Source organism: Perognathus longimembris, chromosome 3, assembly GCF_023159225.1.
Source record: "Perognathus longimembris pacificus isolate PPM17 chromosome 3, ASM2315922v1, whole genome shotgun sequence".
NCBI lineage: Eukaryota > Metazoa > Chordata > Mammalia > Rodentia > Heteromyidae > Perognathus > Perognathus longimembris.
In genome coordinates, this window is record NC_063163.1 from 39861574 (window position 1) to 40005752 (window position 144179).

At 37.6% G+C, this 144179-nt stretch overlaps 1 protein-coding gene and 2 long non-coding RNA genes across 12 annotated transcripts; 2 read left to right on the forward strand and 1 right to left on the reverse strand.

Moving 5' to 3' along the window:
• Positions 1–2309: 2309 nt before the first annotated feature.
• Positions 2310–101994, reverse strand: Tsc22d1 (TSC22 domain family member 1). 10 transcript variants are annotated; one of them, XM_048341328.1, is made up of 5 exons: positions 101326–101993; positions 97737–100854; positions 75236–75345; positions 73971–74140; positions 71480–73131 (listed from the first exon to the last, which is right to left on the reverse strand). In XM_048341328.1, exons 1-5 carry the CDS (start codon positions 101567–101569, stop codon positions 73114–73116), a joined length of 3660 nt encoding a protein of 1219 aa, XP_048197285.1. In that variant the 5' UTR covers positions 101570–101993; the 3' UTR covers positions 71480–73113. The 10 variants fall into 10 exon arrangements, with proteins under 10 accessions (XP_048197284.1, XP_048197293.1, XP_048197292.1 ...); XM_048341326.1 differs by having other exon boundaries at positions 71476–74140; positions 101326–101994; XM_048341330.1 differs by having other exon boundaries at positions 71476–74140; positions 101092–101466.
• LOC125348252 lies at positions 58109–68205 on the forward strand. Its single transcript, XR_007210338.1, has 3 exons — positions 58109–59749; positions 62978–62984; positions 68195–68205. It is a non-coding gene; the product is annotated as an uncharacterized LOC125348252 (long non-coding RNA).
• LOC125348251 lies at positions 91663–96773 on the forward strand. The gene is made up of 3 exons (XR_007210337.1): positions 91663–91911; positions 94499–94503; positions 96764–96773. It is a non-coding gene; the product is annotated as an uncharacterized LOC125348251 (long non-coding RNA).
• Positions 101995–144179: the final 42185 nt, after the last annotated feature.

A 144179-nucleotide genomic window follows, 5' to 3' on the forward strand; every position in this document is an offset into this window, starting at 1 on the left:
TGAAAGGCAGAGGAAGCCATGTCATATCTGCGGCAGGACAAAACCACTGTAATCTGATGCAATCCATGTGCAGAGGATAAAGCAGGTCTGAAGGGTTCCATTCCTTGTCCAAAGGTCAAACAGCTACTTCCTGTAGGACCAGGCCCAGGAGGACAGCCAATCTCCCAACTCTATGTCCCTCCATATCCACGCAGGTACCTTCCCTTCCCACACAGTCTCCATTTCTAGACCAGTTTATCTAAGAATACGAGGAAATTTCATCCTTTTCTGCCTTGGCTTCAAATCTTAATTATTGCATGCAGAATGGATTTGAAGTGGATATCTAGAAGCAGTCATATTGTCAGGCCAAATGTGTGTCAACTCCTTATTTTACACAAAGCAAGGGGTCAGTAGTCACTGTACTGAAGTTGCATTTTCATTTCTAATTTGGGTTCTAATAAAATTTTACATATTTCTTGGGGAAATCTTGGGGAAGTGTTCATCCTGGCATGGCGAATTCATTATGGAATGAAAAAATAGGATGGTTTTTCTTTTAAAGTACGCAAAAGTAAGACCACAGACTAACAGAATTCTAAATTATTTTGAAGCAGAAAGCAAGGCAATCTATTAAGACCAAGTAAACTTCCTTGTTTCTCCTTCACTTTAGGTCTCCCGGGCAGCAGGTGGTGATGTCATGAACATCCAGTGCTCTTACAACATTCCTTTCTTCTTGGAAATTGTTTCTGATCTAACGTAAGTGTGATACCATTGGTTATATAATAACCCACAGGCTAAGGCCTAGTAGCAAAATGACTTGTTAAAATCACCTTAAATATGCCTAAGTATAAGTCAATCAGTTAACATGTTTGGTAATTACAAAAATGAGGGAAATGCATGAAAAGCATCTTTTCTTATTGTTTGTAAACCTCATTCTTAAGTGTGATGCCTATAAATCTAGCTACTCAGGAGGCTCAGATCTGAGGGTCAAGGTTCTAAGACATTTTGGGCAGAAAAGTTCATAAGAATCTTAGCTCCAATTAATCAGCAAAAAGTAGAGGTTTAGTTAGCCTCGAGGAAAACAAAAAACAAAAAACAAAAAAACCAAGGGAGAATGTGAGGTCCTGAGTTCAAGTCCTAGTACTGGCTCAAACAATAAAACATTTCATTTTTATTTCACATATATCCAAGTATTAAAATCCCTTGGGAGTTTCTTATTAATAAGGGAGATTGAGATTTTAAAATACTCTTCAGAAATAAGGGATTTCATGTAAAGCAAAAGATGAAATGGGTAGTAATTTCAATTTACTAGCTTCCTTTTTAAAGAAAATCTAATTACTACCTAAGTATTTCTTTTACTCAACTAAAGATCTAGATAACCTAAATAACTACAACAGATATTAGTTTTATCTTACAAAGTTTCCCTAAGCATTTTTATCGGCAGCATCCATCTGACTTCGGTGGTCCACAGAACTGCTTCAACCTTCCACTTTCTAACACATAAACACTGTCCAACAACTGCTTTCAGGGCCTCTGGCATTCCATTTACCTATCAATCTTCCTTCTATTAGCTCTACATAAGAGAAATGAATAATCCAGAAATTTAAGTCCTTGCCCCAGGATGTAGGTGACCTTTAGAGCTTAAAGCATGCCCCAATTCCCAGTGGGGCAAAGGGCTGGGGCAGATGACAAAGCTAGGTTCCCTGTTGACTTGCTGGCCCACCAGTGATCCTACAGCAGATCGGGAGACCTCAGGCTCACCACATTTAAAAGTCCGGTACTTATTTTGACCTACTTTAGTCTTACAGAATCAACTAGGAGTAATTAACTCCTCTCATCACCAGGTGACTTCAAGTATAGTACTACAAACTCATGGAATCATGTCTTGCCTGGATAAAAACAAACAAAAACTATCCCAAGAGCTACAAGATCATTCTACCCATCCCAACCCAGTGACAATGGAATTCAACTACTCTAACCTCCATCTTCTGATGGTAACTAGGATTACACCCAGAATAAGGTTTATTCCCTCTACATTCAAGATTAAAATGTTAAAGCCCTAAAAGAAATTTGACCTTATTTTTCAATCCTCAGCCCACAGGGTAAAACAACCTGTCCAAGTCTTGCAATAGTTAAAACTGGATCATCCCTCCACTCTTCTCTTATCTGAACAATGCAATATTGGTTTCCTCCTACTTTTATAGCACGCTTCTCTCCCTTTGTCTAAGCCTTCCATTCCCTTTTTAAGATTTTATTAGCTGAACTGTTTTAAACTGTTTAGAAATAGTTATGGAAATGGCTTCAATTATATTAACATTATAATGTGAAAACACTTGTTTATCAACATTTTATATGCTTTATTGAAAGTTGACAAGTACAACAGTTAAATACAGTGACACCTTACAACTGTGTAGAGAACATGCACAGAAACATATGCATATAACTACTATACAGGTAATATGCAGAAACTCCTACTGGGAAATCCACTCATTAGCTAGGACTGATCATTATTCCAAGTATTCAACCAGCTCACTGGAAAGACTTCAGTGAACAGGGATTCACTTCAGGATATTCAGCACCTACATTTCAAAATACACAAAGTGACTAAACTGTGCCAAATTCTTAAAATTTCTTCAGGTGTGATTTTTGTCATATTGCAGTTTTTATGTTGATCTCTCTAGAAAAGACAATCCACACCTCTTCAGACAGCCAATGAAACATCTAAATTTCAATCTGTACAACCTAAATAGTAGTTACAGTCCTCTATTGTACAAAATAGTTACACTACATACACAAATATACAATAAGCAAAACAACCTTCATAGTAAGATAGCCTAGGTCCCAGCTACCTGTCACCGTTTTGTCATTAATAGTTTTGTGTCATCCGATGTTTCAGAAAAGAGGCACAGTACTATTGTGTGTGTGTGTTCTTATGGACTTTGGTGACAGTCGCCAACTTGTACAATGACTGTATCCACCCTCATTTTAGTTTGTCTCTGGCCTCTCTTTAGTTCCTCATGGGGGAGAAGAGAACACAGGGCCCAAAGTCCTTGAGGAACCCCACACTTCCTAGCCCCATGGAGCACAAGGTGCAGGCAGGAGAGAGGACTCTTGGAAGGGGGTAGGCAGCAGGAAGGGATGGAAAGGCACACAGCTCCTCAGCGTCAATGAAACCATTCCTCAGATATCTGCCAAGCTGCACAGGAAACATCCATTCTAATTCTCTGATTAACCTTTAATTCACCCAACTAGCACATTTCTTCAAGCCAAAAGCATATGAGTGTTTTAATACTGGAAAGAAGAGATAATGGCATGTGTCAGTCTCACGTCTCTTTTGCAGCGAGCAATGAAATGGGTGACTGTGGAGGCGGATTCTCCCTAGCACATCTTCTTGGTCTGTTCAGTTCAGACAGCAGCAGCCAGTTCTGCATTCTGCGGGGCATAGGAGGCTATGCGGTTGGTCCTGAGCCCTGGGACGCTGGCTGGGCCGGGGGCTGTGTGGTCCCCTGTGGCTGCGTGGTAGCAGGAGGGGAGCCAGTCTGCAGCTGAGCCTGAAACTGGGCGAGCTGCTCAGGACTGGCCAGTGTCTTCAGCAGATTGTTTTCCTGCTCCAGCTGGGAATTTTTCTCTATTAGTTCTTTGATTTGCTCTTTCAGAACCTCCACTTCCTCTCTAACTGCGTACATCAAATGGCTTTTCACCAGATCCTGAAAGGAAGATGAAAAGAGAGGATTTAACTTGCTGTCTCCTGTCCTCTGGATTTCTAAAGCATTACCTCTTTGCACCGTTCTAACTATATATTCTGCCTTCAAAGTTTATTAAAAGCACGAGGAGACATCTGAATAAAATCACAAGTGCACAATACTTTGGTTTAATGTGTAAGTGATCAAGCTTTTAAAAATTCTAATTTCGGAGCCAGGCTCGCCTGTCACCGTAGCTGTTCAGGAGGCTGCGATCTGAGGATCGCGGTTCAAAGCCAGCCTGGGTGGGAAAGTCCATGAGACTTGTATCTCCAATGAACCACCAGAAAACCAGAAGTGGTGCCGTGGCTCCAGTGGTAGAGCATGCTAGCCTTGAGCAAAAGAAGCTCCGGGACAGTGCTCCGGCCCTGAGTTCCAGCCACACGACCGAACAAAAAAATTTAAAATAAAAATTTAAAAAATATCTCATTTCCCAGTAGACATCAGCCGAGAAAGCGCGGTCGACTTTGGTTCATCCCGGGGGCCAGACGCGCGGCGGCTCCAGGCCTAGGCCCCGGGTTTCCAAAGCCGGGCCGCTGGGCAGCCCAGCCTGCAGCCCCGAGGCTGCTTCCCCCACCTCCCAGCCCTGGCCCGCCCCGCGCCAGCCGCTCCCGCCTCCTTCCCTCCCTCCCTCCTTCCCTCAGCACCGGCTGCAGCCAGTTCCTACCGAGCGTGTTGCCGCATTTTCTTCCCTCACCCCCCCGCGCCCCCTCCCTTTCCAGATTAAGCTGACATCACAGAAACCTGGGCCGACGTCGCAGCCAATGGGAGCCCGAGTTATTTATAGCTCCGAATTAAAGGTTCAGAGTTTGCCTAGCAACAGCGGGCAGAGAATCCCGTGAGAAGAGCCACAGGCGCTGCTCCAATAACAAAGAACGGCCCGGGCGGAAATAAAAAAATAGGAGAAATCCAGGCGCGGGCCGAGGATACCAAACTTTTCTCCCACTCTCCTTCATTGTGCGGTGGCACGTTGCGTAGGAAGGCCGGGTGTGCGAGGTTCACAGGGCCCTTTGCCGAGTTCCCCACTCCCGGGGCCCTCCTTCCTCCCCGCAGGGTTACAGGTAAAGCCACATCTCCACCCCCCCCCCAAAAAAAGGGGAAGCCGTGATGTGAAACCCGTGGGAGCCCGTCGGCGAAGTGTGTGTGTGTGTGTGGGGGACAGTTAGTACCTCCAGGGCCCCTTCTCCGCCCACCCCATGGCAGCCATGGTATGCGGCTTCCCGCTGGCACGAGAGCACCGGCATTCCCAAATGTACCGAGAGCCCCCGCAGGCTCAAGCCGGGGACCCGCGAGCTCCATCCCGGGGTATCTGGGCTTCCCGTACGGTGGCCCACGTTTAGTACAAATGATTTGCAATGCGTACATACCATAGCTTGTTCGATTTTGTTGTCGATAGCTACCACACTTGCACCAGAGGAGCTGGGGAAGAGAAAGGATAAAGATACATCATCGATACATGGAACTGATCAAATGATTTCTCCCAATTCGTTGATTTTTACGAGCATCATTATTTTGGATAGCTTTCAAGGTACGAAATGTATCATCCTCCAGAAAATACCTAGGCCACTCGCTTACTAACGGATATCCAGGCATTTCCCTGTTTCAGTGAACCACAAAGAGCTAAATTACATAATGTGGGAAAGCCTGTCCCCTGGCCCAGACCTGCGAAAATAAGGCTATTCTGAACATTTCGAAAAGCAAACCCGTGTCACAGTAATCCCTTAGCAATGGACAAAGGAATTCGCCTGGCTCTCTTTTTACCTGCATCATTACAAGGATCTCCTGGATAAATGTAAAGAAACTGTCCCAGACAACATTTACCTATTGTCAAGTCTCACAGAGGCGTTTTCAGTTCCCAGCAAAGATGACAAGAAAGAGATTGAAAAATGTCTCAGTTGGTAAACTCCTAGATCCATCGCCACTGGTCTACACCATTGGGATTTCATGCAATTGCAGCCAAAAACACCCGCGTGGAAAAAAGGAGAGGGAACGCGGGCAGCCTTGTTCGAACCAGCTAAAACCCGGTAGCTTGCGGCAGCCCAGCGAGGGAGCAGCGGACCGTAGGGCTGGTTTGAGGAAACCCGGCTCCTCCTCGGGTTTGGCGAACGGGAGATGGGACCCCAGCGCTGCTTAAAAAAAAACCTCCGCTCGGCCGCCGGGCTGCACTAGCTCCGGACCGGCTCGGGTCCCCGGGAACATATAGGCGGGGAGGAGCCGCGCCGATTGGCCCGCGTCGCCGATTGGCCCGCCCTCCGCCCCTCGCTCCGGCCTCCCCCGCCCGCCGTCTCCAGTCCCGCGGGCTGCGGGCGGGCCGGCTAGGCCACGTTGGGGGCTGGGCGCGGGCCGCTTAGGCCGCCGCCGCCGCCGCCGCTTGGGAACCGCTTTGGGACGCAGGACCACGGCCTCTAAGGAGGGGAGAGAGAGAGAGAGAGGGAGAGGGAGAGAGAGGAGGAGGAGGGGTCCCCTGGAAGTACCACCTGTGCCCCGCACCTGCTTACGTTTCAGGGAGCCAGGCCCCGGTCTCCCGAGCGGCCGGTCCCCGCGGCTGCAGACAGAGAAAGCTTCCTATTTGCAACCAGAACCGTCGGAGCTACTGGGCATGCCCAGTCCCACTGCTCGGGACCAGCAGCCACGAGCGTCTCAATTATCGGGGGCTTACAGGCAGCAGGAATGGGAACATTTTACAGGTTTTATTTATAACGATGACAACCATACTGCAGAAATACCTTTTTGAAATTCTGATAAATATTATATGGAAAATTAAATCTGCCCTTTTTTTGAGATACCTTTACATGACTTTTATCAGTTTGTTGAAATAAGACCAAACGACAAGAAAACATTACATTTCCTTTGCTAAGCATATAAAAATAGAATTAAAGAAATTTACAGGCTGAAACACTGGGATCAGTCCCTAAATGTCCCCAAGGAAAATAAGCCTGTAAATTGTACCTCCCTAGCAGTACCAGTAATTATACCTTCTTCTATTAACTGCTAGACAAGTCAATCCACAGGTAGAACGCTTCTATTTTCACCAAGTTCCTAAGGCAAGTTTTTGGAGGTTAAGTGGCAATTCAATACTGGATCCTAGAGCCTTCTTAGATCAAAGACATATCACACGTGTTCAAGTAATACAACTTTAAAGGTAGTCTCTTGCCCCATTCACAGGGTACAGAACTAGTTAGAAGGATTCACTGGTGTTTTAAGTTAAAAGTTCAGCAATTGCCAGATGTAAGTGTAAATCCTAACTACTCAGGAGCTCTAAGGATCATGGTTCAAAGACAGCCTGGGCAGGAAAAAGCCCAGACATAGGTATCTTTAGCCACAAAAAGTCAGAAGTAGAGCTGTGGTTCAAGTGGTAGAATACTAGCTTTGAGCAAAGAAGAGCTCAGGGACAGTGCCTAGGCCCCAATTTCAAGTCCTGGTACTGGTACACACCCCCACATGCAGTTCAGCAGTCAGATTCTACAGGCTCACCACTATCTTAGAGTCACACTGATCAAACATTCACCAACCCCAAATCAAGAGATCTGGGTGGAGAACGGCTTAAACTGTGACATAACTGACTGCAGTAATTTAAAAACTAATAAGGACCTATTAGGGCTATAATTTAATAAACTACAAATATCAGGCTACAAGTTTGCTTGATTATTACACAATGTAAACAGTCTGCAGAACACTTGAGAACAAAATTTTAAGCTCTACAATACTGCCATCTAACGGCAGAATATAATAAAAAAAAACAGTCCATAAGCAAGTAGTAGCATCAAAAGTAATCCTACAGAAAATTTGCTTGTAAATTTCATAATTTTGACTTGTAAACATATCCTACCTTCCCACATACTTGCACAAACACATGTACACTTCTGCTAAATAAACATTCTCCCTCACGGGACATCTTTTCCTAAACTGGCATCAGTTCTTTTAGACAGTCTTTGAAGCTGATCCACCATTGACAGCCAGGTCTTTAGTTTTAGAAACTGTTGTAAGGGTGGGGGTAAATTCTATTCTGTCAAAGACCATTTAGGTATTTAAAATATTACTCCTAACCCACCATACCCACACATCTGAACCTTTATGTACTAAATGATTTTGCAGACTTTGTATGGCCCAAGGGTGAGGTATTAGGTATAACCAAATATGATCAGTGCCTAAGAAGGGTTAAAACCAAAGTATAATGTAATATATAAAACAAGATTCCTTTTCATTATAAGGTCATGTTGTGCTTTTGTACTGCAGGCATGATTCAAGTGTAGAGCACCTGCTTAGCAAGGAAGCATAAGGTCCTGAGTTCAACCTTGGTATCTGTAAAAAAATAAAAATGATAACATTGATAATTTATACTAGGTGATATAAAACTTCGCAAAGGAGACACTCATTCTTTAATCGAAAGGAAACAGTAAGTGGAAGTTTAAAGTTAGAATTAAGTCCACAAGCATGTGGCCCCTATGCCTACAAATTCTAAATAGCATTATTATTGGCTTTGGATGTTAAACATATTTTGGAAACTCTCAGCAGTCTGTTTGCATATTATAACAATGTCAACTCTAGAGGAAAAGGTGTAAAACTCTGTCTTCAGTTATGAGTTTTTCTTTTAACAAGAACACTTTAAGGTCATGGGGAAGAAATAAATCAAGGACTGGAGATGGAGAGAAGGTAAAAAGTGCTTGCCTAGCATGAGCAATGTCCTGGGTTTATCCTGAGCATTGTAATAGGTAGGGAGGGGGAAAAGAACCACCTAAAATTCCCAGCTGACATTTTAAAAGATGATCGAAGTGACGGAATTTTATGTTTTCTTGTTCTTGAATGTAAATATAAAGAGATAAGTTATGTTTTGATTTCAATCATTTCACCCGCTCACCCCCTAAACAAGCAAGTAAAAGCAACCAGAGTCTTTCTTTAGCTCATATCCATAGCAAGAAACATTTGGATATTTCTAATACTTTCCATTCCTACTCATTTTTTCAAGCAAAATTACAAGAAAGATCCTTGGATATGTAGACAATTGTTGGAGGGGATGTGGCCAAAAGGGAACCCTACTTCATTGTTGGTGGGAATGTAAACTGGTTCAGCCACTCTGGCAAGCAGTATGGAGATTCCTCAGAAGGCTCAATATAGAACTCCCCTATGACCCAGCAGCCCCACTGTTGGGTATCTATCCAAAAGAACACAAACAAAATCACAGTAAGGCCACCAGCACAACAATGTTCATCGCAGCACAATTTGTCATAGCGAGAATCTGGAACCAACCCAGATGCCCCTCAGTAGACGAATGGATCAGGAAAATGTGGTACATATACACAATGGAATTTTATGCCTCTATCAGAAAGAATGACATTGTTCCATTTGTAAGGAAATGGAACGACTTGGAAAAAGTTATACTAAGTGAAGTGAGCCAGACCCAAAGAAACATGGACTCTATGGCCTCCCTTATTGGGAATAATTAGTACAGGTTTAGGCAAGCCATAGCAGAGCATCACAAGGCCCAATAGCTACACCCTTAGGAACACATAAGATGATGCTAAGTGAAATGAACTCCATGTTATGGAAACAAGTGATATATCACAGTTGTAACTACTTTCAACGTCCTATGTGTATGTGTAGTTTCTATTATTGATGATGTTCTTGTATCACCTTCCTATGGTTGTACCTACACTATCTCTGTAATCTTATCTGAGTATATTGGAAACCGTGTTTACTGGTATTGGAAGTAGGAAATTCAAAGGGAATACCAAATTTGAGAGACACAGGGTAAAAAAAGAGAAATAACTACAAAAGCAATACTTGCAAAACTGTTTGGTGTAAGTGAACTGAACACCTGGGGTGGGGGGGAGGGAAAGAGGGGGAGGGAGGAGGGCATGAGGGACAAGGCAACAAACAGTACAAGAAATGTATCCAATGCCCAACGTATGATACTGTAACCTCTCTGTACATCAGTTTGATAATAAAAATTTGAGAAAAAAAAAAGATCCTTGGATATGAGACAGAGACAGAGGGAGGGGGGGATACATTTCTAGGGAATTTACTGAGACAAAGGATATGCAACCAAAAATGATTAGAAATCCAGTGTTTCCATATCTTTAAATGGACTCTCTTAAAATTGAATTTGTTCATGAAACTGAGAATATAGTTTGAAAAAAAAAAAAGAAGGTACTGGGCATGCAGATAAACACAAGAAGAAACTCCTTGGGTCAGAAGCACAAATGGTCAGAAGTACTTAGAAAGGTCTTGCCAGACCACTCTGAAAATCTTGTACCTACACAGATCTCAGCAAAGGCTTGCTGATAGGGTGGGAAAACCACTATTTCCAGGAAAGGCCTTGAAAAGCCGGAACCAAACAAGTCACTTTCACTCACTGGGAAGAGAATCAGGTCTCTTGGCTGAGTGAGTAATGTGAAACACAGCAGAAAGCTTGGCCACATGAGATTGGGGGGCACTTGGCTGTTGTCTGCCAACAGAGTCCAATTCATCCATTGCTGCATCTTGGTATCAAACATGGAAAAGTGATAGAGTTGCAGAGGTAGGCCTATGTATTTTGCCAAGGTTGATCTGATTCAGCCAACAGTACAGGCAACTTCCAAGGCAACAACAGATAAAAAGGCAGGTCACTCACTCCACACTTAGCCAAATAAGTTGTCTAGGGACTCCCAGGTCACCTCTAAAGTATGGTTACCTGGTTTAGCCAATAAAACCACAAGATGGCCTTCTAAGGAAAATATGGTGTATATATACAACAAAATACTGTTCAACTATTAGAAAGGAATAACATCTTACTATTTGTAACAACATGGATGGAATTGGAGGATATTAAATGAAATAGGCCAGACACAGAAAGACAAATACTGCTTGATCTCACTCATATGTGCAATCTAAAATAGTTGATCTCACAAAAGTACAGAGTAGAATGGTGACTAAGATCTAAGAGGGTGGAGGGCAGAGAGGAAGATGGGAGGATTTTGGTCAAAGGATATATAATCACAATTAGGCAGGAGGAATAAGTTCAAGAGATTGCTTGTGTACAGCATAGTAACCTCAGTTAGTGATGACAGTGTACTTTTGAAAATGCTAAGAGTGGATGTTATGTGTTCCCATTAAAAATGTTAATTAGGTGAAGTAATGTATTTGTTAAGTAGCTAGAGTAATTATCTAGATATTTTAAGTACTTATCCACAACACATACATATACTTCAAAACAATGTTATATACAATAAATTCATATGAATTTTATATCAACTTAAATATTTTTAAAGAAATTTAAATACATTCAGAAAGAAAAGTGAGAAAAAGGCGTTTAACCTGAAATTCAAATTGATCACAGACCTAAATATAAAGTCTCAAACTATAAATCTCTTATAAGAAAATGTAGGAAAAAGGAGAGAGTGAAGGGGCTGGTGCATATGACTGAAGTACTTCATATACAAGGATGAAATAGAATAATAAACACACTGAAGATTAAAGAGGGGAATAAGAGCAATATAGAGGGGATGAATTTGATAGAAGTACATTTTAGGTACACATGGAAATATCATAAGGAAATCTCTACAATATATGGTAATAAAAGAGTAAAAGAATAAAAGAAAATGATAATTTATTGCTTGGTTGGCAAAGATTTCTTAGATATGACAGCAAAAGCATGATCTATGAAAGAATTCAAGTAAAATAGACTCATTAAAATGCAGAGCTCTGTTCTTTAAATAAAATTTTACAAGAATATTGCCAGTCACATAACTGATTAAAGACATGAAGACCTCAGAACATAACAGCAAGAAAATAAACAAACAAATGAGCAAACACTTAACAGTAACTTTGAATTTTATCAAGGTAAATCTCTTTATGAATTATATAAGGAGGGTAAGCAAATGGAAAAATGCTAAGCATTATTAATCATTACAGAAATGTAACTAAAACTATGAGATACCTTTACAAAATATACCTATTGAAATGGCCAAAGATTTTAATAATATTAAACCTCAAAATAGCAAGTGTTAGCAAGAAGGCAGAGCATCTGGAATAATACCCATGTATCTTCAATGAGAATGCAAAATGCTACAACTACTTTGTAAAAGCATTTTCTCATGGGTGCTTATAAAATTTAACATACGTGCCACCCCCCCCCCAAAAAAAACCCCAAAACCAACCAGTAATCTCAACTCAAGTTATTAACAAAAGAGAAATAAAAGCATGGTATCACCAAAGTCTATTGTGGGTTTATCACAATTACACCAAACTGGAAACAACCCTAACAACATTGAAATGAAAACTAATAAACCGTGAAGCATCCATATAATAGAATACTGCTACTCAGCAATAAAAAGAAATGAACCACTAATACACACAACAGCATGAATGAGTATACTGTGACAAGCCAGACTTTGGATGCAAAGATAGGAAGGACCCCATTTACATGGCATTCCAGGAGAGCCAACACTGTTGTGGATGGAGCTTTGGCGTAGAGGAGGGAGGATTTTGTGCTCACTAAACTATTCTGTCTTGAATGTGATGTTATACTCATGCTTGCTTTTCAGAACTTGTAGGTTATATACTAAAAAGGGACACTTTTCTATATTAAAAAAAATGTCTGTTTCTAAGTAGTATAGACTAGGAAGAGTGTGTATAAAAAAGCAACTTCTATTTTTTCTATTTTATTCTTTTGATCTTTACATAGGTACATTTTTTCAAGTACAGGAAAAACAATCACATTATGGGAATTACTATTTCAACTCTTTAAATATACAATCAATTCAGTAGGGTTAAGTATATCTATATTTCTGTACACCAGAAATCCAGAACTTTTTCATCTTGTTGCAATAAAAACTACCCAAACAACTTATTTCCCCTTCTTGCAGCCCCTAGTAACTGCCATTCAACCTGTTTCTATGAACTTGAGTAGATATCTAGACAAGTGATTTTGAAAAACATTAAAAGTACTTTAAAGACTAAGCAAAAAAGAAAAAGAAATACTTATAAAGACATAGACCAAAGATAGGTATATCTTCACTGTAAAAGAGACTGAATGCTTACTTTACAACCAACCAGTTATTTTATGATTATAGAAAATAAATTTTTGAGCTTAAATGTTAAACTACAATTTGCTTCATTTTCAAAGCTGTTATACTTGACTATCTGCAAAACAATATATATTGATGTTACTGGTTCCCTAAGTCCCATATTAGTATTAAAAGACTTACAGAAAATAAATATTTGCTTCAAGTATAAAATATTAAAAACCCTAACAAGATGCCAATAAATTTAAGCTCATATTTAATTTTTATGCCTATATCTAGTACATAAGTTTCTCTATAAAGTATATTTTTTCTGTGTTTTTCTCTAACATTTATGATCACTAATTTTAGAATTCTAAAAACGATCTGTAATTCTCTCATGGCTCTGCATATTTCTCTTTTTCTCTTTGCCTATTTAACGAAACTATTTCTGAATACACATGTGCTGAAAGATTCAACGTATTTCCTTACCCCACCACGATCTTCTTGCTTCAAAGACAGTGAGAAAGACTTTGATGAGACAACTCTCCTCCATGCCTCTAAGCAAGAGGATTCAAATGGTAAACATGTTTTTATTTTTCATCTTCATGAGAATAATCATTCTACACTACAGCCAAGTTTCTTCACAAATACCACTTCTGCTAAATAGTGGTGCTGCTAATGAAAATCAGGAGCCATGGATAAGAAAGGGAGCATAGATTTAGAATCTAAGTGATATTCTATATTAAAATCTAAAGAAGTGAAAGTGTTCTGATTATGGTTGTCTATTTCAAAACGTCAGGCCATGGGAGGGAGATGCCACTATGAGGGAAATAGAAGGTTTGGGGGAGAAGGGGGGAGGCAAAGAGAGGGCCTAAAAGACTAACAGAGGGCTGAGTATGATCCAACTACATTCTATGCATGTGCGTAAATGTCATGATGAAACTTTTATGCACAATTTAACATATGCTAATAAAAATAAATAAAAACAACTAAGTCTACTGTAAAAATCAGTATTTATGTTTTACATAACATGGACCTCAGAGATTATTTAATTCAAGTAGACTTATTCCTAGGTTTGGAAATAGACACTCAAAGACAAATCTTGTTTTGTCCAGGCTTTACTCAATTAATTGTAAGATGGGGCATAGAGGTAACTTCTCCTCCAATATTCTGTGCTCTAGAAATACAGATCAGAAATCTCAGACCCATGTACAGAGATCTAAACCTAAAAATATTAGAACTAGAAGGGTAAAAAGATCATAAAGTGACAACTCTGCTGATCTCAATGCAACTACAATAATCACCTCAAGCCACTCATTTACAGAAACCAGCTGGGAGACTGTCTAGAGATCAAATCAAGGTCCAGATGTGGTATATGAACCTCACAACCTAGTACAAGGTGTCTTAGGCCTAGTTTAGATGATAATGGTGAGCTCTTGTTGGGAACTGTTCCTCTTTAGCTCTGCTAGAATATGGAACAGGCTGACTACATATCAAGTTATAACTTCATATAATCAGGTAAATATTCATAGGATTAGGTAAAATTACTTCAGAAATTATGCAGGAAAGAGATAAAGGAACTGATAGATCACATGTCCCTAGGGCAACCATTTGGTTGGCAAAGACATGCATTTTCTGTAGGTCTAGTATTCACTATAGAAAATAACTGGGCTTGAACTATATTTCAAGAGTCTTCTCTGAGAGGGGAGTCTTCTGGGTGAAAAATAAGAACCGAGGTTATTTCAAATGGAGGAAGCAGTAAAGAACGTGATAGATAAGATCTCCAATACCAAGTGACAGTGGTTTTCTAGCGAACCTCTAATGGCCCATCAAACAGAGAGGCAGTCAGAAAAAAAGAGCTGCAACCAACACCAAGAAGCAAAACACTACCACTTGGGCACAAAGACACCTGCCTCTTTTCCTCCTACCTGCCCCAACCCTAAAGGGTGAACTGCTTAATGAGAAGAGAGAAGGGATGCATGTGAGATTCAAACAAGGCCCCAGCCAAGGGCCAGGAGCCAAACTCTACCTTTTTCCTTTTCAGGGGAATAGTAGGCAAAGAGAAGAGGTTCGATGTGGTCATTAAAGTCAAACTTCAAAAGGAAGATAAAGGGCTGGGAATATGGCCTAGTGGTAAAGTGCTTGCCTGGTATACATAAAGCCCTGGGTTCGATTCCTCAGCACTACATATCTAGAAAAAGCCAGAAGTGGCGCTGTGGCTCAAGTGGTAGGGTGCTAGACATGAGCAAAAAGAAGTCAGGGACAGTACTCAGGCCCTGAGTTCAAGCCCCAGGACTGGCAAAAATCAAAACAAATAAAAGGAAGACCAAAACAAAATAAAACAAAAAAAACTTCAGTGGAACGTGATGGAAATGGATTGACAGGTTAGCAAGGAAGACTACCTACCACCAAGGAAAAAGGGAGAGTTGTCAGGGTGCAATTAGTTGTCAGAAAAATTGAAACCATGAAATATTTATTCTCTCCAGTGAATGGAGACACTAAGTAAACAGATGTGAAGAGAATGCAGAAGAATGCAACATGAAGCCACCAGTGAACTACAACATGAAGTATATCCCTGGTGGCCTGTAGGGACCATCATATGTCTTGCTCAAGGCATCGGATCACAAACAGCAGTTGTGCCTGAGGAGGATACCTCTATATCTGACATCTAGGACACAGCAGGGTACTTACCCAGGAAAGGGGGTAGAATCTAGAAGGTAGACTTGTAAGCAATAATTACAGGGCAAAGTAAGAAGTGTGATGGCTTATAGCAGGTGCCAGCCATAAGAACCTAGGAGGAGGAAACTGAGGAGCAAGGCAGGAAAGGGGGCTTGGCAGGAAAGGTCTCAAAAGGATTTCCTCATAAATTAAATCTTTAAGAATAATCTTAGGATGACAAGCCAAGAGAATAAAGAGGAAGGATAAGAAACAGCGCATCCAGAGACAGGAAGTCAAAGTATCTTTGTGGAAAGGACTTGAAATATAGGGACACTTGCAAGAACTGCAGGATGGTGGGCAATGAAAGCAGAGAATTCATTCAGAGATATTCCAGCCCCATTCCAATCCTGAAAATGATGTTAAGGTATTAGAAAGGTACACCACAGCACATGAGCCCCAGGCAATCATAAAAACTCAGGGAAAAAAAGGAGCCTTTAAACTGTTACAAACTATCTAATATCAACTCTGCCTGTAGGGAAAGCGCTCACTGGGGAGAGGTCAGCTATAAAAGCAGCCTGCTGGCTCTGGCAGACAGCCTCCCAGCAGGAGGGAGGACCAAAACACTGTCCAGGAACAGAGAAGTGGTTTGAAAGTAGACAGGTTTACAATAATCATTTCAACGGAATCTACTACGTTAATAAGCACACACACACACACACAAACAAGGCTGTGGATGTGGCTCATGTGGTAGCATGGTCCAGGCCATAGATTCAATCCCTAGTACCACAAAAAATTTCTACATCTCTCTACATATTATAATATTATAGTCTTCCTATAGTGAAAATAATTGAGACCAGAGACACCTAGATTACCCATTACATAAAGGAATGTTACTCCAGGAGAACAAAAATTTAGTGAAGCAACTGGTTTTAAAATGCTTTGTAAGATCTCACATTTCTTTTTTTTCTTTTTTTTTTTTTTTGGCCAGTCCTAGGCTGTGAACTCAGGGCCTGAGCACTATTCCTGGCTTCTTTTTTGTTCAAAGCTAGCACTCTGCCACTTGAGCCACAGCGCCACTTCTGGCCATTTTCTGTATATGTGGTGCTGAGGAATCAAACCCAGGGCCTCATGTATACGAGGCAAGCACTCTTGCCACTAGGCCATATTCCCAGCCCCTCACATTTCTTTTACATATTTTTAGAAATGTACTGGGCAACAGAAAATGGTAATACAAACTACATCACAAGGTCTCATTTAATCTTTTATGAAAAAAGCTGAGCAGATTTGCCCAATAAAATGTAGCAGCAATGACATTTCTAAAAAGCCTCTCAGTCCTTTATGCTCAGGTTTAGCAAACATTCAAGATATACACTAGCCAATAAGACTTTCAATTATATGGACCATTTACCCCCAGCAAATCATTTACAAGCCTTGCAAAGAGCAGTAAACACAAATTGAGCACGAAGATCTAAATAAGCATCATACACAATATCAATGTATAGCGACAAAATTTAAACATCCTTTGTAAGCTATAAAATATCAAAAATTATTTGAAGTATTTATCTATCTTAAAGAACATACATAAACTAGGCATGGTAGTCTATCCCTACAATCCCTAGAAAAGCTAAGGACCCAATTTCCAGGCTAGCCTGGGCTACATAGGGATACCGTGTTCTAAACAACAACAGACACACACACACAAAAGTGTAAAGAAATTAGAGAGGCTGGGGGTATAGCTCAGTAGTAGAGCACTTATCTACCATGAGGCTTGGAGAAAAAGAGAGAAAATTTAAAAACAAAAGAATAGCTTAAAAGTTTTAAAACTAGAGGAGAATAAAAAAATAAGAAAAAAGAACCATATGTCACTCCACTAAAATGATGTGTCTAGAAATTCTTTTTTCTTTTTTTGATCATTCATGGGACTTGAACTCTGGGCCCGCACGCTGTCCCTGAGCTCTTCAGCTCAAGGCTAACTCTCTACCACTTGAGCCACAGCGCTACTTCTGGTTTTCTGATGGTTAATTGGAGTTAAGAGTCTCACGGACTTCCCTGCCTGGGCTGGCTTTGAACCATGATCCTCAGATATCAGCCTCCTGAGTAGCTAGAATTACAGGCGTGAGCCACCAGTACCCCGCCTAGAAAAAAATTTTTAATTTCCATCTTTGAGAAAGCTGCAAGCTGATGTGCAATTACAACCAATTTGATGCATGCTAGTTACAATCACTAAAAGCCTGAGAAATTTAAAACATTTATACATGTTGTTTTCTTCAATGTTACTAGTCATGTACTAAATTTTAGTCCTTCCTTCCATCTGAATTAATCTGAATCCTAACTCTGACCTATAAATCTAAAATTTTATTATGTAAGAAAATACTGTATTTATGTTTCTCACACCATTCATTCAAAGAGATCAATTTTACTTGAAAAAGTATAATCATCATCTATGTGTAAGCACAAGGGAAAATAAATGGGCATAAAAACCTGAAATTATGAATTTTAGTAAAAAGCCCATGGAAACTTCTGATTGGGTTTTTGAGATAGGGTCTCCATAGGGAAAGCTAGACTGGTCTGAAATGCCCAATCTGCCTGCCTTAGTCTTTTGGGTAGAAAACTTCTTTTAAGTTTGGTAATGCTTTAGTATCTCCACATCAAGTTTGACTGGATATATTCACAAACTTTACACATTTGTATGACTCGTCAGTCTGATTAATCTGCAGTTCTGTGGCTGACTACGCTTGGTTCTGAGTTAAAAGTGGAAGTGACCACTCAGCCTATTAGTAAAATACTATGCAGTTGGACTTGGATAGGTCAATACAAATAAAGTCAGATTAACTGTTGAATTTCATTAGAGTTTTACAAAGAAAGTAATTCTCTCTTTAAATATTAAAATGTCTAAACCTTAAATTTGTGTATTTTGATTAGAGAATGTCATAAAAATATTTACAATGGGCATTTATTTACTATTAAGATAAAGGAGAAAAGATCCAAAGAAACCTTATCTACAGTACAAATATAGTAATGCAAAACATTGTCAAAGAACACTGGAATAGTGGATTAAATAATGAAAGAAAAAGCAAGGGAAACCAGACTTTCCCATACAGTTTACTGTGCCAATTGTTATTTCACCTGTATGTATCTAATTCACATTTTCATATTCTGAATATACCAACAATTTATGCTAAAGAGAACTTCCTTTTTATAAACAAATTAGGGAGCTATGTTACCTCACCAAATAATATAAATAGGCAACATGAAAAACACATGTTAACTGAATGAAAAGATGAATGATCATTATAGATCCCAGGACAACTATAATTGTGAATGCAAATGTGTAACAGCCAGCCTTTAAGATGGCACCAATGATCCTCCCTTCCAGGTGTGAGCAGCGTTGACCTGAGACAAATGCTGAACAAGTGATAGTGTGTGGTATTTAAGGCTAAGTACAAGGCCTCTACTGCATTCTCTTTGAACACACTCTCCCTATTGTGTCCTATAGTACAGCCCTTGTGCAGCCCTGTGGAGAGTTCTATGTGGCAAAAAACTAACAAGCTTCCTGCCAACAGCCAGCATCCCCTCCAGCCAAGACTGTGGACCATCTTGGAAGGACCTTCTAGTCCCATTGTCAAGTCTGCACATGACACAGCCCCAGCTGGTACCTTGACTGTTACCCCTCCAGAGATCTTGAGCCAGAACCATCAATCTAAGCCACTCCCAAATTCCTGACCCTCAGACATTAAGACTATGTCTATTGTTGTCTTATGCTACGGAACTTTATGGTAATTGTTACACAGCAACACAGACAATAATGTGTTTTAAAAGATATGCATAAACCATCATTGTTACAGCAGCATGACTTGTATCAAAGCATCAGTGGTTTCTCCCATTGCTAATTCAACTTTCCTTTAGATTATATATAGCACTTTTATTATTCCATTTTTACAAAGCACATTCACTGCACATATCACTCCTACCATTTTCTTTAGAGAAGTTTTCTCTAAGCCATCCACTCACTGATCAAATGCACCTTTGGCCTCATGGAGCTCACAATCTAGTAGGAATGAAAGATCCTAAGTAACATCACATTTATCCATGTATCTGTCTATGCATCTATCTATCTCCTACCCACCCACCCACCTACCTCTCTCCATCTTTCCCTCCTTCTCTTCATTCCTCCCCTTTCTATGTCACATATTTCTGAGTGGCAAATTAATTCCTTCCAGAGGCTAATTGGTTAGTAAATGAAAAAAAATGATGTCAGTTTAACACAAAAGTTGCACAGGGTCACAGGAGTTTCCTTCACACAGAGGTAGTAGTAGGCAGAAAAGAGTTTTCAGCAGCAGCAGCAAGAGTCATTTGCATTTAACAAAATTTATTAACCAGATTTAAAGGCAAGCTTCCACTGGCAGCCCCTGCTGGGTCACACCGGCGCCTACACCCAACCTCTACTTTGTGCACTGGCTTGCAGCTCCAGGATCATCCCTGTGCTAGCTCAACAACTGCAGCCTCTGCTCTAAGTAATATGTTGCTAGCATTTCACTCTATGTTTTTGTGTATTTTTAATATCTACCATTAGAGCTTGCAGCTATATGGAGCTGGCACCACTTTTTTTCCCCTGAGTGCTCTGGCTATGAAGCTATGCAGGTTTTGTGGCTACTCCTACCTTGGATTTTTTCCCATCATATTTTTAGCACAGAATTTTTACAGAAACAGAAGGTATACAGAAATATATACATCTTGGTATACAAGAAATGCTTCTTGCATAAGGAAATTTTTACCGTCCTTGGCAGTAAATAATAGAGGACCTTGACCTAACAAGACCGTCTGTGATTTTAACCTCCTTATTTAAGATGCCTTCCATCCAGAATAAGGCAGTTAGGATTTATCCAGTATTTGGGAAGCACTACCCTGTATGATCTTAGTCAAATAGAATAAACCAGGCTCAAAGACAATAGTGCCTTCCACTATTGAGCTTTAAATCAAGTAACATTATCTCTCTTACGATGAAGAACTTACAATACTCTAAATACACAGACATTGTTTTCCTGCAGATGATAGTCTTGTAGTTGTGTTCTGCTCCTGAGAAAAATTTGACATAATGTAATTTTTTTCTTAACCTCACTTGCAAACTGCTATATTGGGCAAATCCTACCCTAACAATCTCTCTGACTTCTACTACTGTGTTTCTACTCCTACCACCTTTGCCCAAAGCCAAACATTGTAAACAATTGCCATGTCATCCCAACTGGGCAGCTGAGCTCTCATCTCTTTCCAGCTTGATCCAAGCAAATCTGCCTTGTGCACTGCTTTCACTCTACTTTTCTTAAATGCTCTCATGCCTGTTACCTCCTCAATTACAAGTCCTTCAATGATGATAGACAACCTACAGGATAAGCCCCTAATCTGAAGACTGTAACAAACAAGACCAAGTCTGTAACATACCTAACTCCTGCCACCTCTACCTTCTTTTATTACAATGCAAAAAGTAAATGAGTCAATTAAAAGCCAATTAAAAGCAAAAAGTAAACGTGTTAAACTACATTTAAATGAGAAGATACTTAAATCATGAACAAATTATTTAAATGTTTTAATTGGATTCTAGATATATTAGAATTAAATGCTTACGTTTCACAATACGTCAAACAAGATGTTTTTGTTAATAGTTCTTATACTTTTGGCAGAACATGAAGGAGAATGTTCTTAATACAAATCAAGCTCTTGCATCTAATCCTTCTGGTAATCTCAAAGTTAAGAATTAATTTGGTTTTAGTGTACAGTTAACACAAAACACTGCCTAAGGCAACACAGCCAGTACAGGCTGTGTTTTAAAGCACAAATCTTTTCTATAGCCCACTAAACCAGTTTGTCAATCTTTAATAGGATTATTTACTTAAAAGCATAAAATACTAGGCTAGAAAGAAAAAAAATATACTGTAGAAGCACAAACTAAGGAAACATACCATATATTTTAATTATAAGAATGCTACTTATTCCTCCATTATGAAGCTAAAAAAAAAAATCAATAAAAAGATCTGTTACCAGGGTAAGCTGAGAAGAAAGGATCAAGTGTCTATGCTTTAGTACCCATTTCCAGTGAAGCTCATTTATCACTTAGGCCCCCGCAATCCCTTCTTGAGCACTTATAAAAAATTCTCCATTCACCACAGCAAGGGTGAATGCAAGATGGGGGAAAATCTGTCAATTATTTCTGTTACTTACAATTGTGCAAAATTCATACAAGTGAAAAACTGGAAGCACCACTGATGAGCATTTCAGAAAGCCAGAAAAGCATGAAATGACTATGGCAATCACATCTTCCTCCTCCACTTCCTCTCCCTCCTCAGCCTCTAATGAGCAGAGTTCCCATCAGCGTGCATGTGAACCTCTACTGACTCATCCTGAGACTTGGTCCAAGGGATTCTATGTGTCATATTACTTGAAAGGTTAGAAAAAGGAAGGAAACAGAGAAGGAAGAAAGCTTCCCTATTGTCTTGTCTTTCACAGTATACTGCAAGAACTATAGCCCTGGATATTATATGGGAAGGAAGAGAGTAGCTCTGGGGAAAAGCAGCATCTACATACTGCAGACTAAACTCAGTGCTTGTCATATCACCAATAGAGAGGCCAAATGCTGTGGACCAGCTCTCTAATGAACAGAACACAAAAAAAGGATTCACATTATCTCCCCCATACAAGTTACATACAGCTCAGCTAGGGTAGCCTTGGTGAAAAAATTTTAAAGCATCATAATTTATTTCATTTTCCAAATGTCCTGTCACAATTCCACTGAGGGCTCAGGAAAAAGCTAGGTCTGTCTTCATTTACTATTTAATTTTCCAGGAAGCATCTATGTTTTACCACATAAGAAAAAGCCTGGCACTTGACAAGATTCACTTCACTTATAATAGGAAAAATTATATAAGCAAAAAGAAAGTGATGCTAGCAGCTTTTAAGAGGAAAGGCCTGAAGTTTTCCAGGACCACTCTACCCTGCCTCCTTCTAATTATTATCCAAGGCCCATTTAAGTCATATCCAACTACCTGCATTTGAATGATTCACTGAAAATGGTTAAGTTCTACTATTTAAGAAGTCAGGAGAACAAGGAACATAGTTTAGAAAGCTTCCCATCAAAAAAGTTAAAATTTAAAAGTTCTAATAAAATTTAACCACTTGGAAAACTTCGATCTTAGATAGCAAGGACTGTGTATTTTAAAAATAAAGGAACCTAAAAAGAAACAATCCTGCCACCTTGTGGTACTGATTGAAAAGTGCATGCTTCACTTCAGACAACCTAATTTTTTTGAAATTAATGTTTTAAGACATAAATAATAATTTAACTGTATTAAACTGTTGTTGCTGCCGATATTCACTAAAATTCACTTCAATTTATTAAATTATCAATGTTTTACTTAATGAAATTACTTGAGGGCAAAACTAATTCTCTCTTCAAACATAAGATGTAGAAATGGACTGGGAGCCAATGGCTCACACCTATAATTCTATGTTCTTAGAAAGCCAGGATCAGAAGATTATGGGTCAAAACAAGCCTGGGAAGGAAAGTCTATGAGATTATTATCTCCAATTAACCACCAAAAAGCCAGAAGTGGAGCTATGGCTCAAGTGAATATAAAAGCTTAGTGATAGGGCTGGGGATATAGCCTAGTGGCAAGAGTGCCTGCCTCGAATACACGAGGCCCTAGGTTCGATTCCCCAGCACCACATATACAGAAAACGGCCAGAAGCGGCGCTGTGGCTCAAGTGGCGGAGTGCTAGCCTTGAGCGGGAAGAAGCCAGGGACAGTGCTCAGGCCCTGAGTCCAAGGCCCAGGACTGGCCAAAAAAAAAAAAAAGCTCAGTGATAGCATCCATGTCGTGAGCTCAAGCCCCACAACTGGCACACGCCCTCCCTCCCCTATCCCCCAACAATATAGAAAGGTAATTTCTCAACACTTGAACTCTTGGAGTCCCATTTTTCTTTTTAACAGTTAAACACAATATCAAATAAATAGAATTGCATAACATTTTACTGCCTGCTGGGGTAGCACTGCTTGACCAATTTTACATTATGAAGTACAATAATAAATCAATCTTTCTTTCTTTTTTTTGCCAGTCCTGGGGCTTGAACTCAGGGCCTGGGCACTGTACCTGAGTTTCTTTCTTTTTTTGCTCAAGGCTAGCACTCTACCACTTGAGCCACAGCACCACTTCTGGCCTTTTCTGTTTATGTGGTACTGAGGAATCAAACCCAAGGCTTCATGCATGCTAGGCAAGCACTCTACCACTAAACCACATTCCCAGCCCTAAACTGTAACTTTACTATATATACTGAATCCAAAATTAGATTGCTAAGACTCTCCAGTGGACCTAGAGCTTTCTTAATAACAAATTAATAAAGAAGAGGTTCTAAAATAGATAATCTGTGACATTTTTCAGAGCACCATCTGCAATCATTAATTCCTTTTAGAAAATTATGAAATGATGACTAAGTCTCTTTGATATATAAAGGACTGGAAATGTATCCTGTGAAATATGAGCCACCAATTACATAAATACATAATGGTTGCAAATTTGGCTGAGCCCTATACTGTTACATATGCGGGTAACTCAGTGTAATAACTAGGAAGAGCTTTTAATGGATTTGTGCTCAGCACTTTTCCTGATTTATTTCCTTTAACCTTCCTTTAATCTTGTCCTCATCTCCTAGAGCCCAATGGCTTGTTTTCAGTGCTCATAAAGTTAACTACCAAATCCAATAAGATAGATATCCACAAAGACCCAAAATGAAATGTCTGCTTAATGTATTTCTAGATAACTATTTCCATCTTCCTGCTAGACTTTCGTTTTTCTATTACTGATGACTCTTAAAACTTTCCTTCTTTGTGTATTCTTGCTTACTACGAAATTTCTAGAAGGGAGGATCCAAATATTACACTTTTTAGCTCTATAATATCATTTTAATTATGTTCAAGTTAATAAATACTGGCCATCATTTTTATCTTATGATTTCACAGCTGCCTCTTTCTTTTTTGTAAAATTAAATATGACTTGGCCTTTCTTTTCACCTTGTCTGCTGGCATGGGTCCTTCAGATACCTGTGAATCACAAGTTCCACTAGGTTTAACGTAAGTGTATCTTTTAAATTATCACTGATTTTTAAAAGTTATTCTTTAACTGCTTGTTACCTATAAGAGCCTCAACAACATCTAAGTTATTTCAGTGGCATCAATCTTTCCACCCATAATATTATAAAGAAACATTTGGTGGTGAGTAATCAAATACCAAATGATCTCTTAGCTCCCCTCCTAGTCTAAAGTTATGTGATGGTCTTTTTTTTTTGGGGGGGGGGGCAGCACTGGGGTTTGAATCTAGGGACTCACATTCTATGATTTCAGTTACACCCTTTTTTGCTTTTGCATACTTTCAGATAGGGTCTCTTTTATCCAAGGCAAGCATACAATTTCAATCCTCCCACCTCTTCCTATCTCCTCAGCAGTATAGCTGAAATAGCAGGTGCATACCAGAAAGTGTGGCTTTATGCAGTTATTTTAACAGGAAATTTACAAACACTTCAGAAACCCACAAACAAAGAAGAAATGAGAAACTTCAATGAACAGACTCATTTTTCCACTATAGGTAACCTGATAATTTTATCACATGCAAAAGTTAATTTTTGCAAAAGATTATTGTTTCTTCTTTAGGATTCAGGACTTCTATTTTATACTAAACCAAAAAAAATCCCATTTGTAACTTCAGAGCTAATGTTTATTTTTTACTAAAAGAATGTGTGTGTGTGTGTGTGTGTGTGTGTGTGTGTGTGTGTGTGTGTGTGTGTGCTGGTATTGGGGCTTGAACGCAAGGCGTAGGCACAGTCCCATAGCATTTTTTGCTCAAGGCTGGCACTCTACCACTCGGGCCACAACTTTACTTCTGGGTTTTTTTGGTGGTTAATTGGAGGTAAATCTCATGGACTTTGCTTCCCTGGATGGCTTTGAACCCAAAAACCTTCAGGTTTCAGCCTCCTGAGTAGCTAGGATTACAGTTGTGAGCCACATGTTCCTGGCTTTAATTCTTAAATTGGAGAATATCAATTATTTTGAACTACTTTACATTTGTTTAGAGCTATACAATTATATGAGTAGTTTTGTCAGCATTCAAACCAGTTTATTTAAGCTATAGAAGCTGCACTGAGAAACAGGACATACCTATATTATTTGTCTGTAGTCAACCTTTGGTATCTGCAAGGATTTTGGTTTTACAATACCCCTTTTCCCATAAGATGCTAAAATCTGAGGATACTCTAAAGTCCTTTATATACAATACTATTTTCACGTAAGCTAACACTTCAAGCCAACTCTGTATTATTTATAGTATCTAATAAACATAAATGTTGTGTAAATAGCTGTCATACTATATTATTTAGGGAATAGACATGGAAAAAGTCTGTACATTTTCAGTACAGGTGCCAATTGCTATTTGCTCAAGATTTTTCAATCTGAAAACTTATAGAAATAGAAGGCTAAATGTAAATGCTTATGAGTTTATATTACTAATAGCCAGCTCTAAAAGTATCCACAAAATCTGAATACTTCAAAAGAACTATCCAACATGTAGTATATATAAAGCGTCTATTTCAAAGACAAATTGAAGTACAGCTATTGTCACTTTTTAAGTATGAGCAAATTAAGCTAATAGTTTTTGAGAATGAATATAAAAAGTTTCAAACCAGTCCATAATGGCTTCAATAGAGGCATCAAATTAAAAACCTAATTCTGTTATGAAACTCAATTTTTTTTTACTGAGTTAAAGAAGTATTTTATACAATTCATCTGTAAACAAATGAAGGAAAAAAATGTTTCCACCATAATTCCCCAATAATCCTCTAAGTGATCAAAAAATCTCTTAAAAATTTCAAACTAGGAAAACCAAAATGAAGCAAAAAAAAAAAAAAATGGCTGAACTGAACCTAATGTCACCTTCAAGATGGGTATCTGTGTGACTAGAAACCAACTGCCTGTTAGATAGGACAAGGGAGAGATAAGTCCAACGACTTCAAACATATCTCAGTACTCACGGCTGGTTTATCGCTAGACTACAAAAAAGGTTTCATGTGGGGGGCACAATGGTGGCTGTCCTGGGCCTCTCTTCCTACCCAGGCCCAACTGACACTCCTGGGGGAACCAGCAAGTTCTTCTGGAAGAGGTCCCAAGTTCCATCAGTCCCTCAAGGCAGTTTCTACTTAAAGGGGTAGGGACCCAAGTTACCTATAATGACTCGTTAATTCAAAGACAAAAATGATAACTATGAAAATAGTGACTTATGTTTCCAGTCCTTCAAAGGGCATACGAGATCATTATTAGGTTTCCTTAGAGTGTAACATACTTAATAATGTATAGCTTCTGGTCATTTTTCTCCAAAATTCAGGAGGACCCAGTAGGGGGTTTTCACCCTTGAAACAAGAAAAATAAGTATTTGCAAATGGAAGAAGACTTGAAAAAGCAAAAAGAGAAGGGCAAAGATGGAGAAGAAAGAGAAAGGGGAATTAGTTCTTTACATTAGTAGGTAGGACATTGCTGCAGAAACATGGAAGAGATGATCACTGAAAACTAATAGACTAACAAAATGGTTAGGCCATAAGGGATTTTCATAACTTGCAATGTGATTATTCATATAATATGCAAACTACTTATTACTCAATATCTATCCAACTTTCTACTTTAACCACTATATAGTGCTATATACAAATTGCAGGACCACTTATATATATATATATTATTTCCAGGAATATAAGTGTATGAAATACAACAGAATTATAAAACAATCATTAGTTCTTTGTTGGTTAATTAAAAACATAAAATTATTAACAACTTGAAATAAATGTAGAGTAACTAATGGAGTACTTTTCTTTCATTATTATCTAAAAAGTACTCATGTACAAAAACAGAGTTCTTGTGGTAGAGTGATTTCTTAACATGATCAAGGAAAACCCTGGCTTTAGTCTCACATAGCACACATGCACATGCGCACACATACACACACACATACACACACACACACACACAATTGGTACTTGACCTTTTACAAAGAAAGAAAAAGATCAAGAGTATCCACAAACTGTATGATCGAGCCCTACAACTATTAAGTATACATGTTTTAGCCAGATTGTACAACCCTGTAATCCCATAATCCTAGCATAATCCTAGCATTGAGGTAGGAGGATCAAAAATCAGGCTTAGACTACCAAAACAAAATTCTGCCCCTCCTTTCAAGAAAATATTATACTTAAGTCAACATTTAATTTCTAAACCACAAGTAATGATGAGTCCATTTAGTATTTTAATATTTAGTAAAAATTTACATGCAAAATAAGAAAAATTTATAATTCTGTGTCTGTGTGCCACTACTGGGGCTTGAACTCAGGTCCTTGCATTATTGCTTTTTTTTTTTCAAATTTTTATTATCAAACTGATGTACAGAGAGGTTACAGCTTCATACGTCAGACATTGGATACACTTCTTGTACAGTTTGTTACCTTGTCCCTCATACCCCCCTCCCCCCTCCCCCTTACCCTTTCCCCCCCCTAAGGTGTGCTTGGTCTTTTTCACTCACAGTGGTGTTATACTTCCACTTATGACTTGTTTAATCTTCAGAATAAAAGATTTCCAAGTTACTATAAACTTTATGAACATAAAACACTTCCTTAATCTCTCAATGCCAAATAAAAGTTAATGAATAGTTGTTCCCTAAGTTTTAATTATCATTTAATAAAAAACAAGGTTGACATAGCCCAAACAGGTGGTACTCTACCATTTGCACCATACCTCCAGTTTGGCTTTTTACTGGTAAATTGGCAATAAGATCTCCAAACTTTTCTGTCTGGGCGATCTCTGTCTTAGCTTACCGAGTACCTAGGATTAAAGGCAAGAGCCACCAGCATCATGCTTGTTTTATATTCTCTTAAACACAAACACTAAGAAAATACTAGAATATCTCAGTAACTGGTTAAGACTGCTATATGTCTTCCCAGATACAATATATTAAATAGGAAAATGCCATCACTATAAAATATACAAATCCATTATTTTTTTCTTGAATTAGTATGCATGCTTGATATAATGACTCCTAGGTATTTAAGCATCTAACTGAAATGCATGCCCTGCAATGTCTGCTCTAGTTTTAGTTAATAATTTGGATCATCCTTCCCATCTCAACTAAAGTTACTATCATGAAACAGACCCAGTGAGGTCTCCCTACCAACTGCATTCATAGATCCAAATACCACTTTCAGTAGAGTTATAAATCACCTATATGAGCAAAGATGGGACTGTTTTGACTCCTATTACATCAGCATATTACTAGGCAAAAAACTCATGTAGTATTTTCCACTGTTGTCTCCCCAGTGCCTAACTTGGTGCCTGGAAGTCACATGTGTTTGAAAGAGAGAAAAGGTAAACTATGGGGAATACATACTTGTCACTCTCATTTTAAAATGAAGTACCTGTGTAAAAGGTAAAATAATATCACCAGACTCTTGGGAAAGCTAGGCCCTAATTTAGAAATATAAGCTCCTTTTAAAAATTGCTTAAACAGTTAAACCACACCTTCTCTTGGAGATGTCAAAGACTTTGGAAGCTTCAAGTTTTTGTTAATTTTTACTTGGTTTCTACTGGGGAAAATATAGATATATAGAATAATTCAATCAGTACTGAACTTCATATTTAACATACATATTATCTAAGCTCAGTACATAGGGATAACATGTATAATCAAAATAATTTACCATTTTATGTGCAGGAAAACAGACACAGAAAGAGTAATATGCCAAAGCTCACAGATGTAAGTGGGTAATTTTCTAAGCCAGGCTTGGAACCAGTCTAATATAGAGTACGCAAAGTTTAAAGTCACAAAAATAAATAAAATAAATATAGTGGACAATTTCTCCCCATTACTGGGGCTTGAACTAAAAGCATAGTGCTTACTCCACTTACTCTGCCTATGTTTGGAACTCCACTACTTAAGCCATGCCTCCAGCACAGATTTTTACTGTTAATTGGGGCTTTTCTGCCTAGACTGACATCAAAGCACAAGCTTCCAGGTCTGTCTCTTGAGTAGTTAGGATTACAAGTGTCAGTTACCAGCCACCAGCAGATAGATAAAACTTTTTAAATGTAGAATTGGGGGCTGCAAGTGTTAACTATATGGTAGAGAGCCTGCATATCAAGTGCAAGGTTTTGAGTTCAAATCCTAATAGTACCAAACAAACAAACAAACAAATAAATGGAGAAAGAAGAGATGTTAGTCCTTCTTCCACACTTTTTTATGCAGAACAATTCTTTAAACAATTAAAATATGCCAATCCTAGCACTCAGAGGTGGAAGCAAGAGCAGTATGATGTTGAAGCCAATCTGGGCTTCATTTTGAGTTCCAGGCTGTACTGAGCTAGCTATAGAGCAAGATCAAAACAAGCATGCAGGCTGGGAATATGGCCTAGTGGCAAGAGTGCTTGCCTCCTACACATGAAGCTCTCGGTTTGATTCCCCAGCGCCACATATATGGAAAACGGCCAGAAGGGGCGCTGTGGCTCAGGTGGCAGAGTGCTAGCCTTGAGCAGGAAGAAGCCAGGGAGGGTGCTCAGGCCCAGTCCAAGGCCCAGGACTGGCCAAAAAAAAAAAAAAAAAAACAAGCATGCAAACAAAACAAAAACACCCACCCAAACAATGCCAATGACAAATTCACAACACATTCCAAAAAATATGTCAATATCCAATTATACATGGCAAGTACAATAATTAGTTTATCTACTAGTGCACTCAGTAGAAGGACCCAGTATGCACATGACACTGGGAAGCACTCTTTACAAATGGCATGGCAGTAAGCAGGCACGTTGGCAGTGAACTAACAGGAACAAAATTAATGAATATGTGCTATGTGGGCATATAAACACAGTAACTACATACACTTCGAGCTTTAGAGAGATTAGTAATTTGCTGAAAATTACACTGTTGTTACTGACAGGAACAAGGTTAAAGACCCAATGTTTTCTTTCCACTCTGCTATCATCTAAATGAATCCCAGAAACAAATAGTAAACATCTTGAGCATTTATATTCTTAAGGTATTTACTGTCAAACATTATAGGTTTTGTGGCTAAAAAAACAGGTTACTAAAATTAATATGTATTTATTCATCACAATATATTCATGTTGAACATGTAATCATTGATGTAAATATTAATGACAATAAATTATAGCGACTAACTCTCTTGAGTGTTTGCTAAAATGCCAGATATTCTTCTGGGGCTTTAGGATTTTATTTATGCTACATAATAATTCTAAGACATAGGCACTGTTGTTACTTTTCTCGCTTACAGATTAGAAGACTGATGCTCAGGTAAGTTAAGGCTGATGCTCTCAAAACCAAGATTTAAACCTATGAAGTCTGACTTTAAAACTTATACTGTTCAGTGGCTTGCAGTGGCAGGAAAGTCAGTGAGACTCTTAGCTCCAATTAACCAAAGTGGTAGAGTACTAGCCTTGAACATAAAAAAGCTCAAGGTCAACTAACAGGCCTAGAGTTCAAGACTAAGGACTGGCAACACACACACACACACACACACACACACACACACACACACACACCTTCTATTGTTAAGAAATAGCCTGATTCTGCTAACTCAAAATAGAAATGTTATAAGTGTGGAGGACCAGAGCATTGGAAAAAATTGCATGCTCTATAAAGAGGCCTCCAAATCTAAAGACATGTTACCTCTGTTAAGAGGAACAATTTTCTACCTTAATCGACTCCTCTGGATCTCTAAATGGAGCGGCATGACAACTAGTGTTGATGAAATAGCAAAAATCAAAAGATTCACTGCTCTAATTTATAGGTATGGCAATTTTATTTCTGATCAAAGACTTCTTGTTTTACCTAAATGCCTACAACAATGTTGGGTAGAGATACTTCAATTATCTAAAAAATACATTTTGAAAATTGTTATATTATGGGGATAATTGGAGATTCTTTTCTTCCTTGGTGTTTATTAAAATAATTAAGCCAAGAGTAAAAAAAACCTATTTTACATATCCTTTCTATTAAGAAATTAAACTCCAAGAGAGTATCTATATTATTTAAATAATTTATCCCACTAAAATATCACTGCCTCAAGACTGCAGATTTTGACATCCAAGTTAATTTATTATAACAATACACTGAGACAGCTTTCCATGGACAGTTTTTGAGCTATAGACAGAAGTTTGATTTAAATCCCAATTTTAATCCAGTAATCTTTGTAGCCCTTATTTAGTAAAATTTAAAACAATGATTCTAAATGGAAAGCTAGCTTAGCCAGCAATATTTTATCCTGAAATAAAGAAAGTTGTAGGAAGTTTTCCATTGTAAATTTGATACGGATCCTGAAGCAGGATCACTGAAATTTGGCCAGCTTAAATACAGAAACTATATAATTTGAACAGAACAAAGCATTCAAATTCTACAGTGGTAATCTAAGAGAGAAGACTATGAAAGTGGTATGCAATTTTCCTAAAGAAAAATCTAATGCACACCAAGAAGCCATCATGCGTACTTCACAGTAGATGGCGCTAATACACCACATCCTATGACAATTGGCCATTTATCCTTCTAGAATACATTTTATATACACATTCCAGGCTACCTTAAGCAAACTGTAATTTGACCCATATAACATTCATATAATTTCATTTACAATCTGATTTTTCATAAGTTGAACACAGAGGTTATTTTTAAACTGTATTGCTTCTACATAAAATCAAACACTACAAAATTGGGCTAATAAATATATGAAACTGTCACAAAGTCTAAAACTTAAAATACAGAAAAAGGTGAAAAAATGAAAAAAGCAAATAGCATCCATATGTAATAAAGTCTGACTAAACTGACAGTTAAAATTATTTCTACAATCAACTATGAGAATATTCAAAATCTGTTTAAAAGCTCTAGTCCCTACATTACAGGATTTTGTGAGGCTCTCTAAAGGTTATGTAGAATACCCCAATTCTTTATTGACAAGCAAGGGAAACAGTCTTTGCCTCTTTCCCATACTACCCATTTTAAGTGATTCCTAACTCACAGGCAACTGTCTCTGAAGGTGAATGTACAGTTCTTAAAGGAAAAATACAACTACTTATTATGGCTTGTTGTGCTAGCCCAGAACAGGAATTGGAGTTTAGGAAGGCAGAAATTATTAACATGCAACTAATAATCATGATAAACATATTTGATAAATTTATAGCATAAGGATACTATCTCAAATCCTAGAAACAAATCTAAGTTTTTGCAGTACCACAGAATAAGAGTACAAGAATATTATTAGATGAAAGGTTTTTTGACCTCTAGCACAGAAAGTTATCTCACAAGTCTTCATAGAACGTATGGGGATATCTTAAATGATATTAGAATTAGAGAAGACATATGTGTTTTCGTTCTGATTCCTAATCTCAACACTAACATACTATGATGTCCATTAGACATAAGGGAGTCATTTAAACAACTTTGAAATTCAATCACTTTATTTATAAAACAGAATTATACAGTAAATACATAAAAAAGATATATTAGCACAAATATATAGATTGACTGAATGCTGAGCTCCATCCTCTTGCTGTTACCTACCCTCATGTATACATAAATATGCTTATTAAAGAGCTAGTGAAGAGAGAAATTATATAGTAAACTAAAATATCTACCAAACCTACAGAACACATTCTTTGTTATAATGAAATGTTAGAAGTATTTGTTTCAGAATTAGGAATAAGGCAAATACATACAGTATAAGCATTCTCTTAAAACTGTAGTCCTGCTCTGTTGATGCTGACACTACCAGCTTCCTATGGCTACAAGCACCTGAATATAACGAGTCCCAACTGAGAAGTGATGCAAATGCACAATACACACTAGGCTTTTGAAAATTCAGCACAAAAAAGTAAAACATCCCATTAGTTATTTCTGTATTGACTTCATTTAAATTGATGATATAAAATGAATTACTAAAATTATTTTCTATTTCTTTTTATATCTTAATATAGTGAGTTTTTATTTGACAATGTTATTTCAGTGAGATCAATAAAAAATATGCAAATACTGACAAGGAAGAAGGTTATTATTCTTGAATGCTGTGACAAAATAATATACAGAGAATTTGTACATCAATGAGAAGGTGTAACAAGGTGTCCAATTGCATTCTTTTTTTTTTTTTTTTTTGGCCAGTCCTGGGCCTTGGACTCAGGGCCTGAGCACTGTCCCTGGCTTCTTCCTGCTCAAGGCTAGCACTCTGCCACTTGAGCCACAGCGCCGCTTCTGGCCGTTTTCTGTTTATGTGGTGCTGGGGAATCGAACCTAGGGCCTCATGTATCTGAGGCAGGCACTCTTGCCACTAGGCTATATCCCCAGCCCGCAATTGCATTCTTATTAATACCTTGTTCCATAAACATTATCAAAAAGATATTATTAATAAAGGTAATAAGATAAGGTTTGGGATATGACTAATGTGGTAGAATATGTGCCCAGCCAAGGATAAGGCCCTGAATACAAAATCCTTCATCCCTTCAAAATAATGATATATTGAATTTAATTGAAATACATTGAAGATAGCTAAATGGAGACCTAATATCATAAATCACAAAACGGAACTACAGATTAAAGTGGTTTTTCCATTAAAACCTCAAAATGGTTTCTTGAGGAGCCATACAATTTATATGAAAGAGGGCCAGGAGCATGGCTCAAGTGGTAGAACACTTGTCTGGCAAGTTCAAGGGCCTGAGTTCAAACCCCAGAACTTAAAAAAAAATTATCATGCAAGAACCACATAAATATCCAAATTACATTAGATAAGATGGAAAGACTCTCCTAGAGTTCAATAATTTAAAAAGAAGTAATATTCTAGAAAGAAAAACTGGCTCACATACATGCATATATATGCATACATGCATGAATACATCATAGTAAAGAAAGGATGATCTTTCCAACTATCGTTCTAAGTAAATTAATTTTTCACATGGGAAGAATATTATTTATGATCCCTGCCTCATACCACACTATCTCTACCTATCTCTTTCTGACCAAAAAAAAGAAAAGCAAAAGCACCAAATTATAGCTCTCCACATGAAAATAAAACCTATTTCTAGAACATAATTTTTAAAACATCATCTCAGAAATATTTAAAGAACTTTAAAATCAATAGAAAAATATTCAGTAAAGATGGAAAAATGATTTAAACAGGCATTCTACAAAATATTCAAATAGGCATCTATCTGTGAGTAATATGAAAAATGTAATTTAAAACCAAAATTACACGCCTACAAAATGGCTAAAATGAAAAATTCTGACAAATGGGTTTAAAGTTTAGAGATAAGTAGACTATAGAGCAGCTGAAACACTCATGCACACTTAAAATAATAGGTGAGGTACAGTCACTATGGAAAAACCCAATAAAAAGGAAAATATATACAAACACATTCTGTTTGGATACATTCTGGAATATTCCAACAGAATATATCCAATAAAATGCAAACCAAAACATGTATTATCCATAATAGCCCTCAAGTAAAAATAACTTAAAGACCTATGAATAGACAAGCCAAATATAAATACAATGAAATAGTATATAGCTAAGAAAGCCATTACTCTTGTTAAAATCAATAACATGAATAAACCTCGTAACTATAATTCTGAGCAATAAAATCAGAAACCAAAGTTTCAATGTCAGCAATGGAAGCCAGAGCCTTACACACAATAAGCAAGTACCACTGAGCTACATTTCAAGGCCAAGCAATATACTTATGATTTATGTTCTTTTCTCTCCATACTATACTACCATTTTAAAAATAATTCTGAATAGATATAATAAATTTGTAAAATAAAACATTATTTTAGAAGAAATTTTATGAAAGTCTTGATGAACTTGAGGTAATAAGAGTTCCTTAAATCTAAGTCATTAGCTATAAAGAATATTTTCATAATTTTAGCTAAATCAAGAACATCTGTTCATAGGATATCATTATAGAAATTGCAAAGGCCAGGATCTGGTGGATCATGCCTATATTTCTAACTACTTAGAAGTCTGAGATCTGAGGATCACAGTTTGAAGCCAGTCAGGGCAGCAAAGTCCATGAGACTCTTATCTCCAATTACCCAAAAATAAAGCCTCTAGTAGAGGTATAACAAAAGTGGTAGAGCTCCAGCCTTAAGTGAAAAAGCCAAGTGAAGCCTGAGTTGAAGCCCTAGTATAGTGTGTGTGTGTGTGTGTGTGTGTGAAAAGGCTTACTACAAAACAGGCAGTCCAAGCAATTCAACAGAAAAATAAGAAAATGAATTTTATAGAACAGCATACACAAATGCCTTCAAAACCACAAAGACTTAATATTTGTATGCAGTATAGTGACAAAATTGAAGCTGTCTGACAATGACCAAATATTGGCCAAACAAATCACATATTTTTGTATGTGTTGTTGGTGGGCAGACATATTAGAATCATTGTAGGAAATGTGACATCAGGCTGAAAAACTGAACTGTTTATCTACTAGCAGCTGACTCATTCTGGGAACCTTACCTGTGTCTAACATATAGTATACAATTTTTTTTTTATAATAGCTCTGTTCTTCCTGGCAAAAGAAAAACAAACTGGAAGTAACCCCAAAAGCCCATCAAGAGAAGATGGCCAAACTGTTATAGTTACACATCCAAATTTACTCATTCATACAAATGAACAGCATGAGTATTCTTAATGCAGTATTTCATGAAAAACTGTAAAACATACAAGATCTGACTAGGAATTCCACTTTAATAAGGCTCAACAACAAAACAAACTAACACATTGATGACATATACATATCTAGATAAACTATTTTGGGCATCTGGTTTGTTTTAAAACACAAGGATGTAAGCTCTTCCCACTAAAAAAATAAGTCACTTTAGAAGTTAACCTCTGGAGAGGTAGTGATGATGGTTAGAAGGGATACAATATAATATGAAAAATATTATACTGTTTCATTTTTATTATGTTAAATAGTAAAAGCACAAGTTAGATATATAAAACATGTCTTACATATACATAAAATATGTGCATCTAACATATATAAAATACATGTAGATATATTTATATATTATGTAATTATGCATAAATATATTACGTTATATATTTTATATATATAAAATAGAGGTCGACTGAAAATGGGTAAAGGGTCTGAACAGATCATTTAGTTATATATCTAGACATGGAATTAAATGTTTTCATCACTACTTTTAAGACAAATTCAATTCAGGTATCAGTGGCTCATGCCTGTAATCCTAGCAACACAGGAGGCTGAGATCCAAAACAGTGGGATTCAAGGCCAGCTCAGTCAGGAAACTCCATCTTAAAACTCCATCTTAAAAATAACTATAAAAAAGTAGGGATATTGGCTTGGCTCAGCTCAATTAGTAGAGCTCCAGACTAGTAAGCTAAAGGCCTCGAGTTTAAACTCCAATGCCACCAAATCTTCACGCCAATCTTCACACAGTGGTTGGTACATAAAGTGGTACAGTCACTGAGGAAAACAGTTTGGTAGTTTCTCAAAAAGTTAAAGAATTACCATGGGGCAGGTAGTTAACAAGTAATACAAATGAATGTTATCATGGGGGTGACCCTTGAATGCATGCTAAATGAAAGAAGCCAAGTATTCGATTATTCCATTCTCATAAACTATTCACAGTAAGTACATAAACATATAAAGCAAATTAGTGATTGATACCAGCTGGGGACAAAGGTTTAGAGTTTTCTTTTGGGTGTTGAAAATATTTAGGAACTTGATACAAATGGTAGTTAAAACACTTTAAATTCACTAAATGCCACAGAATTATAAAGTTTAAAATGGTTATCTCTGATGTTTAACATGAATTTCACCTCAATATAAACCAGAAGACAATAAAGAAAAACATACCTGTGGCCTAACATAGAAAAATATAAAATTATTTTCATTTTTTCCCATCATCTTTCATACATCTGACAATAAGACAGTGATCTCAAGTACATTTCCTTTAGAATGTTATTCCTTTGCTCTCCTTCTTGCCACTGTCCCTGCCTTGATCCATCTATTAAAGGACTATCACTTGCTCATCTGTTAATTATAACAGCTTCTGCCAAAAGAATGGTCTCCAATTTAATCAATAAGATCTGGAGAGACAAATCTGTCAGATCCAAAATATAAATCTAATTGTATAAGTTTTAAATTCAAAATCTCTCATCATTGTTTCCCATAGTTTTTGTTTCATTTTTTTAAGGATACAGTGAAACTCTTTAGCCCAGCAAAAAAGGCCTTTTCTGTTCTAGCTCTTGCCTACCTGTCTAGCCTCTCCTATCTTCCTTCTTCAAAGATCTATGTTATTTAAAGTTTCTGTACTTCTTCTTCTAGGAGATCCTTTCCCAAGTAACTTATCATCTTAAAAATTTAAGTAAATGCTTCATCCTTCCCAATGCCTCCCAATTCTTTGCTTTCAAAGCATAGCAACTATTAGTATTCTGAGCACTTTCCATACAGGGGTATAAATGGCTTAATTCCCTATAGTTATAATCCCCTGGTAAACTTTAAGAGTAGGAGATATACTGTGATACTATTTATACCATCATATCTACTGTGGCAATCATTCACCCATTTGGTTATTTACTCAAGTGAGTCAAACAAAATATTCAGAGATCTGTTCATCCTTTGTGACTTGACCATAGGTCAATCTCTGGTCAATATTTAGGAGAATAATTAGCAACTTGTTTGCCCAAAGTTTCTGCTTAGTAGTCCATCCTCTAACTAATTAAAAGAAGAGCCCTCCACTTAAATTTAGATGGAAGAATATTTCTAAGCCAAATTATTAGAAAACCAAAAACTGATCTAACCTAATGTAAGGAAATGTAAAAACAAGTTTATTAGGCTATAGTCAATGTAAAAATCTTTTCATTAATTTTGAGACGAAAATCCTAAATACACAAATTTAACTAATAGTTTCTCTCAGATTAACTATACAATTGAATTCCAAATTTTAGAGTTAAATGCACAGAAGCATGTGCTTCTATACCACACTATCAAATGTCCGAGTTTACTACCAATCATCTGGTTCATTTTAAACAACATACTAGAAAGTCAACTTTTTCAGGGTTCTTTCCCTCCCTCCCTCCCTCCCTCCCTCCCTCCCTCCCTCCCTCCCTTCTATACCACACTATCAAATGTCCGAGTTTACTACCAATCATCTGGTTCATTTTAAACAACATACTAGAAAGTCAACTTTTTCAAGGTTCTCTCCCTCCCTCCCTCCCTCCCTCCCTCCCTCCCTCCCTCCCTCCCTCCCTCCCTCCCTCCCTCCCTCCCTCCCTCCTCCTTCCCTTCCTTCCTTCCTTCCTTCTTGCCAGTCCTGGGGCTTAAACTCAGGACCTGAGTACTATCCCTGAGCTTCTTTTTGCTCAAGGCTAGCACTCTACCACTTGAGCCACAGTGCTACTTCTGGCCTTTTCTGTTTATATGGTGCTAAGGAATCGACCCCAGGGCTTCATGCATGCTAGGCAAGCACTCTACCACTAAGCTACATTCCCAGACTCAGGATATTTTTCTAATAAAGTATTTTCTACTGTCCTTTTAGTTCTGCAATTAATACCTGATATCTTAAGATGTGTTGACAGTCTGAATTTGTATATAGCCAGGCAAGCCCTAAATGACTAGAATATATATACATACATATATATATATATATTACATATATATGGGGGGGGGAGACTCCCTTGATGACCAGAGATACATTAATACCTGGTTTGGTACAAGGGATTGAACCCAGGGCATTGAGCTCAAGTGCTTCACCACTGAGAGCCACATCCCAGCCCCTAACCGCAGTCTTATGATAAACCATTGTTTAAAGGGGTTAGTCTTATTCAAATCTAATCTAATTCTGGGCATTTGAGAACAAATAAGGATGGGAAACAAAAACTGTGAGATAGTGAACCCATAGCAGGCAATGAGAGAAAATTCAGTAGGTAGAAAACAGATAAAGCTATGATGAGCAACAGCTAATAATTAGGCAAGTGCTTGGTATGAGGGAGTTGTAGCATGAATTAACAAAATCAAACAGGTAAGGCATCACAAATGTCACAATAAGAGTCAATCCAAAAGTTTAGTGTTATCAGGGCGAGGGCTTCATAAAGCAAAATAAAAATAGCTTGGATACTTGAATTGCAGTGTGCAGGATGGAGAACTGATCATTGCAATACAGCAGTCTTATCAATAACAAATCATAAAAAAAAACGCAAAGGGTTAAACTAGCCATAACTATTGTTACTGCAGAATCTCCAGGTATTGAGTTGAAACTCTTTAAATTTTTCTGAAGATCAGAGTTGGTCCCAGAGGCAGGACTGAGGAGGGGGAGCAAACCAGTAGAGATCAAGTGGAGAGATGAAAATGGTCTTAACAGTGACAAGTAGGGTGGAGTGCAGGATAGAGGGTCTAGGACTATAGGCTGACCAACTTAGAATCTACTGTAACAATTTTTTTATGAACTTAAAAAGGCCTATTACCAGAGCCACAGTCACATCAACTTACAAATAGAGTGAAGATATGTATTGTGAAAATTTAAAAAGTGGAAAAGAGGAAACATGAATGCTAATACAGGCATAGTAGACTGGTGCACTTAGAGGTAGCTATTTCCCAATGACCTTTATATTCACTGCCAATTTTTGGTACTGATCCTACCTAAAACTTCACTTGTATAGCATTATAGAAAAATAAAATGCTTCTCCTCAACTTGCCTTCTATTATGTTTAATTTCTAGTTGCCATAAAATCTTTCCTGTCCTCTGTCTCACTCTCTTTCAAACACACGCACACACACAGGCACAGTACATATGCACTTTCAATATAACATTTGGTGGTTAAGGTTACTTTGGTACAGCTATATGCCTATGAAGGGGCACTCTTCTACAGGCTGGAGGCTTGGCTCAAGTAGTACAATGTGCCTGCATACCAAGTGTGAGGCCCTGAATTCAATTCACAGTACCACCAAACAAACAAAATTAATACTTTCTTATGTGTAACTCTCCTTTTCAAATGAATTTTCAATACCTTTCTGATTGATGACTAAATTGCTGGTTCTCTTGGACCCCATTTGGTACTTACCAAATACTTATGATGGAAAATATTTTCACACAAGCTTTCCTTTACTTCTTTAGTTTGAAAGCCCTTTACCTCATTAATCCTCTTTTCATTTCAGTTCCAACAATAACAGCTAAAACTTTCAGGACTTGTCCTATTTGACTTATTCTATATACTAACTCATTTAATTTTTAAGCAATGGGTAAAAATTCATTCATATTTGTACAATACATGCCAGAAGTCATTAGAACTTAAAATGTCCACGAAACTCCAGTTAAAGGCCATGAGTCAGTAGGCAGGTTATATCCACATTCTCACTTGACAGCAGACAAAGACTGCGAGAGTAGCTGAGTTATGTGCCCAAGCTAGCTCCCAGTAGAACCAGGACTCAACTCCAGAGTCCTTACTACCAAAATAAAGTCAACTCTGTTATTCTGAATCCACTTAAATCTTCCTCCATTTAAGACTATACCATAATACCTATTATTTAAGGATCTCCTCTTTAAAAATTTTAAAGAAATATTTCAAATTTGTCTTCATAATCAAAACAACCAGTTGTTTTAAAATAAAAACCACAATAAACTTCCCTACAGTGCTAGCCTACTACAAACTAGACTAAAGTGCTAGGCTAACAAAAAGTATTTTCATAATTAATCATTGCAACTAATTATAGTCATGAGAAATTAAGAAACAAAGAAAAGTCCTTTCAAATAGGTCTGACTAGATTACTTGAAATAAATGTGCTTCAAACTATAGTCACTGGTCATTAGGACATATGAAACAACACAAAACAACAAAAATTTGGGAATGGTTTACAAAGCAAAAATATATTAACAAATCATTTTCAAATTATATAATACTAATTTGAAGGCTGATATTTCAGCAATTTTACTTCTAATATTCGTACACAATTATCCTAGAATACAAAGACACAACAGGACAGGAAGTAACATAAAGATGAAAGTCTCTAGAAACCTGGTGGGGCTCTACTTTGGGATCTATAAATCTAGACTAAGTTAAAATGTTAGAAATGAAAGGAAGATAAATTATTTCCACCAAAATTACATGATGCCATACATAAATACCTTTAATTTTTCATAGTTGCCATTGCTAACCATTTGTAAATCATCCAGCTGCCAAGAGTTTTCTTCAATTTGAGGGAAGAAAGGGCAAAGATACAATTTAGAATATAAAATCTGAGTATTTCCAACTCTAAAGCAGAGAAAACAAGAGATTTAGAGTAGAAACTTTACAGCACTTCAACCCAGAAGTTACAAAGATGAATGAAACAGAAACAGAAGTAACTCTTGGCAAGTTTAAGTAGGTCATGCGTAAATATTTTATCACAATCACTTGATACCTTTTCTTCTTTTACTTAAATGCAGGCCCATTGCAAACCCAACTTTATAGGTTCTTGGATAGATCTACTTTTTATTTCAACTAGAAATATTTGGAATGTTTTCAAAGCTCTTATAAAACCTTGGAGGTGAGTGTGGGAACTATTTAATATTACCAAATGGAATAAAAGGTCTCAGGACACATTGGGTTTTGGTTTACTGGTAAAATAAGCTTTTCTTCTCTGGTAAGCAAAAAACATAAACATGCCATTAATAGGCATTTCTTCCATTCTAGCTCATGAAAACAAACACTTCTTTGTATTTCCCCTCTTGCTTAGTTATAGAGCTTTCTTAAGTACATACTAAATCTCAAGCAAATTGATAGAAGTCATTTAAATGCAACATTTAAACCAATGATGTTTTAAAATCTTATAAAAACTAAGACAAATTCATGTCAAATATTTAGTCTTGGACTATCAGTACTAAACTTACAAGATACTTAAATATAACATATCAAGACTGACAGCATATCTTAATTCAAGACTTCTCATTCAGTTTAAGAATTACCCCAAAACTGTACCAAACCTATGTTAGAAAAGCTAAATGCGCACATTTACAATCCTAGAATGGGGCTGGGAATATGGCCTAGTGGTAAAGTGCTCGCCTTGTATACATGAAGCCCTGGGCTCAATCCCTCAGCACCACATATACAGAAAAAGCCAGAAGTGGCACTGTGGCTCAAGTGGTAGAGTGCTAGCCTTGAGCAAAAAGCCAGGGACAGTGCTCAGGCCTTGAGTCCACACCCTAGGACTGACAACAAAAACAAAACAAATAAACAATCCTAGAATGGAGCTTAAAACTAGTGATCTTGAAAGAAAATTGTTACTGGTAGCTCTTTGAGATGCATCCATTTAGGCTGTCCTGACTACCTGAACACTGGCAAACAGTATGATTGTTGGAGCTTTTTCCCCCCCATAAACACCAAAGCTTGTGTCTTATGTATGGGAGTTTAAAGGTTTGCTACCTCATCGTCTTTGTATGATTTTATTTAAAATATACATTAAAATTCCAGTTCACTTTTATTTAAACTATTTAATTAAATAATTAAACAATATACTCTATTATTAAATTATCCCTGACAAACTCAGTGATCTTCCTCTATGACACTTGAAAGAACTCTATATAAGATCAAGTTGCTAATTTCAAAACCTAGTTAGTTGCTATTGAACAACTCAGTTTTTCAATAAGCCCAAATTTTATCCAATAACTTCTATGGAATAGATTCTAGATTTTAAGGAGCTATTTAAACAAGAAATAACATTCCCTACCTTTATGAGCTTATGTAATAGCAGAATTGTGTAATTTTTTTACAGTAAGTCATTTTTTATCAACAGCCACCATCTCTACACTACAAAGTAGCATCTTAAGTGTTTTAAGAATCTCAACTCCTTTATTCTTCACATAGGCTCTGTGATATACATAGTTTTAGTGCTTCCAACTTATTGGCTAGACACATGAGGTGTAGAGAGATTAAATAACCAGCCAAAGGCCTGATACTAGCAAGAGGTTGAATGACGATGTGAAATGTACGCAGAGCAGGATCAGAGCTCACATTACGAACCAAATTGTCCACTGGCTCTTCAGAAATGAAGATAGATAGGTGAAGAAACCATAGGTGGCAGCTTTTAAAAAGTACAAATACATCTTCATTTTCCAAAATAAGACCATATATCATCAGGAAAAACTTGAAATACAGTGAAAAAAGGATGCACAAGGAAAAGGGGTTAAGTAGTATATTAAATGCCTTAGAAGTCAGTATACAAAGAGAACTCTGGGGAGCCAGTGAAGATTCTGAACTGGGTATTGAAGAAGGTAACAGCAGTGGAAGGAGAGAGGTGGGCTTAGACCCTGGGTGATCACTAAAGTTTCCTCACTAATAGTCCAAAATCTTAACAACCTGAAATATGAGGGTGAGGGGAGAGATAAAGTGGAAAGGAGAAGAACCAAAGGTAAGATACATTACAAAACCAGGTGTTGCTAAACTAGAAGGCTGTATATAATGCTTGCTGTGTCCCAGGATCAAAGAAGTCAGGAACAAGCAAGTTGAAGGCATGAGAAAATGATAGTCAAAGAGGACAGAAGTGCTGAGCCTTGGATTAAAAAAATCATGAATAAAAGTTACAAGATGAAGAGTAGGGGCTCACAGAAAATCAAAAGTAGTCAGCAACTCAGAACAAGGATACAGGAAAGGCCTAGGGTAAAACGAAGGATCTGGGGTTATCTGTAGAGCTTAGGGTAAGGTGAAAGAAGAAAACAGAACTAAGGAGATGGCCTTTATAAATCTACATACAGTCCTTGGGAGGTTTGTTAAGTGGCTAAGAGATAAAAACATCACAGGTAAGAACAGGTCAAAATTAGGAAATGAAAGACCAGACTTAGCTGTAGGAAGGCAAGGACCCATACCAATCAACTGAATAATGAAGAAGCTGAATTCTTTAAAAAATTTTACACTCAAAAGTCATTATCTTATATGAAATTTTTTTTAACTTACAAAGCACACCCCTCCCCTCTTGTCCCACCAACAAAACCCTACATTAAAAGTACAAAGACTACCAAGTGGCACTGTAGCACAAAGTGGTAGAGTGCTAGCCAGGAGCAAAAGACCTCAGAGACAGCACCCAGGCCCTGAGTTCAAGCTCCATGACAAACAAAAGCCTACAGAACTGTAATTCCTCACACTGGAAACAAGAATAGTGAGCCAAAAGAGATACAGCCACATCTGTCAATTATTTTACTGGTATTAAGTAATGTGCTTCTTATCAAGACAAAAATGCATCATGGAATAAAACAGAAGATCCATAAGGCTTGCTCATATCTGAAATCCCTGTAGGTTTGCTTCCTCATCAACCTCTGCATTTGTATTACTTCTTCTCGACCTTTATCTCTGTCCTGGGAATGCCATGTAATTCTACATAATGAATGTTTAGCACTGAGGAAGTTATGGGTGCTAGGCCAGCACAAAGAGCATAGAGAGACCCATCCCTACCCCCAGGGAATCAGAGTAGGCTCCCCAAGGAATTGCTCCATTTTTAACTGAGAATACCACTTAACGATACAAACATCTACCCAATAATAAATGCCCAAACTGCATAAAACCGTCAAACCTCATCCACACACTAAAGTTATTAATAGATTTGGAAGGAATAAAACTAAAAGTATGATGTTGACAAAATAGTGCCTGCAAGTTAGGAGAAAATGATAATGCATTGTGTATTTCAGTGCTACAAATGACCCCACTTCCTACTCTTCATATATAAGATAAGAATATGAACATCTTCCAGGACTCGCTAAGTCATTTATAATTAAAGTTCATTAACCTCCCAGAGACATTCAAAGATAGTGAACAGTGAATTTTGGGGATTCACATGAAATCTATATTTAGCCCAAGATAGTTAGCTGGGTACAGAAGGTATTAATGGCCTCTGATTCTAATGCTTACACTATCTCATAAGTTTCACTTTTCCACAGGGTAAACCTTGCCAGTAATCTTCAGTTGTGCTACAGATGGTTACAATATGGAGTTTAAAAAAAAAAAAAAAGAAGGAAGGAATGAGTCACTGTAACATTGTCACCTGGGTAACAAACCACTTTCTCATATTATCTCTTAGCTTCCACTCTTACTCCTCTATAATCCATTTCCCCACCCAGTAGCCAGAGTGGCTTTTAAAAACACATTAGACTAGGTTGCCTCTGTTGTCAGCTCCACTTACAATCCTTCAATAGGGTTCTATTCGCAGTATGGTAAAAAACCTACTTCTTACAGGACCCTACAACATCTGGCCTCTGCTTGCCTCTCCAATTCTTGTCTCATACCCCTGTCCCTTTGCTTCAGCCACTCAGGCCTCCTTTCTGCTTCCTGAGCAAGTTCAACTCCTTCTCACAGAAGAGCCTTTGTCCCTCCTGGGCCCTCTGCCAGTACAGAGCTAGAGACAGATGCACACCTCCAATCCTTTAAGAGATAAAAACTTCTGAGGAGTACTGGGTCTTATCACAACAGCAAGCCATATAAAAAAACACATGAAGTCTCATTGTGATAACCACGAAGTAGCCAGATGAACATCAATCTTAGCAAGATGGTAAGTCTGGAAAAATTTTAAATTAATGTTAATGAGCCATACCCTTTGAATAAAGAACTCCAGGCCCAAAACAAACTAAAAATACCAGATTTTATACGTAGGCAGAAAATGGATACTTCCATGTCCAGACAAGCCAAAAAAATTACCACAAACAAAAAAGAAATCAAAAGACTAACAAAAAACACTAAAAATGTTCCAGGCAGCACCATTGGATGCCGAAGCTAGTATCACATGGAAGGCAGAACCACAAGAACCAGAAGATAAGGTTGGCGGTGACAGTTGTGCACTAACATAGCTGAATTTGTTCACTTATGCATCTTTAGGACAGCAAATTTTGTTACATGTATTTTACCAGTTAACATTCAAAAAAGAAAAGAGGATAGGATAGTTTCAATAGTTTTAAAACTAAAATCTTAGACTTCACCCTTAAAAACATAAAAAAACCTATTCAGTCAAAAGATACAGTAATCATATGCAACTGCTCACAAAATTAAATTACTAGAACTAAAGGGGCAGAAAAAGGAGCTAAACACTTGGAAGAAGGAACATATACTTTCAGATGTTTAACTTCACTAATAAGAAAACATATATTACTAAAACAAGAAAACAATGTAGGAGAAAATTTGGGCAAGGAAAATGAATACTCTCTCATATACTGTTGGTAAAGAAAAGTCCTTCTGAAAAGGAATAGACTCATATAATAGACCTGTGGTGTCTTCAAGAGTTCAAGGGACAATTCTATGGATTTAAAAACAGTGCACCAGCTGGGTGCTAGTGGCTCACACCTGTAATCCTAGCTACAGAGGAAACAGATCTGAGGATCGCTGTTCAAAACCAGCCCTGGCAGGAAAGTCTGTGAGACTCTTATCTCCAATAAACTACTCAGAAAAAGCCAGAAGTGGTGCTGTGGCTCAAGTGGTAGAGCGCTGGCCTTGAGCACAAAGAGGCTCAGAGACAGTGTCCAAGCTCTGAGTTTAAGCCCTAGGACCCACAAAAAAGGGAAAGAAGAAGAAAGAAAAAAAAAAAAGCAGTGCATGCTCAAGATACACACACTTCAGTACTCTGAAATTACTCAGACTTAATCTATAGCATCCGTGCATTAGGTCTGAACATTCGTAACTTGAGACTGCATTGAGTAGGCTACATTATTGTTATGAAATTACTTTTGTATACATTATTGGTACTCAACAAAAGCTAGATCTTATTTCATGCTCTTTATCATAAACACTGTGGATGATTCATTTTCCCCATAATACCATCCAATTTTTGCTAATGACATACCACCTTTCAATAAATCCAAAAATTTTACTTTATCATTTAAACTAAACCCATTAACTTGCCTTGCTTTTTTACTTTTGAGGAGACATCTTTTCACAAAACTAAGGGCAAGGATCAAAAGGGAACACTACTATACTGTTGGTAGGAGTGTAAACTTGTTCAGCCACTCTGGAAAGCAGTGTGGAGATTCCTCAAAAGACTAAATATAGAGGGGCTGGGGATATAGCCTAGTGGCAAGAGTGCCTGCCTCGGATACACGAGGCCCTAGGTTCGATTCCCCAGCACCACATATACAGAAAACGGCCAGAAGTGGCGCTGTGGCTCAAGTGGCAGAGTGCTAGCCTTGAGCAGGAAGAAGCCAGGGACAGTGCTCAGGCCCTGAGTCCAAGGCCCAGGACTGGCCAAAAAAAAAAAAAAAAAAAAAAAGACTAAATATAGAGCTCCCCTATGACCCAGCAATCCCACTTCTGGGCGTTTACCCAAAGGATCACAAACAAGGCTAAAGTTACCAGAACAACCATGTTCATAGCAGCATTATTTACCATAGCTCAGTAGTTGAATGGATTAAGAAATGATGGTATATATTCACAATGGAATTCTATGTTTCTATCAGAAAGAATGTCATTGCCCCATTCGTAAGAAAATGGACAGACTTAGAAAAAAATCATACTAAGTGAAGTGAGCCAGACCCAAAGAAATATCAACTCTATGGTCTCCCTTACTGGTAATAATTAGTATATGTCTAGGATAGTCCTAGCAGATGATCGCAATAGCTCAATAGCTATGTACATATGATCACAGAAGATGACGATAAATGATCTCCAAAATATGGAAACAAATAGTTTATCATTGATGCTATTTTCAACATACTATGTAAAATTATTTTTTTCTTCTGCCCATCTTCCCCGTGATTTAGCCCCCGTTGTCACTGTATTTGATTCTGGTACCCTGGGTATTTTATATATGTCTGTCTGAATTAGGGAAGGGAAGGGGAACATTAAAATGGTGAGACAATGGGTAAAGGGAAAACCAATGCAACAGCAATACTGACAATAGTTGTAAACTAACTGTATAACTCAGGGACGGGGGTGGAGGGGGGAAGAGGAAAGGTGGGAGAAAAATGAGGAAGGGGGTAACAAGTTGGATAAGAAATGTGCTCACTACCTAATGTAACTATAACCCCTCTGTACATCACCGTGACAATAAAAGTAAAAATTTAAAAAAAATTAAGGGCAAGGAAACACTCGGCTGATCACAGGATATAAAACAATTGATGATAATGAGGGACTATCAGCTGAGCTACATATGTAAATGTGCATGTGAGAACTTAAAATAAGTCACACTTGTGAGGAGAGAACAAGGAACGCCATGAATTTTTAATAAAATGTCTATCCGGCTGTCTATTTTCATTATTAAGCGTCTACTGTAAGATTAGGAACTAATCTTACTTCTATGATCTAGCATATAACTGGCTGATGAATAGTAGTAACTGTTCAATATGACAATGTGCAAATACCCACAAATCCCAATGGCCAACGTTCTTAACAAAAAAGTTCACACACACACACACACACACACACACACACACACACACACTTCTATAATCAGAATCACTCAGCCAATTCAAAAGTACTATGTGACCATGATTAAAAGTAAATGCGCCATTTTAAAGTCTTAGAAAAAGTAACAATGGTTTTTTGATAAAGAAGGGTTTAATTCAAACAAAGACTACTGATTAGCTTTCAGCTAAGTAAACCTTGGAAGGAATTTATACAAAGAACTGCTATGGAGCCAAGCCAATAATTATATATTAGCAGTTTCTCATTAAAGGTTGATAGCCTCAAAATTCTACCTTTAGTTTTCTGTACAATCTACATATTTTCTGGGCAATCACATCTATTTCTGTCATTAATTATAACTATTAAGATGACAGCTTCCACATTAATATTTTCATTTCAGAATTTTATCTCAAACTTCAGGTTCAAATCTGAAGGCCCTTGTTTCGAACTCAACACACTTAAATCTTATTTCATGTACTCCCTCTATAAACTTACCCCTCCTCCTATATTCCCTATTTCTGTGAAAAAGAACTATTTTCCATCTAGAAAAGTTATTCTTAATTTATACTGTTTCCTACATTTACATACATCAATTAAGAGTTTATTCCCAAGTATACTTAAATCAATCTCTTCATTTCTATCTCTAAAGCCTCTATTCTGGTTCAGGCCTACATAAGCTCTTCCCTAAATTCTCAAACAGCCTTCTAGTTGATCTTGTCTCCCATCTTGCCGCTCACGAACTCCCTTCAGAGATCAGCTCCAATGTCATCTCCTCAGGCATGTCCTCCTGTTCTCCTCACCAGGCTGGACTTAACATTGGTGTATCATACAATGCTTCTCTAACTTCCCCCTACTAATTTAAATCTTCCTGCTAGAAATTATGTTCCTATCATGCATTTTCTTAGTCCCTGTATACAAAACATATGAGTATCTGTAACTGCTTTTTGATATTAAAAATAAAAAAGGTCTTCACATGTGAAAATGCAGACAATTGGATTAAAAAGAAACTAGCCTAACCAAAGAATGAAATATAGAGAGCACTTCAAGAGAAATGTGAATTTTCTAAAGAAAGACCAGATTATAAGCCCTGGTTGTGATGTCTTTTTTTTGTTTGTCTGAATTCAGAATCTGTGCAAACTATTAGAAATCTTAAGCTGGAGACATATTCAATTACATTCATCATGAGCAGTATCAACCAATGCTATAATGAACCATGATAGAAATGATCTCTTTTATCCTCTGTTTTGCTCTTCAGTGAACTAGCCAAAGCCTTTGGGAGAATTCAGATGACAAGTTAACAAAATATGAAGAAAGCCAGGAAATCAATTTAAAATTATTTTCAAAAAAAAAAAATCCTACACGGGCTGGGGATGTGGCCTAGTGGCAAGAGTGCTTGTCTCGGATACATGAGGCCCTGGGTTTGATTCCCAAGCACCACATATACAGAAAATGGCCAGAAGTGGCGCTGTGGCTCAAGTGGCAGAGTGCTAGCCTTGAGCAAGAAGAAGCCAGGGACAATGCTCAGGCCCTGAGTCCAAGCCCCAGGACTGGCCAAAAAATAAAAATAAAAATCCTACACTGAATAACAATATGAAGCAGTTTGAAAAAAAAAGCTTTCAGTTTATGAATAACTGGAGATAACTGAAGTTTTGATAACTGAACAAAGGAACTGAAAATAAAAAGTTACCTTTTCTATTACTCATTAATTCTATCACTCTTACCTACAAAACATTTGAAGGACATTCTAATTAAAATACATTCTAAATATGATCTGATCATCTGGAGAAAATATATTCATTAAATGTTGTCAGAACTAAAAAGCTATATGCAAAACAACAAAGTCCCATCAAAAAATTGGATTCAGCTTACCAAAATAATCTCCAAAGACACACACTCTCTCTCTCTCACACACACACCTCTCAATGGTTAAAGTGAATATTATTTCTTTTAATCTTGTAAAAGCCCTTCCTGATTTAACACTCTACTAAAAAAAAGTTAACTATATATATAAAAAAAAAATCAGAACCTCTGCATGGCCAAAATCCAACCATAAAGAAAATCAAAGGATACAATGTCAAAGGGTAGAAAGTATTTACTATTCCTTATATTGCTGACAAAGCTAACTGGAATAATTGTCAACAAATAGAAAATTATATATGAAGTTTAATGTCACATAAAAATGATGCAAACTGGAACTACTCATAGTACAATTTTCAGGTTTAAGAGCACACTCTAGTGACAAGACAGTGGGAAGAATAAATCTCATGTATTGCTAGTGCTCACATAAACTGGGACAACCATCAGGGAGGACAAGTTAACAATACTCATCAATTCTATTTCTGGAAACTTACGTCTGAAAACACATATATTGATAGAAAAGGACATATATTCTAGGTTACTCTATACGGCAATATTTCTAGGAACAAAAGAAATAATATAAATATCACTATAAGGAAAATATGGTATAGCCATATAGTGCAATACTATGCAACTTAAAAAAAGTTGTTGTGTATTTATTATATGGTCAGATTTCCCAAAATATTAGGTAAAAATGCAAGAAGCAATATGAGATGCATCTGTGCTACAGAAAAAATTTTAAGCGGAACATTAAGAATGTAAGTTGTTAATTGAGTGAATATGAATATAGAATATATGAAAGAACATTTTTAAAAGGCAGCATAGGCCTTAGGGCAGTATTTGATGAACTTGGAACAAAGAAACAAAACTTGGCAACACATATCTTTTAATCCTATCAAAGATTTTAAAAACAAAATCACTTCACTTCGAGTAAGCAGTAACTTCATTAAAGAAAAATAAGGAAGGTCAGGAGAAAGAAACAAAAAGGATTCAAATAGGTAAGGAAGAAGTCATATCACCCCTATTTGCAGATGACACAATCCTGTACCAAAAAGAACCTACAGACTCCACCAAAAAACTTCAGATCTGGGGGCTGGGAATGTGGCTTAGCGGTAGAGTGCTTTCCTAGCATGCACAAAACCCTGGGTTCCATTCCTCAGCACCACATAAACAGAAAAAGCCAGAAGTGGTGCTGTGGCGCAAAAGTAGAGTGCTAGCCTTGAGCAAAAAGAAGCCGGGGACAGTGCTCAGTCCCTGAGTCCAAGCCCCAGGACTGGAAAAAAAAAAAAAAAACAACAAAACTTCAGATCTGATAAATAACTTTGAAAACATAGCAAAATATAAAATCAACGCTCAAAAATCAGCAGCTTTTCTATATATCATGTATAAATAGGCTAAGAAAGAAATCAGAAAAACAATCTCATTCACAGTAGCCTCAAAAACAATAAAATTCCTAGATATTAACTTAATTAAACCAAGGAAGTGAAAATCCTCTACACTTAAAACTTTACTACATCTCTACAATGAAAAATTATAACTTAAAAAAACTGAAGACACAAGATAATACAAAGTCTTCACATGCCCATGGACAGACTATCATGGAAACATTTATACTGCCTAAAAAAATCTACAGATTCACTACCCATCAATGTCCTAACATAATTTCTTCACAGAAATAAAAAGATAAATAAAAAAATTCTATGTGGAGGCATAAAAGACTCCAAAAAAAGAAAGCAATCCTGAGTGAAAAGACCCAATACTGGAGTTATCAAAATACCAGATTTCAAATGATACTACAAAATCATAGTGACAAAAACAGCTAGGTTCTAGAACAAAAAGACTTGAAAAACAATGGACAAGAGACCTAGTAATGAGATGGGTGAGAATGTTGAAAGGGGTGACACTGGTCAAGATGCATTGTATACATAAACTGCTTTTTGGAATAGCAACTCCTTTGTACAACTACTTAAGGATAACATTATATATATACATATACATATATGTATATATATATAATTTTTATTTTCAAACTGATGTACAGAGAGGTTACAGTTTCATACATTAGGCATTGTATACATTTCTTTTACTGTTTGTTACCTCCTCCCTCATTCCCCCCTCCCCCTTTCCCTCCCCCCCACAATATATATTTTAAAAAGACCTAAGAATAAAACCACATAGAAACAGGGATCAAATTTTCAACAAAGGAGCCCAAAAATTACACTGAAGACAGACTCTTCAACAAATGGTTCTGGGAAAACTAGGTATCTACTTGCAAAAGACTGAAATCTGAATCCCTAACTCTCCCCAAGTACAAAAATAAACTTCAAATGGACCAAAGAACTCAAAGTAAGGCTGGAAACTTCAAATCTACTACAGAAAATACAGGGAAACCTCTGGAATTTATAGGCACAAATATTTTTTTCTGAATAAGACTTCAATTGCTCAAAAAACCGAGAAACTAATTTACAAACTACCTCAAATTAAAGTTTCTGCACAACAAAAGAAACAATTACCAGAACCAAAGACAACCCACAGGATGAGAGAAAAATCTTTGCCAGCTATTCAAGATAAAGCTATTCCAGATAAAAGGCTAATACCTAGAATATACAAATAACCTGAAAAATTCAAAAGAAAAATTAATCTAATATATGGGCAATTAAATGAACAAATGAAATTTTCAATATCCTTAGCCATAAAGGAATCACAAACCAAAACTACACTAAGATCTCATTTCACTACAGTCAGAATGACAGTTATCAAGTAAAGAAAGAACAAATACTGCTAAGGATGTGTAGTAGAAGCCTCATTCACTGCTAGTGAGAATGAATACTAGTAGCAATCAGTATGGAGGTTCCTTGAAAAGATAATAATAAAACTCCCTTATGAACTCACCATACCAATATTAGGCATACATCTAAGGGAGTGCAAACCAATATACAAGACACTTGCATACCTATGTTTACTGAAGTGATGTTACAATAACCAAATGATGAACTCAGCTAAGTACCCTATAACAGATGACTGAACAAAGAAAATAAAGGATTTATTATAGAATATTACACAGCCATAACAAGAAACAAGTTATGTCATTTGCAGAAAAATGGACTCATAGAATATCATATTGAGCAAGATAAGCCAAGCTCAAAAAGTTGATTATACATTTGTGCTCAAGTGTGGATGGTAGATCTAAAAGACATACATATTCCAGGACATATGTAATATATACATCGATATACATAAGTATAGATTTTAACTGTGGGACCATTAGGGATGATGATGGAGAGGTGAAAGAAAAAAATTAACAGTGAATGATGCAACCACAGCATAAGCAATCTCAATAAAAGCTGTTCAATCTCAATAAAAGCTGTGAGGAAACAGAAATAAAGGTCATTCTGAACAAAATATAATGTATATACATCTGAAATAGCATGGCAAAATCCCATGGTGCAACTAATGTATACTTAAAAAAAGGAAACGAGACACATACTCATGACTTTACAATTGTAACTGTAACTCCTCTGTACATCATCTTGACAATAAAATTAAATTTAAAAAAAGGTGCCTCAGATCAGGATGCATTGTACAGACACATGTACATGCTGAACTAAAATCCTTGTACAACTATTTGAAGCTAATAAAAAGAATAAATATTTTGGGGGAAAAATGACAGGAAAGTAGGGCGCCTCTGTTGGTGGTGGGAGAACAGGTTCTAACAGAAGGTAAGAGGCTGTGAAGATGGTGACTAAAAAAACAGGATGAAGCCAGTTGGGAGTGGTTTTGAGGAAGCAGTGGGATAAAGGGAATGATGGAGGGGGTGTGAGGCTGGTAAGGAAACCTCCCTTGTGTAACTATTGTATACTAATCAAAAAAAAAAAATCTAGGGCTGGGGATATGGCCTAGTGGCAAGAGCGCTTGCCTCGTATACTTGAAGCCCTGGGTTTGGTTCCCCAGCACCACATATACAGAAAATGGCCAGAAGTGGCGCTGTGACTCAAGTGGCAAAAAGAAGCCAGGGACAGTGCTCAGGCCCTGGGGACAGTGCTCAGGCCCTGTGTCCAAGGCCCAGGACTGGCCAAAAAAAAAAAAAATCTACTAAGTAGAAAAGATGAGGCCTAGATGATCAGTTTGGTTCCCAAGCCAGATCTTAACAAATTGAGTTTTTCCCCAAATATATTCTTTATTTCCTTCCCATATATTTTTGGAAATAGCAACATTACTAACAGGAGCTTCTCAAAGAAAAAATATATATATTAGCAAAGTAGCCTGCCTTGCACTGCATAGAAAGAAAAGGATATATAGCAATCTCTTCCCCAGTCTGCCTAGTCGTTAGCCACCTCCTCTTCCTGACACCACCAGATTTCTGAGCTCTCCATCAGGCCAAAACAATCTTAAAAGGGCATATACACATGTGTATACATGAGCATGCATACACATACATACACACACACACACGACCTAGACTGCAACTATAAACTATATTTACCTTTATTTCACTCAGAGCTAACAACTGAAAGTTATTTTTACAAAATATATGTTTTGTGCAAGTTTCACAAGTTAATATTTTCTTCTGTATATTGTGCATTTACCTATATTACCTAGGTTAAACCTAGATTATACAATAATAGTGACCATCATTACTGTGAAAAATTAACTCTCTTCATTAAAACTGATAAAAATTAGAAAATTTCCCAGAATTATCCCCTACAAAATGGAAGATAGAAGGGTGCCAGGAACAGTATTCCTTGATCTTTCAATACCTGATCATTTAAGCTCATCATGGTGGTACAAGCCTAGCATGCAGGAGGCCAAAGCAGGGAGCTAGAGAGCCATCAAGGCCAGGCCGGCTACATATTCATAGTAAAGAAACATTGTCATTGCAATGCTTGTTAATAAAAGAAAAGAAACACTGTGCTCGTCCTGCAAGTGAAGGAAAAAAAGAAAGTTTTTTCTAAAGAAAATGTCAACAGTAAATTTGTCCTGTAATAAATCGTGTAATGTGTAACTTCTCAGATAAATTTAGAGAAAGCAGTTCATGAAAATCCTTCAGTGATTCATTCAAACATAGTTATTATACCAGAGAAACTAAAACAGAAGTAAGTGTGCACCCAAGACATCGTCAACCTGGTGTGTGTGTACATACACATATACATACATACATACATACATACATACACACATATATACACACACACCTCTAAAAAGAAAAGTCATTAGAATATTCTTAAAGAGATAAATGTTAAAATTATTTTTCTTGGGCCGGGAATGTGGGTTAGTAGTATAGTGCTCGGCTTGCATACATGAAGCCCTGGATTTGATTCCTCAGTACCACATAAACAGAAAAGGCTGGAAGTGGTGCTATGGCTCAAGAGGTAGACTGCTAGCCTTGAGCAAAAAGAAGCCAGGGACAATGCTCAGGCCCTAAGTCCCAAGCCCCAGGACTGGCAAAAAAAAAAAAAAAAAAAAAAAAAAGTAATTGTCTTTCTTTTTGTGGGTCACTAACTGTAAAGAACCCCCCCCCCCAAAATTGTGTAACTTGAAAGACAGGCTACAGATTTTTACTTTTAAAAACCATAAATTCAAATAAGCACACTGAATCTCTACTTACAATGTAATGGGACTATAGAACAGTTCTTTAAAAGTAACTACTTCTCTAGTAGAATAACTTCTTATGGGGAAATAATTTTTAAAGATAATGTTTCAAACCATTCACATTAATCTGGGATTGTACTCAAAATTTTGGAATAATTTTTAGCATTCCTCATTTATACCCACAAATCCTTGAAAATTGAATTAAAAACCTGTCTCATAACAGTTCAAAGAAGTGCATCAGTAAGTTTGTAACTTATGTCTTAAAATGAGAGAGAAGTTTAAAATCTTTTTATTGCAAGGAAGAGAAGAATGACATTAGGGAAGAGAATTCACTTGCTATGACCACTGAACTCCTCAGAAACTGCTAGGCAGTATCCCAGGCATGACTTTGGAAGTACTGCCAGCTAAGCTCATGTTTACTCACATACTGCCTGCTGTTCTGACAACCATAAAACACGCCAAATTACACTGACGTTGCAGTCAGACTCAGTGTAATCACAAAATATTTAACCGAGGTTTAAAAAAAACAACAATGAAGCATGTTTCAGATGAATGTTTAGAAAAATCTATCATTTTGTGTTCTGCAGTAAAATGTCAGACTGTAATGTAAAATCCCTCTTACACTTACACCCCAAATAATAAATAAATAATAAAGTTATAAATAATATAAATATAAATAATATAAATAAATAATAAAGTTTAATAATAAAGTTCTGACTTATAGAAGAGAGCAATAAAATAAATTAACATTTCAAATTTGGTGCTTCCATAAAGTCCAGCTTTCCTATAAAAAAGAAACAGGATCTATTTTTTCACAGAAAAATAACCTAGGATTTAACCTTTGTTCCCAGCAGAGTTACAACAATGGAGCCACACCTTTTAAAGTCACCAACTGATTAAAGGTAACCTGACATTTATAGTAGGTTACAAAGCAATTTAAATTTAGCAATACTGATACACATATATTTTAAAACTATACTGTAGGAAGATGAAAATAAATAAGAGTTTTTGAATTTAGGCTAATTAGAAAATGTACACAACTGTATTTCCATACCCGCCTGTGACATAAGTCCATACAACAAAAGTGATTACTACAAGCTGGGCACTAGTGGCTCAAGCCTGTAATCCTAGCTACTACTCAGAAGGCTATCTGATCATTACAGTTCAAAGCCAGTCTAGGCAAGAAAGTCTGTGAAACTCTTCTCTACAAACTGCCAAAAAAGTTGGAAGTGGAGCTGCAGCTCAGAAGGTAGAGCACTAGCCTTGAGCAAATTCCCAGGTCTAATGCTCTAGTATCATTAATAGTTCATATAGAAGGTTGTCTTTAAAATCTGACAGCCAATACTAAGGTATACTAACCAAAATTAGTATACTAAGGTATTACTAAGTTATACTAAAAGCATTACTAGTACCTTTGTAAGGTATACTAAAAGAATACTAAAAATAATTAAAAGTAATACTAAAACTATTAATACCTTTTTAAAAAGCAATGTTGAAAGACATGTTCATTATTACTGTCACATTTTCTACAAAGAAAAAGAAAGGGAAATAAAAACACTGATAAGGAGAATACCACCAACCTAAAATTTAGGAGATTACCCAACTAAAATAAAAACTTATGAAAAATTACTGCTATATGATTAAATATCTACAAACATTATTAATAAACTACCTTATACAAAATTTTCACCAGAATAGTAATTTACTGAATTTCAGCTGTTAAGTATGATTATTCTATTATCAAATTTTATAACTTTTATCAGAAACAAAAATAGAAACTTTTTACATTTTTTAAATTACATGAAGCGATTATTTTCCTGTTCATTCAAAAATGCATCTTTTCTCAAAATAAACTTATTAGTACCTCAGCAAGAAAGGAGTCCTAAACTACAATGTACCCTTCACTCTACAAATACAAACCTTACACTCTGGTTACTAAGAAGTTTGTTACCTAGCAATGTATTTTGACACTACCCAGTTTCAGTAGAAAATATATAAAGATAAATGAATATTACACTCACAACTACCATAAATTTGTTGCTCAAAAAAAGAACAAATTTAAAAAAAACAGACAACTTAAGCAAGAAAAACAAGGAGCTATGATGTACATGATTTCAAAAGGATGATTCACCCTTAATGAGTATTTTAAGTGATTACAAAAGGCTGAAGTGATCAGATTATTACAACTACCAAATACCAGACTACCAGAAGATCCTATTATTTAATCCTTAGTGAAATAGACCCTGAAACTATCAAAAGATTTTTTAAAAATGTAAAGTTCCTTTTGAGAAGCAATACAATGCTAAATGGCAAGTCCCCATTCTAAATTTGTTTTATACAGACATAGATTGAGTCAAGATAAAAACTGAATCTCTGTTGTGGAAATGGCCTCTGCCACCTCCAATCATGTCCTAACTCCAAAAAAGGCTCAGTAAAGAGGTTCCTAAACTGAAGAGGAAAACAAATGCTGACTGACAGCGAGCAAGTTCTAAAGCAAAAGTTGGTGAAGAAAGAGTAAAAGAACAGCAAATAAGCAATGGTTGGATCAAGAAATCGCTTCCCCAAAGGCATCTTAAATATAATTGCACTTTAGGAAGAGTTCAGAAAGTTATCAAACCTACTACACTAAAGCCAAATTAAGACTACCTTTTTTCTTTTCAAAGCTAAAGTCTAATTTTTCAGTTTTAGAAGACCTAAATTATGGAGTCATGACGTGTCCATTATTATCTTAAGATGTCAAGAGTCTGTAAGATTTTTTTTCCCTTCAATAAAATTCATTTTACTAGGAGAAGCAAGGGAGCCAAGAGAAATCTGACATTTCAGATTCTTTCAATATTACTATCTTTCACTGATTCTAAGTAACCCATTTCACATCTTTCGTATTAGGTTTCTTTCTTCAGTTTCCTTTACTCTTGAGAGAAAAATGAGTGTCACCCTAACATTTGATGAAAGCTATAATAAACTAATATTATATTAGTTTTATATAGTTTATGCAATATTACATATTGGATGTTATATAGTAATTTACTTACCTAGGCTAATAAATATTGGCAAAGGCAAATGAAAGCAAAGCCCCTGGGCTCTTAGGGGTTTTTAGCTAGAGGGGAAAAATGGTATGCCAAAATGTTAAGCCATTACAAGGAATGATACAGTAAATACCTGGCATAAACAGGACTGGTGATCTAACCTGATCAACAACATTACTCAATGGAGGCCTCTCTGGAGGCAAAGATGTGAGCTACAGAGAGAACTACGAAGAAGTGAACAAGTGTGAGACTGCAGAGGCAAAAAGGAATTGAGTATCTCTGGGTTTCACAAATTTTGTAAAGACTTTGTCTTTTTTCTACTCATAGAGATTGAAACTGATGGGAAGGCAACTAATTGTTTCTGGAACACAAAATTCAATTTGTGTCTTGAGAAACATCCCTCAGGCCATACTGCAAAGAATGAGTATGTTTAGCACAAGGGTACCTACCAGGAGATCAAGTACAATATCATACTTTAAACCAGTGTAATGACAAGAGGGACGGAGGAAAAAAAGAGACATTTTAAACAAAATGGATAGAGATAGTTAGAACAATACTGTACCCAGGCTTCCAGCTGGAAGCATGGAGTAACATTTGCTAAGATGAGAAATGCTAAGGAAATCTAAACTTGAGGGGACAAATAGAGATGTGAAAAGGTAGGCAAACCTATAACGTTGGACAGTGTTACAAGCTTGAGTCATCTAAAGGTGTTTTACCTATAGTAGAGGTAGAAATGCCCAAGAATTGACAGATGGTAACCAAGACCTCAACTGAGAAACTCCCATTTAAAACCCAGATAGATGAAGAATAGTGAGTCACTAATAACCTCAATAGTACTACTTCAGTGGAGTTACTAAGAGATAAAAGCACAAGCAAGTGGGCTGAGGAAGGTAGAAGAAATGGACATTATAGGTAGCTTTAAATTTGGGTATTTAGGGAGGGGAGAATGAGGGAGGAGGTAACAAACAGTAAAAGAAATGTATCCAATGCCTAACATATAAAACTGTAACCTCTCTGTACATCAGTTTGACAATAAAAATTTTTTTAAAAATTGGGTATTCAGAGGGTAGGGCAGTAGTTATAGAATTAGATATTAATAATCTAAAGTCTGAGACACTTTAACCTGTTTCTATGCATACAAGGATAGATGGGATAATATGGAAAACAAATACAAAATCTTAAGACATACAAGAGAGCAAAGGTAATGAGATCAAGATCATAGTTGGGAGTTAAAAGGGGTATGTGCTCAAGAAGATTCTTGTTTGGTATCAGGTTAATGAAGAAGTCCCATCAGATGATTTAACTTCATTTCAACAATCGAAATGAGACACCCTGCAAGAACATTATTCTGTGCAAGTGAGTGAAAATAAAATAAAATTTTACCTAGAGAGGCTCTTATGTAGTAGCAGGCTAACACTTACTTTTCCCTGTATGGCAGGAGCTGGCTCATAGAAAATATGTTTCATACTTGAATCAATTCACTCCTCAAAAATACTCCTAAGAGGTATGTATGTTATTAGTCCCTTCACAGAGTGGAAACTGAGGCATCTGACCAACCTTGGGTGAGTGGCCAATAATAGTCATTCAAACAGTGACTTTGGAGAGCCAAAGCTCAATGTCCATATGACTTCAGGGAGCTTGAGACTGAACTTACAGCACTATGACACTATAGATTGTGGTTCCTTGGGATACTTAAAATGTTAACTCCAGACAGCTAAGTATAAGAGCTGTGTTAATACCCTCATTAGTAAATAATTTAAAATAGTTCGCTTATGACTAAGAAGTCTAGGCTCATAAGCTGATATATGACACTAGCCCACATGAGAGAAATAATATTAAAGGTTTTGTTCCCCACTTTGTTAAGCTTTGTTTTCTGAGACAACTTCCTAACAGCACTAAGTAGTAGCACTATAATTTATTTATAAATCAACCTCCCCTACAACACCTGGGCATCTCAAAGGTTGCAAAAGTATTCTTTATTAAAACACTTTTTCAGTGCCTACTGGGAAAAATTCAAATGTTAAAAAGAAATAGCATATATAGAACAGGCTAAATTCTGGAGCTCAGGAAGTCAAGCAGTATACCAACCAACAATATGTGCTTTAAACAGAGAGGATACTAAGATGGAACCAACCTATTAAAAAATGAAGGTCAGGGGATAGAACTAGACATTTGGATGACTAACTAGTAAAGGTACTGAATGAGAAAACATATAAACTGAGATATAAAAATAGAGGGAAGATATTAGAAATTCAGATACTGAGTGAATAAGCCCAAGATGGCTGGCGAGGAAGAGTAAAGGTGAAGTTGGAGAAATAATAAGGTTACATCATGGGTCATATTATTGCTTGTGAAAGGGAAAGCAATTGAGTATTAAGGAGATAGATATGTTTTAAGATTATAATGAATTGGCTATTCAGGAGGTTGAAATGTGAGGATCATGGTTAAAAGCCAGCCTGGGCAAAGAAGTTCAACAGATTTTCATCTCCAATTAATCTCTAAAAAGCCAGAAGTAGAGCAAAAAAGCTCAGGGACAGCACCTCGGTGCTAAGTTCAAGCCCCAGGACCAACACCAAAGCTACAAAAAGATTATAATGAATCATATCCAAGCAGAGGACAAGAGATAAAGTGAAATTGCTAAGTGCTTTGGTGACAGTTCAGGAAAAATGACAGTGACTTGAAAAGATATGCAGAAGTGGTCGGGTCTGAGTGGGATTTAGTAGGCAAATCTGAACTCTGGCAAAGAAACAAAGAACACTGGAGAAATTGGGCTAGAAAAATAGGACACCCATATGGGGAAAAGTGTCACAAAAGAGAGAACTCTAAACAATGACCTCATACCTTTCACAGAACGTAATTTAAAATGAATCATAAGCCTATATTTAAAGTTCAAAATCAAAACTTGTAGAAGACAAGAAAACTCTGGGGAAAACCCTGAGTTTAGAGATGAGATTTTACAAACACTACAAAACCATACTGTATGGGTAGACTATGTTAAAATTAAATATTTTCTCCTCTGTCAGACACTGTGGAAAATGAAAGAAGCTACAGAAGAGGAGGTAATATTTGCCAAGCATATATCTTATAAAGGACCAGTATCCAAAATACACCAAGACTCTTCAAACTTGACAGTAAGAAAATAAACAACAGATTTTTAAAAATGGGCAAAAGACATGAGTAGAAACCTCACAAAAAAAAAGATGTGGGGGCTAGGGATATGGCCTAGTGGCAAGAGTGCCTGCCTCGGATACACGAGGCCCTAGGTTCGATTCCCCAGCACCACATATACAGAAAACGGCCAGAAGCGGCGCCGTGGCTCAAGTGGCAGAGTGCTAGCCTTGAGCGGGAAGAAGCCAGGGACAGTGCTCAGGCCCTGAGTCCAAGGCCCAGGACTGGCAAAAAAAAAAAAAAGATATGGAAAAAAAGCATATGAAAAAGATGTTGAAGATCAGATCATTAGGGAACTGTGAAGCTATGAGGTTCTATACACTGTAACTAGAGTAGCCCAAATCAAACATTGGTAATACCACACACTGGTGAGAATGTGGAACAATAGAACTCTAATATATGATATCTGCAAGAAACTCACTTTGACTATAAAAACGCATATTAATTAACAGTAGATGAACAGGTTGGTGCCAGTGGTTCACACCTGTAATCCTAGCTACTCAGGAGGCTGAGATCTGAGGATCATGGTTCCAAGCCAGCCCCAGTAGGAAAGTCCAGGTGATTCTTATCTCCAACTATCAGTAAACTGAAAGTGAGCTGTGGCTCAAGTGGTAGAGCAGTAGCCCCAAGCAAAAAAAACCCTCAGGGACAGCATCCAAGTTCAAGACAAAACTAGCAACAGGAACAACAAAAAGTACATGAACAGAGACAGATACCATGCCAACACTAATCAACAGAAAGTGGAGGAGCTGTATTATATTCATTTCAGACAAAGTAGACTTTAGAACAAGGAAAACAATCATGGATAAAGAGCAGTATTATGTAATGATTTAAATACTCCAAGAAGATGTAACAAAAGAACTTAAGAATACATTAAACAAAAACTAGTAGAAATACTAAAAGAAATAAACAGATCTGCTACTAGAGACTTAAATATCTACTGGTAGTTGACAGATCATGTGAGCAGAAACCAGTGAAAATGTAAGAAAACATAAATAAGAAATGAGAAAACATAAATCTAGACTCCTTCATTCTACTCCATCATTCTACATCATCTACATTCTACATGTCTCAAGCTCATATGGAAGTCAGTAAGACAGATCATATTCTGAGTAATAAAACACAACAAAAAATGTAAAAATACAAATCATGGAACTTAAACTAAAAATGAACACATACCAATTATTTGCAGATGGACAAAAGACCGTTAGATCCACAGAAACTCAACACACTTCGAAACTTCACATGGGTCAGAGTAGTAGCCTCAAGAGAAATCTAAATTTTAACCTAATGGTACTCAATAGACACTATGTAGAAAACAAACTATATACCCTGTGGCCAGGGAGAGGAGGGAAAAATTGGCAGAGGGTGAAGGAAGGGGTAATGTTGTTAAAAAGAAAAAAAAAGTATTAATGACTGAAATTACCTGACTTATGAAATAACTCTGTATATCACCTTTATAATAACAATTTTAAAATATTCAGTAAAAATATTTTAAGCTAAAGGAAATGGAGGTGTCACAAAAATAGTGCTTAAAGGGAAATATATGGCAGTAAATCCACTAATAACCAATAATCTAAACTTTACCTTTGGAAAGCTAGAAATAGAAGAACAATATAAACCTAAAACAAAAGAATTTAATCAGAAATCAAGGAAACTGAAACACTGGAATATTCTTGAACATGCTGAAAACTACAAAAAAATAAGCATAACCAATATCTACTCCTGTGACCAAAAAAGCAGAAGACACCAAAAAAAAACTGGAAAACAATGGAAGAGGAGCTATGACTACTGATTCCACGGATGAATATTATGAGAATTCTATTCACAAAAATCTGAGAACTTAAACCAGTTCCTTGAATGACACAAACTACTGAACTCATACAGAGTGAAAAAAAAAAATAGAATAAAACTGTATCTCTTAAAGGAACTGAGTCAGTAGTCAGCAACTTTCCCAAGCAGAATGTACTAGACTGCTGGTTGCACTTGTAAATTCAACCAAATAGTAAGTTAAATGATATCAATTTTCTACAATCTGTAAACAAAATGTTCATGAACGAAATCCAATAGTATGCACAAAAAATTATAGACTATAGACAAATGAGATTTATTCCATGTATGAAAGGCTGATTCAACAGTTAGAAATGAATATAACCAATCGAACTGGCCAACTACAGAAGAAAACTCATTACCATATCAATAAATGCAGAAAAGGCATTTTACAAGACTCAATGTTACTTCACAATTAAGAACTCTGAGCATAAATGAAACTCCTTTGTACAACTACTTAATTTTCTTTTAAAAAAAATACACAAAAACAGAAATTAGCAAACCAGTAATGGTGTGGGAGAGCAGTGGCAAACGCAACAGAGAACCTACAAAAAAAACCTACAGCTAAAATCACACTTCCTGGTGAGAAACTTGATGCCTTCCCCAACACATTGGCAACAGGACAAAGTATATACTAAACGTCAGACGAAATGAAAGGTATAAAGTATGAGAAAAATAAATAAATGTTTTTGGGCTTAGGGTGTAGCTCCAGTGGTAGAGCACCTGGCTAGGAAGTTCGAGGCCCTAAGCTGAAACAGTACTAATCTTTGTTCACAGGTAATTATGACTGTGTGTTGAAATCCCTACAAGTTAAGTACTCCTGTAACCAAGTAAGTTATTATGTTATAGTAAGGTTGCAGACTACAAAGCTATTACACAACAGTCAACTGCAGAGCTAAGGGTTTGACTCAAGTAATAAGAACACCCAAAAACAAAAAGGCTGGGGTTGTGACTCAAGTAGTAGAGCACTTACCTAACGTTCTACAGACCCTGAGTTTAATCTGCAGTACTGGCAGAAGAGTGAAGGCTCGGAGTTATAGGTTTGGGGATGGGGGGAGAGCTGCAGCACTATATTAAAACACCCAAATGGTCACCCATGGTAGTACACAGCTGTAATCACAGTACTCACAAGGGTGAGTCAGGAGGATCCTAACTTTTAAGGTACCCTAGACTACACAGTTAAGACTGTTTCATATGCAAACATAATTAAAATAAAAATGGGGAAAACTGATTATGATTTAAAATGTAGGAATAAACCTAACAATTTATGATTTCATATAAGCTCTATAGGAGCAAAAAACTAAAAGCTGATGAAAAAATAAACTTTGAAAACTGTTCTATTATCACATTTAAGAAGGCTCAAAAATGCCAAGATGAAGGTTTTTTTTCAAATTAATATAATCCTAATTTTTAAAGATCCCACCGTTATTTTGTGTATGCAGACAGTGGAAAAGCAAAAGATCCAAATAGCCAGAATAATATAGAACAAAGTCAGAAGAACACATTATTCTTTCTCCTCAAAAGAAAGCCAATATAACACAAGCATACACTTTCACACACACACACAAAAAAATAGCTCAAAATGGGTCATAGAGCTAACTGTAAAATGCAGAACTGTAACAGGAAGGGAAGGAGGGAAGGAAAAAGAGGAAGGAAAGATGAGAGAAGAAACATAGAAAACTAATCTAGGTGAACTTGGACTTGACAATCTTTAGAAACTGTCAAATCATAACAAAAAAATTACAAAGTGGACTTAATTAAAAATAAAGTCTCTGCAAGACTTTAAGAGAATGAAGACAAGCCATTGAAGGCATTTGCAAATACACCAAGAACTCTTGGAACTAAAAAAAAACAACTGATTTTAAAAGATGAGCAAAAAGTCACAGGCAGACACCTCACTAAAGCAAAGTGATGGAAATTATATGAAAAATATATTGAACATCAGGTGATTAGAGAGCTGTGAAGCAATGAAGCACTACATACCCCCAAAGTAGCCAAAATCAAATGCTGCTAACACCAAACACAGGTGAGAAAGAGGAGCCACAGAACTCCAGTTTCACTTTACATGAGACTGCTAGTCTCTGTGTAAGAACCAAGCAAAAGGTTACTATCTGATCTAGGAGAGCATGAATAGCAACCACATGCTATTTCTAGGACAGCGAAACTATTCCCAAAATTATTTAGCAACTGAGAGAATAGACAAGTCTTCAACATTTCAATATTTGCTCGTCAACAACAGCAAATGTACTATATTTCAATACAAGATGGAAAAGACCAGGAAAGCAATGGGAGAGGGAACTCCAAAATGGAAACTGCACTTTTCTGGCCAACTTTTATCTACAAACTAAAACTGTTCTAAAATTTTTTTTGATCAGTGCATATGAAAACTTTTTTACCTACTTAATATATCAAGGTTCTATGTGAGGTTTCCTTCTTTAGGCAAAGACTTTTCAAAGATATAATGACACTTAAGACAGATCTGCTCTCAAATGCTATCTTCTTTGCCTGTTCACAATTCTTGGTCAGGATGTTACCTCTGAACTTCAGTATCTTTATGTATAAAGGAAATAAGTACTGCCATTCTCGTGTTGTGAATTTAGGAAAGTAAATGTAAAGCACATCTGGTAGGCTTGTTGTTTTCCCCCAAACTCTAAACCAGATGAAATAGTCCTCTATTATCAGTGGGTTTCAAATCTATGGATAGCTCAGTATTTTCAACTAATGGACTAAAAATATTAGGGAGTGGGTTCCTATACAAAACATGCAGACTTCCATCCTCATTCTTTGCAGTACTCCCTAATATGTTGAATTATATAATTGAGGTATAAGGTATGTGGGTACCTTTATGCAAAAACTTGTCATTTTATGTAAGTGACCTGAGCAACTCTGGATTTGGACAGCCCTAGGGCATCTTGAGACCAGTCTCCTAAGGAAACTAAGTAGCAACTGTTAGGTCCTACTTGTGTTTTGAATCAGGAGTACCAGTACCCTTAGATGTTTATCTAACCATCAGTAATGATCTCATGTTTTTCTAGAAGCTGTTTTAGTATTTGGGGGGAAAGATAATATTAGAACTTGTAACTACTGGTTATGCCCCCAACAATGTTGCTGTGGTAAAATGTAAACACTATACTTCAAGATACAACACAAGACCAAGTTCACATTAGACTCAGACTTCCAGGGATATTCACCATCTTCTGCTGCTGATATAGTTCCCAAACTTTTCCACTGAAGAACTGCCTTTCTTTCTAATTTTAATTATGTTCCTAATTACAAATTCTACCCAACAAAAGTTTGGCTCCAACAGGCCTGTAAAATTTGCAAGAAAATTTTGAAATAATTAAATTTCTATTACACCAATTTTTAACACAGAATTCTTTAAGAAATAAAAATACCTTGGAAATTAAACCTTTGTATCTGATTTTCCAAGGTCTTAGCTATTACTGGGCAACTTTAATATTTTTTGTATAAACAGACTACTGGCTGATTTTAGAGTGCGTGCACGCGCACGCACGTGTGTGTACGCGCACGCACGTGTGTATACAATTTCTCTGAGGAGAATCTCAAATTGCAAAAATCTAAGTACCTTACTGGATAAACAACTGACAACAAACTGGTATAAGGATTCTAACAAACTTAATTTCATGTGTTTTAACAGACCAGAGAGAGTACATCTGGCCGGATCAGCGTCACACACAGAACTATGAGAAAATGTTCACAAGACCTTTAAGGATCACAAAAACATGTGTTGAGAATAAGAGTATGTGAATCTTTGATTTGTAGAAAAGAAACCTTGGGCTTCGAACTCAAAAGTAAATAGCGGTCTTGAAAACTGCCACCAATGAAAAGAACCATTCTGTTGTCCAGAATTAGGATTAAAAAAACTAGTGGTAACAAAGTATCTATCGCTGAGCAGGCTATGAGGAGATGAGTACAGGATTAATTACTCATTATTAGTATCATATTAGAAATGAGATGTTTCTGGATAAGTTATCTTGTATGTAAAATTAGGGTGCTGAACCTAAGGTAATTTTCACATCTAAAAAGGTACAGGGGCAAATTCTGGATCAATGTTTAACGTTTGACTTCACTGAATATGCAAACAACTACCTCATGAAATGGTGATTCATGACTGACAGTAATTATTGTTTTATATAGAATGGAATAAACAGTAAATTCTGTTAAGGCTAGTGTCTACCAACTGGAGTTCTTATAAAAAAAGCTTAAATGTGATGTAAGATTGCTTGTTATGGTACCAGTTATTGAATAATCCATATTGTACAGTTATCTTAAGGAAAAAAGTTTTTATCATTCACTCAATATTGTTAAATTCTAGATATTATTCAATTCCTTGAGCCTACTTAATATTCCTTAAGTAATAACAGTGTCACTTTCTCCTCTCAATGTTTTTTTCCTATATACAAGGCAACAATAGTATTTCTTATTGTGCTAGTACTGGGATGTGATTCAGAGCCCTTCCCTTCCTTTTTTCATTCAGAGCTGGTGTTCTACCACCTGAGCCACATTTCCATTTGTTTTTTTGATTGTTATTGAAGGGAAGAGTCTCCAAGATTTGTCTGTCACTTAGGATTACAGACATAAGCAATCAGCACCATCCACAATAAATATTATTTCTTAAATTTGGGAAGAACCCACAAATTACTCTAATATTTTATAAAATTAATCTTAATTTTCTTTAACCAAAATAAAGATTTGTTGTTTGCTAAGTCCAAGGTATCATTTAATAAAAAGGCAGACACAGCCCAAAAAAATCACAAGTATTCAACTTTCCATGCAAAAGACAGTATTTTTATATAGTTCAGAAATCCAGAAATAGTAAAGGCTAAGTGTAGTGATGCACACCTGTAATTCCAGCTACTAAGGAGAGTGACACAAGAGGATCACAAGTTTGAGATCAGCCAGGGCAACACAGGGGAAACCCTGTTTCAAAAGACAAAACAAAACCCCAGCAAATTAAATATGGCTTATAAGCATTAAAAGAACAAAGGCATATAGATGCCTTGTAATATCAAAGGCTTCACACCAAGTACAATGTCCATGGACATGTTTCTAAATCCACTTCAAAATCCTATAAAAATAAATTTTCTGTTTATCCATTTCTGTTTAAACTTTTCCTTTGAAACTTTGGAAGTTCCATCTCTTACATCTTTCCAAAAACATAAGGATATCTGTTGTAGTTTATTTTGTCACCAGATATTACAGGGAACATTATTTTGAACATTTTCCTACCTATTTCATACCTTACCTCTTGAGCAGAGATCCTTTTGATCATAATTCCTGAAAATTCCGATGCAAACTTCAAAGTTTCCTAACATTTTCACTGCAGTAACCTAATTACCTTACATGAACTTATATAGTGGGGGGAAAATTCCAAAGTTCTCATGTACTCTTTTTTGAAACATCCATTGTTCATATTTTAGAATGAAATGATTAACTTGGCTAGGACAGCTAAACACTGACACAATGTCCAGTCGTTGCCACACAGCAAAGGAAAATAAGATCCGTGCAGCCAGGCACTGGTGACTCATGCCTGTAATCCTAGCTACAGGAGGCTGAGATCTGAGGATTACGGTTCAAAGCCAGCTAGGTTTCAGGAAAGTCCATGAGACTCATCTTCAATTAACCACCAGAAAAACCAGAAGTGCAGCTGAGGCTCAAAGTGGTAGAGCACCAGCCTTGAGTAGGAAAACTCAGGGACAGCGTTCAAGCCTCACAACTGAAAAGAAAAAAAAAATTGAGTAGCCATCTTGCTTGTGGCTGTTTCTAAAAAGAAGCTACAAAAAGGAAAAAAAGAAAAAAAAAACCCACAAAAACCCCACAACTCCTCCCACCAAAAAGTAAAAAATCAATCTGTATCCTTAAATAAAGGTTGAAAATCAGATTTTGATATTACTTTATCTAATGATGGTGAAACCATAAGCTTCTTTTTATGACCTTGAAGATACAATGGTAAGTCAAACTCAACATTCTGTAGTATTTTATTTTGAAGGCTATTGAAAGTGTAGAGAAAAGCCTATGACAGAAAAATTATTTTTTTTAAACTTTCGTTTCACCATTATCTTTGCAATACTTCTGATAAATTTCAGTGATGCAGGGTACTTTGCCATCCATCCCCTTTTCCTGACCTTTTATACACACAGAGGAAAGGCTTTTATATGTGTATGCCTATGATTATGTATTTAGATATACCCCCATACACATATATATAGTCAAATATATCTACATGTGTATGTGTATATCTAGATACACAAACAAACACATTACATATATAGTATTCATATAAAGTATATCCTTACTCTGAAATATATTATGTAAACTATTTAATGACTATGATTCTAAAAATAAAGAACTTTGTCTCCAGAATCTTTTAACTCTTTTCCACTTACCAGATTAACAAAGCCAAGAATTTTGGCTTCCTTCCTCTTTCCCCCAATATAGCAGCATTTTCAAATTATATTTTCTTTGGTAATTTTCATTTGTTTCAAAGTGTAATTCCTTAGGTAGGGGAGCCAAATTATGTCACTGTAATCCAGATTATGGATTACTAATTCAATTTTATCTGTTTAGGACCCCATCATAATGTTTAATGTTTTAAAGTCCATTTCTTATGTAACTTGTCTTCAAATCCAACAGAAAATCCACTTGCAGATCCTGCATAGAAAGGGTAAATTGTTCTAGTGGCTTCCATTAAATTTACATGGATGTAAAGACAATAATCACTAAAACAAAAGTGACTTGTATGTTGTCTCCATTAGGTTAGAAAAGATTGAATTCATGATTTCTCCTTCTGTAGGGCTAATAATGTTCAAGAAAAACTAAATACAAAATGTGTCTTACCTGTTCCTAACAACTCTCATGTACTGTGTACTTTTCATTCAGTCATTATTTCTGGGGTTTTGTTCTTCCTTTTTTTAGTAGAAAAACTGTGTATATTATTTTGTAAGGAGATATATTTGATCATTCTAGCCTTAAAATTTTTGACCAAATTTCACTCCTGGTTTTCACAATATTGACTCTGAAGTTTTAATGATTACAGATTTTTTTCTCAAAAAAGTATAGTATACAGAAGAGATTATATATTCAGATATACTTGAGAACGACACATAAAAATAAAATACACTAAAAAGTACTTTTGTAGTTTTCACTTTCTACTCCTGAAACAGAAATAAGTCATTTATCAGTAAGTGCATTTTTTCATGGAGAAAATATTTATTAGTTTTCAAATGATCACATAATACAAATATTATACAATTATCATTCTAGGAAAAATAGCTTATATTAATATTCATAAACACTGAAAAATATGACTGTGTATTGTAACACGAAATTACTTTTTAAAAATCTGAAAGGAAAATGCATCAAAATAAAAATTCAAACAAATCCATTCACATCAATATACAAAAAGGTTCACTTTTAAATAGCTTGTAGTAGTGGTATGAGCTAAATAGAAATGCACTTACATTTCTTTGCACACTTTAAGGAACAGAGCTAAGGTTTAATTAAAGCATGAGATTAAGAGATTAAATTACTTTCATCTTCAAAGCTAAATAAAAAAATTAATAATCTCACAGGCCATAAAACATTGTACTGTGATTCAAAAGATCAACTAATTTACTTTCTAATCAAAACTTACTTTGTTTCCTGAATTCTTTTTAAAGTGTTAGGTAGTTTTTTCCCCCCCAATATATGTGTTTATAAACTGTCTTATTAACATGTAGCAAAAACCAGTCAAAAATAAAAGCTGTAATCATTTGTGGGAATTCAGAGCTCTCTGGGGACATTTTTAGTTCAAATTGATTTTTTAAAGCTTACTTTTAGTACTATATTATGAAAATGTATTTATAATTAATGAGGAGAAAACAGTTCTTACAGCCAAGAATGACTAAAGGCCAGGTTATATTTTAGTAAATGTGGCTTTTAAAACCTTTCAAATTTCTAAAATATTTAAGTTGCTTCCATTATTTCCAAAATAAAACAAAACTGGCAACATCAGGTGATTTTTAAATTTTTCTTTAATAGTTTTTGACTGACCAGTTACCTGAAATCAAAGAAAAATTAACATTTTGATAACTAGTTCTATTGAGAAAGTGATAGTTTGCCTATTTCCCAATACTTACACCTATAGGCTTATTCTAATACTATAAACTTGGCTTAGCCCTGTACACTACTGTGATATAACAGTATTTAGTATGCCTTCAATACAAAAATAATATCTCAATGTTTAAAACGTATTTCTTTTAGAGGACAGATAAAGCTTTTGATCTCAAAATGTAATATTAAGGCTCAGGACCAGCAAAAGATGAACTAAAGACTATGTTGCAGTAACTCTGGAGTAACTAAGAAGTTCACCCTTTACTAGTCTCCTGTAGCATCGGGTAACAAAAAATGTTTTATCAAGTTTTTTTGGGTTTTCTATACTTCAAAAGAAAAAAAGTTTGCCTACTTTTATAAGAGTTAATTTTCAATCCCAACCAATCTTTTTTTTTTTAATAGATACAGAGAACTGCTTAAAAGAAAGAAGTCTCTTAAGCTTCCTCTATTTCAGTCTTCTGAATAGAAAGGAATATTTCATGGCCATATAAAACTCCAATCTGAAAAAATTGTTTCATTATCTGAGCCTTTCCATTTTCAGACCAAGCGTAAACCAGAGTAAATCTTAGAAGTTTATAAATAACAATATCAGGTGGCTCGCTCATCCTTGTGTCTTCTAGACATATTGCATGGATCCATTCACCACTGCCTTCCAAACTGCAGATGCTGGCATGTGTGACAGATATCATCCATGAAGGCTCTGCTAGAAGAATTCCTTTTGCTGAAGAAGTATGATGTTTTACCAGTTGAAAGAAATCTGGGCAATTAGAGAACAAATAAACCGGTCTCCCATTATCAAGATACCTGGAGTCACAGAAGGAATCCACCAAGGAAAAATGAAAACTTGCCAAAGGCACCAAGTTCACATTCTACCCACTGTAGATGATAAGAACTTCCTAGAATCAAATCCTACCCTTGGCATCAATGAAACTAAGAGAAAACCATCTTAATGCCATTGGAAAAGTCTAGCAAAAGGTTCTTTTGTCACAAATAGGGACTAGAAAACCACTTTTGAGTGTATACAACTTTCAGGAATATTATATCCTGAAACTTACACTCATATTTATTTTAATAAAGAATGAAGCCTAGATTTGACAGTAAAACCACAACAGACTAATGTGAAGGCCTAACATTTAAGGTAGGAAAACGACCAAAAAGTTCTCACTAGCAGGGTAGGATAACATATGGACATCTGAACTGTATAAATTAAGAGACTTCAGATATCCAGCTTGCCCAAAGATGAAATATAGAAACTTTTAAATTACTGGACTATAAAAGGGCACTTGGAAGTCCAATATTACCATAAAGGTCAAAATGGGTAAACATTCCCTTTTGTAAATTTATGTAGACTAGATAGGCATTCAATAAATTATGTGCCCCAAATCATCCACTGCTTTAATTATCTGGAGAGAAAATTAAATAAATTTTACGTTTCTTTTTTTGAATGGGCACTAGTTGGCACTCAGAAAAACAAACAGATTGTAGCCCCACCTGGTTCATATAAGAACCCAAGGAGTTTACCAATAGGTTAAAATGGGCAATGCAAGGACACTCCAATCTAGAAATAAACCCAAGTAAATAATGGAAAGCACCCACTTGTTTATTATCCTTTCCCACTCTCTCCAGAAGCTGGATATTCTGTCTCCAAGGGTTCAGTGGAGAAAGTGGACCCCTGACGTCAAAAGCTCTCCGTAGTCTTGGCTGTATCTGTGGTTCTAGGATCACTCCTTGCACCTCTGGTAGGAGAGAAGCACTGAAATAGAGAGCTGAATATAGATTTAAAAAAAAAATTCTTATTAAGAAATCACATTCTCTGGTCATTAGAGTTTGTAATGACTTATCCTTAGGACAAAAAGGAACTATCTTTGGGCATACTTCCTTAAGTGCCTTCTTAATTTGAATTTTTGAAGTCTGTTACCACAAATGATTAATTCCTCAGGAGCTATTAAGAAGGGACCTGCATTGGTCTAAGCCGTAACATACTCTGTGACAAACCACTCAACTTCAAATGGAAGATAGAAGCAAAAACTAAATTATGACTAGAAATAAGAACTAATTGTCTTAAAGGGACAGGGGGGAATCCCAGTTCATTCTTCTGTTAAAGAGAAGACGATGGATTGGAAAAACAGAAACAGAATAACCAAGCATATTTACAGGAATGCTACTAAACTTTGGCAATGTCTAAGAAGCTAAATTTACCAGTTTTCAAGTCTTCAACAATTTAAAGCATTAACCTCTCTAAAAGCCAATATTACAGAAATACAAGGCTAAACTTGCATTTTGTCAAAGCTGTAACTACTGTCACTGAAAAATGCTTATTATTTAAGCAACTGAAGGGCAGAATAGTGGACATAGGTAATTTAGATTCAAAATCTTTCTTTAAATGCATGATCATTTTGTTTTGGGTCAAGATGGACCAGGAATAATCAATAATGGCTACAATGTAAAAATTAAAGCAGTAAGATATACAAAACTATAGATGATGGTAAAGATACTGGAAAATAGTTAGCTTTATTATAGGAATAGGTAAACAGAGAAGAAGTTCAAAGCACATAGTATCTGATCAAGGAAAAGTTGAAAGGAGAATAAGAGAGGCAGATACATATTTAAAGTTACTGGGAACGCAGGATATATTTTTTTAAGTGTTGCCTCAGGAGAATGGATGAATTATACTTAATGGCACAGAGTGATATGTCCCTAGAAAAGTTCAGATCTTATTCTAAATTTACAGGTGCTGTGTGTCCTTGCTCTGTTACAGTGTCCTATTTTTCTGGGGCATGTCGCATTTTGGAAAAAATTATGAAAAATGCTACCAAGTAATCTCCCTTTCACACCAACTAGTTATCACAAGGTTTCCTTACCTGTTAGTGGAACGAGGATTGTGCTCTCTTGTTCTCTAAGAAGGTAGCAACCAATCAAAGTTAGTGCTTTGGCACTGGCTCTGGCAGCCAGATTTTTATTATACCCAAAGCTGAAAAGGAATAGTTATTCCATTATCTAATAATATTTATTTACACTCATCTCTTAAAAGACGAAGAGTGAACTAACCCTTTTGCTAAGAGCATACCCAATTCTGTACAAATGAAAACAGTTTGGCCTAAGAAAAGATAACCTGTGAATTTAACCATCCAATGTATATTGCCAAAAGTAAAGAAAATAAAAAAGAATATCTGAAAGAAGTCAAGGAGGTAAATTGCTGTCTAATCAGAAGGTATCAAATAAATAACTGAAGAAATATTTCATGAGCCAAAGCAGCAGCTATTTTTTCCACTTGAAACTTTTCAACTTTAAGTTCTAAAATCTTTTGAGTTTTGAAAAAATCTTCCTTTAGATCCATGTTTTAAAATAAGTATTGTACAGTAGCATTGCTGCTATGAGGAGGTAGATGAGGAATAAAAAGAGGAAAGAACAAATTAGAAAAAAGATTCGAATATTTCAAGAAATGTTATTTCAAAACTTTAAAAAAAAACCCTCAGATTAACAAAGTATTCTATAGCTAAGTTCTTATGGGGTGACTCTTTTCAGTAAATGAAAAGGAATAAAATTTTGTATAGCAGAGCTCTCATATACATTTTCGTTATACCTATATGATGCAAATAGGCACTACAAAAATGCTGTAAGAATTATGAAGCCAACACCTCTAGACTTTTCTAACCAATTTTCCTGACAAACCGTTTCTTTTCATAGATTGTAATGTTTAAACATAAATCATAGGAGTTACTTCAGAATTTTAAATTCACTAAATCTAAATAAAACTTAATTGCAGTGATCTAAACAGTTAAAAATTAAACAAGATTCGACAAATTTTCAAATTTTCCTTTAATTCTCAAATATTAATCAATGGTAAATAGAGGAAAATGTCTATTTTGAAATAGAAAAATACACAATTTTCTTTTTAAGCTTGAAAATGAAAAGCAAATTCCAAGAAATCATATCTTGCTCAGACTAATATTAGGCTCAATTTACAATTTCTCCTTCAGTAGATTAAAATTGTATAGCTCCTAACCTTTGATTTATCATATTCTACAAAATGCATAATAAAAATATAGTCACCTTATATTTAAACAAATTTGACCTGTTTTTAAGTAAAGTTACAGGGAAAGTAAAATAAGAGAGAAATAGATCCATGGTAAACTTCTCCCAAGTCAAATTACTTTCAAAATGTAATGTTTATTATTCTGACCAAAGCATCAATATTTCCACATACTCATAGCCAGGAATGATAAAAAGATTCAGCTAAATAAAAATTATTGTGGAATATTTCAAGAGAGCTGGCTTTCCTTTGTTACAAGTTATTAATTTATGAAGACTCTGGATTTGATCACATACCACTTATATAGAAACATTTACAGTACTTTCAAAATAAGGTCATTATTCAAAGAAGAAAGAGCTATGTTTGTGAGAATATCATTAATAGAGACTAATAAAAATTATACAGCAAGACTTTGCCTAATTCTGTTTTAATAAACAGCACTCCTCTATGTAATGTTTTAAGAGTTTAAGTACTCTACTAAAGGGCTAACATTTCAACCAGTTAGAAAGAAATTTCACACCAAAGCTAACAAAATATCAACAATTCCACAATAAAACCCCAATCAAATGGGTGTTACAGATCTATTGATCTACCAGTACACTGAAAAAAAAAAAATCAGTCACTTTACTATGTAATATAATTACAAAAACTTTTAATGATTGTTACTGAAGATCATTATATTCAAATCAGAAGGAATGAGACAATATATGTAAATATATACACATAATTTGTATTACATATATTCTGAGTAATTCTTCTATTATCACTCATTCTTACTGGCTCAAAGGCATTTCTACAAATGAAAGGGAATCTCTCACAAATTTCTCATCAGTGTCCAACAGTCCAAGTTGGCCATAAAATGGAAACAACATTTTTAATAAAAGGAGAGTCTTTGTATCACCAGCCCCAAGAATTGTGGTTGGCATATGAAGCTTAATCAGGAAATAAGAGTAAAGCAAAAGTTTGACAAGTAGTGAGGATCTAAGTAGACATGAGAAGGTTCAACTTCCCAAAACTACAGGATACAAAACCCTTATCAAAAGTATTACATTCAAGGATCTCTCTCTTTTTTAGGGTATCAGTTCTATGATTAATTTTTAAGTTGGTCAGAAGAAAATTCAAGTTTTAAAAACTTTTAACCAAATCACAAAGCCTACTATAGATGCCCTAATACTCTTTTTCAGATATTTAATAGTGTAAGAAAGCAAACAAGAATTTTGCCAGAACACTCAGCTTCAAATTTTTCAACTTCAATAAGTGAATGGTCATATCCCCTCCTCTAAACAAAACAAGCACAGGTTCTTTTTAGAATTAATTAGCCAAGATATAACATTGACTCTGGAGAAGATAAAAAAAACTAAACTAGTAATCTAAGGTCAAATGAGACAGGCTTCAGGAAAAATAGGGTAAAAGCTAACTTAAGAGACTACACAGTATTATGAAGATACACTCAAACATGAAAAAGAAGTTTCAAAAAAAGAGAAGTTATAATGAGATGGGAAAGCCCAACATGCAGAATGTCCCAAGAGTTATAAATGTATCTTCTAATACTTTTGGAAACAGTATTATTCAAAAATGTAACTGGATTTAAATTACTCCTCTCAAGTAGCAAAATGTTTAAAAAGGCAAACAAAAGGTCTCTAACCCAAATCTGTCTTCATGCTCCAGCGAATAAGGTGTAAGTAAATAGGCAAAAAAAAAAAAAAACCATCCAGAATACAATATATTTTTAGAGCAGTTAATTCACTGTACTATAGAAGAAAAAAGATAATACACAATCATAAAAATGTATCCGCACAAATTAATAGAGATCTAGCAGCTCTCTACTATATGTTTTAAGTTTAGGATCTTGAGTTGTCTATATTCTCGAGTGCTGTGGTGGAGAACACCTGTCGTCCCAGATAAATGGAAGGAGTATACAGAAGACTAAAGCACAAACTAGCCCCAGGATACATATTATTTGAAATATAACTAAGAAAGAATGTAGTTCAAGTGGTAGAGCAACAAATGCAAAGCCCAGAGTTTAAGCATCGATATTGCCAAAAAGAAAAAATAAAGTACATCTACCTAAAACAAATCCTGTCGATTGTGTAGTATTTGAGTCTGAGATAGCAAAACAAAACAAAACACTCTGACAGTTGCATTCACTAGGCTCAGAGAATTGGCATCCCAAACTTTAGGGCCCACATCATCAAAATAACAGAAATTAAGAAAGCCTATGTTGTCATCTATTCATCAACGAGTTATTTCTAAATGATAAGGCTACAAACCCAAAAGGCTTAAAATGTCCCACATAATATCCTACATTTAAATCCTGAACATTTTAATCCTGGTGACTATTCAAATGTTTGGAGCTCTTTCTACTTTTCAGACATTTTGGAATAAAGTTTTGATTGTCATAACCCATTTCTGGAGAGGAAAATGTTGCCAAGAAGAAAATGGATTTAAAAAAAAACTGTAAAAGGAAAAAGATGAGTACCACCAAACTATCTACAAATATGATTTGACATAACTAATGTTAAAACTAGAATTTAATTTACATTGCACTGAATATCAGTAAAACTGACAACAAATCTCAGTTTACTGAAGTATCTGAAAGTGTCAACTCACATTCTTTGCTTAGCAAGACAAATTATATCTTCTTCATATAAAGATATACCTCAAGAAAACCTGACAATAATATATCTTAGTGTGCAGTCTACCACTTGATCAAGAGAAAGAAGGAGAGAGAGGAGGAATGACAATTGCGGCAAAATTCCTGGGTTCTAGAACTTTTTTTTTCTATTTTCTAGAACTAACTAACATAAAATCATGAGTTTTGAAATTTTATACTAAATTTAAAAATCCAGTTCAATGAATCTTCACAACTTAAGAAAAAAAAGATAATGACTCATTATCTTAACTGATTAATCCATTCATTCTAAGGAGGTAGTTTTCAGTCCCATATGGGGTTGAGAATAGAACAGATGGTCTTCAGGAATTATGCCCATCTAAAACACTCTTTAGGATTAAAAAAGTTTGTACATCATTTGATTTGGGTAATGGTTCTATTTTTTTAATACTAACAAACTGCTACATGACAGTGTATTTAAGTATTCTTCACCTCTATTAAGAAGAAGGGGCAAAGCTGGGCACCGTGGCTAGAGCCTTTAATTCAAGCTACTTGGGAGACAGATTAGGGAATCACAGCTCTAGGGCAGCCCAGGCATAAAAGTTTAACAGACTCATCTCAACCAATGGCTGAGCCACAGTGATACACACTGGTTATCTCAGCTACAGTGGAAGCACAATGGCTTGGGGGAGCAGTACATGCCGGTCTGTCACTACCAGAGATATGAGGAAGCACAAGTAGGAGGACAGCAGCCCAGGCGAGCCTGAGCAACGAGTCAAACACTCAAGGCCCCAAGGCCCCAAGTTGAATCACACACACACACACACACACACACACACACACACACACAGCTTTTACTATGAATTTAACAATTTCAAACACTTCTCAGTCCAACATAATAAAATTCTAGCAGAATATGGAATTCAGCACAAGAATTCCTGAAGTCTCCCTCTGTATATGATGAGTTCTCTTTTAATGGTGAGTAGATATTTACTATTCTTATGAGAACTGAAAAAACTAGCAAGTCTTTTTCTATAAAGATTAGATATCTTTAGGAAAGAAGCTACTTATCTGGCACAATAGTAGGAACTAGCATATAAAGTTACCAAAAGCACAGCTAGTATATATCTCGTTGTCTTTAATAACCCAAATAGTACAAAAGTAGCTACTACCCCCATGTAATGTAATAATATGTAATAACTGGGCTTAGAAAGTTTAAAAAGCTCATAAAATGAAGAAGTAGAAGAAAAGTTAGATATTAGGTCTGATGTCAAGGATAATGCTCATTAAACTCAATGGTATTATAGTCTATGTTCATTAATTTACAGTTTGTTTCAACCAACTAGCTTGAAATTAAAAGCTTGTCTATATACAATGTCCATAACAACATAGTTTGATTTAGATAATTGGGAAGACACACAAACATCTTATGATACTTCTTTCAGAATACTAGTTTCACCTAGTAGACCTAAATAGTGCCCTTAAGTATTAAGTTCACAGAGGCGTCAATAAGTATTTCTGAAATAAATACATCATTACAATATCAGGGGGAAAAACCTAGAATAGTATTTAAAAAAAAACTTTCTAGACTAAACAACAATTGCTTGCACTAGCATAGGTCATTATTTATCCAGATTTACAGATGTAGCCAAGGAGGCATAGTGCCCCCTGATGGTGGACTATACCAACTGTTCAACAATTACCAATCATCTATCACCAAATCTGTTCTTTCTCTTGTACCCTCCTTTAAGGATCTTCTACTCCCTTTGTATTTCTTTTCATTTGCACCTCTATCTCAGACTACTGATACTAATATTTCAGTCCCTGCTTATAAACTTAAATATAGGACAGCTTGGTTTTTTTAAGCCAAAGTATTCACTTATTATTAAAAGCTTTTGTTTTTACATATGGGATCAGTTCTAACAAGCTTCTTTAGATTTAAATCCACTAAGAATCCATACAACCAGAAAAATAATAAATTCTAAATAAAACAACCAAAATGGGCCTTAGTCTGTTTAACTCAGTTGAAAGTCTCTTTTTTCTTGATTGTATTTCAAGAATTAGCAAGTTTAGCCTGCCAAAAACATATCAAGTACATTATCTAGACATGCAATCTATAAAACCACTAGTTTTTTGCAGCTTTTATCCATTTCTTAGTGAAAAGTGGAAACTATAAAACATGAAAACAAGACATACTGAATTACTATTCAGTCATAAATAAAGCTACTCTCTATCTCTTAAGATAGATCTTCTTTACCACATTACCACAAATTTTAAAATTCCAATTGCTTCTTTCAATAGATATACTTACAAATGAGTTGTGGGGGTGGGGATTAATGATAATGAATAAAAGCAATTCTCCTGTGAGGACTTCTAAGGAAAGAATACTTAATGTGACTATCTTTAAAAGCCAGCACTGTAATTCCAGCACTCAGAAGGCAAAGGCAGAAAGACTATGAGTTTAGGACCACCTTGGGCTACAGAGACCCTGTCCAAAAAAAAACAAAACCAACAACTAATTTTATCTTCCATGATAATGAGCAAGAAATAGACAAATCCTATTTTTCAATCAAATATTAAAACATTTATATAAACTGGACATTTTTGTTCCAGTAATGTGAATATAAACTGTAACACCTCAAACTTAAAAGATCTGAAGCATAAAAAATGTCTATTAGATTCAATTAATTAAAATGAAGTTCCGTAAGTGTTTTCATGTAATCTAACTCTATTAAGCTTAATGCAAGTATGGATATCTTATGGTTAAACCTCACTGAGACCAACTGAAGGCTACTAATCTCAGTAAAATGTTCATATCATAAAACTGTCTACAGTCTTCTCAAATTGGGTTCTATTTAAGCAAATTCTCCAAATTTAAACTATAGTCTTTAGCAATAAATTTGAAAGTTTTAACTATATGGGTTATTAAATGTGACCAAGTAACTTAAACTTCATAGTATTTTACCTATAATAATGTCTTCGCGTGTGTGTCAGTTCTAGGGCTTGGAACCCAGGGCTTGGGCTCTGTCCCTAAGCTTCTTTTGCTAAAGGCTAAAGGCTAGCACTCTACCACCTGAGCCACAGCTCCACTTCCAGCCTTTTTGTAGTTTATTGGAGATAAAGAGTCTCACAGACTTTCTTGCCTGGTCTGGCTTTGAACCACAATCATCAGATCTCAGCCTGCTGAGTAGCTAGGATAATATTTTGAACCATCTCCCTCTTATAACATCCTCAAATGCTCTATCAACTTGGTCAGTAAGTTCATATACTTACAAGGAAAGGCACTAAGTTGGTTACCAATTTAAATATTATACACCGTCAAGCAGTATTAAATGAATGCAGTACCTCATCCTAACTTATTACAGGACTCCGGGAAGGAGGCAGATAACTAGTAAGGTATCCAATTTTAAAATCTTATTTCCATCTACTCATTCTAGATCTACCCTTCCTGCCTGGACCCTCAAAACTGGCTTAAAATTTCCTAATAAAATATAATCAATTCTATAAATGCATTGATGACCATCACCTCTGATGACTGGTGGATAGACATGGAAGAAAACACATAACAAAGACAAAGTACAGCTTGGGAATCAGTTAAATCCATCAATCTCAGATTCTACAGTAAATTCCATCAACTTGACTCTAAAAGAAATTAAGATAATGATAGTACAAAGTCTTTTTTAAAAAGGAAAGTAAAACAGAGACAGTTGCTGATCCATGTACCGTGATCAACACTGTAAGCAAAGCCAACAATTTGTTAACTATATTGTTTTAGTGCTTGCATTCAAAGGGAAAAAACACACAGGAAAACCAGGCAAAAACAGTTCACCTGGAAATAAGTCAATCTTAAAAAACATATTTACTACTTAAGTTTCACTGAATACCATCTTTATAAAGTTTTTTAAACAAATAAGCCTCCAAAAAATACCCAATGTGTATAATTGTCAATACAACTAATTTTTACAAGATATAACCAGATAACTACCCAGTTTGCTTCTTTAAAAACTAAAAATATGAGAGGAATCAGTTTCCTTTGCAAAAACATTTAAAGTATTTTTTATATTAAGTCACCTTTCTCAGAATAGTAAATTAAAAAAATAAATAAAATAAAAGCTAGGTGCTCACGCCTATAATCCTAGCTACTCAGGAGGCTGCAGATCTGATGGATCTAAGGATTGCTGCTCAGAGCCAGCCTGGGCAGTAAAGTCCATGAGACTCTTATCTCCAATAAACTACTCAGAAAAGAATGAAAGTAGGGCTCAAGTTGGTAGAGTGCTAGCCTTGAGCACAAAGAGGCTAAGGGATAGCATTTAGGCCCTGAGTTCAAGCCCCAGGACTGGGGAGGGGGTGGAAACTTGAAGCAATCTCTATTAGTCACAAGTATCTACAGCAAAATCTGTCTATAAAATCCTTGTGAAGAGTAAATACCTGTATGTCATTTATTCATCAGTAACTAAAAATAAAAATCATGATCAATAATTACTTCACATCTAGACCTCGATGTAATACTACATGCTTGTAATCCCAGCTCCTCAGAAGGCTGAGGCAAGAGCACTGTGAATTCAAGGATAGCCTGAGCTGAACTTGAGGGCTCCTCCTTCCCATTAAATAAATACTTAAAATCTTAGTATCTACAAGGTACTTCTAATCTTACTATTTACTATAACTAATAATATTCTTTGTACCATCTACATATACAAGTACAGCTCTTGTTTTGTTTTGTGGGTTTTTTGTTTGTTTGTTTTGTTTTGCCAGTCCTGGGGCTTAGCCTGAGCACTGTCCCTGGCTTCTTTTTGCTCAAGGCTAGCACTCTGCCACTTGAGCCACAGTACCACTTCTGGCTTTTTCTGTATATGTGGTGCTGAGGAATTGAACCCAGGGCTTCATGTATATGAGGCGAGCATTTTACCACTAGGCCATATTCCCACCCAAAGTACAGCTCTTTTATAACATTAACTACAGCTATCTTACAAATCTTACAGCTATCTTACAATTCCCTGTTTTCCCATGAGGTGAGGAGAAACGTACTAGGAATTCAGTAAAGTGATTTAACTATGCATAAATATCACAGCAGAGGGAGAATCAACGGTTTCCTTATACTTGCCCATACCTCATTAACTAACATTACTGGAATTATTTTTCCCCCAAGCTCTCATTCAGCTTTTCACTCATGACTGGTGCTCTACCTACCAGCTGAGCTACACCTCCACTTTGAGCTTTTTGCTAGCTAATTGGAGAAAATAGACTCAAAGACTTGTCTGCCCAAGCTGGCTTTGAACTGCAATTCTCAGCTCTCAACTTCCTGAGTAGCTAGGATTATAGGTGAGAGTCAGTGACAACTGACTGAAACTTACTATTTATATTCATACTTCCTTGAAATAATATACCAATGTCATTTTTATACAGTATTGTCTCAGCCTCCAGACTGCTAAGACTATAGGTTTTGTGCGCCAATACACCCACTGTCACTTAACATTCAACCAGTGTACATTCACTATGTACGTCACAGTTCTTCAGTTTCCTTAAAATTTCTAATTCCTACTTTTCTGTTGGCACCTAAAGTGTCTCCAAATTCCATTTCTTTTCTCTCCCTTTTATCTGATCTGTGATTATAAAGCTACCAAAAGCATAAGACTTCTTTAAAAGGTCAAAAAATGCTATGCAAACACATTGGGAAGAGAGGTTTGCCCCAAATGGCTTTATGATAGCAATTTTAAACAGTTTTTTCTTGCTTTATCTTTACTTATTTTTGCAGTGCTAGAGTTTGAACCCATGGCATACAAGCAAGCACTCTACACTGGACTGGGTCCTTAGCCCCCCAAATAGCTCTTGAGGCCCTTACATGTCATGTCAGAGCTGTGTTCCAAAGGACTAGGTTACCAGTCTTTAACATGTTAAATGTTACTACTATCGATTAAGTTCTGAACCCTCACCTTTATTGAGAACAAGGTCACTGATTCCTGATTCAAACCATGACCTTAGATTGCAGTGAGAAAAGGATGAATATTACATATACACTGCTTTAACTGCTACGTAGCCTTTATATTGTCATACTATTTTCCCCATGTATGTTTTATATACCCCATGCATATAATGGCAACAAGAAGACAAATATTTAGCAATGATTCAATCCCTATCCTGGATGTATTCCTGTTCTCCCTAATGTATATAGAATTCCTCTGTCAAACATGTCAGAACTTACAAAAGCCAGACATTATGGCATACACTAGGAATATGAAAGGAAACGAGACAGATTAAGGTGCTGCTCTCATGGAGCTTACGTTCTCAAATATAGGACTGAGCAGTAACCCCATTCAAACTCCAAGATCTCAAAGAACAAGAATATTTGAGGGGCTGGGGATATGGCCTAGTGGCAAGAGTGCCTGCCTCATATACATGAGGCCCTGGGTTTGATTCCCCAGCACCACATATACAGAAAATGGCCAGAGGGGGCGCTGTGGCTCAAGTGGCAGAGTGCTAGCCTTGAGCAAAAAGAAGCCAGGGACAATGCTCAGGCCCAGAGTCCAAGCCCCAGGACTGGCCAAAAAAAAAAAAAAGAATATTTGAAGAATATAATGTCCCATCTGACTTATGGAACTGTAACCTCTTTGTACAACTACTTAATAATAATAGTAATAAAAAATATATAGTGACCCTTGGGTTAAGATCTGAATATGGTTTGTTCCCTCCAAAACTTACATTGAAATCTGACTGCCATCATGTGGTATTTGAGAATAAGTGGGCCTTTCAGTAAAAAGCAAGGTTATTAGGAGGAAATAATGCCTTTCTCAAGACAGAGGTAATTCTCTAAGGACAGGTTACCAAACAGAGTATCTCGCTCACTGCCTGCCTCTTCCACTTGTAGCTGGCTTGGATGTCTGCTTTCTGCTACGAGTTGAAGCACCACTAGGCTCTGAACAGATGAAGACGCTGCACTTCAATTTCCTACCTCTTCTCTTTTCGAAACCTTTTTATAAATTAAAAATGTTTATAATTATAATTACAGTAATAGAAAACAGACTAAGCCACTATGGTTCCTGATACCTTCCAATGCACTCACACTGCCTTGAGGAAATACAACATCCCAGTTCTGATAATACATTCCAGAGGCAATAGAATCAAGTCATTATAAGTACAAACCCCAGAATATGACTGCTTTAATCCCACTGCATATTTAATAACTACATAACTCTGAAAAGATGCTCATTTTACCCTGTGTCCTCACCTGTAAGGCGGGGACAAAAATGGAACTTACAATTCATGGCAATGTTCTGAAAATTAAGTGACTTGACACATGTAATGTGCTTATTAGCACAATTTAAGTAAGAACTATGATTTCCAAATACGACTACTCCAATATCACTTTCACTACTGTAACTAATGCTAAATTATTATGCAACTATAAACAAGCTAGAAACAGCACATAATGCATAATAGGAACTTGATTTTTACTTAATAAACAGTGAATAAAAAATCTAGGTGTATTTTTTTCTCTGTTAAACTTGAACACAGAAATCCTACAAACATCAAGACTGATGGGCATCAAGAGGAAATAATCGATTTCAAAGTACTGTGTTAAAAACAATCCCAAAAAAGTGATACAAAAGTATCTTTCTTACTATCAGCATTAAAAACATATCATAGCTACAATAGAAAAATTAATACTAAATATTATTTGTATGTTATACCTATAAATATACTCATAACTAGTCAATATGCTGTTTATTACTTCGTGGATATATACTTTAACCAAACAACAATTAAATGAGCTGAGACAGAACTGAAAAGAGGAGCTTTATAAATCAATAATCTATAATTCACTTCTAAAATAATAGTTGGCATGTACTAGGCAGTATTAGGAATTCCCCAACCTGAGTAGTCAGTTGATACTACAAAAATAAGCTGGAGGCCTGGAAAAATAAGACACTGTCTCATCTGTCTTATCTACTTGAAGCTCAGAGTAACCCTTTATGGTTCCTTGGATAAAGAAGGGCAAACACCATGAGTCATGATCTAAAATTAACCCTTAATAAAACTAAGCCACAGTAAATCTCCCCTTTCAACACAAACATGGTTTTACTCCAGGCAACCAGGCTTAACACTGATATGTCCCTTACAAGTGTGGGGAAAATTAGAATTAGCCTCAAGCATCACAGCACTGATGATATAATTTTCCTTAAGAAGTGAAGGTATTCACTCTTAATGCTTTTTACTCCTGTTTAGTACCCAGACATAATAAATTTATTGCTAATTCTGGTCACTACCAACCCATTTTCCTTGGTTCCTTTAGCTGTATAATCCCTACCTTACTGGTTTAATAACAGCAAGTTAAATGATCTTAGATCACACAAAATTTAAACAAGTAGTTATTTAATGATTACTAAATTGGTTAAAAAGAATACAATACAGGCAGCATTTTTTAACAGCCAAAACCACAAAGGACTTTCAAAATAATGCTTATTTAAGAATAATATGAAAAATGATTGCATAAACAGTCAAAAATGGGATACTGAGTCATTTCCATTTTGAAATAAGTGGAAAACTTTGTTTTACTCAAGTTAAAGAATTTTTATAAGAATAAGCATAAGCAAATACAAAACAAAGCACACCATTTGTTAAAAACATCCAACTAACTGTTACTTTTTTTGACTCAAACACAGCAAAAGCAAATGATTCTCAATTGTTTCTATTAAAGGAAAAAGCCATGATATTCTAAGAACATCAAAAAAATATCTTTTAACTGTATTATAATCCTCTTTAAAAAATGAGTTTTCAAAGTGGTAGACCTGCCTACCCAAGTGCCAAATTCTCAGTTCAAATGGCAGTGGGGATGGGGGAATAAGTTAAAAAACTAAATAAAAGGATGAGTTTCCTGTGCGATGATGTCTTTGCTAATATTAGCAATACACTTTCTTCATTAAAGGAGACTTTTATTGAGTGTCTATCTGCTTGGCACTGAAATTTTCAGCTCTGAATATATTATAGCAGAACAAAATAAAACCTTACTCAAAGATTCATATCAGGGCTGGGAATATGGCCTAGTGGCAAGGGTGTTTGCCTCGCATACATGAAGCCCTGAGTTCGATTCCCCAGCACCACATATGTAGAAAATGGCCAGAAGTGGCGCTGTGGCTCAAGTGGCTGAGTGCTAGCCTTGAGCAAAAAGAAGCCAGGGACAGTGCTCAGGCCCTGAGTTCAAGCACCAGGATTGGAAAAAAAAAAAAAAAAGATTTATATCAGATAACCACAGAAAAAACTAACCATAAACTGTACTAAGCATTGTTTTTTTTTTCCTTAAAAAATTTTATTTCAAGGAGGAGGTACTTATTTAAACTCAGGGTGGTCAGCTTCCTTGCTCAGCTGATATTCAACTACTTGAGCCACACCTCCAGTCTTGCTTTTTGCTGATTACTTTGGAGATGGAATTTCAAGGACATTTTAATCCAGGCTGACTCTGAACCACAATTCTCCAGATCTCAGCCTTCAAGGTAGCTAGGATTACAGCTTATAGGCCTCTGACATCCAGCAAGGCACTTTTAATCAGCATCAGATTCTAAATTAAGGAAGACCTCTCAAAAAAATAAGTTAAACATTAATGAGTGAATGAACAAGTAGCATAGGCAATGTTCAGGCTAAATAACAGCATGCACAAAGGCCTAAAGGACCAAGAAAATATGATAAGTGAGGAACTAGCTGAAAGTAGGTCAAGTGCAACTGGACTTTAGAAAGGGTAGCATGATATGAGGCAAGAGTGAGCAAAGATAGAACAGAGAGTAATCACCTTAAAATAAATGGGAAACCTTCAAGGGGTTATCAGTAAGTGACTTACATCAACAGATTTCCACTGTAAGAATATCATTCTGACTGCAACATACAGTATCGAAGAGGTACAGTATGTGCAAGAGGATCTGCATATGGTGCTACAAGTGAGTACTGTTATCTAGCATGTAGAGATGAAGAGGAAAAAATAAAGATGAATTTGATCTAATGGTCAGAATATAAGGAGGAAAAGGATAAAATATGATCTGACGTGGAAAAATAGCATTTATCAAAGTAAAGACAACTATGGCTGGAGGTATGGCTCAAGTAGTGGAATGCCAGCCAAATTAACACAAGGTCCCAAATCTCCACGTACCAGTAAAAGAATGGGAAAAGAAAAAACAAGTGAGGAACTAGAAAATGAAGGATTAAGCTATCAATTACTTGTTGAGATTTGAGAATCCTAACAGATGCAGAGAGATGTTGGGAAGCATTGACTGTATTCACCTAGGGCTAAGAAGAAGGCTGGACAAGTGGTATGAATCCAAGAGTTGATAGCATACGGACACATATAATGCCTTGGATATAAGGAAAAGGTAATTAAATGGAAAAAGGATTCAGGGGGGAAAAAGTCGGGCAAAAAAAAAAATCAAGAAGAGAAAATGAATAGGAATGGTACAAAAAGAAAGAAGTAAATGAAAGACATTAAAGGGAAAGAGTGCTTCAAAGAGGCAAACTGAGGTCCACTAGGCCAAAGTACTGATGAAAAATCAAGTTAGAATCCCTGGCAAATGTGACTGGTAATAAAAAAAGGCAGGAGAAAAAGGAAATCAAATTATACATGAGACTAGGGAACAATTCAACACAGAATCCAAGACTCATTATAAATAGTATTTTTAATATTTTTAAATAGTGTAAAGATGTATTACATTTTTTCCCTCCTGTAGCTTTTTCTTTTTTTATTGGTCTGTTATGTGGACTGGGCACTATCTCTAGGCTCTTTTGCTCAAGACTAGAGCTCTACTACTTGGAGCCACAGTGCCACTTCCAGTTTTTTGAGTAGTTAACTGGAGATAAGAGTCTCACAGGGACTTTTCTGGTCCGGCTTGCTTTGAACCTCAATCCTCAGATCTTACACTCCTGAGTAGCTAGAATTAAAGACATGAGGCACCAGTGTCCAGCTGTAGTTTTCTTTAAATGAGTCATTAAAGCATATTTTACCATGACATGGTAAATTAAAACAGTGATACAGGGAAAACAAGTCAAGGTTCTAATACTGCAGCATCAATATTCAGACTTCATAGCTTCATATTTTTAAGTTGAACTTTCTAAACAAAAAGTCTCTTGCATTTCTGAAGCCAATGTTACAAAGTGAATTTAAATTACTAGAAAATTTAAAGCTTTCCTAAAATATTTCCATACGAATTTCAAAAGAAAAAAAATCTTCAAATTATGTTCAATTGACATGTGAATTCCTACAGTATTCTACAAATACCACCATAATGATTTTATCCACATTTTTCTCACCAAAGGCTTATGTTAGATTCCCTAGCAATTCCATCATTTATACTAATACACATTACATCTGCCCTTTTTTGTTTGGGGGGGTTTCTGTTGTTGTTTCAGCAGCTCATGTACTTATGGTTATCCCCCTTATCTCATCTTTACAAGTAGTAGTAAAAAAACAGTACTGAATTTTGACGCGGAAAAGTGGCTTTGAATCCTAGCTCTTCTTTCCTATCCTGTATACACCCTTAGACCCTCATTTAGCCTCTAATAAGCTCAGTGAGTTTCAGTTTACTCACTACTAAGAAAATAGGGGAAATTACAAGGTTAATCAATTGTTAAAATGATAAAAATATTAACTAAATCTAATTCTAATGTTTTAAATCATTTCTACAGGTAGAATTACTATTTCATAAACTCAATATCTATTGAACATAAGCTAGGCAATTCCTTCTTAAAATTATGTTGCAGGGCTGGGAATGTAGCCTAGTGGTAGAGTGCTTGCCTAGCATACATGAAGCCCTGGGTTCGATTCCTCAGCACCACATATACAGAAAAAAGCCAGGAGTGGCGCTGTGGCTCAAATGGTAGAGTGCTAGCCTTGAGCAAAAAGAAGCCTGGACAGTGCTCAGGCTCTGAGAGTCCAAGCCCCAGGACTGGCAAAAAGAATCTTAAAACTATATTGCAGTACTCATTCATAGATCACACATAGCAGAGCAATTATACATTCTACTTCCCTGAAAGCCTATCCACAGAAAGAGGGTTTTTATCTTTTAAGATATAAACTTTAAAAATTAAGAGATGAAAGACAGCAACACCCAAAATTTAAAATCTAAAAAGCACACGGTTGAATGACAAATGGTTTAACAAACAGTGAAGAGTCAACTCTTTAGCAAACAGTGAGGAATATCAAGAAGAATCCCAACTTCCCAAAGGTCCAAGAATTGGCAGCTCCACATTCATATAAAATACAATGGGGGTGGGGGGTACGGTGGAAAAGAATGGAGTGGCCTAAGAAAATGAAGGCTATACCCAGTCCAACAGAACTCTCTCCAGTGCCAACAAAAGCTGAAAACATTCATTCAGTTTGAAAAAGGTACAACAGATCTCAGGACTAAAATGATGCACAGTTGAAGGCAGGAAAATATGATAAAAACCAAGTTGAGTAAAGAAACATTTGGGGAAGGATGCTAAGGCTTCCCAAGACCTATCATTCCATATTTCCCTCACCCTTATTCCCCCGGCCCCAGAATGCTTCTAAGACAGGTGTTCACTTCCAGGTCATAAACCAGAAGAACTTTCTAGAAGGTATGTAAATAGCTAGATGAAAACAAGACATTAAGAGTTCCCCAACCAACAATCAAGCCAGGTTACCATGCAGAGAGGCTGACAACTGGCAAGCCTTGAGAATTCCTAATTGTACTTCCTTATTCTTACATACCATTACTGTCAGAGGAAAGAGTACGTAATATAAAAGATAAAGACCAAAGGGTGCAGAAAAAAAAAGTAGAAAGAAAATATAAACTGGAGAAAACAGATACACAAAAAGAAAACCAAAATAAATAATTCAGGCGTGCATGCCTGTAATTCCTACCACCACTCAGTAGGCTAAAGCAGGAAGACCTTAAGTTCCAGACCAGACTGATATAGAGAGACGTGTCTCACAAAACAAACAAAACAAATCTAATGTTTATATATTCAGGGGGCAAAGACAAAGTGCTATCACTATCAAACTAAAATGTACAATTATAAAAAGGGCAAAAAAAAAACAATTAAAGCTCTTGAAATACACAAGAAAAAGGAAAAACAGACAAGGTAAGTTAACTTACTCTTAAAATCCCAGCTACTTAGACGGCTGAGAATGAGAGGTTATAGTTTAAAGCAAGCCTAGATAAAAAGTGAGTCTCTATTCTCAGTAGAAAAAGCTGGGTGCCGTAGTTCAAGAATATAATCCCAGTTATATAGAAAGTATTAAGGAAAAGGATTCTGGTCCACACTGGCCCTGGCAAAAATGCAAGACTCTATCTGAAGAATCTGTCAAAAAAAAAAAAGGCTTTAGGTATAGTTCTAATGGCAGAACACCTGCTGAATAAGCAAGTCCACCAAGAGAAAAGGAAAAAAAAAAAAAGCTTAGAAATCGGTCAAGATCCATTATCCAAATGGGTTTAAGGGGGAAAGAAAATAGAAGTAATCAACAACATCAAAGCAAGGAAAGGTCCAAACTTATGAGATGATTCCCAGACTGAAAGGGCACATACCAAATCCTCAACACCATGAATAAAAGCAAACACATGAAGAGACCTACCATTGTGGAATTTCAGTATACTGAAAACAAAATCTAAAACTTTCCAATTTTTAAAAATGAGGAGAGGGAAAGGAAATGAAGGAAAAACAAAATGCAACACACATACAATATAGGACAATATGATAAAATGCTTTAGATTTCTCAAAAACTGTATGGATGCTAGAAAGCAAGATAAGAAACTATAGAAGAACATACTCCATCCATTATTCTCTACCTAAACAAAGACTCAAACAAGAGTAAAGGTAAAATAAAACCATTTTCAAATACTAAGTTTAATGAACAATGAAGACAATACTACTGGTCAGTGGAAAATGAAGATCCAACACAGGAGAAAGGAAAGGGAATCCAAGGCTAACAGTGGAATACCAAGCCTAGAAGGTAATCAGTCAGGTGGATAGAACAAAGACTTCCTCAAGAAGATAAAATTGATAACCTGATGTCAGTATTGAGACACGTGATGAAATGTACACTTAATGATAAAGAAAACTACAGGAGGAGAACTCCAGCCACATCACCCTAAGGTAAAGCAAACAATGAAGCCACAATGAAATATCTAATTGGTTCTTTTAATCCTCTTACACTTAAGGGCAAGCACACAAGAAAGAAAAATCAGGTATGTGAAGAAGAAATCTTTTTTTAAAAAGAACTCCCCAGCCCCGTTTTGGTGTTGGAGGCATGGCTCAGGTCACTGAGCATCAGCAAATGAGAGAAAGCAAGCATTAGATACCAAGTTCAAGTCCCAGTCTCAGATTAGAAATTAAGTAAGAGAGAGAGCAAGAGAACAAGCCCAAATGTAGAAAAATTGGAAGGTGAGGGAAGAGAAACAAATTGTAAAAACTATGCTGATTCTTGAGAGGGGAGGGAAACCCACTATGTCTATATATTAGATAGCTGGGGATTACGGGGGAAAAGGGGGGAGAGGAAAAAGACAAGCAAGAAGGCAGCCATAGCACATTGTACTGGTTAAGAAAGTAATTATATTTTGCAAAAATATTGAACAATGAAAAGAACATAAATATAACTGGGAGAAAGGAATACTGATAAGAAGGGTGACCAGCTGAGTAGATAGATCATTTCATACCCAAGAAGTTAATAAAACCAAAATAAATCAAGGAGTACTTTAACATGTATTTAAAGGACATGTGAGTTAAAGGGTTTTTCCAAATTTGCTTAATTTGAGTAATAATCTTACCATAAATACTGTTATCCCATCTTTTGAAAGAAAAAAATTGAGGCTTAAAGAGGTTAAGTAGTCCAAAATTACATAAAACTAGTAGATGACATAGGAAGGATCTAATTCCAGAGTTCATGCTTCTAATCACCAAGTTACATTGAATTTTCAATCACAAGACAGGCATATTAGAAACTAGGAATGATATCACCATCATTTAGAAAGGCAAAAGTGTTTCTAGGAAAGGAAACCTAGGAAGGAAGCAAGCAGGAAACTTTTACTTTATTATTTATTTGGGGTAATTATATAAAAACTATTTGACTCTTTAAACTGATCACACACTCAAACTAAAAAATTAAAACTAGAATCTAGTATGATGTTACACAGCTGTAATCATCAGTACTTGGGAAAGTTTAGCCAAGACGCGTAAGATACTACCTTAAAAAAAAGTTCACATTATCTTGATATAACTGGTCATCATTCTTAATAGTTGGGAAAAATGATAATGCTCTTATTTTATATAAGAAAACACTCATTCCTCTGTATATAGAAGACAGATATCAATTCACCTCCAAGAATAATAAGGAGGGGCTGGGAATATGGCCTAGTGGCAAGAGTGCTTGCCTCCTACATATGAAGCTCTCAGTTCGATTCCCCAGCACCACATATATGGAAAATGGCCAGAAGGGGCGCTGTGGTTCAGGTGGCAGAGTGCTAGCCTTGAGCGGGAAGAAGCCAGGGAAGGTGCTCAGGCCCTGAGTCCAAGGCCCAGGACTGGCCAAAAAAAAAAAAAAAAAAGAAGGAGGTTAGAGAGTCATTTTATTCATTTCTTTTCAGTTCACTGAGGAAATTATATGATCCTGCATTTCTAACAGTTGTGCTTAAGATGAGAGAGAATTTAAACTTTAAATCATGATAAGAAAAGCAGAGAAAGGTCTACTCATTAATCTGTTCAAAAAGTATTTAGCTGCTGCCCTTGAGGAACTCCTAGTCTTATGGGAAAAACTGGTAAACACAATTATAATCGAATACATGCAAGTGCTTAAATAGAGGGACATTAAAAAGTGCTAAGGAAACAACATGGTGGGGGGAGGGAATCCTTCAAAAGGAACATCTAAGTTAAGCCTTGAAAGATGAACAGAAATCTGACTATATTTCACATAAGAGGTTGTGCTAACAACCACAGAATGTATTTCAGAGGGAAATGACTTACCTTCCCATTCTTATAAAAGCAACCTCATATTAAAGGTTAAGACATGAAGATCTTTTTAATAAAGAAAGCTACACATATAATCATTAAGATCTTGATCTATATTTTCACTCTTTATACTCACTTCAGAAGGGCTTATTTGAAAGCATTTCCTACATAAATACTTTAAAATGTGAAATGAATATTATCTCAGGTGATTAAAGAATAACCACTCATTCTCCTACCTCCCAAAATAATTATGTCAGCACTTCTTGCATCATAATAGTAATCTCACGAGATAAAGGTGATAAAGGCAAGAACAAGCAACACATGAAAAGAAAAAAATTTACAATTTTAACATTTTTTTATCTCATAGGTATTTCCAAATCCTCTGTAAGAACAAACTTAAATATTTTTCCAAACTCTAGTGGTAAAAGAAATGACCAGCAATAAAACAGACCTATAAAGGACTCAATTCCTTCTACAAATTGCTCCAAATCTGTCTGTGCTCAATAATTATCAATTATGACTGTAGTATGTGACTAAGCCAACACACTGTCTCCAAGATTCAGTCATGTCCTATGTAAAATGGGTATATTAATGTGGTAATAGCTACTTCACAGACAATAATGTTTCTAAGAAGATAATGCCATAACCTAGGCAAGTGGCAACCTTCATGAAATTATTTACTTCAAGTCTACAACAAATTCAAGTGTAGACACCACTTATGTTTTGGTGGGTTGACAAAGGTACTCAGGCAGAGTTCCTTTGCTGGCCTTACAAACATTCTATCCCTTCATTACAATAATTAGTAAATTATCATATGCACACACACATACACACACAAAACCTACGAAGGGGTTGGGGATGTAGTTCAGCATAGAGCAGTTGCTTAGCATGCCCAAGGCCCTAGGTTTTATCCTCAGCACCACAGAAAACAGAAACCACCCTTCTAAATAATTTTCCCCTAATTAATACTTATCTTAGTTACCATCTTTCTGGAAAATTTGTACTAATATCTTAAATTAGGACTCTAACCTTGCAGCTAAGAACCTAATTGTAAGTAGCATCCTGATTGTGTGGAACACTAAGTTCTGGAAAGCTCTGCCATGTTCCCACCAACAGGAGGAAAAGGAGAAAGTCATACCAGGAGCCTACAAATGGTTCATTAAGAAAATCATGGCAGGTTTGAATTCAGGATGTCAGGTTTTCATTTCTGTATGAAATGTCTCTAAATTTAACATCTCTAACATAACTATTTCTTTATGAACTTTAGATTTTTATCTTTTGATTTAGAAAACATTAATAATCATAAATAATTATTAACACTATAATTACAGGTGTCAGGAAGATAAAGTGTTGAGCAACAATTATAAAAGTAGTACTGTTATGAAAACTACCTCCTAGTCTTTTAAAGTATAATTTTGTACAAGGATACAAAATATATATGATTGGCAACAAGATTTGAAATTGTGACTACTAGAAAACTAACTAAAAATATGAAGATTTTAACTTGTTTCAACTAATATGGTGTAATCTTTAAAAATAAAAACCTTACCAAAACATTTGGCCATTGTTTTTTCTAAAATTAAAATTCCTTTACAATATACTCAGCTTTTCCAAAGTGAAACCCGTAAATATTCATATAGAACATAAATACTTCAGTTGGTTTAATGGAAGTTCAATCTCAAAAATTTCTAACTAATACTAAAATAGTTGAACATGTTGCAAGTTTATAATTCTTATGATATTTTGATCAAGGTTATTCAAAGACTGGCAAATCTGTGGAAAGAACATTCCTTTAAAAAAAACAAGGCCTTAAGTCAACGAAGTCTTAAAGCAAAATACAAAATTTCAGAACTTTTCCAGCCAGTCAGCTTCAAAGACAACGTGATCCAGCATGATTACCACATTATTTTCAATCGAAGTGAAAAATGCTGGTTTAATGAGGAATTGTAGACTGTGTATTGTTTTGGTAAGGGAAAAATCTCTTAACAACGAGAAATTTATCAGCAGAGCATCTTAGTCTCATGCCTAAATAAATTCAATCCTCCAAGACTTACTTTACTCTTTAAAATGGCTACCACCTTGACCGTCTACGCAAAAGAAAAAAATGTACAGCATTATTATCAACAAAGATAAATCGAGTTATTTTGACAGTGCCTGCCTTCCTTTCCCTAAAAATACTGTTTTAAGGTTGCCTTTCCTTTTCTATTCAATAAAGTAACCATTAAATTAAGTTTACAAGAGCTGATCAATTACAGGATGAGGGCAACCTAAAGTCCAGGTTAGGTCATCTTTCCTCCAGTGTCAGACTAGGAAAAGTAGGTAACATTATCTTCCGTGGGGTAAGATCAAACACAGTAGAACAAAAAAAGGACTGTCTAGTAAAGGAGAACAAATGTGGGAACCACAACTCTCCAAGAGATGATCATAAGGATTTTAGTATCTCCACAGAGTAGATTAACTATTATGTGAGTTAGTAAAGTAGATGCTTCTTTTCATACTTAATCTTCTAAAAATAATTTATAAATAATGTAAACTACTTGGTTTCCCTATGCCTATGGCAATGTGAACATATTCCCCATAACTATTCTCACAAATAATTTATAGCATTTTCTATTCAATCTGCAGTCATTCCATAACACTCTTGCTCAAAACTTACCGCAAATATGAATTTTCACATACAAAAATGAAAACATATGCTTTTGTGCATATTTTGTCCATATAGTGCTACTAAATAAATATCCAATCTGTTAACATCTGCAGAAATATGGTATCATCTTACCTCTCATCCTCTCCATCCAACAAGGGTGTCGTCAGCGGTAGCACCTTCAACGGGAAAAGAGAAGCAGAGGCTGCTAGGCTGCTGCTACTCCCATCTGAAACTGCTGACATTCCCCCACTGTCACCACTGATAGTCTGAGGTAAGCCGACTAAGGAGGACTCCGCTGGGCGTCTGGCATCTTCAATTTGGCTTCCAATTGCCTGAGCTAATGATTGTGCAGAGAACTGAGTAGAACTTAGTGGGATCTGTTGTGCCAAAGGCAAATTTATGTTAGCAGCTATTAAGGGAGACTGACTAACACTTTGAACCAAATTACCATTTTGGGTGGCAGAGGGTTGTGCTATATTCTGTGGTGGAACCAAGTTTGTTGGGGCAGAAGGCATTCCAGAAGGACCGGTTGAACTAACCTGATTTGTAACAGAAATACTACTAGCAGAGGGCAAAGGACTAACTGTGGGCAACTGCTGCGAAACAACTCCTTGAGCTAGGGGCTCTACTCCCTGTGGCTGAGGAGGTACAGTTAACAAGGTACTCTGGGGTGCAATAACCAATTGTTGAGGAAGGCTTGAAGCGCTAGTTTGAACTCCCTGATGAAGAATTGCAGTTTGAGCAGGTGGAACTACTTGTGAAGATGGAGGAGCACCTTGCTGAATAACTGAAGGTGTAACTTGGGGAGAGGGCTGCTGAACTGCAGTAGGTATGTTTGCTTGTTGACCAATATTTGCCATTTGACCACCAGTAGGTATAACCGAGACTGCTGTTTGAGCTTGGCCAACAGGCTGGCCAGATGCCCCTGCAGGTTGTGCTTGGACTGCGGTGGGCTGCACTGGAAGCTGGATGCCCTGTGGCTGAGCCACAGGAATCACTGCTGTTCCTGTTCCCACTCCTGCAGAACTAGACTGGCCAGAGGACATTGCTGTTTGAAGAATTGGCTGTTGTACATACTCTGGAGGATTTTGAGTCACAGACTGACCATGGCCTGGGGCCATTTGAGTAGAAACCATTGGTTGCTGTTGTCCATATTGTAACTGCTGGGGCGATGCCCCTGGAAGAGGAGTTTGCACTGGAGGAGCCGCCTGAGAATATGGCAGTTGGGGTTGAGCCAAACTGGAAATGGAAGGCTGCTGACCTACAGCTGAAGTTATGCCAACCACATTTATAGGCGATGGCTGGATACCAGTTGCAGCATTGATAGTGGCTTGCAGAGGTACTGGTTGAAGACCTTGCTTTTGCTGATAGCTCAGTTCTTGAGACTGTAATTGTACTTGTGACATCTGGGACTGAGAAATACTCTGTGGTATGCTAACTGCTGAAATACTCTGAGGGCCAGGGCTACTGAAATCCATCTGTTGGAGGGCCACACCTTGAAGACCTGGCTGCTGCTGCTGCTGCTGCTGCTGCTGCTGCTGCTGCTGCTGCTGTTGCTGCTGCACTACCACAGTAGGGGCTCCCATCTCTCCACTTCCCACACTCTCTGTGTAGTGACTCAGTGTGCTGACACTACTGCTCACTGAACTCCCACTAGTGCTCTCCCTCTCAGAAGTCACTTCTGTTGGGTTTTGTTTAACAGTTTCCACCACTTTATTTATCACCATGCCTTCTGTAGCAGGTACAGCATTTTCTTTTTCATAGAACTCAGTGCAAGTCCATCTACCTTTCTTAAAGGGTTCAGAAGTAGAATCTAACTTCACAACTCTGAACCTTGATGTATTAACTGTTGGTTGTTGCTGCTGACTTGAAACCAATCCCACACTCATCCCTGCAGTTACATTAGGGACAGTGTTAGCAACGGTTGAGGAAGAAACAGTACCATTGCCCATGCCACTCAAGATACTCACATTACCACCACTGGTAACAGGCCCAACACTTACACCAGCAGCACTAGGAATATTGCTTGTATTCATATTAGTATTACCAAGCATGCCGCTTGTCACATTAGGACCGAAACTACCCACAGGAGCAGTACTAACATTATTCACTGTATTAGTGCCAGTAACAGAATTTATACCTATACCACCTGGAGTACTTGGAGCACGAATGTTCGTCATTACAGACGCAGGTGAGCCACTCGATACAGCAGAAGTTGGTGCAAGTGGCATCCCACCACCTTCAGAACTTCCAGTTGTAGAAAGTTTTCTGGACACTGGGCTTGAGGGTGGCCCTCCAGGAATGGATGCACTGGCCACAGCAGCATGAGATGGATGGTGGTGCCCGTGGTGAAGGTGGTGCCCATGGTGAATGTGATGGTGGTGATGGAGGTGGTGGGGATGAGCATTCCCATTGATCACAACGTTCTGTGGTGAAAGGTGAGGCAAATGAGGCTGAGGCAGGTGGGGCTGGTTGGGAGACACTGCCCCAGGTGTCTCAGCTTCCTGGAAGTTATTCAAGGTCTCTTCTGAGGAGCTCCGTTCGGGCTCCCCTAAGTCTGTAGCCCTGGAAAGTGACACATCAAGGATCTCAGAAGAAGACAGATCTTCCGTGTGAGATTCATCCAGATCATCATAGCTCTCCGTGTCCTCCGCTATACTGTTGTTAGAACTGATACTGGCAGAGATCTGGGCCGGAGTCACGCTAGTTATCTGGAAGCCACTTTTCTTTTTCATCTGGGTTCCGCCTGGCACAAGAGGCTGTGCCTGCAGCTGAGCCTGCGAGAGGAGGTTCAGGCTTTGTGGAGGCGGAGGCTGTGGTCCCGACGTGGAAGATGCTGCAGGAGGCGGCGGCTGGAGCAGAGACGGAGGCGGAAAATCCTCCGAAGATGAGGCCGCGCCACCGACGCCGGTACCTGCTGCTGCTGCTGCTGCTGCTGCATTGAGAGCGGAGGCGCTGCCACCACCGCTGCCCCTTCGAGGGAACATCGCCGGGTGCGCCATCTTCCTAGCACTCAAGTCTGCGGCGGCGGCCGCCGCGGCGGCGGTGGACTCGGGCGGCTGGTGCATTGTGTGGACGGCCTGGGGGGGCGTCGGAGGCGAGCGCGATTTCCTTCTGCACCGTAATCTTTGTATTGGAGACGCCCGGGAGGAAAACGGGACCTGACGCTCCGCCCGGCGCGAGGCCTCCTCCTTCTCCTCCTCCTCCTCCTCAATCCAAGGCGCCGGCCGCTCCGGCCTCCGAGGGCGAGCTTCGGGGAAGGGAGGATGAACGAGGGTGAACCGGGGCGGCCGGGGACCCGAAGGGGAAGCCCCCACCCCCTCCCCGCCCCTTCAGGCCTTCGCCATTCACTTTCCCCTCTAGTCACACACCCCCCTTTATATTCCGCTTCACGTGGGGTGCGGGGCGGCGGGGAGGGGGAGGGGGAGGGAGGGAGGGAAGGAGGAAGAGAGGGGAGGGGAGGAGGGGAAAAGCGAGAAATGCCCACCTTCTGCGGCCAACTCCGGAGCCGCCTCAGCCCCCTCCTCCTCCTCCCGCCGCCGCCACCGGCGGCCGCTGCAAAGCCCTCCCGGTCGCCCTGCACGCAGGCAGCCCGCGGCTCCGAGTCGCCGGGCCCTCGCCACTCTCTGGCGCCGCGGCCGCCGGCGAGCCCCGAGCCTCGGGGTCGCTCAGACCTCCCCGGCCGGCCCCGCTCCGCCCTCCCCCCAGCGCCCTTTCAAACCCCCTGGGCTCGCGGCGGCTGCTCCGGGAGGAAACGCTGGCCGCGGCCGGGACCGGGGCGGTGCGGCTGCGAGCGGGGCGGCGGCGGTGGGGCGCCCGGTACGGTGAGCCCAGCAACGAGGCGCGGGCGGGCGCGCAGAGACGCCGGGTCCTCGCGGAACACGGCCGGGGCGCGGCGGCGGCGGCGGCGGCGGTGGTGGTGGCAGCAGCGGGAGCCCAGGGACCGCTCCATCACTGGCAGCCATGGAGCCCGAGCATTTTCCTCCCTCGGGGCAGGCGCTCGGCTCAGCTCACGTCCTCGGGGAGGAAGGGGCTGGCGCCCGGGCTCCCCGGAGGGCTGTGGGGCGTGCGCGGGAGCGGAGGGGGGCCGAGCCTCGCGTCTTCCTCGGCGGCCGACGGGTCCTCAGACCGCTGCTCCCGCAACCGGGCGGGCGGCCGGCGGCCGGCGGCGGCTCCTTCCTCAGCGGCGCTGGCGACCGGACGGGCTGGTGCGGCGTCTGCAGCCGACGCCGTTCAAAGGAACGAGAGGTGGGGTGGGTCGGTGCCGGCGCTCGGGGCGGGGGAGTGGGTGGGTGCCGGGGGCGGGCGGCGGGCGGGGAGGGGGTTGTGGTGGTTGTTACTAGCGCTCTCCTCAGGCTCCACCGTATCCCACCCGTCTCTCGCGGCAGCGGGAGAGGAGGGACCAGCGCCCGAGCGCAGAAGGAGGAGGGGCGACCGCCGGCCTGAGAAGGCGGCGGCGGCGGCGGCGGCAGCGGCGGAGGAGGGGGGGAGGGGGCGGTGGCGGAGACAAGGGAAGATGGCGTCTGCGCATGCGCCCCGGCGCCGCAGACATAAAGCCGGGTCTGGCTGGGGAAGGCGGCGGCGGGTCTTCGGACTTTGCCGAGCCGCTGGCTTTCTCCACGGAGATTGCCGAAGGCGCGCGGAGACGCTGACGCCGGGGGCGGTGGGGGTGGGGCCTCTCTCTAGGAGAGCGAATCCGGGTCGCTAGAAAGGGGATGGGTGGGGGGGTGAAAGGGCGGTGGGTTTCTGCCGGATGGGGGCGGGGAGGGCGCGGGAGCGCGCCGTGCGCGCGCGCTAGGTGTGTCCGCTCTTCTTCGCCCCCTCCCCGGCGGGGCGGGGTCGGGCGAGGCGGCGCGGGCCCGAGCTGGGTGCGGCGGGCAGGGGCTGCGCGCGGGGTCTCGCGTGCGCGCGCCCCGGGTGGTGTTCCCCACCCCCCCCGCACCGCACCGCACCGCACCCCACCCCACCCCTGCGGAATGGATAATGAGGCTTTTCTCCGCAGCACCGGCGTCACGAGTTTCAATTCCCAGGAGCCCGCTGCCACGACATGAGTCAGGCTTTCTTCCCCGGCGCGTGGCGGAGCCTTCCTCCTCCTCCTCCATGCCGCACCTGGGGCTCGCCCCGGGCCCGCACCGCCCCTCGGTTTTTTCGGTTTTTTTCTTTTTGTGGGGTTGCCCCAGCCCCTGGAGCTAGCTGGGGGTTCCGTGCAACGCCCGGCGGCTCCCGCGATAGGTGTAGCCTTTTGTGCAGTGCGGTGGCGGCTGCCATGCGGTCAGCGCCCTTCGACGGGCCGGGGCGAGGCCGCCGCGCGGGGGCTGCAGCGGGTTCGCGGGGCTCCGTCAGGCCCCCCCCCCTCACACACACACACACACTCGGGTGGGCTTCCCGCGGTTCCCGCTGGAGAGGTGGGGAGGCCGCCTCCGCCCTCCCCGCAGGCCGCTGACCTCAACAGGTGGAGTGGATCGCTGGCCTTGCCTTGTAGCTAAGCCGGGGCTGGGGGGGCGGGGGGGGAGGGGATTGTGCGCGCGTGCGGGTGGTTTCTGGTAACCATGCCGTGACTCCCGTGTTTAACCTTGGCTGTGGCAAGGTGGCATGGTCTTGATGCCAAGACACGTGAAGTAAATGAAGAATGCCTTTATGGGACCAGAGAAGCAAAGGTGTCATCTGAAATTAGTTTGGAAAAAAAAAAATCAAACATCAGTACTACAACACACACACACACACTTAAGGTTTTGATCATAGTTCTACGGAAATAATGTTGTTTGATTGAAGACACTTTTCAGAAAGGCATTGCGTGTCCTAGCTCTAAACAGCCGCTACTACTACTGCCCGGGAATGGATGTGTTTGTAACCGAGGGAATTTTACAACGCGACTAATTAAACTGAAAAAAAAAAAAAAACCCACCGAGATGTTTTTAGGTTGTTGGGAGACTACAAGAGTTTACTCTGATTTATGAGATCTCTAGTCCTTTTTCATAAGGTTATTAAACACAAAACAAGCTATTTGTAGAGCTTTAAGACGTTAGCTGTCCATTCAGTGTATTACTTTTAGTTTTTTCCCACCATTTCGTGTCACTCCATGCTTCATAAAGTTAAGAATGTCAGCACTCATATTTATGAATAGAAATGTCCCATAACTCCTTTATCTATTCTCTATTAAAACTCCGATATGTACTGCTTTATGTGTGCTCTCAACAAAATGAAAGACAAGATGACAATTTATCGTACTGCTATGTTGTTAAAAAATAAAATGGCCAGGCGCCGGTGGCTCACGCCTGTAATCCTAGCTACTCCAAAGGCTGAGTTCTGAGGATCACCATTCAAAGCAAGCCAGAGCGTTTAACTGCAATTAACCACTCCAGTGGTGCTGTGGTTCAAATGGTAGAGTGCTTGCCTTGCTTGAGCTTAAGAAACTCAGGGACAGGGACCAGGCCCAGAGTTCAAGCCCCTGGACCAACAACAACAAAAAGTGTGTGTGTATGTGTGTGTTTGTGTGTATGGTCTCACTATGCAGCCTAGCCTGCCCTTGAATTCCTCCTCATCCCTGTTTCCCTAGCTCTGGGATTACAGATGTGTAAATACCACTCCTGACTTTTTTTTTTTTTTTTTTGGCTAGTCCTGGGGCGTGGACTCAGGGCCTGAACACTCTTGAGGTTTAAAGAAAAGGAAACAAATCTTTAAATTCCTAAGTCTGGGCTAACAAAATATATACTAAAAAATATTGAAAGTGATATATTAAAGCTATCTAGTCCAGTAGTATTATTTTTTGACATTTTTAGTACAAGAATGATTATAGATAACTATGGGCATTTGTGTATTTTACAAAAATAATCATTCAACCCGGCATGGTAACATACACCTGTCAGCCCAGTAGTCAGGAGGCTGAGGTAGAAAGATTATGGGTTTGATGCATAGTGAGAGTGGGCTACATAGTGAGACCGTACATAATAATGAAGAAAATGTCTCAATCCTCCAAACGATTTTGTTGCTAGTGTATATCTGATTAGTGACTACTATCATTGTTGAAATGCACTTTTAAGAATGCTTTTTCTTACTGTCATAACAAAGTTACTCAGTTTTCTTACTGTTCAGTCAAGATTAATAATCTCTAAATGATTACAAATTCACAATACATATACAAAGCCATCTTCCCTGCATTAAGGGCTATAACATGTCTTACAAATATCAGCATTTTTATTCTGTTGAGCTTCGTGTGAGAGGGTCAAAATAATCACTGCTTAGCATTTTTTAAAACCACACCTTCAAGTATAACAGGATTTATTACATTTACAGTACTTTAATACTTGTACAAACTATGCAGAAATTTTTAATAAAGCGTAATATTTTATAAGCTAGTAAGACTGAATGGGTAAACGTTTCTAGCGTGCATCATTATACTTGCAAATGCTCACGTTTTGGTAATCTTCTTTACTAAAGATGTGAATGTTTAATTTACCTTTGCTCTTTCTACCCTAGTCATGATATTTTTTCTTGTCAAACTGTGAACATAAGTTTGTACTGTACAGTCCTTATATATTTATATAGTTTATGCAATACATGTATTATATGTGTGTTAATAAAACTGTCAGGATATTTTAATGCTTTTTGAGAGTTTTGGAGTGGATAATAGAAACTATGTAAGAACATTGAAAGCTGCAATGAAATGCAGATTGGCAGAACAATGTTTCTTTGGACCAGCAATGCTGTGAAAGAAAATGCCCTTGGTCTCTCAAAATGTTGCCTGAGGTGAAAGTTTTAAATTACCCCAAAAGGCAGTTTTGTACTTATTGAGCCACTTAAACACTCACTATGGTTTTACTGATATGACTAGTAGAGGAGCACATAAAATCTATTAACGTCTTACCCAAAATTGGCAGAGTAAAAGTGCTGAGACAACCCTAACTAAGGACTTGATTTGGACTTGTTTTGATGGGGTATTAGATTAGGCTTGGCATGGAAGAATATTATTCCTTTGAAAATATTTTAAAAAGAAACACATTTCCAAGATAACATAAAAAGAATGGGATCTTTTCAAATGTATTTGATTTTTACCTGCCATGCCCCTTTCAAACTCTTGTTTAGGCAGTGTCAAGGCTGGCTAAACTATGAAGAACAACTCTGGGGAAATCTAGATTCAAAAGTCTGTCTCCTCCCCTTCCCTCTCCCTCGACCCTTAAAATTTCCATAACCAGCAATCCATGAACTCAAGCACAATTCATTTCTTGGTATCCATGAGAGCCACCTTACATATGAAAATCCAAAGATGCTCAAGTCCCTTTCATAAAATAGTGTAGTACTTGCATACAACCTATGTACATCTTCGTAGATACCTTAAATAATCGCTAGGTTACTTCCAATACTTAATATGTTGTAGATATATCTCAGTAAAACAGTTTAGACATATTCAATACATAGGCAGATTTTTCCCCATACGTATTTGATTCTCAGTTGAATCTGGAAATGTGCAACTCATGGATGTGGAGGGTTTTCTGCACAATGAATGATGAAAGACCTGAATAGCCAGGTTTTTATTGTGTTATTCTTTTAAAAGGACCAGATATAAATGGGCATAAACATTAAATTCCTACTACTATGTGTACAGTCATGAAGTCCTTTGAACCCATTAGTTAGAGCTGTCCTCTACCTTTTGGAAGACTCAATTTCACCTGTTCGCATTCTATAAATTAACCTGTGCATTACCTTCCTGTCAAGTAAAGATTTGCTAGCATTTTAGTGTTCACTTTAACTGATTGTCCCAGTATTGCAAATTAGCCTGTTCATTTGACTATGTTTAATATTTAATCTACCACAAAATAGGAAATTTATTATAACACAATTTACATATCCTTGAGAGCTTCAAAATAAGTCAATATTTAAAACTTAGTAATCTTCTAATAGTACTGCCCTCAAAGACTAAAGAAGAAATACCTATGCCCAAAATAAGTTAGTGACAGAGCTAAAAGTGTAAAGAAACTACACAGTATTCCATTTCAACAACTATTCTGACCTTTTATTTGTAACTCAAATGTATCAGGGAAAAAAGTCAAAATGCTTATGAAAAATCACATTTTTACATAAAAAGAAATAGTCATGGCTAAAAATACATTTTTTTTATTATTTCCTGGAGCAGAAGTATAGTGTTGGACTGTTGTAAAAGTCACAAAAATACCTATTTTGGAGCATTCATTCAAATCCCCGTGAGTGTAGTTTAGCATATAACATTAATATGTACAACATTTGTTAAAATTTTAATACATCTCAGCTAAATGAGACAATTTCTTTTCTCAGTATTGGTAGATTTAATTTAGGACAGGAAGGTGATACTAGGGTTTGAGCTTGCTAGGTTGGCACTCTATTCCTTGAGCTATACCTCCAGTTCCGGTTTTTGTTTTTATTATGTTTTTTTTTTTTCTGAGATAATATCTCACAAAGTCTTCTGCTTAAGCTATCCTTGAACCATGATCCTGATGTCACAACTTCAGGATAACTACAATTACAGTTATGAGCCACTGGTGCCCAGCTCAAATAGAAAAAAAAAAAATATCTCCAAAGGAAATTATATTTAATTTTTCAGTACAGAAATTCAAATGTATTATATTATCTGATTTAATTTTACCCTTGGAGGGGGCAGGCATTATAATTACCATTTGGAAGTAAGTAACCACAGAGAAGTTAAATAACTTGCTCATGGTTTACACCCTAATCTGGGCACTCAGTTCCTTTTAATATCAGATTCTATGCCTTTGTGTTGGAGTATTTTTCCAAAAAGTCTGAACTCTAAGCACAAGGTTTTTTTCCCAAAAGTTATTGAAATTAATGTTCTTTTAATGTTTTATGAATACCCAGGAAAGTCATGCCAAACACACACTAATGAAGTAACATTTGTCCTATACAAAGAGGATAAAAACCTGCATAAACCAATATAAACACTAAAGATTTGTCTACAGACTTGGGAATGTGTTAATTTGGAGTCTTTACTCATAATTTTAGAAAAGCATTTCTGATTTCTGCTACAGAAGAACTATTAAGTTGCAATCAAATAGCTTCGCTTCCCAGATATTTCCACTAATAGTTACTGCTTAATACTCCTATATTCTACATGCTGTGGCAAGTGCTATGTTTTTTTCTTACTTCATGCTCAGAACTGTATAGGCTTAAAGGCTGGAATGGCCCTATTTTACAAGATAGGAAGTGAGGTGCAGAGAGGTTGCTGTTTCAGACTGGCTAGTGGTGGTAATGAAAATACTGGCACTCTCTCTCCACCCTTCATACCAACACCAACCTTTTATCTGCTGATTCCAGATCCCAAGTAAATTTCTACAGAAGACTCAAGATTTCATTTTTCTGATGAGGTATCTTCAAAGCATCTATAATAACCATTTTCATCTTATGCAGAGACATCCTGGGAAAGAATGTACACTTCAGGGATCACATAGTGGCTACATAGGAAATGAACATAATTGAACAAAACAAGTAATTTGATTAAGTTGGATGATACTTCACTGATCCAAACAGATGCCAAATGCTTGGGGAAAAGACATTAATCACACCTAAATGAGACATGTTGTGTGTATAGCACAAGATAAATGTTTTCCTATTTGAGCAATTCACATTTATTGAAGAGGAGAGCCTACAAATTAGAGAAAATACCTAAACTTTTCAACATATTCTTTGTTAGGGCCTATTCTCATCTGTACTTCTTTTTTAACACAAAAATTATAGAAAATGAATACATTTTTCATATTTGTATCAGGGTTTTCAGACCTCTGGCCAGTGACCTGTGAATAAAAGCCAGTGAAGGCAATACAAATAAACCAAAGCAATCATTATTCCTTTGTATTCAGGAGTAGGTTCACAAAGATCAAAGAAAAAGGAGTATCTGGTGAGGTATTCTTTAATGTAGAATCTTCCTTGGTCATTCTTTTTTCTTATTTAAAAAGAAAATTTTAACTTTCTTTAAGTAATTGTAAAAAAGGGTTTCAATTCAATCTCAGTTTATGAGTACAATGCATCTTAATCATGGTAGTCATTTATTATCTCCTCTACCATATCTTTCTGAAGAAGAAAACTGATTGAACAGTTTTTAGTAATATCCACAATGATATTTCTAGTTAATTATATTATAAAAGAAAAACAGAAAATCTGTAAGCTTTGTGACATTCTTCTCTTGTATAGCTACTGTATGCTAATTATAGATTATAATATATAATATTCATGTATGTGTATATATATATAAACACATATACCAGGAAACTAGAAATAAAGAGAACTTTAAACTTGATAAGGAAAAAAGTCTGCAATCTTATGGGCAAGGTCTTTTGGATTTTAATACCCTTAATAAAAGAAGAAAAAACCTTGAGTGCAAGCTAAAGTTAAAAGCACATAATAAAGTTCTGTTAATATGATCAAGAAAGATTGAAGGTAACAGTACCATTTGCACATGAAAGATACTTGCAAAATATTTCTATAGGAACAATACATCAGAATATGAAAGAGGAAATGCTGGAATTTTAGAAAAATTTTTAAGATTCAATGTAGGGGAAAGCTCAACAAATTGACTTATTTTATTGTATAATACACACACACATTTGTCAAACTCAAAAAATGAAAGTTAAATGTATAACTGACCTACTCTTTTCACCAAGTTAATTGCATATATGCCAACGAAGTTTTCCATCTAAAACTAGAGGAGAACATCCAGGCGCTTTCTTACCCCGTTGTTTGTAGCCAAGTCTCAGACCATAGGATAATGCCAAGGGTTGATATTTTGAAAGACTACCTTGACTCCGTTACAGCATACAAAAATGGCTGTTAAATTACAGGTAGCTCATTGTATATTTTGAGCAAAATGGGAGTCACACACTCTTACTCCCATATTGATCCTAAATGATTCAATAAATGAAAACAACAAGAGTTTTGAAATGCTTACAATGAGAAGCATCTTGAGAAAAGAGCTGTTTATTTTTCCAAGAGTATTGCAGAAACAATAAATACAAAGAGTTCCTTAAATCCTACATTTGGAGTGATGAAAACAATCTAGTACATGAACTTTACTACTGGACTTTTCACATATTTCTGAAGAACATTAGGTTTGGAAATCACAACATTGGCAAACAAACTCATCATTAAAATTATGGTTAAGGACATACAATGGTATTAAAGTTTCTTCTGTGTTCTTGATCTCTGTAAAATTCTCCTGGCCCGACCTAAGCCTCTAACAGCTTGCTGACTACTCTTTTTCATGAAACATCATACCAAAGCTTTAAAAAAAAGAAGTAAAGGTCAGTGAAAATTATAACAAAATAGGGAGTGAATTTGTATCTCCTTTTCTGTTAGCTTTGCACTGACTTGTGGAAAGTGCAGTTAGGTTAAAGACAGCTTAGAATTAGAATCCTTAGTTTTTGTGGACTCTGGAAATGTATTCCTTATATTCTGGCCTAAGGATGTGTGGAATTTCTGTGCATCTTACAGTCAGATAAGCTTCAGAACTACTTAGTAAGAAATTTACTTGGTGATTTGGAATCATATGAAGTCTGCAATAAATAAAGTGACTGTTTTCAATGACTGTGTTCTAACGATATTACTTTAGCATTCACCTTATTACTAGCAGTACAGATGAGTAGTTCAAGTCTGAAGCACTAACATATTTTCAAATGGCTTTGACCTACAAGTTAAGCCCTTTGAATGACAGATTTTATAGATTCCAGATTCCATCTCTCCTTCTCTTCCCTTCCCATTCACTGTTCTTCCTGACTCCTCTTGCCACTCCATTTTCCTCACTATACATCAGAAACAGAAATTATAACCATCTTCACTTAGATGAAAACCCCAAATGTTAATGTTTTCCTTTCTTCTTTGTGATAATGTGCCATGACAGTCAACACTTTGCTACTGCATTCATCCTAAGCACATGATGATCTGTGTCTTATAAAAAGTACTACATGGTACTGCTGCAAAAATATAGGGGATAAAAACAAAAACAAGACACTTTCTAGTTACTAAAAACCTGTAGCATATACACATTAATAAAAAAAGATGGATACTATCTGAGTCCTATTACACATAATTTTTACTTTATTAAGCTAAAGTATATTCTTCCCTACAAAGTAAATAGAATTAAACAAACATATAATATCTTGTGGGCTGCTACACAAGGATGGCCTAGAAGATGAGAAATGTATGATTTTATTCTTTGAAAAATTAAGAGTAGGGAAAATAAGATTGACACAACTTTGGTATCATTAATTGCATACCATGTGGGATTTCTTAAAGAGACAAAAATTGTTCAGGAGGTTTGTTTAATTTTTAATATGTTAAAGAATACAAAATAGGAGAAAATGTCTCCCATCTACCTCAAAGGTGAATCTACATGGAATTACTGTAAACAAGAGAACAAATGGCAAGCCAGCAAACTATTTGGTTCAAGTTTCACCAGACAGTTTTCTTGCAGTTGAAGGTAATCAGAGACTTCTAAATGATTGCAGGCCCTTGTAATCCATCAGTTACCAGCAGGCATAATTCAAGTCTGTGGAAATCAGAACAGAATAATTGTAATGTGAAATGATGGCAGGAGTACAATGTCTGAACCTTGCTAAGGTATCACTGAAGCATACATCTACTGGGGAATGAACATATGGTCAGAACCTGGTACAGATGTAAAACCTGCAATTATGACTTCTTAGTAAGATAGTGATTCAGAATACATGTAATGAGTTTGACTAAGCTGTCTCAATTTGTTGAGTTTTTCCTGTGTGTTTGCCTGTCTGTTAGTTGGTTGGTTGGTTGGTTGGTTGGTTGGCATTTGGGAGGAGAAAAACCTTCCAAAAGAAAGACAGTGTCTGAAATTTAACAATATTACTAGTAATACCAGGAAGAAAGCACAAAACTTAACAGAAAGCTGGGATAATAGCAACACCCTAGGACTAGTTTAGGCTTCTTATTCCCTAATAAACATCATGATAGTATATAACCATGAGAAGAATAAAACAATATCCTTAGTATATTCAACATTCACTAATTTTATCCTATGACAGGCTATTATAGTGACAGAACTTCTATAAAAAGAAAGTTTTGTAAACATACGCTCAGGCACTATTCTTCACAAGGAACATAAAGGCCATTTTAAAATGCAAACTTGTGGGGCTGGGAATATGGCCTAGTGGTAAAGTGCTTGCCTCGTATACATAAAGCCCTGGGTTCGGTTCCTCAGCACCGCCTATATAGAAAAAGCCAGAAGTGGCGCTGTGGCTCAAGTGTTAGAGTGCTAGCCTTGAGCAAAAAGAAGACAGGGACAGTGCTCAGGCCCTGAGTTCAAGCCCCAGGACTGGCAAAATAAATAAATAAATAATAAAATAAAATGTAAACTTACTTCTCCTGCATGGGAAAGGACCTGTGACATTGACATGGCCATAGAGCTTCCAGGACCGGAACAGAGCCTGGTATACAAACTGAATTGCATTTTGATCAGCAATTTGGATGTAGCTACCACGTCATTGTCTGCATGTGAATTTCCCATGGGCAGTTTGTATTTGAAGACCACCTTGGAACCAATCAGGTCCATCATTTCCACACCACAATGTATGCACAGGGGATATGAAATCATTCGAAACATAGAGCCAATGAAAGGAATGTAGGCAGGCAAATCCACTGAGTGGGAAGAAATCCATTAAGTTTAACTCCAAGTCTATGATAGTTTATCCACTATTTTGGAAGAAATCCACGAATGCATTCTTCTAATAGCAAAGTTAACAAAGAATTGATAGCTGTTGTTTTAATGAGATCCCTACCCACAAACTTTTACTGAGGACTCATTTTAATGTGGAACGGAAAAGGCAAGAGTGTTGCTTCATACCTCATAATAGATCAGTATAGAATGATTATAGCCAGACCATATTGCCCTTATACAACCAGCAGACACCTGGAATAATCAGGTCATCAAAGAGTAAATACTAAAGATAAGACAGTGGGGTCAGTGTGGAACAAGTACTTAATTCAAGAATCTGATGTAGTGTCCAGAAGTCTTAGAAGACTGCATCAAGAATATTGTTTAATATTAACATGGAACTCTGTAAACCTTGAAGTGGGTTGGACAATGGCCAGAAAGGTCTGTGGAGGAGTAAGTGGTTCTACCATTTGACAAACAAAAACCTTTGTATTTAAAGAACCACCTTATCTCTGACTTGATCTCCTAATTTTTATTTACTTGAGGAGCACAGCATACCTTCAAACAATAAGAAAGTTTTCAGCAAACAGAACCTACATTCCTGAACATGGCTTTACATTGCTTTCATCTGAGGCCTAAGCTGATTTCCTAAAAATCATGACCTGGCAATTAAGTGGTTTCAATGTCAGAACTATATGATCTGCTAATGTTTAATTTAGACGTTGTGCATCTAAATTCACATGTGAAATTAGCCCATAATTTTCTTTCTATAAATTGCCTTATCTATATTATTTTTAAAATAACTTTGTAGTTATTGATTATGTTTTTATAATTTTCAATTTCCTCAATTTCCACTGTTAATTCTATAATTTCTTTTTTTTTCCACTTGATTTGTTATCTACCAGGTTTTGATATAGCTCATTATTTTCCATTTGTCTTTTATTTAAATTTATGTATATTTATGCATTTCATTCTAGTTGGCAATAATTACCATTATCTTTCTTATTACCCACAAGTTTTTATATGCTGTGCAGATGAAAAATGCTGTACAGATGAAATACATAGTTTATCATTTCTCTTGTGCTTTCCACTAGAACCCATAAACTCTACAGTGATTTTGTTGTTATTGTAGTTAGGTGACCCTTGAAATGTGTTTTACAGCTAAAAAAAACAGTCCAAAAAACACCTAACTGTCTTCCTTGAAATTGTGTAGATAATTCATGGCATGAAAATAAATTCTCCTAATTACCATTCCATTCTGACTTTCCAGTTCCTTAGTTTACATTCTTTCCTTATCAGGGAACTTTTTGGAATTAAACCAACATTGTCATTGACTCATATTTCACTGAGAATCCCACATTTTTATTGGCTCTACAATTCTTTATATTTGCCTAAGCCTTTTCCTAAACTTTATCATGCAGCCAGGGTTTATTCATCTGTAAACATTTCACTTGGCATAGTACTTCACACATATTAGAGTCTCAATGAAAAAGTTATTGAAGGCATTTTTGTTTAATGAATGTTTAAAGAGTATTAGCTTTATTAAACATCAAATGACAAATCCTGGAATAGAGGGAATCTATTTAGCTTATCATAGCACAAATCCAATTGAATAATGATAAAGATGAAATCACAAGAGTAGAAACTGGAACCACTATTGAACTGCAATTCCATGTTCAAAAAAAGGACAAATATAAGGAACAGTAATATATAAAAGATGGAGTGAATTTGGATACAGAACATTATATGCATATTTGCAAATACTGCAATAAAACTTCTTTGTACAATTAATTTATTCAAATCAAAAGTTTCTTTCAGACAAATAAAAGCTAGATGAGTTAGCTCATGCTTGTCATCCTAGCTAGTTGGGATGAATGAAATTGGGAGGATTGCATTTCAAGGCCAGCTGGGGCAAAAGCTCAGAAGACACTATCTTAACCAGTTTGGTTTTTTTAAAAGCAGGCACAGTGGCACATATCTGTCATCTCAACTATGCAGAAAATATAAATAGAGTCATGGACCAGACCCAGCATGGAGAAAAGCAATAGCCTGTTTGAAAAAAATAATGAAGGGGACATGGTTTAGCAGTAGAGTGCTTGCCTAGTATGCATGAAGCCCTGGGTTCAATTTCTCAGTACTACATAAATAGAAAAGGCTGGAAGTGGTACTGTGGCTCAAGTGGTAGATTGCTAGCCTTGAGCAAAAGAAGCTCAGAGACAGTGCCCAGGCCCAGAGTTCAAGCTCCAGGACTGGCAAAATAATAGTAATAATAATAATACTAGTGATGAAAACAATAAAGGTCAGATGATATGGCTTACAATGTAGACATTGCCTGGCAAAACTTTAGGCTCTAAGTTCAAACTCCATCACAAAGCAAAAAGACAAATAGAAATATATTAAATATAAAAATTAACTATGAACAGTAATAAAAAACCAACTTAATAAACACTATTATAAGAAATAGGTTTTACTGTTCCCACTGTATAAATGAAGGAAATAGAATCCCAGGTAGTTCAGGTGGCTTGCCTGTGACCCAAGGCGACAACTTTCATATTGGATTGAAGCTTCTGTCTCACTTCATAGCCTACCATCTTCGAAATAAGCCACAATCTTCTCTCAGGGCCTGTATTTTAGCTCTTTCATTCTAACTCTAGCCCAGGTCTGTCTCCACCCACCCTACCCTAGCTGTAATTGGGATGTGGGAGATAACACTCTAAGCAAAGGGAGGGACTAGTGGTATCAGGATCAATGTCCTACAGACTCCAGATACTTTGGAGGTTAACTGCTGCCTCATTTTCTCCCTTGAGAATAATGTTTGTTTCCCCGAGCCAGGCAGCATGGACAGTTGTCTAAACAATGGGTATTCCAACATTGTTCAGCTGCTTGCTGTTTTTCTGAGTTCTCACTAAAGCTTAACAAAGGAATCCAATGTTAGAAACTGCACCACCATATTATGAATACTGCACTTACTGTATGAGTGTCTTTGTACATGTTTTCTCTAGGCATCACTGAAAAATTTATTCTTTAAGATGTTAATTTACCATAGAATTAGTACTGCACAGTGACAAATGATCTCTTCATGTTTAAATATTACACATTATACCATTGCTAATAACTGTCTTTTCATTATTTTACAAATGTGTCAATCAATGTAGCTTTACTGGTCTTATACTAGTTTCTAATTTGTCTTTGGATTATTCTCCCTCATAACCTTTAGGGTTTGCAAATTGGTGATTAAAAATTGGGATAATAGTCTTCCATCTTCAACTTAGTATATAGATGTTCATTCTTCCCCCTCTACCTCTGGGATTTTTTGTTGTTGTTGTTTTCTCTTTGATCACTAGAATTTATTTTATTTTATTTTTTTGCCAGTCCTGGAGCTTCAACTCAGGGCCTGAGCACTGTCCCTCGCTTCTTTTTGCTCAAGGCTAGCTAGCACTCTGCCACTTGAGCCACAGCACCACTTCTGGCATTTTCTATATATGTGGTGATGAGGGATTGAACCCAGGGCTTCATGTATACGAGGCAAGCACTCTACCACTAGGCCATATTCCCATCCCTAGAATCATTTCTTTTTTTTTTTTTTTTTTTGCCAGTCCTGGGCCTTGGACTCAGGGCCTGAGCACTGTCCCTGGCTTCTTCGCTCAAGGCTAGCACTCTGCCGCTTGAGCCACAGCACCGCTTCTGGCGGTTTTCTATATATGTGGTGCTGGGGAATCGAACCTAGGGCCTCGTGTATCCGAGGCAGGCACTCTTGCCACTAGGCCATATCCCCAGCCCTTTTTTTTTTTTTTTTTTGGCCAGTCCTGGGCTTTGGACTCAGGGCCTGAGCACTGTCCCTGGCTTCTTCCCGCTCAAGGCTATAGAATCATTTCTTTTATAAAACAAATATGCAATGGATACAAAGCATATTTTCTGTTTGTTTTTGTGCCAGTCCTGGGACTTGAACTCAGGGCTTAGGAATTGTCTCTGAGCTTTTTTGCTACAGCTAGCACTCTACCACTGGAGCCACAGTTCTACTTCTGGCTTTTTGGTGGTTAACTGGAGATAAAAGTCTCACAAACTTGTATGCCCAGGGTGCCTTTGAACCACAATCCTCAGATCTCAACTTTCTGAATAGCTAGGATTATAGACATGAGCTACCAGCACTCTGCTACGAAGAATGTTCTTTTTTTTTTCTTTTTTTTGGCCAGTCCTGGGCAGTGAACTCAGGGCCTGAGCACTGTCCCTGGCTTCTTTTTTGCTCAAGGCTAGCACTCTGCCACTTGAGCCACAGCGCCACTTCTGGCCATTTTCTGTATATGTGGTGCTGAGGAATTGAACCCAGGGCCTCATGTATACGGGGCAAGCACTCTTGCCACTAGGCCATATTCCCAGCCCCTACGAAGAATGTTCTTATAACTAAAAGAAATGCTCATTCTATAAAGCTAAATTTTGCACATTCATAATTGCACAGTACTCATAAATGGACATTGTTGAATTGAAACTCCTTTCCATTACTTAATGATAATAAAATGTAAAATTAAATTTAAAATTTTTAATTGCTCAGTGTGAACCCAACTCAATGAATATGTTTTTATTTACATTTTCTAAAAAGTTTCTACTGAAAGAAAATATTGACAGTCATTACTCGATTATGAGATTATGATTGATTTTTGAAAACATTTCTCTGTGTTTCTCATGTTTTCTATGATGATTACTTAACTATCTTTTTGCCAGACCTAGGTAAGAGCCAAAAGCCATATAAGAGACCAAAGGAAAAAAATTGGCTGAAAAGCTCCTGCCACTGCTAAATGTCATCTTTCCCATAGGCAGACTTCTCTTGTCAGCTTGCCTTAAGGGAATTGGTGGTTGACAGTTGGTAGGTATGTGTGGAGATCCCAGGGCCTGGGTATGTGTGGTGGGGAGGAGGAATTTAAGGAAGAGCCTCACAGTCTCATTTCTCTGGGAGAGGCCAGAACACTCTGAATCTGTGGTTAAAAGCAGAGCTCTCATTATGGTTAGACTGGAAATAAGGTCTGGGTCTAGCAGGACACTGAATTTCAATCAGTATCTATGTTCTCCATTTCACTCTCCAGCTTGGGGATCCATTCTTCCAGCTAAGATATTTGAACAAGTCCTAGTCTTATTTCCAATTCATAAGTATACTATTCAATATACTTTTCAGCATCACTTTGCCTAAATTTCCCCCCAAGTATTAAGCACCTGATAATAATGTTCTCCCACTATCTCGTGAAAATGTTGTGAGGATTTAGGTATAAAGGTCTCCAATTCATTGTGTGGCTTTTTCCCTTGGAGAAGAACATATGGAAAGTCAACATTGACTTCCTAGAAAGATAGGTATGTGAATGTGTGTGTGTGTGTGTGTGTGTGTGTGTGTGTGTGTGTGTTGCCATTGCTTTCTCCTTTTAACTCTAATGACTATTATTATTCTTTCTGGGAAATGAAACAGAATAACTAAACTGTCATCTTGAAAGGTTTACTTAATGACCATCCCATGTGAACACAGGCAGTCTTAGCTAAGATGCATGACTGATGTGACTGTGTAGGCCTGCAAGACTGAATCATTCATCAAATATTAATGACTCATTTTATAGAATGACTTTCCCCCAATAATTTTCAATAGAACTGAAGCCCAGGCAATTATATGAAAACTAAAGGGCCCTTAGGCTTCCTCACTGAGGGGTCATATACTCATTTGGGAGTCCTGACACAATAATCTAACTGATTTTGTTCCAAGTCACATTTCCTCATACAGAGCAAAAATTGTTGGTATTGTACATGACAAATACAATGAAAAGGCATTTTTGAGATGTTATTTTATAAAATCTAATAGCTACAGCTCACTTCTTACCCATCAAATTATATTCTTCTAAATTCAGTCATGGTTCCTCATGGATTTTTGGATTAATGCACTGAAAGCAGCTCATTACAGTTGAGATGGTACAGTTCCAAAAATAAATACCCTGTTGTCATGTCTAAATTGGCCACCAGTTCTATTGATACAACTGAGGACTCCATACACTAATTGACCATATGTAAAATTATTCTAAAAATATTTCGATATATAAGGGCAGAGAGATGACAGGCTGAGAGCAAGGTATTAGTTAAGAACTATGATGTGCACTGTGGTTCCTCTTGATTTGTATTCATTACATCTGATTCTTGCACATTACTAACAACTCTGCCTTTTGTGTGCGTGATCTGAGGAGGGGACATGGGATTACCTATGTCCACCGACCACTAATATGTGATTTAATAAAAACCAGCACCCCAAGCAAGATCAGACTGAATTCTAATGCAGCATTCCCTCTGGGATCACTCATCTACCAACTCTAACCTATTTTAATGACTAGTTGCACACATTGAGAAGGGTCAAGAGCTGGTCTCTTAGTCATAATGTGGGTAGCTTAGGATGCTTCACTTTGCAATGTATAAAGAACACAGAACCATTCTGTTCCACATTATAATTTGGTAAAAACAAAAGAAAACAAAACACCCAGGTCCTTTGTCTTTTAAAAAACATGGAGACATTTGATTAAATCACGTTTTCTGATAAAGTATGTGAAGAGACTGGTATGTGAGGGTAAGCTTTAGATATGACATCACTTGGGATTCCTGGACACACCAGATATTGGCAGCAAGCCATTCTCTATGGAGATGTTTGTTTGGTATTTAAAACATGCCAAACTTTGGCAGCTTTGACAAAGGAGAAGAATAACAATTTCTTGTTAGATATAAATGATGGTTCTTTTTATAACCAAAAATAGTCAATAAGAAACTCAATTTGAAATCAGACTTTTCCCAATATAAATCAGAATTCAATTATTTTTACATATTAGCTTTTAGATTGCTTCTCTCTTTTTTGGATAGTTTTGTATCTCATTGCTAGTACAGCTGTCTGTTGCCTTGAAGGCTTTCACACAGAATTTAATCCTTGGCAATGAAAAGAAAGAATCCCAAGGGCTCAAATCAGTGGGGGAAGGGGAGGGACTAGTCAAGTCCAAGGATTTTAATTTGAATTGAAAATCCTTTAGTCATGCCAAAGATGTGAAATTATCAAAGAAATAAAGATTGTACATTGTAAAAATCAGAGGAAAACTTCTGCTTTGAAGAAAACACATTTTATTTTCAGTATCCAAAGTTGGGTGTCAACTCTGCAATAGGTTATTCTTTTTTTTTTTTTTTTTTTTTTTGGCCAGTCCTGGGCCTTGGACTCAGGGCCTGAGCACTGTCCCTGGCTTCTTCCCGCTCAAGGCTAGCACTCTGCCACTTGAGCCACAGCGCCGCTTCTGGCCGTTTTTCTGTATATGTGGTGCTGGGGAATCGAACCTAGGGCCTCGGGTATACCGAGGCAGGCACTCTTGCCACTAGGCTATATCCCCAGCCCCTGCAATAGGTTATTCTTCAAAAAAGACTTGCTCTTATCTTTAGAAGTCCTTTGCTACCTTCTGGTGGGATTGTTTTTCCTCTTAGAAATGTTCTGAAATGATTGGACACTAATTAGCACTTTTTAAAGTTAGCTTATAAGCTATTAAAATTACTAGTTATGTGGAGAGAGGGATTTCCTTATTACATTTTCACACATGTTTATAATATATCCCAATGAATTGATTTCCCCTATTACTCTAATCTTCATTTTGATATAGGCTTCAAACAGGATTGTTTGTTCTTAGTATTTGCTTTAGGAACTGAAAATATATTCCTCAATGGATCTCATTCTGGGCCTTAATTGCTTATTCCTTGTTTATTATTTTTCCTTGGCAATCAAATTAGAGTTATTTGATTGCAAGCAACAGTTGCTGCACCTGGTAAACTTAAGCAAGGAGGTGGACAGAAAACTGGGCAGATGCACTGAATGAACAAAGGATGACAAGAAAAAAAAACTAATGGATACCATCCCCACGACCTTTACATTCTTCTTTTATTTGGTGTATATTCTCTTTTCTCATTTTCCTTTCCTGCTCTTTAAAATTTATCTGTCGCCTAATTCTGTTTTTGGTTGGTTTTTTTTTGTTGTTGTTGTTCTTTTTTGTTCTAGTCCTGGGGCTTGAACATAGGGCCTGGGCACTGTCCCTGAGTTTTTGTGCTTAAGGCATGTGCTCTACCACATTGAGCCATAGCTCCACTTCCACTTAATCTTTTTTTAAGAAATCTAAATGTTAAAATTGTAGCCGCTTTTGTGGACAATTGATGTTGTCTAGGTAGGTAAATACCTCCTTGGTTTGGTTTCTGAAGAGATAGCTACAGAATTTTATTTTTGCCAAGCTACCAACTCCCTCAACTTCTGTCATTATGACTAGATTTTAATCATTATAAATTTGATTCTTTTGATTAAAGCAATGTGACCTAAGGAATTTACCATTGAAAGGCATTTATACATAATTTATTATGTCATGAAAGCAGTCAGCCTACATTGTCAGAGATGTCCCATCTGGCCACATAAATGTGTCAGAGTAAAATTAGTATTTACCATGGAGGAAAAAGTAATTGGCATGTTCTCTGATTTGCTCTTTTCCTGATGTATGTGATAAAGCACTGGTGAAATGAGATGCCTTCCATAAACTCCATTTACCTTAACTGTGAAATGGGACTATAACTCTATAATATCTGTTTATGTAAAGTCAGTAAAATGACATTTGCAAAGCATTTACCATACTGCCTCTAACATAATAGATATTCTAAATACTATACTATACTAAAATTGCTCCTTCTAGGGTTAGGAATGTGACTCAATTGGTGGAGCACTGCCTAGCAAGTGTGAGATGCTGATGCTAAACCCTAGCACCATGAAAAAAATACTTTTCTTTTTAAAAATTTAATTATTATTGAAAAGGTGATGTACAGAGGGGTTACAGTTACATAAATTAGGTAAAATACATTTCTTTTTGGACAATATCACCCCTTTCCTCACGTTCTTCCAGTTTTCCCTCCTATCCACCACCTATAAGCTGTGTAGTTCATTTTCAACTTAGTGTTCAGTGAGTGCCACTGACGTATTCTTTCACCTTTTGTTCCCTTGTTTCTGTGCTTCCTTTTATACTCCCCAAAACACATAAACAAGCAAACCAAAAGAAAAGAAAACAGCTAAAAAAAAAAAAAAAAGACGCCTCTTGCTCCCATTTCCTGGAGCTCATTTTGATAAATATCATTTTGTATAATCAGAAGCACTATAGGCATTGTGCCTTCCTGTCCCTCTCCTAAGAGTATCCTCCTTTGATCTCACTGTGTATGAGTGCCAAAGACCTGTATAAGTTATTATGTTCCAGTATATTTTAGATCTGACTTACACACATGACAGAAAACATGTGCCATTGCTCTCTCTTTGCTTGGCTTACCTCACTTAACATGATTTGTTCTAGGTCCAACCTTTTCCCTGAAATTTTAGTAGTAAAATTCCATTGTGTATAAGTATCACATTGTTGTTGGTTTTTTTGTTTTTTAATCCACTCATCTACTGTAGGGCATCTGGGCTGTTTCTACAAATTGTCTATTGTGAATAGTGCAACAAAGAACATGGATGTGCGAGTGTCTATATGATATCCTGGCTTGTGAGGTTCTGGATAGATGCCCAGGGATGGCATGGTTGGGTCATAAGGGAGATCTATGTTTAGTTTTTTTAAGGAACGTCAAGACTGCTTTCCAAAGTGGTTGTACCGGTTTACATTCCCACCAAGAGTACAATACGGTTCTTTTTCTCCCCACATCCCCTTTAACATTTGTTGTTCAAGCCCCAGGGCCTGCACATAAAAATAAATAAATAAACAAATAAATAAATGGAGGGAGATAAGGGACAATGATAAAGAAGGGGAGATTGGTTGAGATACAATGTATATATGTGTGAAATGTCACAATGAACCCCTCTTTAGAACAAATGTATGCTAATAAAAATATAAAAAAATATATAAAAATAATAAAAATCAGCAAGATAAAGAAGATGGAAAGTACTAAGGTGAATGACTACTATTAATATGAAGTATCTAAAAATGTGATCCATGATTGTTTAACATTTGAACAGAAGTTTAAAGAAAGTGATAGAAACCCATGTAGATTTCTGGGGAAAAAAGCCTCCCAAATAGTGAGAGCAAGTGCAAAGGATCTGTTATTACGTGTGCTTGATGTTGCATGCATGTAACTAGTAAGAAGACAATATGGCTAGACTGGAGCCATACTGTAGAAGTATAGAGGTAAAGCTGGAAAAACCTAAGTCAGATGAGTGGAACTTCTGGACCATTGTAAAGACACTGCATTTATTTTTTAGCAGTACAGTAGATAATTGGAGATATATATATATATATATATATATATATATATATATATATTTTTTTTTTTGGCCAGTCCTGGCCCTTGGACTCAGGGCCTGAGCACTGTCCATGGCTTCTTTTTGCTCAAGGCTAGCACTCTGCCACTTGAGCCACTGCACCACTTCTGGCCATTTTCTGTATATGTGGTGCTGGGGAATCAAACCCAGGGCTTCATGTATACAAGTCAAGCACTATTCCCAGCCCTGGATTTATATTTTTAACATATTTTTTTTTACTTCTGACACAGTAGAATGGTAATTGAATGAATACTCACTCTGAGAACAATAATGAGAACTGCAACCACCTACCTAAAGAAAATGTGAAGAAAGAAACAACCATGAGGCATTAGAGAAGTCACAAATGAATAAGAACTGTAAGGGACCAAGTTACAAGAAAAGGAAGGAAACCTGCAGAAATAAGAGCAGGGCAATTAAGGAGATTTTCCTACATGTCCATTCGCTAATTCTGGAATAGAGAAGTTGAGACTAATTTTTGTCAGCTTTTGGCAGGAAAAAATCCTAGATGAAAGCTTCAAAATGTCAAAAAGAATAAGCAGCAATGTGACGGGTAAATATGTATATAAACCTAGACTATATAAAAGAACAATGTAGATAGCTAGCAAGATAAACAGAAAGCCCAAAGACTGGGAGAAGATATTTACTAGCAAGGCAACAGAGAAGGGCCTCATATCTAAGACATACTTAGAGTCCAAAAAAATTAAATCTCCCAAAAACCAATCCTCAAAGAAACAACAACCCTGTTACTAAGTGGGCTAAAGATTTTAAGAGAGACTTCTCTGAAGAAGAAACAAGAATGGCCATAGACACATAAAGAAATGCTCAACATATCTGGCTATAAAAGAAATGAAAATCAAAACAACATTGAGATTATACCTCACTCCAATTAGTATGGCCATTATTAAGAAAACTAAGATATTAAACCAATCTAGATATCCCTAAGTATGGATCAAGAAAATGTGGTGTATATGTACAATGGAAGAATTCCATCAGAAAGAATGGCATTGCCCCATTCATAAGGAAATGGAAAGTCTTGAAAAAAATTATATTAAGTGAAGCAAGCCAGACCCAAAGAAACACAGGCTGCATGGTTTTCCTCATTTGTAATAACTAGACTGTCTATGATATTCTTAGAAGAGGATCACCGCTTACAAAATTAACTCTAAGAAATGGAAGTAAGAGTTTTTTATAATGTACTGTTTTCAGTTCTTTCTTTTTCCCCCTTTGGTTTATACCCTGTTGCCACTATTTTATATTTTAATACCCTTTGTCTTGCATATAAGTTTATCTGATTTACAGAAGGGATTAACAGAAACTATGGGACAAAAGCTGAATCAATGCAACAGTGATAGTCTCTAGACACTATGTTGAAAATGAACTTTATAACTTGGGGAGTGTGTTGGGGAAAGTGGGAAAAAATGAGGGAGGGGCAACCCTGCTCAAAAAGAAAGTAATCATTACCTTACCTATGTAACTGTAACTCCTCTGTACATCACCTTTACAATAAAAAAATTAAATTAATAAAAGAACAATGTAGACTGTTTTTGTTTTCTTTTTCTTTGTTCTTTTTGTGAGGTACTTGGAAATCAAACCCAAGGCCTCAGGCATGGCAAGCAAGTTCTGTGCCACTAAACTACATCCTCAGTCATATTTTTTAATTTTATTTTGAGACAGAGTCTTGCTAAACTGAACATGCTGTCTTATGACTTACAATCCTTCTGATTCAGACTTTCCACTAACTGGGATGACAAGCTTATACCACTATGCCCAATTTTTGGAGGTTTGGGAAATTTTGCTTTATTGTTTATTTATATTGGTGTATGGTGGCACATGCCTATAATTCCAACACTTGGGAAGCTGTAACAGGAAGGTGCTAGTTTGAGTTACATAGTAAGACCTTGTCTCAAAAGGAAAGAAAGGGAGGAAGGAAGGAGAAAGAGAAAGGAAGGAAGAAAAGGAAAGGAAAGGAAAGGAAAGGACCCAAAATGCTACTTGATATAAAGTTTTTTTCCCCTGTTGTGGAATTTGGAAGGGAAAGTAGGCACTACCTCAGGAATCAACTTGATCACTGATTCAAAATGTTTTCCATGGTTATTTTGTATATTCCACTAGCAAATGTACTCTTTGGCTTCCATTAACATTGTTAAAAATATGTAGTGGCTACCTCACTAAAATTTTATTGTTTAACTTTTCTAGGTTCACTTAAGTGTGAATTTTAAAGATAAAATAATCATTTAAAATTTACCCAATAAATTATAATTTGATCAACCTATCACTTTATAACTTCAAGTCTGATTGATCAAATTATAATTATTACCTTCTAACTATAAGTAGATTTTGTTTAAAAATAAGAAATAATGGAATAGTCCATAGTAAAAATACTTTTTATCTGAGCAAATCAGCTGAAAGTAAAATAAATCTTTATATTTTGTATTTCAATTTCTGTATCATGCTATACCTACAAGGTATTCATTAATTTCCCCCCCACATTTTCAGATGGAATGTAATATAATGCTTATTAACCTCCTCAAGTGAACAGATTTTTTTCCCCAGAAGACTTAATACTGGAAATTTAAGTCTGAAGCAAAGCAGAAAAGCTTCTAAATTCAGATTGTCAGGAGAACTGTTTTTTATTGTTCCTGTCCTCTTTTACTGTCTGTATTGATGAATCCACTAGCATCACCCTCTTCCCAAAAGCAGAAAAATATGCTGTTTCCTTTCCAGAAATGATGTGAGGAGTGAACAATCAATTGATGTTCAACACCACTCTCTCTGAAAGAGAAAGAAAAAAAGTAGAAAAAGAAAATTAGGGAACTATTAAAGCTAATAATCAGTGATCAACTGTAATTAAGGAATGGGGTTCTCTGAGCAACCCTTGGTGGGGTGCAATGTGAGGCTCGGTGGGTCCTTGCTGTGTTTATTGTTCTAGAATGTCCAGTGAAATGATCTTATCCACGCTGCTTTGAAAAACAAGAACAAAAACAAAATGGTCATCACATGTCATTGAGTGAGTATTGTATAGACAGCAGTGAATTCATCATGTACAGAGAGATCTGTCTTCACCTCCTGTACACGATCTAGTAGTAGGCCACTTTCTTCGACATTCAGTTACTTCAGCTAGACCTACAGTGTGATTATCTGCAAGCCCCAGGCCTCTCTCCACACCGGTTTCTGCACATCTTCCTCTGTGTGAGTGGCTACAGGCTATGTCTGTTTTCAAAAAAGAATTGTATCTGTGCTCTTAACTTTCTGTTTGCTGTTTTATTGTTTTCCACTCTGCCTGGATGTAATGGCTCAAATTAATTTAGCAAGCATAAAATCCATTAGTGGGATTACCACTTGAGAACTGCCCCTTTTTCAATATATTCATCAAACAATCTGTTAATTGGAGAGTTGGCAGCAACTATACTCAAAATCACTGTGGTCCTGAACCTACACAAGGTGCCATTACCAAATGAAATTTTTGAGCTGTATAAATTGATATTTGGTAATACTTTTTAAATTTTTTCAAGTTTTTACATATTTCACACTGATAATAGACAAGATTTCACATAGATCATATTTGTGTGTCATTACTGGGACTTGAACTCAGATATCTTGTTTAGAGTCTCAAAGCTGGCACTCTACCACTCAAATCACACCTCCGGATCCTGGATGGTCTATCTTATTCAACTTAGAATGATAGAAGAAAGATAATGGTATTCCTCTCATATTAAATCTGCAAAAGAAAGTCTTTTAATATGATTTGTGAACTGCATCAAATGATAAAATCTTGAAATCTTTTTTTTTTTTTGCCAGTCCTGGGCCTTGGACTCAGGGCCTGAGCACTGTCCCTGGCTTCCTTTTGCTCAAGGCTAGCACTCTGCCACTTGAGCCACAGAGCCACTTCTGGCCATTTTTCATATATGTGGTACTGGGGAATTGAACCCAGGGCTTCATGTATACGAGGCGAGCACTCTTGCCACTAGGCCATATTCCCAGCCCTCTTGGAATCATTTTTAAGCAACCAAGGGTAATTACCACTATATCTATATTGTTTTTCACTTTCTATATACATCAGATACCAAAACATTCTAAGAACTTGTCAAAAAGAAAGTATGATGGAAAAAAGATGTCATCAAAAACACAATTTTGGCCCAGCTCTAGTAACTGCCTATAATCTTACCAACTCTGGAGACAGAGTAGCTTTTTCTTTTCCCAAAAGAAAAAAACAGTTGGGTGTGATAGTGTGCATTTGTTATCCTAGCTATGCTGGCAGCGTAAATAGGGGGATCATAATCAAAGCTTGCCTGGACAAAGAGGGAGACATTATCTCAAAAAATATATACAGATACATACATACATACATATAAACATTACATAAATACATATATGTGTATTTTCAGAGCAACAACACAGTTTTCATTTCTGTTCAAGGAACTCTTCTGTGATTAAGAACTTAAAAATAACTGTAAGGTTGTGAGGTTGAAAGACTATGCACTGCCAAAATTAATTTTCATAGGTTTAGTCTTTTACTTTTTAGCCAATAACTTGCCTGTCTTTTATTTTATTGATATCCTTCTCTCTGTAATAAAATCATGACCACTAACAATTTACTGAGAAAAATAAAGCTTTTAATAAGGCAAAACAACAACAACAAAAAACTCCACTAAGCCAAGTGCCAGTGCTTCATCCCTATGATCCTAGATACTTAAGAGGCTAAGATCCAGAGTATTTCAGTTTGAAGCTAGCACAGGCAGGCAAGAGTATAAAACTCCAGTGGCAAAATAATCAGAAAAAAACAGTCTGGAGACATGATTCAAGCAGTAAAGCTCCATAGTCTGGAGAGAAAGGGAAAATAATTTCTCTCTGATTTTCTAAATAAATTGTTCCCGGACCATCAAGAAGAAATGAAGATGGAAATAGGCAGTGTCAGAGGCAGCAAGGATCAGTTTGTGACAGAGATTCTAAAATCCTGGATTCCATTTCTGGTTGCAGCCCTGTTTCACAAGATTCTGCCTTCCCTGCCTCTGGGTCTCAAGCCAAACGGGCTAGTTCCCTTTCTTCGGATGTAGAGACACAAGCTTAAAGTATTGGAAGCACCAAGAAATATTTCAAACAGGAACCATGGCAACCTTGAGCAATCACAAGATTAACATGTCTTAAATAAAAATGGGATGACTCCTTTCAGCTTTTAGCTATGAAGAGAGGATGTATTTATGTCTTGGATTTCAAAGGGATAAATGCAAATATTGTCAGTTGTTTTTTTCACAGGGTGTAACTCTGTAAAAACTTCCATTGTTATTTCCACCAAAACAAATTGGTCAATAGGAAAGCAAACAATTGTGCAAGCAATGATGGTAAAGCAGTTTGAAAAAGTATAATCCATTGCAAAAAGTTCAAGAACTGCCTGGCCCAAGTTTAAAGTTTATCTGGGACTCATAGGTCATGCAAGGCAGATTGGAGAGAGCCTGGAATATCAGTCTAAAACAGCCAAAACACTGATCGAAATTTTACGTGTCAGGCTTAGACTTTCCATGGCTAATCTTCTTGTTCTTCACCACCAGGACAACTAATCAGTTACCAGGACAATTACCTTTAGCCCTTTTCAGAGAGTTTGAAGAACTTAGATAAGTTTCTCAAGATCACATATCTTGTTTCATTTTTGTTATTGTTATTTTGTTTGTTCACTCTTTTTCTTAAAATATATCAGGATTTCACTGTAACATTTCCCCTGAATGTTTAGGATGTATTCCAATCAGCCTTACCCCCTCCAGCCCCTCTGTTGCTCTTCCTTCCCTTTCTCCCTTTCTCAAACAACTTCAACCGCTTTTATTATTCTACTTTCATATACGCAAACAATCTACACAAACCAGATTCAGATTCTTTCATCCTCCCTTTTATCTCAACCCTCCCTTCTAGTAACCTACCCCCAACAAAGCCTGTTTCTATTTCCCTGTCTCTCCAACCCTCTATTGACCAACAGCTTTCATTGTAATGCTTTATGCTGTTTTCATTTATTTCAAGGCATTCACTCTCTTTATTCCTTTTCCTTTCTCCTTCTCCTCCTAAGTTGTCCCTTAGATTCATGAGTTTGTTTGTTAACATAGGGTCTCATTTTGTATGTGAGGTTGGTCTAAACTTGAAATCCTGCCTCAACCTTTCAAGTGCTGGAATTACAGAGATATACTACCATTTTTGGTCTTACTGAAGATCTTTGTCAGATACTGATCTTCCTAGCCTTCTCCCTTGTTCTATTTTCCATTTCCTTGTCATGAGAAAAGCATTTCGTACCTTTGTCCATCTCAGTATCTGTAATAAGTAAAGGAGAAGAATTACAACTTCCTAACATTCACTAGTCTTCCTGTGAGGGAAGAGTCTGAGGTTTTATATTAGGAAATGGGCAAAGGAGCTAAAGAGAGACTTCACAAGAGAGGATATAAAAATGGCAAAGAAACACATGAGGAAATGCTCAACATCCCTGGTAGTAAAGGAAATGCAAATAAAAACAACCCTGAGATACCACCTCACCCCAGTTAGAATGGCCTATACTCTGAACTCAGCCAACAACAAATGCTGGAGGGGGTGCGGGGAAAGAGGAACCCTTCTCCATTGTTGGTGGGAGTGCAAATTAGTACAACCACTTTGGAGAACAGTATGGAGGTTTCTCAAAAAGCTCAATATAGACCTATCCTATGACCCAGCCATACCACTCCTAGGCATCTATCCTAAACAGCAAAACCCAAGATATCAAAAAGGCATTTGTACCTCCATGTTTATCGTGGCACAATTCACAATAGCCAAAATATGGAAACAACCCAGATGCCCCTCCACAGACGAATGGATCCAAAAAATATGGTACTTATACACAATGGAATACTACATAGCGATTAGACATGGTGAAATATTGTTATTCGCAGGGAAATGGTCGGAACTCGAACAAATAATGTTGAGCGAGACAAGCCTAGAACACAGAAAACAAAGGGGCATGATCTCCCTGATATATGACTGTTAACAAAGGGAGACGGAGAAACAGTAGAGACCAAGTCTGGGAAACCAAAAACTGCTTGTCAAATAGTATTCCCCACAGGATTGGGGCAGCGACCCAACAGTATGTAACTAAAACCAAACAATTACTCAACATATAAAGGTCAAAAATTGACCTCTCAGGGGAATACAATAGCTCAAAAGCTAGGTATGTATGTTCATATAAGACTACTGTCGACATATGGTCTAATATCGACATTACATTTAAAGCCCTAGGGGAACTTTCTTGGGTGTGGCCACGTGGCTACTGTATATGTTCGCGATACATTGTATATTGTATATATGTCTACCTGACCTAGAGAAGAGATAGAAAAACAGGACGTAAGATATCACAAGAAATGTACACACTGCCCTACTATGTAACTGTACCCTTTTTGCACAACACCTTGTCAAAAATTTGTGTTCAATTAATAAACAAATAAATTAAAAAAAAAAGAGTCTGAGGTTTTAAATATGCATTTTTTAAACTTTGGAAATTTAGACCCCAAACTGGCACATTAGAATGTTTTGCATAATTATACTAAAACTGAGGCTGGCTTATAGTTCTATAAGTCTAAGGTCAAGAGACTACATCTAGTGATGGCCTTGATGTCTTATGACTGTGCTAGGAATCATATAGCAAAAGACAGGGGGTATGAGTATATGAGAGTGTGTGTGTGTGTGTGTGTGTGTGTGTGTGTGTGTGTGTGTGTGTGTTTAAGGGAAGAGGAGAGAGAGGGAGGGAAGAAGGGAAGGGAAAGAAGGAAAGAAAGAAGGACAAAGGAAAGGAGGGAAGGAGGGAAAGGGAAGAAGGGGGTGGAGAGGAGAGAGAGGAGAAAAAGAGAGAGAGCACAAGAGAGAGACCTCTCATATGTGTTCTGGTATCTCTCTTCTTATAAAGCCACTAGGACTCAATTATGCAGGCTCCACCCTGATGACTTTCCCTAATTCTAATTCTAATTCCTTTCCTAAGCCCTCGCCTCTACATACTGTAGTCAGATTAAATTTCTACTCTCTTAATACCCAACAACGAGAATTGAGTTTTAGTATATGAACCATTAAGAGACACTTAACCAATACAAAAACCACAGGAAGAGGGGAAACAGAAGAAATTAGGAACTATTTGAAATTAACTATACATTATCATCACTGTCACTTTCATTGTTATCATCATCATAATCCGTCAGGCAGTCTTTATGAGATGCTCATATGGTAATTCAGATAGAGACATATGGGTCAAGATGACTTCATGCTATATGAGTTTGGGGCCTCCATCTTTGTTCTACCTGATGGAGGATATTTGCAAATAAAGATCCAAGACCATGGGCCTGGGCCATCAGTAGGGCAGGCTGGGCATTATACTCAATCCCACCCGACAAATGACTTTTTTCCTTTCCTTTTGCTCAGATAACACACCGATGGTATTTGACAACAAGCTGAAGGATACTCCTTAAAAATTTACAGCCAAGAAGAATCATACAGATAAAAATGCTGCCAATGTGCACAGTTTTGTTTAAGTAAATAGAACACTTTAACAGTTCCTTTATTTGCTTGTAATCAATCAGCAAGTGACTATGCCAAAGAAGAAAATGAACAAATATTGGATTCCTCTTAAAGTGCTACAAATAATTGTAGAAAGGCCTATTTGTTAACACAACACTCCAGGTTCTAAGCATGTACATCATGTCAACTAGACTGACAATCTTTGGCATCAGTAACTAAGACACTCCTAAAAAGTTAGCTGCTAGATTTATATTAAAACAAATAAGTGAGGTTGGGATGTAGCTCAGTGGCAAAGCACTAGTCTAGTAAAGCATAAGGGTCTGAGTTCAATCCCCAGTACCAAAAAGAAAAGAAAAGAAAAGAAAGAAAGACACACACACACAAATACAGTTAAAAAACAAAACAAAACAAATAACTTCACTTTCCAATCACCGGCGTACCTTAGGGGCTCCCCATGGGAAGCAGGGACCAACAACATGGCCTACTTTCCTAAAATCTTTATTCTTGCCCCATTAAAATTTCAGGATTATCCATTTCTTTCTTTGCATAAGTATAAAGTGACATTTGTAGATCTGAACCAATGCTTTTTTAGAACATGCAATTAATGAATCCTTAAGAGAACCATAAATAATAAAATTAAAACAAATTCTCATTAGAGTTATCTCTTTTGGTACAATAACTCATGATTACATATAAGAATTTTTTCCAGTGGGCCTTCATCCCCAGCTATATACTTTGCCCCACACGTAGAATAGGGAATAAAATTTTCTGAAAAAAAAAGAATGGTAACATGAACATCTATTGAAGTTTACATTATTCATTCTGCCATTCTTTTCTCCAGTGAATAAAATAGAGATTTATCTCTTATTATAATCATTTTTTCTAATAAGTTTAAAATAACATCATTTTACAAAGCTATTCACTCTGACAGTCTCTTTTTGTTCCAGGATTTAAAAATATACAACACTTGTGCTAATCTAATTCCTTGTTAAATGATTGTGTCCTGCCTTAACTCTAGAATTGCTCTGCCAGGTGACTTGCCTCATTCTGAGTATCTCTGCAGACACCTGCAATAGAATTTTCATAAATAAAATGATTTTCTACTCTGATTCTTTTTCCTGTGATATGGGTCAAAGAAGACACTGGTACAGGTAAGAACAGAAAATCTTCATTTGTGTTTATGACTTGGAGTAGAGAATGGAAATTTATCATCCTGAGACAGATCTTCTCCCCATCATGGCTGTCTAAACTGCTGTTACTTCCATGGTGCCTCCTACTTTTCAGTGCTCACAAGCATCTTTGTTCCTAAGGATGATAGTACCATGTTTTTTGTAATGTCTCCAAACTCAACTGGCTGTGAATCATGATCCTCAGCTTTCAGCCTCCTGAGTGGCTAGGATTACAGGTATAAGCTACTGGAACCTGAACTACTGGCTCCAGGCTCCACTGTGAGGATCTTAAGCACAAATCCCCCCTCAGTCTATTCCCCCAGGAAACTTTCTGAAAAGGACTGTGAGAGAATCAGGCAGGTTAATTAGAGGGAAAGAATGCTGTAACCAATCCCACATCCTAATCTTATTCCTTGAGTCCTATCTCTTCCCTAGTCCCTCCCAAGGCCACTCCTTTCTGGGGGTAATTACTGGTCAGTTTTCACTTAGGACTTCTCACTAGAGGTGGATAAAACTTTAAGCCAGTTATAACTAACATACACAGTACAGCCCTTCACATTATGAGCTTGACCTTTACATACCAGCAAACTCCTACTTAAGGCCTCATGCATATGTATTGTAACCATATATATATATATATATATATATATATATATTGAATAAAACTGTGTCATGACAGCCTTTTACATGCTCAGATCCTTTCCCAATATCTGCCAATCCCATGACCTCTCACTGCTCAAAGAATAGCCCACTGTCATTAATTATTATGAACTCCTCCTATGCTTTCTGAGCCCTAGAAAAGTGAACATTTTAACCAGTTGTTCGCTCTTGAGCCATCTAGCTCAGGCCCATTGAGTCCTTTAATGGTATATTTTCTCTCTATTAAGTTCCTTGCTTCACTACTTTACTTTTGTGTGTATGTCTTTGTTCATTTATTTGCTGAAGACATCAAGAATCAGGGATCTTTACTTTTTAGATGATTCACCAGTGACAAGGTGTTATTTTAAGGGGAAGCATTAGCCCATTCACATTTATTTAATTATCACAATGATTACAACTAATGAGGATTCTACAACTTTATTTGTAGTAATATAAGTATGACAGCTAACTGAACTATAGAAACCAGTTGTTTGTTCTACCCAAAGTGTCCCTTTGTACTGTGTCTGAGTCCAAACAGAATGAGTGGCTACAAAAGTAGCTGCCTTTGCCTCTTATTCCAGATATGGGTCTCTTCCCTTCACTTTTTTTTTTCCTCTTTTCTCTCCTTCCTGTTTTTAAGCAAGGTCTCATTATTTTAGACCAGGCTGGCTTCAAATTCCTGATCCTTCTGCCTCAGCCTCCTGACTGCTGGGATAAAAACATGTGCCACCTTAGCTTTTATTCCTTTCCTGCACATGAAGAAATACCATGAAAAGGCAGCAATATACAAAGAGTTATTACTACTTGTCTAATTCTGGATATACAAGGGGGAAAAATCAGGCAATAGATATGCCTAAAACAAAGATCAAATTTCAATAATAAACCTGGGAAAGTTGTAATTTGAACAATGGCTTTTGTGGCCCTTGGGGCCGTTTCTGCAGAGCGTTTAATCATGTGCCTGAAAACCCAAATCCACATCCTTGCCTTCTCAAGGTCATATCCATGACCTTTCACTCTCACTGCCCTCCCACTGTTTCTCCTCAACTCTTGTTCCAACAAGGAAGATAATGGGATCACTTCTTTAAACAAACAAACAAACAAATTTTTTTTTTTTTTTTTGGCCAGTCCTGGGCCTTGGACTCAGGGCCTGAGCACTGTCCCTGGCTTCTTCCCGCTCAAGGCTAGCACTCCGCCACTTGAGCCACAGCGCCGCTTCTGGCCGTTTTTCTGTATATGTGGTGCTGGGGAATCGAACCTAGGGCCTCGTGTATCCGAGGCAGGCACTCTTGCCACTAGGCTATCTCCCCAGCCCCAACAAATTTTTAAAAATACAACTAAAAAGCAAATTTATGTATTATATGTTACTAAAGTGAAATTATCGAAAGAAAATATGTTTAGTTGTCTTAATTATAAGGCTTGCCTTTTAGTATCTTTTAGAGCTCATAACATTCTTTCACATCTTTATTTAATTGATTCTAGTGTCTGTATATTGTCTTGTAGAATAAATGGGGAATTAATAACTCCAGAAAGAAGGGAAATGTTTACTTCTGTATCTTGGATTGGTTGAGATGAAAAAGTATAAGTGAGTTAGCTGATTAAATTTTCACCCAGAACATAGTATACAGCTCTATTGGTATATCCTAAAACTGAACTCAAAATACTCAAAAGTGATTTTTCTGAAGACCTCTGGTATCCTTGCAATGAAATAGACTCTATTCTGTAGTTGTTCCTCAGGTCCATCAAGCCGTCATTGTGCCTGCTGGAGAGGCCCACGCTGCTGGCCTTCTCAAATTTCTCTTCCCAGAGACAATAAACAAGCCCTGCCTGGAGAGTGGAAAGAAAGAGCTGGCCTCTCAGGTTCAAAGGAGATGGGAAGTGTGAGGTGAGGTCAGAGATCATTCTGGTAGTTGAGGAGTAAACTTGAAATCTATCCAGCAGATATGGTTCAGGTGGACTGTGCTTAAAACAGAAATCGTGAGCCCAAAAGTCCTCAGATTTCAGGAAACATGAAGCACCTTTCTGTTTGCCTTTCCCAGGCCACTGTTGTTGTTGTTTTTTAAAACATAACGTGATGTTTTACTCTGCCTATACTTTTATTGGCCATGGAGGTCATGTCTGAGTGAGTAATTCTCTTTTTGTCATTTTTCCAGACACTTTCCTCTAGCAAGGGCTTCTCCCACATTTCTTTCAAGGACCAAATGTCCTTTTTCTGATTAAAAAAATAATAATTCAGAGACTGTAGTTTCACCTTGAAGCATTTACTATCTCCTATGGCATTCTATCTCTGTTAATTTGGGAATCATTGTGTTGGTGGTACAATGAGAAGAGCTATAAACCTCTTATAACACAGTGAAGTAACCCTAGAAACCACTGAAATAATAACAAGAACAAAGCCAATACAAAATAGAGTGAAATAATAAGAAAAAAGGCAGTATGTATGGAGGAGAGATGACCAATCAATTACATAAATATTTCAATCATGAAATCCATCATTGGTAATCAATTATTTGTATAGACATGAGGCAAAAGGAGGGGGTAACCTGAGCTGATAGGTAGATGGTAACCCTCCCTCATAACTCAGATTGAACTTTTAGGAGTGATGTAAGAAGATCGTGAGCTAAGTGTGGGACATACTGAGTTTAAGGTTCTGAGGAATATGAATGAATATAGGACGCAAGCAGTTTATGACTAGAGTTCGAATGGGAATTATGACTGAAAATATAGACTTGTATGTTGTGGTTGTCATACAGATGTGCTGCTTGGCTCTGTTGGGAGAAACTGCTACAAGGAGTATAGTTGGCAGGCATCTTTCTGCTCCTTTACCTTCAGTTCATTGCAGTGTCGTCACGAGCTACAGCCTGACTGAGCTGCTCCATCCAATATCTAGGCATGAGCCATGCCCTGTGAATTTCTCTAATACAATCTGAGGCTTTTCCTACTTCCTTCTCGCTTCCCTTTTGCACATGTCTGAGTGGTACTATGGGCTGCCGGCCCTCCCCATCTGCTTTTGCTCCTTCTCTCCTTTATTCCTTTCAGGTATACATGGAACCCAAAATACTAAAGAGTGATTTTCTGAATCCTTGTGGTATCCTTGAAATGAAATAGACTCTGTTCTGTAGTTGTCACTCAGGTCTGTTGTTGTCTCTCAGCAGTGTTGTAATGGCCTGGTAGACCTGAGAAATAACACTCTTGTACATCTCAGTCCACATTGGTGACCACCTGTGGACAACTTGACCTGACCCAGGAGTTATCAAATACATATAAGAATTCAAAGAATGGAAGTAAACTAGATGTCCTGGGGAGGACATGTAGAAGAAAGAGGAAGAAAGGCTTAAAATGTTGAAATTAATAAAAGAGTTGAGGGGAAAAACTAACACATAAGAAATGATAAAAAATGCTTCTGAGCCTACACTGAGCTTCTATCACATCTCTCTGAGTTAGTTGCTTAGGCTTTCTAGGCAGGCACTCTACCACTTGAGCTCCACCCCTAATTTGCTAAGTCTTTCTTAACTTCATTATCTTTCTGTGTGTGTGTGTGGGGGGGGGGGATAATAGTACTCATTAAAGACTTACTGTGTAGATCAAAATGAGATAAAACATGGAAGGGGCTTAGGAAACCATTTGTATATACTAAGATCTAAGTAAATGTTAGCTACTATCCTTAGATATAATGGTTAAGGAGCAGTTAAAGAAGTTGGGAGGGTTAAGGCAGGAAAAAGAAGACCTAAACAGCCATGCCACAAAACCAAGGAAGCAGAAGTTTCAAGGAGGATAGTGGTCTCAGAAGTCATTAAGGATCAAATAGGATAAAGTAGATATGAGAGTGATTTGACTGACACCTGTCATCCCATTCATCACCAGGGCTGATTCTGCTGAGCTTCTGACTAGGCATGTCCCCTTCCTCCCTCACTACTCCATGTGTGTTCCTTCAAAAGCTACACCACTAAGTTAAAAGGGATGACCATCCTTGATAGAAGACCATTCTTCAATCCAGAGAATACATGTAGCCTTGCTCTTCTGCTAGGACTTCTAAACTAGCTCTCAAGAAGGATAATGTGCAGTAAAGGAAATGCAAATAAAAACAACCCTGAGATACCACCTCACTCCAGTTAGAATGGCCTATACTCTGAACTCAGCCAACAACAAATGCTGGAAGGGATGTGGGGAAAGAGGAACCCTTCTCCACTGTTGGTGGGAGTGCAAATTAGTACAACCACTTTGGAGAACAGTATGGAGGTTCCTCAAAAAACTCAGCATAGACATACCCTATGACCCAGCCATACCACTCCTAGGCATCTATCCTGAACAACAGGTCTCAGGATATCAAAAAGACATCTGCACATCCATGTTTACCACTGCACAATTCACAATGGCCAAAATATGGAAACAACCCATGTGGGGCGCACCTACTGGCCCCGCCTGTTCATGCCCTGGAGGTGTGTGACTGTTGTGCCACCTCCCGGAGTGAGGCCCTGAAGAGCCTCGCCTGCCTCAGTCCCTGGGGGCATGTTTGTTTACACCTGAACTGGAAGAGGGATCCCGGCTAGCCCTGCCTGCCTTCTGGGTCGGAACTGGAAAGGCGCTCTAGTTGGCCTGGCCTCCCAGCCTAAAGACCACGTGCAGCAAGATGGCGGCCAGTGGTAACCTGGGGGCGGTCCTGCTAGTAATGACGTAGACTTAGGCCTCCCCTTAGGGAGGTCCCATGGCCTTCCACCCTTGACTGACAGCTCCAACTGCCAATTGTAGCCCCTGGCTAGGTACGTTACACCCCTCCTCTTCCTGCCGCCATTGCCCTCGGGTTCGGGCTAATAAACCGAGAGCAGTTTTGAACTTCTCCCGAGTCGTCTGATTGTCCAACCGCAGGCGAAAGGTTGGGTTGGGCTGCGTGTGGGCGACTCGCGGCTCGTTACCTCTTCTGGGTTCACCCTCGGCCTTGGCGCACTTCCTCGCCCCTCCCACTGGTCGGGAGAGCGCCCAGGGTGCAGGGACCCCTGAAAACCCAGATGCCCCACTACAGATGAATGGATCTGAAAAATGTGGGACCTATACACAGTGGAATACTACATAGCAATTAGAAATGATAAAATATTGGTATTCACAGGGGAATGGTCAGACTTGAACAAATAATGCTGAGTGAGACAAGCCTAGAACACAGAGAACAAAGGGGCATGGTCTCCTTGATATATGACTGTTGGGGGGGGGGGCAGTAAAGACCAGATCTGCGAAACAAAAACCTTCTTTTCAAATGGTATTTCCACAGGTTTGGGTCAGCGACCTTACATTATGTGTCTAAAACCAAACAACTACTAAACATGAAAAGGTCTAGAATAGACCTATCAGTGGATCACAATAGCTCAACAGCTATGTACATATGATCATATAAGATGAGGATAAGCAAAAACAACTCCAAGAGAAGGTCACAGGAGGATTCTATTGTTGATGTTACATGTAAAGTTCTAGGTGAATTTCCTTTGCCATATGCTACGAGGTTACTGTATATGATTTTGGTTCACTGGGTATCGTATATACGCCTACCTCATCTAGGGAAGGGAAAGAAAAACGAGGGTATAAGATATCACAAGAGGGCTGGGGATATGGCCTAGTGGCAAGAGTGCCTGCCTCATATACATGAGGCCCTGGGTTCGATTCCCCAGCACCACATATACAGAAAATGGCCAGAAGTGGCGCTGTGGCTCAAGTGGCAGAGTGCTAGCCTTGAGCAAAAAGAAGCCAGGGACAGTGCTCGGGCCCTGAGTCCAAGCCCCAGGACTGGCAAAAAAAAAAGATATCACAAGAAATGTACTCACTGCCTTATTATGTAACTGTACCCCTTTTGCACAACACCTTGTCAACAAAATTTAATTAAAAAAAAAGAGAAAAAAAAAAGAAGGATAAGGTGAAATAACAGCCAAGAGGTAAGAGTCATTTTGAGGGCACGTGGAAGACAGTGGCTTTAGGAGAGAATTATGGGTGAAAACATGGAAAGAAGAAGCAATTTCTACAGCCGCTAGCTTTAAAATAAGAGAATGTAAGAGAGGGTCATGGTCCAATGGGAACCCGAAAACCCAAAAGAAAAACTATTTTATTGTACATAGATGGTAAAAATACTCCAAGATGGGAAGAGAATGAACTCCTGGATGGCAGGAGATCCTTAAGGATCAGGAAGAATGGGCTCTAGAGCACTCAGGAAGAAATTATCTGGCCAGTAGGGAGTACAAGTAATATCCTGAGATCTTGACATGTAAGGAAGAGGACAAGCGGAGGTGAGAAGGAAACTGTAAAGCTATGCTCCAATGGTAACTTCTATTTTTCTGTCCAAAATGTCCCCAATGTTAATAGGGAAACCAACTTGGAGGAAGTGAGAAAGAATACCTTTCATTGGAGAAAGAATACCTCCCTCCCCCCTCCCCCCTCCCCCGCCAACCAGTGTTTATGTGAGGCCTGGGCTGAAAATATTTCAGCACCACTGTCACTGTGGGAGGTGGGTTACATTATTCCCATTTCACAGATGAAGAAGGCTGAGGCACAAAGAGATTCGAGTTATGCCTAACATGTTCAAGGTATATCAGAGTGCTCCATAAATATTTTGCTAAGTGAATGAACACTAGAGACCCTGCTCTCTAATCGGTGTTTCTTATGTGATACTTTTTCCAGCCATTATTTTTCTATTGAGTATATTCTTACATATTTAAGTGTTGGATCAGTTATAAACTCCCAAAATGTTACAGTAATGAAAAACACATAAAAATGGCCAGAGGAGGAAATGCGGGGGCTATTTTATTTATCCCAAACAGAAAAGCTACTACAAGATTATGACTGACTGGGAAATAAGGCTTTGTTGGACAAAACCACTTGAAGCTTTAGTCTAGCAAGGACCTCCCTGAGCATCAGAATTGATGCATATAAGGTTTTAGTTTGGTTGTTAATAATATCTGGATAGAAATGCCTGCCAGAACATTTCACTGAAGGATTTGGAATATACTTTGCAAGTCTACAACTGAAGGGCAGCAGCTGATGTCAATGTGTGCATGTTGGCTTTCACCAGTTTCATCTGGCAGACTAAAACCCAATGATGTCTTTGGGAACACTATGTATTTTTAGTCAAAAACTAATTTGTGTTCTTCTTGCAATTACACCAAAAAGAAAATGGTACAAATGATCATACATAAAGTAATGAAGAGGCTACTAGATTCCAAGTTTCATGTAGGCAAGGATTGGGTCTCCAATATTCATTTGACAGGACTGATCCAGGGTTTGGCACACAGATGTGCTAAATAAAGTCTTGCTGAATGAAGTTGGACTGCATTGATATTGCAGACGGTGAAATGGTCAAAGATCAGTACACCATTCAGACCTACTTCATTTTCCTTGGAGAACAGAGAACAGAACTGTCCACACAAGGATACTATGTATGGCATGACGACTCTAATTCATTATTGGGGTGCAAAATGAATTATTAATCCTGAGAATAATCCCTAGCCAGGGTTGTCTGTCAACTACAAGGGGGAGGAGAAAGAGTAATTTTTCTAAATTGTAGTCTCCCCCCCTTCAAGTCTTTATTTTGTAGCTCTTTGTAGTCTTTATTTTGTAGCTCTCATTCTATTCCTGATTTACTGTTTGACCTCAAAATGAGTCACTTAATCTCAGTTAATGAGCAGGTTTCCCCTTCAGTGAGAGCCAAAGGGGCCTGGTTGTGTAGTTCGCAAATAGCAGTTCTCAAAAATTGGATGTGTTATTCAGTGCCATCCATCATTGCTATAAGGCCAGCGGAAATGAATCACAGAGACAAAGCCCCACGCAGACTCCCTTAACTCCTCCCAAATTAGCCCCTGAGGCTGCTCAGTCCCTGTGGAGTGCAGAGAGAGGGAAAAGCTGAGGAAACTAGCTGGTGATGGTTGCTCCAAATCCAAAGGGGAGATTCCTTGGCAACGAAGTATAGTTCCACAATCTGGCCAGAATCATTGTGATTTGACCGCCAACTTGCTCCCTTGAAAAGAGCCAACTAGCCCTTGCTTTTCACAGACAAATAATAAAAGCAGCTGTGCACATCTACCCTCAATATTTAGGGTGCTGGGCACCCATATGGCTCATGTCTATAATCCTAGCTGCTCAGGAGGCTGAGATCTGAGGATCATGGCTGGAAGCCAGCCCAGGCAGGAAAGTCAAAGTCCACGAGAAGCTTATCTCCAATTAAACAACAAAAAGGCAGCACTGGAACTGTGGCTCAAGTGGTAGAGTACAAGTCTTGAGCAAAATAAGTTTAGGGATAGTGCTCAGGCCCTGAATTCAAGCCTCAGGGGACTCTCTCTCTCTCTCTCTCTCTCTCTCTTTCTCTCTCTCTCTCTCTCTCTTTTCTCTCTCTCTCTCTCTCTCTCTCACACACACACACACAAAAAGTAAGATGAAAATTGGTAGAATAAACCAATTATGGAGTAATTCTGAATATTTATCTGGGGTTTGCCACTGGCTTGTCTAAGTAATTAATTAATTTGTAGGACAAGGAGTTAAACTCACAGTCTTCAGTGCACTCTATTACTTAATTCAGCCTCAGTCCTGGAGTTTTAAAAACAGAAATTATTTTCAAGCTTGTGATGCACACCTGTAATTCCAGCATTCAGGAGACTAAAGCAGGAGGATTATGAGACTGAAGGTAGTGTAGGCTACATAGTAAGGGTCTGTGTGGTGGGGTCGGGGGGAAGAGAAAGCAAGCACTGAGGATGGTGCTTGTGGCCAGAGCATTTGTCTAGTGATGACATTTGTCTATTTCCTGGGTTCCACCCTCAGGACCAGAGAACAAGGAGGAGGAACATCTCTAGAGCCTTAAAATAAGACTAACTATAAAGATTAGATTTATGTATTGTACTTCAGGAGCAGCCTGAAAATAACAGGTTCTTTACAGCTTGTCTCATAGTGATGGATGATGGATAAACTGCAGAAGAAGCAGAGGCTGAGATCTCTTTAGCCAAGCTTCCAGCAAGTTCCCTGTTGCCCAAGCCTATATTTCCTTGGGAGATAATAGACTCATAGAAAGCCAGATGCTACTGGTGGCTCATGCTTATAATCCTAGCTAGGAGGCTGAGATTTGAGGATCGAAGTTCAAAGCCAGCCCAGGCAGGAAAGTCCATGAGAGTCTATCTCCAATTAACCACAAGAAGAAAGAGGAAGAGGAGGGGGAGGGGGAGGGGAAGGGAGAGGAGGAGGAGGAGGAGGAGGGGGAGGGGGAGGGGGAGGAGGGGGAGGGGGAGGGGGGGAGAGGAGGAGGAGGAGGAGGGGAGGGGGAGGAGGAGGAGGGGGAGGGGGATGAGGGGGAGGAGGAGGAGGAGGAGGAGGAGAGGAGGAGGAGGAGGAGGAGGAGGAGGAGGAAAAATAGAGCTATGGCTCAAGTAGTAGAGCACTAGACTTGAGCAAAATAGCTCCCAGACAGAGCCCAGGCCCTGAGTTCAAGCCCCAGTGATGGCACAAAAAGAAAAGTAAAAGGATCTGAAGAGGTAAAAACCCACATCTATGGAAGTAAGATCTAGAAGGATCCTGAGTCTATACTCTGGACCTACTTCAGATAAAACCAAGGTTGGGGAATGTTGCCTAAAATCCACTGCAGCAGCTGCAACCACAATCCTAGAGGCACAAGCCAACTGGAAATCTTGTAGACACTGCAAGGTCTAACTGGTCTCTAGTCCACACGGTTGGAGACATTGGATCTTAAATTGGCTGCTTGTATCCCCCTGGTGCAAGCCCATTCTGTGACATCTGCAGGTGTCAGGAAAGTATCTTTGAGCCACATCACCTTGCTACTTAACTCACAGCACCACCTGTGTACTTCCTGGGTAACAGCACTAACCACGGAGCCCTTTGACAACAATGAAATGTCTCACATTCTACTTGTAAGACTGTAAATCTTACTGTTAATATTTTGAAGTGAATGATTCCTCAGCACAGCACAGTGACTGGAAACCTTGGTGATAAACAGCAGTTTATAAATTTGGTGTCCTTTGACAGTATTTACAAGCTCCATGAGTAGAATTCAATACATATTCAATATGTATGATAAAATATTAAACTTAGAAATAATGATTTGCACATGGTTTCGAATAGAAATGGTGATTTCTCAATGTTTACAGGAGATAGAACCATTAAAAAGTCCACTTGAAAATGACACCCTTTTGCACAACACTGTGTCAAAAAATTTTTTAATTAATAAAAAAAATTAAAAAAAAGAAAATGACACTTAAAAGAACCATCTCATCCAAGCAGTCACAAAATATTCCGAGGGAACTCTACCCAGCATTGAGGACAGCTCCCGTGGTCCCCTGCCAATAACACAGATCCCATACATCAGTAATCAGGCTGAGATGTTCATTCCATTCGTTTGCCAAGGTCTATGCCAGAGGGTTTGGCTTTTGATACAAGGGCAGTGAACAGCTCCTCCAAGTTGCTCTTTGAGATCAGACCCAGTTGAGTTCTTTTCTTTGCAGTTTACTTCTATTGCAGCTGTTAAAGGAAAGTGATGGGTAAAGTGAGAGTTGTCTTCTGTCATACTAAAGTCATGGGCCAAGAGTTTTTGAAGTGGGCAATAGTTGTCTATCTTAGTATGACTGATTGCTTCCAATCTCTTGGTTGCCTTAATGTTTATATTTAATTTTTTTCCCAATGTTCTTTCTAGTGGAGAGCATTGTCTGGCATGCACCCATTTACTTTTCTTTGAAGGCTAGCACCTTTCTCCTTAAGCTTCAGATTGGACTTGCATAAATGTGGATGACTATCCAAAGAAGGGCAAGAGCTCTCATCCTGGGCAGTCTCACCTCAGCCTTCTGTGGTCCCAGGGTGACTACCAGGACAAATCTGAAGTTACTCAGAAAGAGATAGTCAGAGAATTTGCTGGAAGTATGGGAAATTCTCTTTATATGAGGATTGCTGACGTAATGTAAGCTGTTTACCATTGTGGCCCCATGAAGTAATGAGCCTAACACCCAAGAAAGCAGAGCTGCCTGAAAGAGAAAGAGCAATGGTATCATCTGAGAACCAGAATATATATCCTCCTTTAAATATGTATGCATGTATGTATGTATGTATGTATACATTTCTTGATTTACTGAAGCCTGTTCAAGTTTGGTCCCTGCTGATTGGAACTGAAAGTGTCCTAATCAATAGGTAAAATTCTTGGTCTGTTTTTCTTCCCCAGTTATGTTTGATGTTTCCAGGCTTACTTTGGAAATAAGAAGAATGGTAAAATAATTATCTATGTACTTCTCACTCAAGTTCACCAACTGTTAATAATC

Bases quoted from the DNA above. Each gene is read 5' to 3' on its own strand.
- Tsc22d1 (XM_048341326.1), bottom strand. From the start codon at position 101,569: ATGGCTGCCAGTGATGGAGCGGTCCCTGGGCTCCCGCTGCTGCCACCA. The intron at 100,855-101,325 runs GTTTGAAAGGGC...CCTTCCCCGAAG, and splicing joins AGCCGCCGCGAGCCCAGGGG to CTCGCCCTCGGAGGCCGGAG. The intron at 75,346-97,736 runs GTAAGATGATAC...ATTCCTTTTCAG, and splicing joins TTGGATGGAGAGGATGAGAG to CTTTGGGTATAATAAAAATC.